The sequence below is a fragment of the Podarcis raffonei genome, chromosome 3 (assembly GCF_027172205.1).
Source record: "Podarcis raffonei isolate rPodRaf1 chromosome 3, rPodRaf1.pri, whole genome shotgun sequence".
Classification (NCBI taxonomy): Eukaryota; Metazoa; Chordata; class Lepidosauria; order Squamata; family Lacertidae; genus Podarcis; species Podarcis raffonei.
Genome location: NC_070604.1, coordinates 58,638,879 through 58,783,057, shown reverse-complemented (window position 1 = coordinate 58,783,057; position 144,179 = coordinate 58,638,879). Strand labels below are relative to the sequence as shown.

General features: G+C 41.0%; 4 protein-coding genes and 1 long non-coding RNA gene across 14 annotated transcripts; 2 read left to right on the top strand and 3 right to left on the bottom strand.

Annotated features, from left to right (window-relative positions):
• The first annotated feature begins 26,034 nt into the window (after positions 1–26,034).
• Positions 26,035–37,624, top strand: HDDC2 (HD domain containing 2). 4 transcript variants are annotated; one of them, XM_053381834.1, is made up of 6 exons: positions 26,035–26,167; positions 27,588–27,709; positions 29,130–29,232; positions 31,689–31,757; positions 32,612–32,750; positions 37,350–37,624. In XM_053381834.1, exons 1-6 carry the CDS (start codon positions 26,123–26,125, stop codon positions 37,385–37,387), a joined length of 516 nt encoding a protein of 171 aa, XP_053237809.1. In that variant the 5' UTR covers positions 26,035–26,122; the 3' UTR covers positions 37,388–37,624. The 4 variants fall into 4 exon arrangements, with proteins under 4 accessions (XP_053237809.1, XP_053237808.1, XP_053237810.1 ...); XM_053381833.1 differs by lacking the exon at positions 37,350–37,624 and adding an exon at positions 34,900–34,999; XM_053381835.1 differs by lacking the exon at positions 37,350–37,624 and adding an exon at positions 34,468–34,840.
• Positions 36,921–63,629, bottom strand: TPD52L1 (TPD52 like 1). Of its 4 annotated transcripts, none has more exons than XM_053381828.1 (8): positions 63,543–63,629; positions 50,129–50,244; positions 47,556–47,704; positions 44,917–45,018; positions 41,086–41,100; positions 39,879–39,917; positions 38,837–38,897; positions 36,921–37,177 (listed from the first exon to the last, which is right to left on the bottom strand). In XM_053381828.1, exons 1-8 carry the CDS (start codon positions 63,562–63,564, stop codon positions 37,046–37,048), a joined length of 636 nt encoding a protein of 211 aa, XP_053237803.1. In that variant the 5' UTR covers positions 63,565–63,629; the 3' UTR covers positions 36,921–37,045. The 4 variants fall into 4 exon arrangements, with proteins under 4 accessions (XP_053237803.1, XP_053237806.1, XP_053237805.1 ...); XM_053381831.1 differs by lacking the exon at positions 63,543–63,629 and adding an exon at positions 63,439–63,521; XM_053381830.1 differs by lacking the exon at positions 63,543–63,629 and adding an exon at positions 63,434–63,456.
• A 5,019-nt stretch (positions 63,630–68,648) lies between these two features.
• LOC128410504 (golgin subfamily A member 5-like) lies at positions 68,649–84,405 on the bottom strand. 4 transcript variants are annotated; one of them, XM_053381823.1, is made up of 11 exons: positions 84,319–84,405; positions 84,006–84,091; positions 82,519–82,652; positions 79,688–80,778; positions 79,446–79,560; positions 74,544–74,728; positions 73,516–73,670; positions 72,770–72,932; positions 71,651–71,809; positions 70,373–70,540; positions 68,649–68,929 (listed from the first exon to the last, which is right to left on the bottom strand). In XM_053381823.1, exons 4-11 carry the CDS (start codon positions 79,703–79,705, stop codon positions 68,729–68,731), a joined length of 1,164 nt encoding a protein of 387 aa, XP_053237798.1. In that variant the 5' UTR covers positions 79,706–80,778; positions 82,519–82,652; positions 84,006–84,091; positions 84,319–84,405; the 3' UTR covers positions 68,649–68,728. The 4 variants fall into 4 exon arrangements, with proteins under 4 accessions (XP_053237798.1, XP_053237801.1, XP_053237800.1 ...); XM_053381826.1 differs by having other exon boundaries at positions 84,037–84,091; positions 84,319–84,386; XM_053381825.1 differs by lacking the exon at positions 84,319–84,405 and having other exon boundaries at positions 84,037–84,312.
• Positions 73,594–77,128, top strand: LOC128410508 (uncharacterized). Its single transcript, XR_008329530.1, has 2 exons — positions 73,594–73,699; positions 76,651–77,128. It is a non-coding gene; the product is annotated as an uncharacterized LOC128410508 (long non-coding RNA).
• A 1,612-nt stretch (positions 84,406–86,017) lies between the features above and the next one.
• On the bottom strand, positions 86,018–141,052 carry RNF217 (ring finger protein 217). Its single transcript, XM_053381822.1, has 6 exons — positions 140,160–141,052; positions 122,565–122,798; positions 111,418–111,582; positions 101,031–101,232; positions 95,897–95,968; positions 86,018–93,877 (listed from the first exon to the last, which is right to left on the bottom strand). The coding sequence occupies exons 1-6, from the start codon at positions 140,748–140,750 to the stop codon at positions 93,798–93,800; spliced, it is 1,344 nt and encodes a 447-aa protein (XP_053237797.1). The 5' UTR covers positions 140,751–141,052; the 3' UTR covers positions 86,018–93,797.
• Between the last annotated feature and the right edge of the window lie 3,127 nt (positions 141,053–144,179).

Sequence of the window (144,179 nt, the reverse complement as noted above, 5' to 3'; positions counted from 1 at the left end):
TACTCAAGTCAACAAACACATGTAGGTAAGAGAGATCTGGTAGACATTATTTAATTCGTCTTCAAGAAAGGATACTGGAACAATGGTAAATAATGATGTAGCCCTGCATTATGTCATTGCTAGATATATTATTATGGGGGAAAGGTATCTGCTGCCAGTGAAAGAAAGGAAACCCATCTGCCTCTTTATAAGGTGGGGAAAAAATTGAACACCATGAAATTATTGATTTTCCTCCTCCGACTGTCATGGGGGACATACAGTTGCATGACAGTGGGATAATGAATATTTGTAACAGGTCTAGCTAAAGAACAGGAAGACAAGGGTTTGAAAAAATTGAGAATTTTCATAATGCATATGTATTCTAACTAATCTTCATCAACTCTTTTATTACTTGCATAGATATCTGTAAAATGGAAATAATAGGGACTCATCCCATCGGGTTGTTTATCTTTTAGGTTTTACATACCCAATTGTGAGGTACACAGCTCCTTCACCTTCTTCATAACAATTCTGTGAGGCAGACTAAGCTGAGACATTTAAACCAATCCAAAGTCAGACTTCATGCCTGAGTTTTAAGCTACTAATGTATACATAGCCCAGCGCTGCACCTGAAGACAACAAACTAGCTTAAAGGGCTCAGTGTGTGACACACAGATCTCTGGTCTTCATCACCTCGATGCTGCTTCCCCTCTCTCCACCCCACCAGCATCTGCTGTCTTTGGCAACTGCCTCACTTTGCCTAATGGTAGGACTGGCCCTTGATCAAGATAATATTCTCTCTGGGGGAAGGGCAGATCTCTCACTGGGGAGTTAAAGGTTCATTACAAGTGTTAGGAGGAACCAAAACCCACAACTAAACCTGGCTAGGATTCCCAGCAAGATTATCATATTCCTTCTTGATAAAGCATATTTTTCTGTAGCCTGGAGAATGCAATCTCACCCCTGATTTAAATTAGAATAAAATACAAATCTTCTGCCAGGCATTTCCCCCCCTTGAGCTCTAAGTAAAGTACCTTGGTCTTGTCATCTCTTTACTTGTCACCCTTGATTCCACACACAATACCCACTTACAAATTACTTGCTTTCATTTTGAAGTTCTTCAAGGGCTGCTCCCTGCTCATATCATCTCTCACATACCATTGTGTTGTCAACTCCCACCTCCGCCCCACCAACTATGCCAAATGTTGTTGTCTGTTTTCAATTTTCACTCAAGCACCTTCGTCTTTCCTTCGAGGTTGCTTCCAAAGTATTTGCGGGGAGTGGGAGGGAGATACCTTCCCTGCCCTGCCTCCAGCATTTCTTCTGCTTTGAAAAGGGAGCACTGCTTATTTACGGCCTTTGCTGTGTTCTTGTATGTACATTTGGGCTACAGTCTGGCTCACCATAAGAACATAAGAAGAAGCCTCAAATCAGGGCTAGAAAGAAACAGTCTATTCCACCTGCATTCAGTGGCCTACATGGTCTGCAAACATGCAGTTGTCATTACTAAGTGGCCATGTATTCTACTATACAGAGGACAGCCTTCTGTTTGAAGGCATCCTCTATTTGAAGGGCTGTCCAATCCCAAGTCTGGTAGATGAAGAACAATAAGAAGGGAGAACAGGGGCCTTGCAGATGACCATCAATAGTTGGCTCCTGGTCAGCAGACTAAGCAGGCCCACCATTTACCTGGTCAAAGTCTTCATGATTGAATGTACTATATTTCTGTTTAAACTGAAGGTGTCTCTACATACAGATTAGCACATGCTGATAATATACAAACCTTGCTGTACTTTGGTGTTTGACAATATCCTCAATTTGCTTTTTCCAATCCCAGAGGTAAAATCTAGCATGTGCCTATCAAAAACTTCAATAGGAGGAGGGGAAGGAGAAGAATCCTCATCCCAGAATACTAGGGAGAGATGTTTTATTCTAATGTATAAATTTTGTATTGGATTTTGAAGGATAGATGTTATCTGTCCCTGCTTAACTACTGTGCCATTATTGATTAAGTATGGAAATCATTTTGCCCAGGTGGCATTAATTAGAGCAGAGATTTATCTAGACTAAATTTGGTTTAATATGTCCTTCGCTCTCTAAACTCTTCCAATAAATGACTGTGATTTACCGCATAATAAGATGCTCATGTGAGAGGGGGATCTGTGATTTGCTCAAATGTGTACATATCATAGCAATAGATCTAATTGCAGCCATATGGCTTTTGTTTCTATGTGTGCATGTGTAAATGCTGCTTTATCCTTGAACACTCTCAATTTTTGTCAGTTGTATAATAAAAAGTGAACAGTTCACCCCAAGAGAAGGAGATGAAAGTGAAAAGACAACGTATTCAAGGGATTAATTTTTATCATCTTGCCATTAATGACTTGCAGAGCTGGCCAGCTTCTGTTTTATTGAAAGCTGTTCTATTGTCCATGCAGTATTCGTGAGCTAGATGTGCATTTTGTTGTGCAACCTGGCTTTGATGTTCTGAGTCACTGTTTCCAGCACACATTTTGCACCTTCATTTACACATGAGATATTTCAATATTAAGGCCCTGAAATCTATCTCAATGATACCCATCTATGCTGGTGGCTGGTGGCTGGTGTTTGATGAGATATAGCCACATGGTGGGTTATGGTCCCCTCCCCTCAAACACTACTTTCCCACCCACCATAAGTTCTGGAATCTTGTGGTCTGCTGTGTGCATGCATGCAGGTATTTATTAATTTTTTAAAACTGTTTAAATATGCAAGCTTTTCATTAGATCAGATTTGCATAAAAGAGCAGTCAATAATAATAATAAAATATGTGTCTCTACGTCATTCCAAACCAAGTAACCTGAAATCTGTTGCAGGCAGGCAGAGGTATTTGTTTACCTAAGTGCATGTACCTTTAATTATTATTTTTAAATGGAAACACAAATCATATATATAGATATATATATATATATGTATATATATATAATTTGAAAATAAGAGCGGTAAAATCATCATCTGTGTATGTTGCTTTCAGCCAGGAAAGCTAAAATCCATTGTGGGTATGAATGCTACTTTATTATTATTAGTTTTTTCATGTACCAGATTTGCACAAAAGAGCAGCCAGTTTGAGAGGGGGGGGGGCAATCCAGGCAAGGATTTGGAGTTGCTGGCATAAAAAGCTGCTGCTTCCCTTTTCCTTTACCACTTCCTGTATCTGAAAGGGCAAAATTTAGTTTTATTTTGAAACACAGCTGTTTTATTAAAGAGAGAAATAGTTCAGCAACAACCAGTGGGAAAAGTCGGGCTGCATCCTTTCCTTTGGCCTGATTGAAACATAGTGTAGTAGAGGGTGTAGCAATAGACAGCACCCAGCAAAAACATCACTATACATATACTGTAATATTTCTGCATTGACAGTTATGCATAGTACATTTGCTTGATTTATTCTAAAATTTGTACAGCACTTTCCACTCCTCTACAGAAGGCCCAGAGGCCCAAAATGTTCAGGAGTCCAGTCAGCCTGTACATCACACTAAATCATTGTGGCTGAAGAGAAACCACACCAATCAAACCACTTCTTTCTAGACAGACTCCAGGCTCAGTTGCCATAAGTTTCGCCTTTCTCTTATTTGAGAAGAGAGTACAAACAAATGCGGAGGCAGGGGGTGGACTGTTTTCTCCTTTTACTCAGCTTCCCCTGGCTCTGTCTTGCTTTTCTCCTTGATGACTGCTTAAACTGTGCGTGCTGCAAAAATCAAAAGCAAAAACCAAAGGAACACTGGAAACAGACAGCACTTGTTTCAGGCAGTTGAAGGTGGAATGACAGAGGCCTCATTGTCCATGGTATACATATTCATCTCACTATCGCCTCCGTTAACAGGTTTTTGTTGTGCTTCAAACACTTGAAGACCCTGTACAACTGAAGATTACAGTGGGACCACCAAAAAGTGTGTACAGAACAGGAAATTATGCTGCCGTCATCACAACTCCAACTTCCATAACACCTATCATTTTCTTCAGTCATCAGACAATACTCTTTACTTTTATAAATCCTTGATGTGTGAACCTAGGAAATTGTTGTACTTGTCTTTTTAAAAAAGTGGCTGGGTTTGAAGATCTTGGCTAATCATTACCCAAAAAGACTTTTGTCCATCATGTTCACAAGATATTTGTATAAGTAGAAACTTGGGTGCAGGATATCCTGAGACAAGAACAAATTGCTTCCAGAAAAACATCATTTTGCAACCCCGTTAACCTGGAAAGTTGTGTGAGTTTTGTGCTGCCATTTTCTTGCCATTTTCATGGATCACGCCATATGATGAAATTGGGGCCAGTATTCTGACATACTGCTATGCTGCTGTGTCCTACCCTGCCCACTGGTGCGAATGTAATTTAGCACAACATGACAGTATATTGATCAAAAGAACACAGTTCTATAACAATACAGGGAATGCAGTATAAAATGAACATTAGGAAGTGGGACAAAAGCACTAACATTAGAACCAGACAAACTAATACAATAATGTCTGCATCTGAATGAACCTGTTATTCACCCTGGAAACCAATGGAGAGGGCAGATGGATGGTTAAGGAATATACAGAAGCTGTGCGCTCTTTGCAGTGAAGGTCTCAGATTAACAAAATAGACTTACAGCTGACAGCAATTCAACATATAGCCTCACTACTAGAATGCAAAACACAATAAAAAAATAGTAGTTTAATTTTGATGATATAAGAATAAGGGAATTTCAACCCCTTAAAAAGAAAATCATTTAGTTTTGTTAACAAGTTCCAACTCTTCACGTGATTACATTTTGCCTGGGTCTGTAGGTGGGACATCAGAATGTATCAGTTTGTATTGATTTATTCCATTAGTATTTTGTTCGTGCTATTTTATCTTCACAACCACCTTGTAAAGTACGTTAGAGTTACTGTCCAAAGATCTTCCATTTGCTTCATTGATTGAAGTGGTATTTGAAGCCAGGGATTTCAGCCTGGACACCCAAGTGAACTATGATGAACTACAAATGACTTCTGAAACCCCACCAAAACACAATCTACTTCCTTTCATCTATTTTGGTAAAAGAAAATGACCACTATAAATGCTTGCTCTTTCCTGAACGGATGATGTTGTCACTCTTCCTGTTCAGCCTTGTTGTCTCATCATTGGTGGAGGAAGTCATTTATCTCAAGTCATGTTGTTCAACCGTGATTCAGCTACTGAGTTCTTCTCCTAGCTCGGCCTTTGCCTCATTCATCTGTCACGTTTGCTAGTACTAGCCTTCCTCCATTCATTGAACAAACAGGAAAGGGGGACTCCTCTGTCTGAAAGGCAAGCCTCACACAATAGGTTGACATGGGAGCAGAGGCAGTACCTTTTTGTGTGTGCGGCACCATTTCCCCACCACTGAGGCTGACGGACAGCCTCCCACCAGTTCCCTCAGGCTAGCAGCATGCGACTACAACCAAGCACAGAAAGCTGGGAAGATGCCAATACTTGATATCCCTTACCTGTTGCCATAGAAACCAAAGTGCAATATGTGCTGTATTTACTGGGTAGAGAGCTGTGTCGTTTTCTGAACCCTTTAAGAAGATGTAGATCTTTTATTTTATTTTAAATAGAATATCAACAACTAAGCAGCAAATTCAAAAATTAAGTGTTGCTTCTGGGTTAAATTACTAGCTGTCAACTTCCAACTGCAAATACTGGGCAATGACTGTCATGTTCCAAGCAGCATGTGTTCCACAAGCGAAGATGTATCTGTTTTCTCTTATTTGAGGCAGGGCAGAGCTTTAGTTTAAAAGAAAATGAAAGGACAGCTCCTAGTTGAGATTCCATGGGAATGTTACACAGGACAGAGGTCTGCATAAGAGATGGATAACTTATGGATACAAAAATGAAGGAATTTAGGCAGCAGAATGGGAAATAATTTTGTACAGCAGTTCTCCAGCTGTGGGTAAACTATAGAAGTGTGGCACTTTTCTATGTGATGCATGATCGCTATGGGATCTGCAACTGATCTGGCTTTATTTCAAGTCAGACAGAAGACACTGCCTTCAGGATGATCCAAAAATGACCAATGATGGCTGCTGCCATGTAGAATTGTACAGGATTCATCATCATCATCATCATCATCACAACAACAACAACAATTTATTTATACCCTGCCCATCTGGCTGAGTTTCCCCAGCCACTCTGGACGGCTCCCAATCAAATGTTAAAAACAGTACAGCATTAAATATTAAAAACTTCCCTAAACAGGGCTGCCTTTAGATGTATTTTAAAGATAGGATAGCTGCTTATTTCCTTCACATCTGAAGGGAGGGCGTTCCACAGGGCGGGCACCACTACTGAGAAGGCCCTCTGCCTGGTTCCCTGTAACCTCACTTCTCGCAATGAGGGAACCGCCAGAAGGATCTCAGTGTCCGGGCTGAACAATGGGGGTGGAGACGCTCCTTCAGGTATACAAGACCGAGGCTGTTTGAATTGTGCTCGGAAACGTACTGGGAGCCAATGGAGATCTCTCAGGACTGGTGTTATGTGGTCCCGGCGGCCACTCCCAGTCACCAGTCTAGCTGCTGCATTCTGGATTAATTGCAGTTTCCGGGTCACTTTCAAAGTTACCCCCATGTAGAGCGCATTGCAGTAGTCCAACTGGTAGATTCATTTTAGGAAGGCCTTTCTAGCACCCCACATGTGCAGTAGTGATGAATTTCACCTGTTGAATATTGTCTGAAGGGTGATACAACTCAAGGTTTTTGGTTTGGTTTTCATTATTTCCATGATGTTATGATGCATCAAGTACCACATGCCCACCACACATTTAAAGCATATGACCTCCCCAATAATCTTGTTTGTTGAGTGCAGGAACTGCAAACTACAGTTCCCAGGATTCTTTGGAGGGAGCCATGTGCTTATAATGGGCTTTAAGTATATGGTGTGTATGTTGGTTCTCACAATAACCTGAAGTCCTAGGGTGAAGCTAAACATCTGCTAGAGCTCTGATCTCCTTCACTTGAATAATAATAATGACTTGAGGACTCATCCAGTGACCATGTAATATTCTTGCCTATCTTCCAATCGCTGGATTTATCACAGGTAGTACCACCAGTGGTACTTGACGGAATGATGCTTCAAATAATGCAGAGGTGGAGAACCTCAGCTCTGAAATCCTTGATCCTTTTCGGTGCCACATCACACAAAGCCAAGCCAAGCCGACTAGTGTTTAAGCTCTCTTAATATTAACCATTAATGTTAAATAGTATTTCTTTACCAGAGGTCTACCCTGCAAACTTATTACACTGAGATCCCAGGAAGGTAGCTTAGGTGTTTAGTTGCTAGGCTCCTTGAGCCCCAATAAGAAACATCTATACACAAAACCAGTTTAGAAGGCTGCAGTACTAAATCCTGTGTTTGTACTGTCTTGTGTTTGCCCATAATTTCTTAGCAGCCTGCACTTTTCAGTTACATAATCAGTTCATACCACTGAAAGTTGCCTATATTGCACAGGCTTGCTCTACCATGATGCCCAGTAGTCGTGGTCAGCAGATGCACAGATCTTCTCACTTTCTTCCGTTGCTGCTCAGTGATGGTATCTGGACATAGTTGGATGGTGCATTTTTGAAGCACCTGGTGTTTTCTTTCAGGGCTTTTCATCTTGAGGGCCATATTCCCTCACAAACAACCGTCTGAAGGGCACATGTAGGTGGGTCAACAAATGTGATTCATGCCTTTGCACACTAGGTGACATGCCAGCCACCCGAAAGTCAGAAGTTACTACCCACACACCTCCAAAAGGACTGTGGAAGAGCAAAGCAGCTGCAAGCTCCTCTAAAGGAGCCCACACGTTTGTGTGGTCTTGCTAAGCCAAGGTCTGGCTTAGAGTGTGGTGCAAACAGTTATTGGAAGCACCAACTGAACCATACCCATTATTCATATCCGTAGCTAAAGGAAAGTACAGTAAGCTTTTTAATAACCAGACATTGCACAGTACCTTTAATGTAAGGGGGTTTCTTGGTTTTATTTTTAAATACATCTTCCAATATTTTGAAATAAAAGGAGAGGCATTATTCTCTCGCGAAGAGATCCACATTAAATGGGCTTAAGAAACTCAAGACATTTCATAGACTTTTGGAAAATTCTTAATACACTGAAGTATCATAAGAAAAGTGGTTCTCATGATGCTCCTGTTACAAACAGTGCAGGAGTTTCCTTCCACGGCTCTCGGTACGCTGAGCAGAAAGGTTTTAAAATGCTCTTGGGTATGGGTGTTTCCAGCAGATGCTGTCTCCAAACAATATGTTCACAGTTTTTTCTTTTTCTTTATTTCTTTTTTTAATAATACTAAAAAGCACAAATAAAATTCAAACAGTAACCTCTTTGCAGTGATGCTTTGTTCAAGAATGAAGACCAGCAGTGGAAGGAAGAGCTATACGGACAATATATTACTTGAAAAATTATTTTAAATATATTTCTTTTTTTATTTAATCAAGAACATATTATTATTATTATTATTATTATTATTATTATTATTATTATTAACATGTAATGCAATACCATGCAAAATGAAGAAAAACAAGTAAACATACACACACCAAGTAAACAAATGAATAAATATAAATTTGGGTCATTTAATTTACCATCCTTGTTTCTAAACACAGGTGTGGAACTTGTGGCCTTCCAGATGTTGCTTGTTGCCATGGTGACTGATGGGACAACATCTGGAGGGGCACAGGTTTCCCAACAGCTGAAGTTGCCCGACAGCAATTTAAATGTACTTAACAGGGAGTATGCCACATTAAGCACAGGTACTTACTTCTGAATAAAACCTGCATAGAACTGCATTAGTCAGCTTAAGCTTGAGAAAATAAATTAAAAGGGGACTGGAAAACAATGTTCAAATATTGTAATTGTTCCCACAGCGAACAAGGAAAGCAGCCACCCTAGATTACTACAGGAGATGTTCAAGATCTAAAGAATGGCACGGCCATTTTTTCAGAAGCAGAGAAGGTTTGGACATCTGTTTCTCAAACACCAGCTACTTCCCACCTGCCTTGCTGCAAACTACTTCTGAAACTGAGCTGAGTTTCAAAAAACGGTTTGTGACAAGAGAAGACATTTTGTGCTGCCATTTGAAGAGAACATAATCTTAACATGAAAAGGGGGCTGCTGGTAACACCCCTCCTCCCTAAAAAAAACCCAAATAGCACCCCCTGTTTTTTCAAATACACACACTTGGTGAATTTATTGTGTAAATTCTGATTAAAGTGGGACATTGAATGGGATGGCATTTTGAAACCAATGCAAAAATCTTACATATGGAAGCAGTCTTAAAATAATCCACATTGAACCATGCTATTGTTTATCCAGCTCAGCATCTTCTCTGATAGTTGCCACGTTCTTCAGAAATGCTGCATTTCATGCAGGGCATAAGGATAAAAGGCTTCTTTCTTTGCAATCCATTCTCAGCCTCTCCCATTATGCTATAATGTTTTGTTTGGTCTTTTAAATAAATGTGTAATCAAGATTGTTTGCCCACGGATATACTAGTGGCATGGGGAGTTTATTACATTACATTACATTAATACCAACACACACACACAAACATATATACAAATAGAAAATTGCCAGTAAAATTTTTGCTTTTCAGACCTTTTGACACTACAGACAGCAGAACCTTTCCTTTGGATGTCAGTGCTACACCATTTGTACCAAACTGCATTTGGAGAAAGAGCCTGCCAATTTAGAAGTGTAAAAAATGGTGGGACGAAATGGAAGAACTTCAGCTTTTCACATGCTCATGACCAAGAAGCATCTTGATATCAGCCAGTCTTGGACTGTTCAGGTGCAAATATAGTTGATTTTAAAGATGTCAACAGGGCAGTGTTTTTTTATTAGGAGGGTCGGTGTGGTTTGTATTATTGAGGACAAATAAATGCACAAACATTAAGGTACTAAAAGCAGTTGTTGGGGTATCCCTGGTTTCCCATGAGAAACTGCAAATTTTGTTATCTGCGTCACAGCAGTGTTCAAACCGGAGGCCAAGACAGTTTAAAAATACCAACAGTGCCACAGATTTCCCAGGCCATATATAGTTCACACGTCTCACAGGAGCAGGAAAGAGTTGCAAACAAACACACACAAAATCCAGGCAAGAGAGAATGTGGCAGGATATGAAGAGATGCTATAACACAAGCTAACAAAAGAATATCAGCTTTCTAGACTAGTAGCATATTGTCTGTACTCCAGAAAGAGACAGAAAGAGGGCAGGAAGGAAGACCTTGTTTTCTGTAAATACAGAAAGAGAAAATTACAACCAGTCTTGTTTTGACAACATAAAGGCTTGCTGATGTTTCAGCAATGATTTGCTCTCGACAAAGGCTGGGATTGAGGTCCTGCCTCACTCAAGAAACCCAGCTAGGAATCCTTTTGGAAAGAGAAAAGGAATGACAGCTTGACATCAGTTGTGCAAGATGCAATCCTGAGTTCTCCAGTGTGAAATATGAAGGGTATAAAATGCTTTCTGTGAGGCTTATCCCCCCCATCATTACTAAAACAAATAAATTAAATGCAGATCTCAAGGAAAAATCATCTCACTCCACAAAATCCTTCAGTTAAGCAGGGCTGCCTTGATAGGACTTTGTCCATAAATGTGGCCTATAAATGTTTGAAATAAATGAAAATTGAGCAGGTACATAAAATATTTGTTTAACAAAATAAAAGTAAGTTTTCTTGCAAACAGTAAAGATGGAGAGAGACGGGGCAGGCAGGTAGACATAATGGCTTGTGCAGCCTCAATATCATGAGCAAATATTTTGATTACATTTTGGTCATACTGACTCTTGATATAAAATTTAACTAAAAAATCGGGGGATGGAGAACTCTATTGCCATCTGTCCATGTTTGTTGTGGAGAGTCTTGCGGCTTTCATTATCATTTTGAGAAAAACTGTTTTTAAGGCTTAAGAACATCAGAAGGACAAAATATTTGACTCTTATACCTAGAGGGAGTTTCCACTCTCAAAATGATCGTGCCCCTTTGTTTAATCATAGGCTTGGGTCTAAAGACATATAAACTTAATGGCTAAAGGAAAGCCATAGTGACCCAGTGAGTAGACTGAAGTGAGATCTGGACATCCTGTTTCTAATGCCATGGCTGATCAGGAGTCTTACCATATTTTTCCTTATATATGACTAGGTTTCCCCCCTAAAAAAATAATATCAAAAATTAGGGGGATGTCTTATACACAGATATATCTTCCCCCATATTCTTAAATCTGAGTCCCCCAAAATAGGGGGCGTCTGATACATGGGGGCATCTTATAGACAGAAAAATACGGTAACTCAGATCTCATTTCAGGGTTCTGCTAGAGCAGCTAATATAAAATCTGAGAGCTACTTTTGTAACCAAAAAGAGACATTTTTGGCCTGTTATGTGTTCTCCTAAATATTTGGTTGCGCCACCCAAATGTGCTGTAGGCATGTATGTGCAAGGCACATTGCCTTTGATTTCCATCTTCCTTTTCGCGGTGGCTCTTTATGTGGCTGGTTTTCTCTCCCCTTCTTTTGCCATTCTAGGACACTGTTCAGTTTAGCAAACAGTAATGGATAGCTTCCTGGCTCACACTCCCTTGTTTAATGAATAGCACGACTAATTAACTGATGGTAACAGTGGAGCTGTTCTTGGCTGTCCATGGATCTTACTGAGGTCATAACGGCTGTTGGTAATGTAATTTATTGCTCTGTAAAGTACTTTGAGATACAGTGCAAGGAGACCACTCAGAAGGTGCCAAAGTAGTGACAAGTCAGGATTTTCCTTAGGACGGTAATATGTTCCATACTTACCAGTCGAAGTAATAAAGAGCTGGAGACGTACTCTGGCTCCAAAAGAAGGATGAAAAGATTTCCAAATATATCCATTATTGTGTTAAGGAGTTTGGGCTTTCTTTTCTCTTCCCCTCCCCCCCCATGCTTTTTATTTTTATGTTAAAAAGCCATTCTTAGCAGTAATTTTGTGCCTAAGAGAGGAACACAGGAGGAATATGAACAGCTCCAGTCCATCCCTCTCACATGGCCTACAGGATTATGTGCCCCATTTTAGGACTTTTAAGTTGTACTCTAGTTGAACTCTACTAAATTAGCTGAACACGATGCCACATTCCCTCTTTTCTACAGGGATAAAAGATGCTGGACTGCATCCCAGTCTCCCGCAGATAGCAAGGTCACAGGATATGTTTGCACCTCTGTGCCACTTCTAATGCAATCATGTTACATATTCCAATTCATTTCCTAGTTTACATTCACATGCACCGGGGGAGGACGACAACTTTGATCACATTTCCCCCCGTTCAGTCATAAGAGCAAACCTAGTTACCTGAGCACTAGTCTGTGGACTTTGCTGCTTTCCCCCCTTTTTTCTTTTTTTCTTTTTTTTGCCTCACCTGGCATTGTGCGATGTTTAGTCTTTTTTTAAATAACACTCCCAACACTTAAATGTCTGGGGGAAATAAATAGTAATCACTTTATTCTAAAACACACACACACACACAGAGAGAGAGCTGTATTCACATTAGCAGCTGTACTGAACTATCCTCCCAAGTAAATCATTAGGCAGCTTCATCTAAAAAGCAGAACATTTTTATCTTATCGTTTATGTCGATATTATTTTTTAACCACTGAAAACTGGCATGAAAAGAATCAAACTGATCTACACAAGCCACTTAACTGCTTTGTGGATCATTCTTGTGGTCAAAATAATAGAATGCGCAGCATTTGTTTTCTTCACTCGTTCTTCCAAGGACTTCAAAGAAACCTTTTTTCCTTTACAGCAATGGTATGAGGTTGGTAAGAAACATAAACACCGGAGGCTGTCTTTAGACAGACCACTGGTCTATCTAGCTCAGTATTGTCAACACTGACTGGCAGAGTCCCTAAGGTTTCAGGAAGGGTGAGAATGACTTGTCCAAGCCTGCTCACAGTGTTTCATGGTGGAAGAGGGATCTGAACCTTGGATTCTTCTACCCTTTCCATATACAACAGTACAATAATTTCATGTTACTGTTAATTTGATGGAGGAGGTTTTGCAAGTAATGCTATATGCTAAAGTAAATGTAAAAGGTAAAGGACCCCTGGGCGATTAAGTCCAGTCAAAGGCGACTATGGGGTTGTGGCACTCATCTTGCTTTCAGGCCAAGGGAGTCGGCATTTGTCTGGGTCATGTGGCCAGCATGACTAAACCACTTCTGGCACGACAGGACACCATGACGGAAGCCAGAGCACATGGAAACGCCGTTTACCTTCCCGCCAGAGTGGTACCTATTTATCTACTTGCACTGGCGTGCTTTTGAACTGCTAGGTTGGCAGGAACTGGGACAGAGCAACTGGAGCTCACCCTGTCATGGGGATTCAAACCACCGAACTTCTGATTGGCAGCGCCACCCATGTGCCTGTCGGAACCGTGGGATGGAAAGCCAGCTGGCTTGGCCCCAGCCGGAGCATCTCCCTTCATCAGTCATCCTCCTCCGACCTGCGTCTGCGACTCACACTGCTGTGCATGCATGAGCACACATTACTCAGCAGAGTAAATACACAACAAATCTGGCTCAAGGCGTGGATACCAGACTACGTTTATTGTACATAAATCAGGACAAAGAAAACATGGCTTCTCTCCTTGTTATTCTTCTCAGAGAGAGAGAAAACAAAAGCAATACAGAGCGGATGTTCCGCTCACGGGACTCCAGCAATCTGTGCTGGAATGTAAGCAGACATGCGACATGTAACAATCCCCCATACCTGCAGCAAGGGTGGAATGGAATTCCCAACAGTGCCCTCAAGTAAAGTAAAGTAAAACAGAAAGGAAGAAGAGGATGGAATCTTGTTGTAGCCCATAAGAATAAGTGCTTGTAAATATAACTAAGTAATAGTCAGACTGCAAAGGAAGAATACGGATACCTGTCTGTCCTCCCTCCTGGAATGAGTCCCAGTTTGGGGGCCTGGTTTGGAGTGCTTCCAGATAGCGGTTATGTCACAAAGGGGGGGGGGGGTTAAATCTGTATCTTTGGTGCACAACCACCCATGTTGGGGGTGCCTTCTTAGTCTTAGGTTTTTCATATGTATCCCACTGTTTCCTGACTGCACTTTGATGGAATATTTATGAGCTGTGTTCTCTGGCCCTTTGCTCAATCCCAGTTACCCCACCCTTCATTACCCCTTTCTTGTTCTGCGTATGCATGCAGCCATTTTTGTAGCCTTGCATAATGCACAGGAAGTGCACAAGAGATACCATTAGCAGCCCCTGGTTTCTATGGGGGAAATGGAGGCGTGCTTTTTGGTGGTGGGTGAGGCAGCATCCATTTTCATTGGGGGGGTTGTTTTGTTTTGTTTAATTCATAGGTCTCGCAGAAGACTGATATTTAGCTATAAGCAACTATCCAGAAGCACAGTAAATTGGGTAAATGGTACAAGTGGATCAAGTTGGACCCTCCTTCCCAAGCACTTCTTTGACCAAATTAACAGCCCACCCCCCGCTCCCCACAGCTGCTCTGAAGCAAAGCAAAGGACAGTGGGAGATTTGATCACATCTAGTTTGGCAGTCAGTAAAATAGCAATGACAAACCTAGACAGCATCTTAAAATGCAGAGACATCACCTTGCCAACAAAGGTCAGTACAGTAAAAGCTATGGTTTTCCCAGTAGTGATGTATGGAAGTGAGAGCTGGACCATAAAGAAGGCTGATCACCGAAGAATTGATGCTTTTGAATTATGGTGCTAGAGGAGACTCTTGAGAGTCCCATGGACTGCAAGAAGATCAAGCCTATCTATTCTTAAGAAAATCAGCCCTGACTGCTCAGTGGAAGGACAGATCGTGAATCTGAGACTTCAATACTCATGAGAAGAGAAGACTCCCTGGAAAAGACCCTGATGTTGGGAAAGATGGAGGGCACAAGGAGAAGGGGACAACAGAGGACGAGATGGTTGGGCGGTGTTCTCGAGGCTACCAGCATGAGTTTGACTAAACTGTGGGAGGCAGTGGAAGACAGAAGTGCCTGGCGTGCTCTTGTCCATGGGGTCACGAAGAGTCAGACACGAGTAAACGACTAAACAACAACAACAACAAAATAGAATTAACACATTTGTTAACCTAAATTACGGAGTATTACTGCTATGGAATACTGATGGAACTCCATTAGGATTGTTGTCAAAATAAGCCATTTCTTTACAAAGGAACAAGTAAAGCAAGTTAGAAGGGGACCATAGAGTCAGAAGATACCCCAGAAATTATTTTAATTTAAGATAATCTAACCAACATGCTCATCATCTCCCATCAGCCTCTTGTCATTAAGCTGTCAGGTCTGGTTTGGCAATTTTTACAAAAGTTCCAGAAGATGTTTTGAGGAAGGAGGAATTGTACTGACATGATTTGTAGAAAGCCAGCCCTGCTTAAAAACAGGGTGGGTTACTCAAAGTCAGATGGAGAAGATTTTATAATGTCTTGGATTGTTGGTCACTAGTTAGCCTAAAGGTCAGCCAATTCCTATTATCTTAAGCAATTATGAATGCCACCAAATGCTTTTCAGCTTGAGCTTTGTGTCACTGTTTGCATTTGCCTGGTTAAGTTAAGTGCAAGCAATGGATATGATTCATGTTGAATCATTCTTAAAGCATTGACATAATCTTCTGAATGTCACCACTGTGACTTGTCAGTACATGAGGTACGCTGTAATGCAAGACATCTACGTGCCAGTTTATCAAAATATAAATTCCTTCTGGCGGAATCATTTGTCTGCCAAGAGCCTTGAAATATATTCTGGGATCTTTGTGTATAGGAAGAAAAATTTGGTACACTGAGGAAACTTTTTTTTTTTTAATGGCCACTTACCAAATGTGTTATGCCCACTGGTTGGAGTAGTTGGGAAGGGAGGAGAGATAGCAGGCAGAGCTAGGCGAAAACAGGGCACAGCTCTCTTGAAATGCTTGAAAACAGTCTAGCCGTTCAAAAGCTAAGCACCCACTGCTTGATGATTGATAATTGGAACGTGGTTTCTTCAAACCATGGCAAGCACAGTCAACTGCTGTTGCTATCCTTTGTGTATATGTGTGTGTGCCACAGTTGTTTACCATTCTTGGGATTGCTTTGAACACCCAAAGACTCTAAAGCAGAGGCAGCTAATGTGATACTCTCCCCACATTATAGACTACAATTCCCACCAGCACCAACCATCATGGTCAACAGTGAGAGATGATGGAAGTTGTAGCTCACAACATCTGGAGACTGGAGTGAACCATATTGGCTACCACCGCTCTGAGGTTTCGTAAGAGGGTTGTCTGGACGTTAATGGGTGCTTAATAGCCAACCTAATAATTCACATTCTGGAATGAGAGGGTTTTCCTTCACAAAAGTGACAGCCAAGAATCTCAAATCTAGAAAAGCAGAAGAGCAGCTCATGACCAAAGGTGCCCATTCACATGTCCCTGATTTCTTTCCACCATATTTAGTTTGATATTTAGTTAGAACGGATTTTTACAGATTTAGTGAGGTACATTTCCGGGCAATTCACTGCTGGCTGCTGGGAGCATATATCATAACACCATGTACTTGACAGTAAGCCACATAAGCACTGCTGTTTTATTGCTGATGAATGCTGATAAAAGTGTTGTTCTGAATTATTCTCACATGAAATAAAAGCAGATATGCTTTCTGTGCACGGGGAATTACAGTACGTTCTGCAGTGCTCTCTACAAACTGGACACAATGTTTTGTTTTTATAAGTAACAGATGCTCACAAAACACTGTCTGGCAATCTAGGCACCCCCCTCCCCTCCCTTTCCTCCCCTGCCACATCTCACAGAGATAACAAATCTCCTAAGCAACATATGCTTTACCGTGGGGCTTGCTGTATGGAATGGGAATGTGTAAGCGCCATGGGCAGTAGTACTGTAATGTGTGGCACAACTGCCCCTTTCCCAAATGCAATTAATTCTCCAGATATGGATTTAGGCCCATGTAGTTGATTCTTTAGGGATGCAGGTGGCGTTGTGGGTTAAACCACAGAGCCTAGGACTGTACGCCGGCTCCCTCGGCCAATAAAGCAAGACGAGCACCACAACCCCAGAGTCAGCCACGACTGGACCTAATGGTCGGGGTCCTTTTACCTTTACTAGTTGATTCTTTAGGAGGTCGCTGAAAGTTCCCTTTGCTCATCAGTTGCAGACCCTCCAAGTGTCCCTGTTCTCCAGGAACAGACCCAGATTTACAGAAGCTGTTCCAGTTTCTTATTTGATCCCAGAATTTCCCACTTTTCCTTAGGACATCCCTATTTTCATCAGAGAAATGTGCAGGGTATGCAGATGCCAAGGTAGGACCCAGCTGGTGTCTGTGAGCTCCCAAAAGGGCCTTTCATCCACTGGAAGCCCCCACTAACTGAAAAGGAGGAGGATCCCATTTTTGCCTATTCTCTCTTCTCCATGCCACCTTTCACATTGCTCTGGAGGGGCCCCCAACCCTTTGAAGCCAATTTTCCAGGGTGTGTGCTGGGAGCTGCAATGGATTTTTACTTCTTGAAATATGTCAACTCTAGAATACACAAAAACAGCCTCCCCTCTTCTTCCATTAGTGGAGGCATCCACTGCATCAAGAACCCTCCACTGAACAGAAGGGCAGAGCAGATTACACAAGGAATACTTTAAATAACCTTGATTCTAAGGTCCACATATTTTACTGAGGGTGAGATATGTCTGCATCTGTGTATATCCTCAGCTTTTCATTTATCATTAAAAGGCAAAATCAGCACAATAGGAAATCTCCATGTTGACATACTCACATTGGTGGCTTAAAAAAAAAAATCTAATCGGGGAAGGAAATGACCTTACAAGTACAATTTACAAGGCTAGGTCAACAGCCTCCACTAGGCAGCAGCCAGGCATGATTGCCTCCTCATTCAGGAATTTTTACTTCTTTCTAGGATTTTAATCTAGTCAGCCACTTGCAACCTAACAGTTCCAACAAACATTGTCCTCATTCATTTTGGTTTAGAGCTTTTATTGGTTTTACTCCCCACCCCCGTATTCAGATGATCCAGTATGACCCTCTAGCCACACCCTTTAAAAAAGGTACTATTTGCTTTCAAAATCTGCTTTCAAAATGTACTTTTTAAATTTTTAATTGGGAAAAGATGAAGGGAAAAAATCTATTGTTTTAAAAGTTTTTATCTCATTATGGGCATTTCCAGACTGCCAATATTTTTGGATGGGATTCAATTCAAGTTGTGCACCTATAGCTGATCTGAAGCTCTTTCACAACAAACTTCCCCCAAAGTTCAGACTTTTTGTAATATGGAAAGTGACGGGGAAATCTCCTGGAAAGTGTGGGATATGACCTGCTTTGATTCACCATCTTCTAACCTCCCCACAGACAAATGAGAATGAATGCTCAATAAACAGACGACATTGTCTAATCTCCCTGCAAACAAATGAGGATCAAGAAATAGAATTGTGCCTCTTGAGTTTAAGTCAGTGGAAAGCTTTTTTTTGGACAGAAAAGCCAAGGCCCATTTCTCGCTCAGGGTGATGCCAGCATTGCCCCCAAATGCTATGACAGTTCCACTTGTTCCTATAGCAACTTCATGAGAAAGGCAAGTATTGACATAAGCGCAGAGTCCATTTTCACGAGCTTCAGGGTTCATGTTGAATTGTGTTGAGCAAATTTGTAAAATAGCCTTCCCTTCAAAAACCCAAAGGATAACCACACCCTGGAGAGATCTGTGCAAAAGCCTCAAAAAGCTGGTTTTTAAGGAACTGTCCAGTTCCTTAATTATCCCAGAGGTCATAGTCAAGAAAACCTCCTGAGCTTTGGAAGCAAGGGAGCACTACGGTCCCTGAGCTGAGCCACAGAGAAGTCGCTCCAAGTGACTGCTTGCTGATAAAAGCCCTGGAACGAGGCCAATGAAAAAAATAAATGATGGCAACCCTACTGTTTTAAAGTAAGCCATCAAAGTGAAAATTGTCCCATTTCTTGTGGCTGAAAGTTTGCGCTACCCTAACAAGTTTCAGGTTTGTGCAAAGATGCTATCAGTCTGTATGTTGCATGGGATCGTTAGTAACCCTCACATTGCCAATGAAAAATATACTGCTGGTGGAGAATGCTGAAGAATTAAGGTTAGAAGCTCAAAGAGGCTGAGGAAAGGAAGAATTCCAAACCATCACTGTGTGGCAATATTGGGGAAGGAGCAAAGGGTCTTGAGAAATGTGTTACAGCTGCAATTTTACAGCAAGTCCTGGAAGAAAGAAATGCAAAACGGCTGCTATTCCACAGAGAGTGACATCTAGTCCTTCGAGCAACAAGCAAAACATTTGAGTGTTGGTGTTTTTAATTTTTGATTTTTTGGTACTCTAAGGACTAGGTGGAGTTTACATTGTTTCATTATACAAAGAGGGTGCAGTTTGTAATGACCAGGAGAAGGAAGAAAATTTACCCTCCTCTTTATACAATTTCTAGGTGAGATGGGAAGGGACCTGATGCAGTTTTAAGAAAAGACAGCTTAAAATCCAGGGAATCCTGCATGAGAAGGACCTTCCAAATGAGAAGAGACAAGTTGAATAGATGGATTATAGCACTGCCTGCTTAGCATTATTTGATCTTCTGCTATGAAAAAAGGGGCTCTTTGCATTTCAAAACATCCAGACTTCTGAAAGGATAGCAGTACTATAAACCATAAGCAAAACCACCTTTTAAAGAAACTGCTGTGCATTCATGTGGCTATACTTGAGTATTTATGATGAACTGGTCAAGAGATTTTTATTTAAGTCAGAACAAAGGATGTCAAATATCAGGCCCAGTTTGAACCAGTGGATAACAGACTTGTTTTGCTACAAACTGCTCTTGCAGAGAAGCAGGGTCATTAAGTTCCCCTCCCCCCCAACTGACCTTTTGAAAATACAAAAACATTTTAGAAAATATGCACATACATTTGAGATTCTAATGATTTGTCACCTGAGTTTTGGATCTCATTGTCTAGTTTCCCCCCACCAACCAAAGAAATAGAACAAATGTATTCTTTAAATTATAAAACAACATTCTGTGGAGCGTTATTTTGGTTTTACTTATCACTGAAAAATCAGCTTCTATTGAGGGTTTTTGTTTTCAATTTGGGCACAAGGAACATTAACAGGAAAAAATATTGACTAGTTGTTCCAGAAGTGTACTGTACTAGATAATGTGAACTTAAAATGTTTCACTGACTTGCTCACCCCAAAATCTTTTTCTCTTGCTCAGCAAACCTAAGACATGGATATCATATTTGAGGATCCATATTAGAAGCAATTATTCAGCAGATCACTGTAATTAAATTAAATTTATCCTGCAGAAATCCTGTGCTTAACAGCATATCTATTTTGAAAGCAATGCCAGCATGGAATGCAAAGCGGACCCGAATGTGTTTGTGTGCATTTGTTATCTATACATATTCATTGTATTTTATATTGCCGATGGTGTGGGGGTTATTTTACAAAAAAAGCAGACATAAAGCAGGCACAAACTGTTCCTATCTCCATGATAGGTAATCTAATGTAAAATGAATTCACATATACTAGAATCTAGCTGATGCTCCCATGAGACCGGACAAAAAAGTCATATTCCTTATGTCTCACAGCGGAAGGTCGTGATACTTTTTAATCAGGCAGCAATCCATGGCAGAATTCTTCATGATAATGAATAGTTCTGTTGGCAAAAAGAAAAGAGAGTTTTGTGGCACCTTAAGGACTATCAAATTCATTGTGACGTAAGATTTTGTGGACAACATCAGATGCATAAAATGCTATCCTCTGCTGCAGGCACATTTATTTATTTATCTAAAATATTTATACACCGCCTTTGCTTTAAATTCAGAAGGCTTTGATTACAAAAAGAAATGACAGTAAAATACAAAATAAAATATCAGCCAAGAAGCCAGGGCAAAGTAGCGAATACAATCAACTGTGACTAAAGGCCATCAAAATACAAGCACGGTTGGAGGAAGAAAGAATTGTAAACAGTGAGGTCGGAAGGAAATAAAACATTGAAAATTACAGACGGTGATAATTATGTTTTTAACATTGTCGATTTACAAAAAAGAAAGAGAAAAAGACAGAGGTGCTGACATGCAGCTGTGCCAATTCGGGCCGCAAGGGACAGCGCTGAACCCCTTTGGCGTCTCCAGCTCCAGCGGCTTCGAGGCAGCAGCCTGTGGGCAAAGAGCGCCACCTGCCGTCGAGAAGGAGAATGGCCCGAACCCATAAACACCCAGCAGAAACTCTGTTCCGCACATCAAATGAGAAGTATTAAAAGACCACAATCCCCCTTTTTTTTTTTTTTGTTTTTTGCTAAATGGTTGAACGGTTGAGGGGAGCAAGCCTCCTTCCATGAATCATCCACAGCATTCATGCACCGTCCAGGCCAATGCCCGATGAGCAAAATGTATTATTACTGGGCTTCATTTGCACCGTCCGCCCCCCTTTGATTGTTCCCAGGGGGCGGGGGGCGGACCTCCGGCTTCCTTGGGGACGGGGGTGCACAGGACCTGGGGGTGGGGTGGGGGGCTAATTTCTGAGTCGGTGTGCCTGGGGATCAAGGTGCTCACGCTAGCAAACAAGGCTCGTTAATTAAATCGAATGGAAACCCACGCTGCCATTCAAGGAAACGGACTCGGCTGGAGACAGAGTGGCTGGGTATAGATAAAAAAGGTGACCTATTATACAGAAAAAAGCAATCAAATACAAAATAAGACAACCTTCATTCGGGATTCCACGTATAGCTCTGGTGGCAGTGACCCAGTAGTGCTTTATTCAGCTAAGCAGAATCAACAATAGCAAAACTGTTGGATGGGAGGCTACATGGCAATCACTGACTCCTGCCGGCTATATGTGGTATTTCATCATCTTTTGTCTCCACCACAAGGAGAACTTCAGCCCTTCAAAGCCCAAAGAATTAGCCCTCTTCTGGATTCACAGAAGCAAAGTTTCATTTATTTATTTACACCTGTGTTCCAGCTGTTAAGAACTTACTCTTCCTCACCCACAATTCAACCTCCTGGGTGCAGAGCGCTTGTGTACAAGGCTCATAAGACACTGGACAGGGCTTAGATGCAACAGCTGTATGGTACAGCCAGGACTGCATTTTCTATTTACTGACCATCTTGCTGGCAACCAGGTGTCTATCAAGATTTCAACCCTGCTGCTTTCTGGTCCCAGGCTTTGACTCCTTTTCACAACCACTGTGAAAGAGAACTGCTTTCTTACCTATGAGTGTCTGTCATAGCAGCTGGTTAACTTCTTTATTATAATTTATTAAATTTCTATACAGCTATTTATCCGAGGAGCACAGGGTAGTTTACATTTTTTTAAATAAAAAACCCCATAGTAACAAATAAAAGCAATACCCCTTCACAGTTTGAAAGGCCATAGATTACTTAATAAGGAGAAGAGAAATGTTTTTGCCTGCCAGGCCAGCTTCCCTGGGAAGAACGTTCCACAAACGGGGAGCCACCACAAAAAAGGCCCGTTCTCCTATTGCCACCACCCATCCACAGACTTCTCATGGAGGAGGCACACGAAGAAGGGCCTCATTTCAAAGTGCTGCATCTCTGAGAGAAAGCAGGATCTAGTGCAGTGTCACAGATGGGGCTGGTCCACCTGTAAGGCAGGGTAAGGTGACTGCTTCGTACAACAGCATCCACAGGGGCAGCAAATCCTGATGTAAGTCTTTATGGGATGTCACTCTCGTAGTTGTGCAGACTGTGGAGATCCACCTTGGTCATCTTGATCAGCAGGCAATCCCTCCTCCCTTGTTTTTGATGTAGATCTTAACCCACCCCTTCTTCCCTGGCGGGGAGGAGAAGTTCCATTTTGTGGTTCACCTCATGCGCCAAAATGTCTTGGGCTGGCCCTGGTCATAGGCCATTTTCATCATCAGGCTGCCATACCCCTGCACAGAGCAGGTCCTCCTCTTCCTGGTTGCTGCCTGTTCGCTTTCCTTCTCCCAAACATGCAAAATCCTTCTGGGTGAGCTGAGCAGGGGTTCAAATGGGGCCCTGTGGGAAAGGGTAAGGTGGTGGTTACAGAGCAGTGGTTACAGCAGCAAAGAGGCTCTGTGAAGGACCTCAGCATCTACAGGAGCGCTTCCATGTGGGGTGACGACCTGGCAGAAGTTGACCAGTCCTTACAGTAAAACTGGCACTGCATACAGTGTTCCCTGTTCCCCACCTACTGCTGGGCAGCCGTCCCCGTTCCCCTTCTGCTCAGCGCCACTGTCCTCTGCCCCCTTGGGGGCATCTGCGCCAGCGGCAAACGGGAGAAGGAGGAAGAGCAGCAGCTACTACCCCAGAGTGTGTGAGAGAAGGAGGCCGAGCCACTTTTACTTCATCACCTCCTGCCTCTAGGTGAGGTTTGGGCCCAGACGGTAGAGAGAAGAAGCCCGAGGAAGACACAACAGTGTGATGTAGTGGTTAGAGTGTGGGTCTCCAGGACATGAGAGAGACCAGGGTTCAAATCCCCTCTGGGCTATGAAGCTCACTGGGGTGAGCTTGGGCAGGGAAATGCCTCTCAGCCTATGCCCACCTCACAGGGCTGTTGTGGGGATTGAACGAGGAGAGGATCATGGAGCCACCTTGAGCTCCTTGGAGATGAAGGTGGGATATGTATGCAATAAATAATAACGAGAGGGGCGGGGAATAACACAAAGGGAAGAATTCTCTGGGAAAGCCTAGCATCACCCTTGACAGCCCTAACTGCTGGCTGCCACCCCACCCCCTCCGCACCCCACAGTGCAAGGCCCTGCCTTGGCTCTGCTGCTGACCAGCAGCAGGAGAGACAGAATGGAACAGGCAGCAGAGGCAGCCCAGTAGGGCCTCCAGGGAGGTGTTTGGGGGGGGGGCAGGGAACAAAACGGGACAAAACAGGGCTCCAAGGCAGCGCAGCACAGCTGACTGCCCCCTCTGTGGACATCGGTGGAAAAAAGCCACAGAGTAAAAAATGACTCAGTTGCTCCACTAGGCGGCAGCAGCAGGAAGGACTGCCAGCTAACACCTCCATCCCCCCCCCCGGGGCTGGGCGATGGGTGGGTTAAGGAGCTTTCCTGCCTTTCAGCAAGGCTTGCACAGGTTTGGAGGGGAACCCAGTGGGGGGGGCGTGTTCGTAGTTAATTATCCTTTTCAGCAACTGATGTCGGTTGCATGGCAGTCCGGTTTTGCTGTAAGAACCGCAAACTTCTGGGCAGATCACGAGCCCCACATGCGCAAGTGCTAAGGCCATCCGCCCCCCCGCCCCCCCTCCGCTTTTGCTGCAGTTATTGATGACTGTTTTTGCAGTTTGCTATCTTGTAAAAATGCAATGTAAAAATACACCCTAACTCTCTGCATATTCGATTTTGTTTGCCAGGCTAAAATGGAAAAAGAAAAAAAAAAGACTAAGAGTGTTGTGCGCTCCTAATTCCTAATTCACGTAATGCTACATACATTATTTCTATGGGTATTTTAACGCATAGTAAGATTATGTTCTGTTATTTGTTTGTAAGCCGCTTTGGGATCTGTTGAATGAAAAGTCGCATAGAAATAAAATCCATCTATCCAAACCCTTTGTATATTTTATATGGTCTTCCAAGCGTGCGTTGACTTACAACACGGGTGGCTGTTTTTTTAAAGGGGCTTGAATTGTGGCGGAGCTTGTTTCCTAATTAAATGTTCTTATACTTGGCGTGCTATTAACATTACTTTGCAAGAAGTTGGTGGGAAAAGTCGCTGAAGACAAAAGGACTTAAATATGCCGCAGAACAAACTTCTCTCGCGTAAAACACTGTGGCTTCGTTGCAGTGCACATGTAGTCGTCCATTTGCTAAGCAGAAACAGCCCCGGTCTGTATCTGGATGGGTGCCTACATGGGAGTGCAATGTGCTGCATAAATATTCTCCCTTTTGCGGCAACTTTTTCTTCCTCTTCTGTCTACTTTATACGATTGGCGTTTTAAACACAGTGCTGGCAATCCAATATTTATATCAGGCTAAAATGCAAAAATTAAAATACTTTTTTCTCTTTTTACCGAGAATGTAATGGGGTGCGTTCGGGCAGTTCCTTTTTTATCACAGTAGGAGGCGCTGTGCCAATGTAAGAAATAATGACTATTTAACGGTAAAACAGTCCTTTTTGTATGTCGTTATAGTGAAGCCTCCCTTCCCAGCTGAGGGATCCCCGCCCCCTCCTGCTTGCAGGCAAGTAGGAATGGGATTGGCGGTGTTCCGACGGGAAGGGAGGCACCCACCGCCCACTCTCGGCCCTTCTTCTCTGCCTTCCATGCCTGACCCACCGCGCACCGCTTCCCCACCACCACCACCAAAGAACCACAACTCAGGGGCTGCCCAGCCTCATGGAGCCTGGAGATAGACGCCTCGGAGGAAGGGAAAACGAGTTGCTTGAGGTCGAGGCTGCAGCCGCCCCTCTGCCACTGCCATCGCTGCAGAATCAAGGTCCCAAATGTGTAGCAATTAATTAATTAATTAATTAATTAATGCGTTCTCGGAGTCATTGAAAAAAGTCTGGTAACCTTAGGTTATACGCGCCAAGAACCTTGGCAGAAACAACACGATTCCCCCCCCCCCCAGCAGCTTCACCTCGAGCACACCTGGAACTTCAGCAAAATTATGCGCATGCTTCACTTCATTGGGTGTTTTTGCTGTGGACTCGCAAGGGTTTAACCACGTGCTACGAAATATCTACAGAAACCAGGAGGAGGAGGAGGAAGGAAGGAAAGTGGGGGCGGCTGCCTCGGACTCCGCTTTGCTTCCCACCCTCGAGAGGGAGGAGGGGAAGCGAAGCTCCTGCTTTTGAAAACAACGTCCTATATCCTTAGAGAGGAGAAGCCAAAGAGACCTCCGAAGGGCTAGGGCTGGCAGAACCGGTGCAGAGGACGCCTCGCGCGCATCCCCACGACCAAGGCTTTCACGCGTGCGTGTCCATAGGCTAGCCGGCGTTCGAGGCCGTAACGCGTCGCCGACCTGCGCAGCTGGCCAATGAGCAGCCGAGTGGCGCAGGAACCTAGGAGTTGAGCCTGTGGTGTCGTCACTTCCTCCCCATCCGCTCTTGGGCAAGCAGGAGGGAGGCCGTAGCTCCTGCCGCCTCCAGGCTCCTGCGCTGGCAGCCAGCGCCATGGGCAGCTTGCTGCAGTTTCTGAAGTTGGTGGGGCAGCTGAAGGTGAGCAGAGACCCCGACTGGCTGGTCGGGAGCAAACGTGGGGTTGGTGTGTCTGTGGGGGGGGGGGGTGTCACTGCAGCAGTTTTGCCCATCTTCGCGGTATCGTTCCCCAAAGGTGCTGCTGCACAAAACCCCCACGCATCTCCTCACCCCCTTTTTTAGCGTCGATTAAGACTGCAGTCCAAACCCCACTTACCTGGGAGTGAGCCCCATTGAATGCGGTGGGACGTACCTCTGAGTAAACATAATAATAATAATAATAATAATAATAATAATAATAATAATAATTTATACCCCGCCCACTAGGCTGGGTCTCCCCAGCCACTCTGGGCTGCTTCCAACAAAATATTAAAAATACAGTAGATTATCAAACATTAAAACCTTCCCTAAAACAGGGCTGCCTTCAGATGTCTTCTAAAAGTCAGGTAGTTGTTTATTTCCTTGACATCTGATGGGAGGGCTTTCCACAGGGCAGGTGCCACTACCGAGAAGGCCCTCTGCCTGGTTCCCTGTAACTTGCTTCTTGCAGCGAGGGAACCAGGCAGAAGGCCCTCGGCGCTGGACCTCAGTGTCCAGGCTGAATGATGGGGGTGGAGACGCACCTTCAGGTATACTGGGCCGAGGCAGGGTTAGGACTGCAGTTTGCAGACTTTTCCTGCAGCAAATCCTGTTGAACTCCGTGAGATGTACAATTAGACCTGTGTAGGATAAGGCTGCAATCCTAAACACGCGCTTCTGCTTAGATTAGACTTGCTTGGTACAAAGGTGCATACGATGCTTGCGCCTGGTCACCTTCTTAGCCGGCTGAAGGACTTCTGTGTTCTGACTCTGGTTTAGGAACCTGGAGACCGGATAGCATAGAAATAATAAGGAATCTGTTGCAAAAGGGGATGGTGGTAAATCCAAGGGACACTGGAGGAAAAGTTGGCCGGCAATGAAAGTGAGGTAGTTTACAAGTAAATAGAAGGCCGAAGAGCAGAGAGGGCTTATTAAAGAAGCAAGGGGAAATGGCAGTTGGTGGATTTCCTAATAAATTGCCTCTGTTGCCTTGAAGAACCTAAAGACTGCAGTTAGTAGTTCAGCTTTGCAGTAAGCTTAGTGAGATAGTCGTAATAGGATACAGGATACAGGCAGGATCTCTCAAAGTTCAACATTTCACACCTAGTATACAAAACTATCCACCTGGGGAACTAGGAAGTAAATATTTTATTTCCGGGGCACAGGTGCTTATAGGAATACTGCCTTGGAATGATTTTTTTTTGGTCTTTTAACAATATTTATAATCAGTAAGCATGACTAACAAACAGTCTGTTAAATGTGGCAGCTTGCGTTTCTAAATGGCAGCTGGGTATAAAAAAAGAAGATGCATGCAAGGCTCCCCCCCCCTTTGACAGTTTTGTTTAAACTCTTTTTTGACTAGAGAGTCCCACGGACTGGCTGGGTATACAGAAATGTAGCAAATCCAGAGAGCGTTTCAGACCATATGTACAGGATGGCAATCATGGCTATGGTAACTGAAGATAAAGCACTTAATAAAGACAGGTATGTATACTGATTGCAGTGGGTATCTTTAATGGATATGGGGAACTGCACATTGTGGCTTCAGTTTAGTGAAAAGTAGCTGCACTGAAGTTCCATTCTTGATGGGATCAAGTTAGTTGCAGCTGTCTTATTTTACTTTTCATTGGATACAGGTTTGTTTATTTATTTGCAACACTTAACCATCAGTATTGTACACTGCCAAACCACACAATTAATAGAAAAATAGAAGTGCTGTTTTAATACTGCTTGATTGCATCAACTCCTGTAACTATTATTTAGGTGGGTTAAAAAGGGTTGACAATATTTGATAATTACGGCTTAATAGGAGGAATTCAGTGTTGTGCTGTTAAAAATATCTGCTTACTTGATGGAACAATCTCTCCCCCCCCCCCCCCATTCTGGGGGTTCTGCAGATACACACACCTTGAGCCAATCTGAGGGCAGCACAGGGAGAAGAGGGAAGAAAAGCCCTTTTGCACGAGCAGAAGTCTTTGCGTGGGCTTCTGCTAGCTGGGCCAGCTAGCTGAATTCAGGCCAATGTTAAAATACCATAATGTGAAATTTAGGCCATTCCTTAATTTTCGAAAATGAATGTGTGTGAATTTGAGCGAGTGCCTTGCCCAAGATAAAGGAGAGCTGTAGCCCAGGTCTAAGCCCAAGGGTGTATTCCTCTCCCCTCTCATTGCCAACTTTCCAATATGTGCTTCTTTCTTGGTGGAATGTGGAATTCACATTCGCCAATATGATTGAAGAACTTCTGCTGGGTAAATTAATATGTAATGTAAAGCTGTGCAATATTGTGATGGTAACATCAAAGAAGTAAATCCAGGAAGGTTTAAAAACAGAATAAATTCAAAAGTTAAATCTCGATTTAACTGGTGATAGCAATTATTTTGCCAGGCTTAGTACTGAAATTGTCAGGTTGGTATATTACTTACATTGAATACCTTTTTATCATGACCTATTAAAACTTCAGAAAGTAGTGAGCAAGCTTTTGATTCAGAGAACTCTTCTTCAGGCTAGACATTTTATTATTGTTGCTGTTGATGGAAGTCAAGAAAAATGTTTCAGAGCATGATGAAAATATTTGTGGCTCTCAAACATCTTTTCCTCTTTATTTTTAACTACCTCTAGCTTGAAGAGGTAAAGGTAAAGGGACCCCTGACAGCATTTGTAAGCTTTGTCTGAAGGTGACATTTTAATTGATATTTGGTCCTAATAGGATGTTACACTGCTGTTATTTTGGATTTTTATTGGAACCAAACTTAAGGTTAACATAGATATTTAAGGAAATAAATATAATTGCACTAACCAAAATGAATTGCAGAATAAGTTCTCAGTACGCAGAGATTGTTATACATTACTATCTTTCGTAGTTGCCTTTTAATAATCACGTCTTTGAATATTTTCTGCTTCCCAGATGCATCCGGTTAGCTCTGGTTCATGATATGGCTGAATGCATAGTTGGTGACATTGCTCCTGCTGACAATGTTTCCAAAGAGGAGAAACACAGACGAGAGGAGGTCAGTATGGTGGCACATGTAGCTTGATGGTCTACTTCTAAAAAAGAAAGGACCAATATTAGTCTGTAAAGTCTGAAAGATCCTCAGAACAAAAGAGTCTTGCGGAAAGTTAAAGACTAACAAAAATATTGAGCTGTAAACTTCCATGGATAGTTTACAGCCCACTTCATCAGATGTATGAAGTGTTATCCTGCGTTGCAGGAATATCTATACAGGCAAGAGATTGTTAGCAGTGAGATCAGAAGGAAAGGAAATACAGAAAAGTACAGACGTTAGTTACATTATTAACAGAGGCCAGTCACAAAAAACACACATCACTGGTAAGTTAGTCAGCACACGTAGTGTTGTAAAAATCTATCGTCCCAGTTCAGTCCACAAGTGAACTTCATAATGGTAATTTGGCAGTTTCAGTTTGCTGTTTCCTTTTGAAGTTCCTTTGTTGCAGTATGACCACCTTAAGGTCAGTGATGGCACATCCAGGGAGGTTAAAATGTCCCCTGCTAACACTTAGATACTGCCATTTCTGCCATCTGAATTGTGGCATTTGTTCTCTTGAAAACAGGCTGGCTTGTTTTTCCTGTGTAGAATGCAGTTGGAAAGACACACAGGGCTCAGCCTCATGATACAAAGCTTCCATGGGATTTCTGTTATTTGAATTTGCACCTTTTAAAACTTAATTGATGTTTTCTGTCAACCCAGTTGAAGACAAAATTGTTTCTGTGAAGTGGCTCTAATAATGAAATTGAACAGATTCAGGGTGAGTAGTGTAGAATACCGGTCACTAGAGGGCACAATCTTGTATTTTACAAGAAAAGATTTCTTACAGGAAAAGCAGTCTAGTTTGTGGGATTCCACAGTGCCTTTCTTTCTAGAAGGGAAGATTCAAACATATAGGCTCTGTCATCAGCTGACATTCAGTTGCTTTCTCTATCAAGAGAAAAGAAGATGGAAAGTGACTTATTTGAAAACTCCCTACCTCTCATGAAAACTGATCGGCATTCTGTGCCAGGAGCTGACTTGTCAAAGGACAGTAAAGACTAGAAGGCTCTGAGATATAAACTTGTTATGTGTGAAATATTTAAAGTAAGGGGCACCACACACAATCTGTGGCAGTGCAATTCTGTGAAAATGGCAGGCGTTTCCTATGTTCAATCATTTGCATAGTGGGCCCCTCTCATTCATATCCATGGGTGCTTTTTGATGATCTCCAGAGGTCATCCTTTGCTCCTTCCTTTACCCCTTTATAAATTATACACAGGCTGAAAACAAGCTGTCTGCTGGGCAAGACTGTGTTCCTGCTTGCTATAGTGAGCAATGAACATTGGAAAATGGACAAGGAGGCCTGTAGTAGCTGCCTCCTCTCCCACTGCTTCAGGGCTTTTAAAGTAGGGGTGGGGGAATTCAGGCTGGGAAGGGAGCAAATGCAGTTCTTCAGACCTCCCTGACTGGCCCTCTCCCCCAGGGCACCCCTACCTGGCCATGCTCCCTCTCCCCCAAACACTTGAGTGTTTTTGCCTGGCTGCAAAGTGCCCTTGAATTCTGATCATGCCTATTGTTTGCCTGGATGGTGCGTAGGGAGGGGTGTGTGAATGGGTGTAGAAACCATCCTACTGTGCAAAAATAAAATTCACATTTGGCTTTGGCCCTACACACCACCGGCATGTGGTTTTCGTAAGAGTGTCCAGCCCGGGCTGAAAAGGGGACAGTCAGGATTTCCAGGTTAGCAACCAACAACCTTATGGACTCTTTCCCAGGGGTGGTCTTTGGAAATCTTTCGTAATATGGCTTCCTGAGTGAGGCCAGAATTTGGCACCCATAAATGGATCTTCTCGGCTCTCCTCCCTGTACAGGGAAACCACCTGCACCACCCTAAATCTGATGCTGCTCTTCCCATATCACCTTTGTTGTTGTGTAGGAGCTGCTGCAGCATCCCATCCCAAATTGCCAAGAAAACTTTGAGTCTATGTGGGAAGGGAGGGCTCCATTGTGTAGCTTACGCATCTACCAGTGTTAAGTTACATCAGTTTCCAGGAAAGGCTGTGCTCACATGGGAACTTCTTCCACAGAACAGAAGCTTTTGATGTTCCTTTAGTTGCACAGGAAGAAGCTGGCAAGAGGGTATCCTGCATAGTGCTTGGATTTTCAGATTATTGCTCTGAAGCACATCTCACTTGCTTTGTTGTGGGAAGCACGAGATTGCTTAATAGCTTGCATAATTTTCTTCTTTTGGTTAGTACTTAAGATGATGAGGGATGAACTGCGTTAAGGAGGGAGGTTTGTGTGCGTGTGCTGTGTGCTCACATTATTTTTACATTCGCCAAGACCATCTGGCCAATCCTTGCAGGTTTTCACTGCCAAGGTGTGTGAGAGCAAGAGAGTGCAGCTCATCTCTGCCAAAAGCAGGGAAACAATATTGGGAGTGACACCAAATAAAATGCAGGATTCTGTTTTTCTAGGAAGCTATGAAACATTTGACCCAGGTGCTGTCTGAAGAGCTGAGAAAAGAAATTTATGAACTCTGGGAAGTAAGTTTTAAACATCTAAAATTGCTTAAATATTAAAATTCATTTTTCCCCTAAATAGGTATTTCTCTCTACTAAACATCAACTATAGATCTAAATAATGGCTGTTTTTTGGAAGCATTCTTGGTGTAAAGCAGGCTACCAAGCTAAGTATGGATATGTTACAGGGGGCACTAGGGAGACAATAAGCTTTCTGAGTTTGCTGCCTGCCTGTTTTTATAAAATCCAGTGGGGCTGTCATGCAACTGAACGCCATGGCGAGCTGCATTGGACTTGGGAGTGGTTTGGAGTAAGGTTTGCCTGAGGAGACTTAACATATTTTGTACTATTGCAGTGACTTCTGCCATAGGATAAACTCTAACCAACTGAGCTATCCAGGGTGTCAGTTGTTAGAAAAAAATGGTTGTAACCATGTAGTTTTGATTTCAAAGTAGAAGCTGGTGTGTGCTTACCAGTAAAAACTCAAAAGTGGAAGCGGATGGATCTCCACAGGAAACTGGCATATTAGAAAGCAAGAACTGGTTTGAAAAAGAAAGTATTTGACAAGCATGTCTAACCAGTAGGAGATTCCTGTGTTCTGCAGTGAATGCATTTCATTATTCAGGTGTTACGAGAAACCTGTTGGCAAGGTATTAGTTTGGCTGGTGCTCTCTTCAGCATAAGCTAATGAGAATTGCTTCTGGACTCATGAACACATAGTGATAGTTCTCAATATTTGGCTAGAAATCCTTTACATGGGTTAGACCAGGGGGCTCAGAAATGAACTGCTTCCCTTGTACAGCAGTGCATACAGTTGCATTTTCTGTGATTTTTTCCTTCTCAGTAAAGTGGGTTACCACCTTGCACACCCCTATTAGGAATATGAACACCAGTCAACTGCAGAAGCAAAATTTGTAAAAGAGCTGGACCAGTGTGAGATGATACTTCAAGCCTTGGAGTATGAAGAGTTAGAGAAAAAACCTGGAAGACTTCAAGACTTCTATGATACAACGGCAGGTAAGACACACCCCCTCCGTTATTCTAAACACTCCTTGTGTAGCTTGGTATTATTTTTATAATGGAACCTGCAACAAACATTTGCAGAGTAAATGGAAAATGTTTTCCAAACAGCCAGACATACCTTAATTCCCACCCCCACCCCCCGCACTAATCTTTTCAACCTTGGTGCTCTTTTTTTTCTAGTAGCACTGTTTTGGCTACATAGCTGCCTGAAGTCAGCACCCGAGTTTGCTATTAATATATATTAGGGGTGTGCAGTGACTCTGTATCAAGGGCTGAATAATGAGGCAAAGTGGGGTGATTTGGGATGCTTTTCCGCTCCCTGCATTGAAGCACAATGCTAGTAACTGCTCCCCCCCCCCAAAGTTGGTGAGTATTGCAGCTCTGTGTTTTCCTGCATCTCTGTTTCTCTCGGCCAAAATGTTGCCTGTAGAGCACTGAAAAATGCCACGTTTTACTTTATTTCTATCAAAGCACAGCAGTGGAGGATTCTTAGAAACAAGTTAGAAGCTTCTTTTTTAAAAAAATTAATCCTACATTGCTCTGCTTTAGTGGGAAAATAAACACAGCTCTTCAGGGAACTAAACCACCTCATATTGCAGGGCCTTATTGGAGGACATAAACAAGCACCAGAAAGGAAGGTGTGGAGTTCTTAACAAACAGAATATACAAGGAAGAACACATGCCAGTTGCCCTCCTCTTACTTACATCTCTCAAAATTTTTCTACTTAGGAATTTTGGGCTTTTATCTGGCCTAATAAAGGTTTTCTTTAATTCTGATGAGCACCTAAGGGTTCTGTTTTTTTGTGGGAAGAATTGCAGTTCAGTGGAGGAAATAAAATCCCTTTTGCTTCCCCAATGAAAAGCCTCTATACCTGTTTGTCTGCAATGTGGCAAACATAGTCTATCCTGGAGGCTTGCCTGTTGTCTGTACATTTCAACTGCTTTTTTCGAGACGGGGGAGTTAAGAGTCCTTTTTAGAGCATAGAGTGCCTGAGTTAACAGACTGGAATTTTTAAAAAGATAGAGATGCAGTGCAAATTTTAGAGGCCAGTGCACACTCCTAACATATATAATGGTATATAACTATAATGGTAGAAAAGTTTTGAAGAGAGATCCAGTATAAAACAATACTAAGCCCTTGGTCTCAAACACCCTTTCATTTGCCACTTGTTTGGAAGATCACAATCATGCAAAGCACCCCAATATAATATGGTTTTGACTAGTATTGGCTTCACCGGCTTATTCACTTGGTGGGCAAGTGGGTTAAGCACGTATACTTCAGCTATGGTTGAATTACACCTTGTCCTTCTGGGAATGATGAAATTCCTCCTTGTGATGGACGCTCTCACACAGGGAACTGGCAGGTGCCACTTCTATGATGGCAGTTGGATGCATTCCATTGTTTTATTTGAGCTGCTTCGAGACTTGTGTTACAGGAGAGGCAGGAATAATTTGAGCATCTGAACCACCTTGGGACCTTATCAACACAATGAACTCAGAAAGTGTCTGTGAGCCAGAACAATGACTAGGAAGTTCCATTATTTCCCCCCAGTTATGACTCCTGGGGAAGTCCTCCATCAAAAAGCAGATTAGAGAGAAATTGATATAGAATGAAACTTGGGGTGAGTCCATTTAGATAGTGAGCTTGCCCCTACTCACTTGGAGTGCAGGTCCACATTAGAATCACTAACTGCTTTTGATTCTCTTGTAGGTTTTTGGTAATGCTCAGCCTACCTAACACTTTCACATGACACCCCCCAAGTTTCCTGAACCATTGATGGTCCCCAAATCCTGCTTTGAAAGGCAGGAAGAATGTCACACACTGCTGCTTCATGCTGCCACCTGGTGATGCCCTGATGCTTCAAGGATTAAGGAAATCACAGGGCATGAGCATCAGGAATTTTCCATACTTTGAAATGTCCCTTCCTAAAACTATAATAGGGTAAGAGCAGCTCAGTATAAAACATGAGAGGCTATCCAACATAACAAGAACAAGCATTTCTTGTTGAGGAAGGTGCTTTTATCTCACTGCTATATTCTTGGTACATAGCAGAATGAGAAAACATGTTAACGGTGATCTCTTGATCTACAGGAAAATTTAGTCACCCTGAAATAGTCCAGCTTGTGTCTTCCATAAATACAGAAAGAAATACAAACATAGATGCAGCAAACAAAGATCGTCCATCTTGAGTCTCCTTTCAAATGTTTTCAGCTGTATCTATAATAAATTATTTTAAAATCTCTACTGCGTGTTTGGTTTTGCAGTATACTACCACTGGAATACTATTCGTTTACTAAATACATTATAGAAAAATAATAAAAAGTAGGGCTATATGATGTCGATGGTAGTTTTATAAGAGTCAGCTGGGCCCTTCACACTGTTCAGTAAAGTGTAAATTCAGGTAAGTAGCCGTGTTGGTCTGACACAGTAGAAATATATAAGAATTTATTATTATTTTTAAAAAATTGTCTAGTAGCACTAAGTTTGTTTCGTGTGCATATCTGAAGAAGTGTGCATATCTGAAGAAGAAGCAAACTTAGTTGGTCTCTAATGTGCTACTAGACAATTGTTTATTTTTTTTATATATTCATATGTGTAAATTGGATACAAAAAGGTTTCTATGGTTGCTTCTGAGATAGGCTCAGTGTACATGCTAAAAGAGAGCTCCTTGTGAGAAGACAGTGCTGCCTTGCTAGATATTCACTGCACCTCCTAAAAAGTCAAGCAAGCTTGGACATGAAAACCCAAAATATCAAGATTTGATGTAGCTGTTCATGGGGTCTACTTTATTGAAACATGTACAAATAAAAAAAGCCTACAGCAATGTCCACCCTCCATTGAATCAAACACAGCAAATCTAGAATAAAAGGAGGAGGTTTTAGTAAATGAGGCAAACCAATACTAGACGTCCCCTCCCCCAATGTCCAGTTCATGGGTGTGAAAGCCAGTAAAAGACCCAAGAGTTCAGACCAGAAATCACTGAATTTGGTTTAAGCATTACCTTTCACTATGCTGCGAACTGCCCTGAGATCTTTGGATGAAGGGTGGTATACAAATTTAAATAATACTAGAGGCTTAGCTATTGTGGCAGTTTGAAGAATATATAGCTTACATGATATTCTAGAATTAGGGTAAAATTTGAAAGTTGTCAAAAATTTGAAAGTCAAGAACAAAGTTAACTTATGCTGTAGTTCAAAGAAACCAGTTGATTTAGTTTACTTTTTCCTCTTAGGCTCTTGTTTGTGCACGGGCCTGAGGTGCATGCAAGGTTTCCTGCACCAAGCAGTGGGGAGATTTCCAGCACCACCTCCCACTCTGCTCCAGAAAGTCTCCCAATCCCCTAAAAGAGCAGGAAAAGGGTAATTTTTGCCTCTTCATCTGTTCCTCCAAGAGTGGTATCCTGTGAATGGCATTCCACTCACAGCCACTGTTTTTCCCCACATACACAGTCCTCAAGGATGCAGCTGTCCTGTTATTGTGGAAGTCAGCAAAAAGTGTCATTTTACTTTTTGTAGACAGTAGCTAGCTAAGAGCTGCTTAATATATAAATCCTCCAACTCTTTCACACCTATATATGCTTTTTGATGCTGAAAAATCAAGTTAACAGACTCCATAACTAGAGGAAAAGCAAACCATTTATTAGAAACATAAGTACTTTTGCTGTGGCAGTGAAAACAGATAAAAAGGGAAGAACAGTCTCTGTGGAACAGTGGTGGGTGGGTAGGCTGGTGCCTCAGGACAAAATGGCATGTCTCATGAAATAGCTGACCTTTAAAATAAAGCTAGCCGAAGACAGAAGCAGGTAGGAGAAGGAAGAGAAACCATAAGATTTGAAGAGTATTTAAGCAATATATTATTTGAACAGAATGTTCAAAAAATCAGTATATAACATATATACACATATGGACAAATCTCTAAGAGTACAACATTGGTAGAAGCCATTTTCAAAAGTGACGAACTTTCTTACAGAAGCTGGATGTGTAAAAGCATTTATGAAGTTAAGACTCCAAGCTTGTTCCCCCAGAATAGGGCTCGCTTATTTTTTTCCATGCAATCATGTATGTAGGCAAGTGACCACATAAAGAAGTACTTAGAGTTAACTGGATAGTATATGGCAACAGATAGCGATCATTTCTGGCTTATCACAAGAATCACTGTGGTTCACTCTGCTTTACACTAATGTTTCAGCATACAGTCATACTCAATCCTGAAGCAAAAATAAACAGGGCTTCATGTGTGAATTGGACCCGAGACATGGGATGGAGAGAATGATTAGCATCCCTTCAGTCTAGCATTGAAGCTCCTCTTCTGTTTCTGGGAGTCGAGTGCTCACAGTGGAACTCTGAGCACTGGCATGGGCAGCAGAATTGAGAACCTCCTCAAAACTTCCTCCGCTATGGCTCGCACCTCCAACTTTTGTCTGAAAAGGAATGAGCAAGGGCAGTCAGTAACTAACATTCTGCTAAACAATTTGCCTCAATTTTCTTTTTCATTCTCAAGCCAAATAAACGCTTAGGACTATTATAACTCAAGGGGCTCTGTAACCTCAGTTGCAAAGAATGTTAATTCCATGTTGTCTTTTGTTTCCTCAGCTCTCAAGGTAGCAGATTATAACTATAGTGTTAACTAAAGGCAAGGGTGGTAATGAATGTTTAAAATGGTTCCCTTTGTACTAGATGCTAGAAGTCAGTGCCAGATTGAGAATAATGTATTGAGATGTACTGACTTCCACAAAAAAGGTAAGAGGCAAGCTTAAAATAAAATGTTGAATATGAAACAGCAGCAATTTGCCCAAGGTTAACTTCCAAATATACATTCTGTTCTGTGTAATTTGACTCAAACCATAATAAATCTATATTGTTCTTTACATGTGGGAAATCGCTCAGTTTATGAGTAAACTAAATGCCATGCCAGTTTGGAATTCAGCTGGTTATCAGTAACATGGGAGAAGACAGCAAAGCTAGTTGGTTAGGTGCTCAGATAAAATAAAAGTTGGTATATGATGCTGTGGTGCTTTGCACTATTTAAGTATTTGATTCTGATAAAGGCCGGGTGAACTCTTGACAGCTTGACGAGTTGTATTGAAAAAGCAAGGGGATTTCAGAGCATGAACTTAGTGCAGTCCATCTTGCCTTTGGCACAAGTGCTAGCGGTGACCAAGCTCGCAAATTTTTTTTTATTCTCTTAGGCTGTATCTGCACCATATTTGTCACATTTAATCAGATTTAATCTTGTCCCCCTGTCTCCCAGACGACATTTCATGATCACAGACATTTACTTACTCTTAAATACGTTTAACTTCTCAACTCAGGCCAGTACCTTTAAAAGCCTGCTTAATTTTTAAAAGTTATTTTGTTTAAAATAATCTTTTCAATTAGGAAAAATATTTCCTGAGTAGAATCTTTATTTTTAGTAAGCATAAAATGTGGGTTATTAGCAAATGGCGGCTGCTGTGGAAATTCCTTCATCTTCCTTGGTGGTCTTATCATTGTTTGGTTTTACACCTTTTTACAGATAAATAATCACAACTGACAAAGAACAAGCATGCACTACCAAGCCAATGCTCATATTATATGTGAACAAACTATTCTGAGAAGTGTGGGAGGCCCAAGTATATATACTCATAGAAATTATAGATTATAACTCATAGATTAATCTATGCTGCGTTAGCCTTGACTGATGAACATGAGCCCAAACAGGAAAGTCTTAGTGTTTCTAGAATGAGTTTTGGCTTGACCCTTCAGGAGAAGAGGGCTTCACAATGTGACATAGCTACCAATGATAGGTTTTGACCGTGTTGCCGTGGTACAATCATGAAGCTGCTCTACTGATCTTAAAGCTCATGATGGAACAAAGAATAGGAAGTTATTTCTTAGGTACACAGGGCTTAAAGGGAACACTGGTTTCTGCTGCACTGATGATGTACAAATGTGCACAGAAAATTCCCTGGAAGTGTAGGAACAATCACGGGTTCATTTTAGGATAAGGTTTGGACTACTCTGGCTTCAGTTATTTTCAGTGACACACCACAAAAATTAGCTAGTCCGGTCATAACCCTTCCCTCAATTCTAATCCATACCTTAAGGCTTGTGACAGTGGTCTCAACCTTTTCTTCAAAGGATTTGAATGTAGGAGAATTCCTAGGATAAGGTATAACAAAGAATAACATGATAGTCTTACACTTGTACATGTCCTTAAATGCTTCTGGATGTTTGCAGGATTGGGTTCTGATAACAATGGCTTGTGATGCCATCTCTGGTTTCTAATTACCACCAAGCTAAGGGTCAAACCAGCTGCAACCTTATTTGGTCATGTGTGTATTTAATGAATAGTCAGTGTGTGGATACCCAAGCCATATTGGGATCACAGTTTAAGCTTCAAGTCTTAGGTCATGCTATGATCCAATGGAAATCAGGCACAAGAAGGCTTGATCCTGATTAGGATCCCTTGGGGGGAAAGGGTTAAAGCAACCCATGTTCTTAATCTGGTTAAAAAACAGCCAGCATGGGAGGCCTTAAACAGCCACCATACAAGACCATGTGACATTTGGCCCTAAGGAGGTGCTCTTTAAAACTAGACAGTTGGGAATGGATCATATGCCCTTCATATTACTTCACATTAACTAATGTGACACCTGTTTACCTTTCTGATAAGCTACAAAGTCCTTTCTATGACAGGGCTTTCTACGGAGCAGAACAATTGCTCCAACTTGCCTCCCAGCCAAGGAGAAAGGACTCTGGTTAGGAAGGAGAAGGTAGACCTGGCCCTCCATTTCCTACCATCCAAGCAAATTGGCTCATAGCCATAACTGTCTGCCAGCTGGGGCAATTCACAAATGAAAACGGTGACAAAGCTTATTTGGAAATATATTTCAGTGAAATCTATGAGAATGTGGATTGGGAATCTAACTACTCACATGTGAACAACAGAGAATGGTCATTGGTGCCACATTTGAATTTCCTACTTTCTGTATGAAGAACACTTGAACAAGAAGGCTGATCCCAAAGGGTTACGACAATTTAAAATTCAGTACTAAAAACAAATTACTGTCACAGTAATAGTGTGAAGCCTGAAAACACACATTCAAAGGTCAGGATAAGAAGGTGATGTGGAACTTTTACCTCATAGCAGGCATACTAATGGAATGGCGAATAGAGTAACTGCAATTGAAAAACATGGAAGAGAGAAAACATAAAACTTTATAATATGACAAATACAAATAAAATCAAAATTACTGGCTAATTTAGTTTTTAAGTAAGAATTTCTGGCAATCTTACATCCTGGAAAAAAGCAATCCATCCTGAAACTTACTAAATTAAGATGTGCATCCGTTAAAAAGCCTGAATCAAGACTCAAACGAACAATCAAACTGCTTTGTACATGGGTAGCACAGTTGCAACTGAAAATTGTTTCCATCTGATGGCTATAACTTGAGTAGCCATCTCACTTACTCACCTAATGGACTGTTCCTAACATGAGATGTCTGGACATCACCAGTCAACAAACTGAGAATGCAAGAGTGTGGGTGGGTGAGAAGGGAGGGCACAGACGGCAGTATTTCCAGTAGTGGAAGAGAGTGGGTACTTGCAGATCAATATTTATTGTGGAACTTGTACTTCCCAGTGATTAAACCTGGAAGTCTTCAATTAATCATAGTTTCCTATTTTGTCTGCAACAAACTAGAATCTTCAATCACATTTTGAAGTTGTTTTAAAAATCTTGGCTTGTTCCAGTTTGGATGCAATGCAATTGAAGATTTCCAGATTTAATCACAGTGCACTGGGAAAGGCGACGGCAATGGGTTGATGTGTAGGCACAAGAATCTTCCATAGGATAAATAATAAAGATTGTGGATATTATTATTTATTGAATTTATATACTGCCCTATAGCCAGGGGTCTTAGGGTGGTTCACAGATCAAACTTTGGGATTCAAACAATTCATGAAATTAATTATTGTTCTACGATAATGCCCACTCTTGGAGAAACAATCAAAAAACAATTTTACTGAATGTTTAGTCCTTATGTTTCAATCTTGAGTGGTGAAGGGAGGATTGTTGTTTGGTAGAAATGCATTTTGAAAGCCTCCATTATGGGAAATTTGGTCTAATCTAATCAGGAGTGCATTAACAACATTCTGAATTCTATCCAAGGTTTTCTTCAGGGTCTTCAGCAATTTCTTCACTGCCTAATTAAACTATAAAATCAAGATGTCCCGGTTGAAATAATTCAAGTTTCTAATCTTGGACCACAAATGGAGGAAATCATGCTGTGTCCTTTTCCATAAAACAGACTATGCCAAATGCAGCAGCAACATGCATTTATCTTACCCAAGTGAATGTGACCTGGAACCGCAGCATAAGGAAAAAATTAAGAAGAGTTAAGCACTGATATAATTACAGATCTCCCCACCCCCACCCCCCAAATCCTGAACATGGAACACTCAACATCAAGCACATTTTAAATGTTTAAATTTAGCTAAGTTGCTAACTGTTCATGCTCTCTTTGGAAACCTGTGAAGTTTGTAAATGTTGAGCTTGCTTCCACAACAAGTCACCAGCTGCAATTTCAAATTGGTTTGAAGATAAGCACATAATCCAGTTTGAAAACTAGCCCACCAAAGAGCTGTGTCAATTAAGCATGAGATTCTAAGCAATCTGTGTTTGTTACCGAAGCCTTCGTTTCAGGCACAATGGCATTCAGGCAGAACAACATAACATGAGTAGCCCTGACTCACGACTGCCTTAAGAGAACGGGATAGAACATCTATGTATTATCCATTAAAACTAAATTAATACCAAAAGAAGAGTGGTCAGAAGGCCAAATAATGATCATTTCTTTTTAAATAAATAACACAAGTGGGAAGAGGGAGTAGAAGCTTCAAATAATTACAGTCCCTGGACTTCTGCGTTTCAGCTCTATCAAATCAATTGGAACAGATGCAACTTAATAGTAGTGGGACCAGTTACTTGCAGCTGATAAAATCGTATTACAGAGCAAAATTAAACACAAGGGTCAGTTAGAAACACTGGGAATTGTTTATTGTATGAAGAGCAATTGATCAAGTACTGCTGCTGTGAAACAGATAAGAGAATCTCTTTTTTTGTAAATATTTTTTTATTAATTTTCAATAAAATCCTTCAATTAAGGTAAGAGAATCTCAAGCAAACTCCATTTTAATGAACGGAAGTTCAGTAGCAGCCCCTGGTGGACCACAAGCCTGGCAAATGTAATACAACTGAATGTGCTAACTGGAGAAACAACCCAAAAGGCAAAACCTTGCTAATTTAAATTAGATCAGCTGAATTCTCTGATGATGCAAGCTCAGTCAAGTCCTGAACTTGGTTGCTACGTAAATGTGCCATAAAATCTTGTAAATTGTCTTCCACTTTTACTGTTGATTTTTTATATGTCACTAAAAGGCATATTCCTTTTCTAGACAGACTACAACTTTATAGAGCTGTTCTCTTGATACCTTTATTCAGTACTGCAATGAAACAGAGAGACATGGAAGGTACAGGTGACATTTGGCAAGTGGCAGCGTACCATGGCAAGCATAAAACTGGTTGGTCTTCATTAACCTGTCTAGTGATTAGAATTCTACCACACACCAGGAGCATAGTAAAATATAAACTATAACCACCCAATGAATTCTGCACTCCCATTTTTCAGCTGTAGTGGGAACTACACATGCAAAGAGGGACTGTGTAATTCCCAGTGCTGGAACTCCACATCTAGCACTCATAGTTGTATATGCTATTCCAGATACTGATTTTATAAAATTCTAGATACGGATTATTGCGAAGAGAAGGCGGCTGTTTTGGTTTTAATAATATATGTACTTCCTGAGTACATGAGTTGCCATGTCCCAGGCCTGATTAGCACTCTTCATCAGGTTTTATAACAAGATGCTCCAATGGATGAAGACCCCAGCCTGAGGGCTTGGCATGAAATAAAATGTACACCCTGTATAATTCACATACACATAACTGCAATTCTGTGCACATTTGTTTGGCAGTAAGCCCCACTGAACTGAGTTAACATGCAGAGCACTGCACTACAGAATGTTAAGCAATTGTTTGCTTCTACATTTTAAGTACTATAGATAGTATTTAGCACCTTTTTTTACTTCAAATATTAGTGAGCAATTATCTCAATGTTTGTACGTGTGGCACAGCTCAAACTTAAAGACAAAGCATTGCTCTGTAGGACCGCAGCATCTAAACACTTAACGAAGTTAAGAAAGTTAAGAAACACTAATCAATTCAACATAATAAGAAATGGCTTCTGCCCTGAATTTATCTTTTAATTCCCAGGCTGATAACCAAGCTGCAATCAGCCCTCCAGCTTTCCTGCAGAATGAGGCTGGCACACAAATGCCTTCCAAACTACTGTGGACATTTCCCTTACAGGAAACAGAAAATAATCCCCTTTAAAAAGCAAGTGTTATGCCTAAATCAGTAACTGTTATTGTCAAGAAGCTCTTCAGTGATCAAGCAACTTATTAATGCAGTACGCTTAGACAATACAACATTTCTGATCTAGCCCTGTTTGCAATTTCTTCCTATTTTATTACTGCAAGGGGTATTCAAACATGAAATAAACATTTTAAATTATTCGTACAAGAGAAAAATGATTCATAAAGAAATGTTACACTCTAGCTTTTAGTCTATAGGGAAAAATAAATATCCTAACGTCACATTCCTGGGTTTTTTGCTTATGTGCATGGGTGTGTGTTTGTGGTGGTACTGAATAGACAAAAGATTCTCTGTAGTACCTACCAAGTACCAAAGATTTGTGCTAACCAAAGTAAAACTTAAAATGACATGGAAGCAAAGGGTAATTCGTCAATGTACACACTGTGTACAAACAGCACCTCAGCATCTTATTCACTCATTATTTATATGGCACCATCAGTACACATTACTATGCATTACAGCAGTATTCTTCAACCTTGGGTCCTCAAATGAGTTTGGACTACAACTCCCATCATCTCCGACCACGGGCTAAGCTGGTCTATTGGGGATGATGGGAGTAAGTCCAATAACATCTAGGGACCCTATGTCGAAGAAGAGTATACACAGATAAATTATCTACACCCCAAAGAGCAAGCAGTCGGAAGAGAAAGGAGGAAAAGAGGGGACAAGGCTAGGCCAAGGTCAGCAAGGGACAACACGAGCAAATGTAGTTCATAACTGGTTTTCCTTCAGTTGAGGATGAAGGTGTTAGAAATGGCAACACACTATCCAATTAAATAGAACACTGAGTCACTTGCCCCTGTAATTACAGAAACCCTAGGAATTCTCTCCCAATTCCTTTAAAGTCATAAAGAGGCTTTCCAATGAAGTCAGTGAAAAGAGGCCAAACTAGGTGTAACTTAAATCAGGATTAGAATTTGCTCTTTTTTCTTTTCTTAGCTAATGACCCCAAGGCATTCAGAAGATTGGTGGTTCTGTGGAAGAATGTGTTTAACCTTTTATCCTGTACCCTCCTACCCTCTTTCCCAATGTAAATCCCTCTATACCACAAATTTGCTGTTAGTTCCAGCAAGTGAGGAAGCAGACACAGTTGCCTTGCTTCCCTGAAAGCAGGGAGATCCTTGCTACCCTACAAAGGGAATAATCAGCAATTGCTTCTTCCTCCAGAAGATTACATTTTGGGAATGAATACTTTGAATCTCTGAACTAATCTACCTTTCCTTGTGTAGAGCATTCTGTTGAGTCAATGAAGGGAGATACGGATGGTTTGACAAAAGTCTTTATTAACGTTCCTTGGGAAATTGATAGAACAATAAAGTTGATTTATTTGTGTTTCAGGAATAGCTTTGAGGCACGTTTCACTCTTCAAAACATTTCTCTCTCCAAGATCCCTGTTCATGAAAAGAATTAGGGGGATGCAATTGTTGTATCCCTGCTGATGTATTTTATGGCATTATTTAGAAGATGGAATTCCAACATGTAATCTCCCTGGTTTCTCTGGTAATGTGCCAGGATTTAAATCAGGAATACAGCTTAATAAGCTATCATTTAGTTCCTTTGTGATAAACAGGAAAAAGTCGCCTTAGCCAGGATTCAATGTAAATCTTGCAATGCTGGGAATTAAAGAACTGTGGGAGAGTGGGATTTAATTTTCTCCCAGAAATTAAATCAAAACGTCTGTACCTCATATCTCCAAACTTCTTGCTGATGACTGTTCCAACATTGCTGAAAGCTGCTGTTGCCTTTTGACCTGCTTGACTCAGAGTCTCTTGTGTCTTCTTGTATCTAAGAATTAACAGTTATTACAGTGTAAGCAAGTACCCTTTAAGTTCAAGGCATTTGCTTCTCATACTGTTCAAATCAGAAATCCATTAGAACTGTGACTGCTGTACATTAAACTCATTTGCAGGAACAGCACAAGAGAAGGGGGTGGTTTTAAAATAGCTTACCAAATGCTAATATTCATATATGGGAGTTAACTGTATTTTATGTGGCCCAAACACAAACTACTTTACCCATAGCAGAGAAATTGGTAGAAATAAAATAATAATAATGTCAGGATGTACCCAGAATTGCCAGGGCATATACAACAGGAAAAGACAAGTGTCCAACATTAAAAGTACTTTGCTGCATATTTCTCTCTAAGGTTTGTTCCTATTATAGTTAATACATTTTTATACTGTAAGCCACCCTGGGACCTTATGGTAAAGGGCAGGCAATAAATAATAATCATAATCGCTACTACAACTATTAAACCTGTATGTGAAGAAGCATTCAAAATATTTTTACCCTTCTACAGTCTGATGAGCGAGAATGTTGAGAAAAATTCTACTACTGCATTTTGCATAATATTTAGGATAGCTCCAAGATACACAAAACAGAAGTGAACAGCAAGGTGCATAACTGGGACAGAGTCCTTGGTCACCAAATTTCATGTTTTTTCTTCCTGCTTAGAACTGCAAAGCACACCACCATAGGCATAGTCAAGCCAATGGCAGACCACCAGTGCTGGCTGGTGGGAGGCATTGAGCCTGATGGATCACAAGCTGTGCAGAGTGTTGGAATTCTGATCAAGGAAACCCAGTTCAAATCCTCACAAAGCCATTACACTCAATGGATGGTCACTGGTAAACTGCTATCTCACAGCCTTACCTACTTCAGAGTTGCAGGGATAAAATGTACCAGAGCTCCTTGGAGGAAGGTGGGGACACAACTGTAATATGTAGGCAAATAATGATAAGCCATTTCAGTAATTTTGCAACACTGCAATTATTATTCTAGGGTTCCTTGATAGTATCTAGACCACAGGTGCGTATCTGAAACAGTTTTGCTGCTTCTCCTAAGAGTCAGATAATGCAAAGAATGCTTCAGCCACAATCCTCTTAAATATGCACATGGCTGATTTATGCAACATGCTTTGACTTGCTATGCTTGCATTCTTCATCAGGGTTGCTAAGCTTTTTAAAATTCAGAGGCTACCTATTCAGCTACTAATCTATTTGCTGAGTGTGCATTTTCACAGTTCACCTTCTCTTCTGCCTGGAGATATATATTTAAGGTACTAGCCTTTAAAAAATGCCATTAATAATATATTGTTCATATTTTCATTACTACTATGAAATAATAAATGAACAGAATGGCATTCAAAAAATAACTATTCAGATTTGCACATGCTGCTGGTACAACCATCACAGTAGAAACCAATGAACAAACGTTACTGCTTGTTTTCTTTAAGCCAGTTCAGGAATTTTTTCTATTATTAGAATGAAGATGACTGCAACTAAAGTTCTCTCTCTGTTGAGTTCTTTTCCTTGTGCAAAATAGTCAGCTGAATTTTATTCAGGTTAGATGCAATGAAATCAGTGGACATAATTGTGTTCTTTAATTCCAATGGGTCCACACTGCATAAAACTTAGTTGAATGCTGTACCATGCAAAGTTTCCATCTTTGGAAGGGCTCCAGTGTGCTGTGACCAATATATCTTTATGTCTGTTGTGAATAGAAAGAATGCCAGCTCCATCATGTCAGCAGTGACCATCATTAACGCTGGATTTATGGTAGCATGGGCAGTTCCTCTGCATAGAGCACCCAACTGAGGAGACACTAATTGTTATAGTAACAACAACAACATCATTTATATAATGTGTGTGCACCAAATTTTGTCCTTACTCAGGGCGCCATATTAGCAAAGTCTGCCCCTGCCATCATCCACACAAAGTAGTTCAACAACAATGGCCACCATGTTAACATGGCAGTGTCCTACTGTTTACATGCTGCTACTGCAGTTATATTAGAAAAGGGCCACTTGTAGTAAGCATACAAAGCATGGTGGCTGCAGAGTCCATTGCACATCAGGATACTTTCAGCCAGCCCACTTCTCTGTGCTGACTGCAAAAAAAAAAAAAAGGCATCTGAACCATTCATAAAAAAGCAAAGGAAGTCAGGTGGCAAGAAAGTAAACATCATGTATGCTACCTGTAGAATAAAGCATGCAAAGTGACCCCTTGAAGGTGCATTTAAATAGAGTTCAAATTACTGGAGATAGCAATGGCAACAACAAAATGGCTTTTGACTAAATGTACTGAATTATTTGCCACGTGTGTATTCCATATCATCTCCAAAGACTTTCAGGGTGGCACATTAACTGGCTTTCAGTTTTATCTTCAGCAAGGATGGGGACGAAGGACGAAGTGAGCTTCAAAGCCCAATGGGAGTTGGACCCTAGGTCACTTTAAACAAAGTCCAATACTGCCATTGCACCATGCTGCCTTCATAATGAGAGGAGTACAAAGGAAAAGGATGTGCAGAAGGTTTTTACTTACGCAGTTGTCGTTTGTACATCATGCCAGCCCTTGCTGAAGTTCTGTTTCAGTTCATTCATCAGGTTGATGCCAAGCTTTTGTTTTATTTCCACAAGATGCTTCTCTTTTGCTGCCAACACTTGTCGCAAAGTTGCAATTTCATCTTCAAGCTGAATAGAATTAACAGAAGAAAAGTGCATTATTTTAATATTTAATGCTGTATTGTTTTTAACACTTGATTGGAAGCTGCCCAGAGTGGCTGGGGAAACTCAGCCAGACGGGCGGGGTATAACTATTTTATTTATTTATTTATTTTTATTTTTTTTAATTAATTAATTAATTAATTTTATTAATTATTATTATTATTATTATTATATTTGTCTTCATGATAAACGTAAAATGATTTTAGGTGACACAACTTCTTCAAGTACAAAAATGCCACGGTATTTGAATCTTTGGACCTAATAAAGTAGCGTCAAAATAATCTCACATGTATTTCATTGCTTTTCTCATTGATCTATGGACTACCAAAAACTACAAATATAATAAAAGACAGAAATGGCCAGGCTAGCAAACAAGTTAGGAACAATGTGTTTGCCTGCTCATTTCTGGATTTATAGTGGCTCAACCGAAAGTTTGTCAGGCAATGAGCTGCACAATGTCATGCGCAAGGATCTGTATGTACATATGTACTGAACAGATGCTTAGAAAGTAATTTGTGCCTTTAAGGAGAGGCAGTGTATGTAAAATAAAAATGGCTCCCATCAGTATAACCCAGAAGAGACAGAAAAAGCAGCCTAGTTAAAAAACATACTGGCAAAGAGAAAGTTATTTTCTTTGTGTCATTATAATAAAACCAATTAAGTTAAATATAGCCTTACATTTCATCTGATTATGTAAAGCAGAATAGTCAGGTTGTAAATTGGGAGGAGTACAACACAGAAGGGCTTGGGTGGGTACAACAGTCACTTCCCGTTGTTTTTACTGGACTTGGAAAAACTGATTAGTCCCAGTTTAAAGAAATAAACATCTTCAGCTACTTTTCTATTATTGCAAATGTCTCATTAAATGAAACATTGCGGTGGATTATACAACGTTTAGTTTCATTTTCAAATTGTAATTCTCCAAGGTAGTCTCTTCAGAGACATATTTATCTTATGATGTGAAAAATGTTAATTCCATACACAGTTAGGCCTTTCTGGACTGGGCTATTTTTAACAGAATTAAGATGAGCAACTTTGCTGTCATTTGGGCATTGAGTGCCATTTATACATATGAATATTAAGTTGCAGAACCTATGTTTTCATGGAAAACTAACTGCACAGAAGGTATCAGCTATATACACAGCAATAAGTTATAAATTATCTCCCCTCAGAAGCTACTACATTTTGAATTATATGTTAAATTATATGTTCCTTAACATCCATGAAAATCTTCACATTCACTGTACACTTTGAGGATTATTCAAGAAACAATACAATTGGGAAAATGCAGTTGGGAACTGCAATACAACTGGGAAGTGGGGAATCATGGCTTTGGGGAAAATCTTAAGATGGGAATGTGACAGTTCTAAGGCTTTTAAGGCAATGATACAGGGAAATATTTTCAAAGGCACTGAAAACCAGTAGGCAAACTACTCCCATTGGAAGTACAGCAGCCACTCCAAATAGAATGAATTCATTTATGCTCCAGAAACTTAGTAAATTCTGAAAAATTCCAAGCATTTCAAAATGCAAATCCCCAATGCATTTCCTTTGAACAATGTAATTATATACCATTTGAATGCTGTGAACAATTTAGGACAGTCTTGTGATCTGAGCTGACCTAGATTCCATTAACTGCTGTGACTATAAACAATACGTATTGTGGGATGTGCCTGGAGGATGAAGGCCTTAACCTCTGCTCACATCACTGAAAAGGAAAGACTGGGGGACAAAGACTTACAAAAGTGAAACACAAAATAATTTATGCCTGCTTTTATGACTCGAAAAGGGGTGGTGGAGACATAAAAATGAAAGAACAAATACAGTGTTTTCAAAGTATTACTGTATATTAATCAAAGAAACCTCATTTGTATATTTTGAACTGATGAGTTTATTGATCACATTTATATCCAAGCTCTTTCTTCAAATAACTCAAGAGTGACATACGTGGAAACACGGAATCACTCCATTTTATTCTATTAAACAAACTGTACGGCAGAAAAAACTGATACATGAAAGTTGCCCAAAGCACTTCATGGCTGGACAGGGCACCCCAAATTTTGGCACACTATCCATTCTAGTGCATTGATTACGTTCTCAATGAATCCATATGCAAGAATGCTCTTGTTTAAGGTAAAGAACTACCTGGATAGTTATTGCCCTGCCTCCAATTACGTTTTATTGGAAAAAGGTTGAACTCTGCTCAATCCATGCAGGAACCATTTCACACATATGGTGGTAAGGCATAGAGTCATGGTATTGGTATTCATGCAATTGCTTTTATAGCAATGTGCCCAAGGAGAATTGCATGGGAAAAGATTGGCATCAGCTGTGATTTCCAAAACCAGCCCTTAGTTTAAGATGACAGATTCAGGAGACAAAGAACATTACCTTGACAAGTTCAGCTTTTAATTCTTCTTGCTCTTCTTCAGAAATCATGTTGGTAAAATCAACATCAGTGACCATGTCTTCATCTACTTCATGTAACACTTGCCTTTCCAACAGACCTTTGAAAGTAAGATGACAAGTTTCAGGGATTTTTTTTCCTAGATAGGAAATGCAAACTTGTTAAAACAAAACAAAACAAAATGCCTTATGCTTGTTCAAATCTCCTTTAAATCTTTTTTTCTGAATTAGTAAGGATCTTAACAAGGAGGGTCCATCATGTAGAAGAATAGCAAATGCTTTGTGTGCAGAATGAGTCAGATTTGATATCTAATTAACAGGTGATTAGGTTCCAGAGGTGGAAAAGACCTCTGCTTGACAATTTGGAAATCCATTGCTAGCTTCAGCACTGCTACTGCCATTTTCAGCAAGCGACTCAGAACCAAATCATAAAACAAAGCAAAAGAACAGAAGCAAAGCAAACAAAAAACCCAGAGCAGCCAACGTCTAAATATTGAACAAGCTGAAATAATGTATATGAGATACACACACACTCAAACAAACAGCAATAAAAAACATCAGTTTATGTCAATTGTACTGGAAAGATGTAAAATTAGGTCTGATTATCAAAATATCTTTGGGGACTTCTTTATTTGATCCACAATGACTCTTTATTCCCACTTTAGCATATGTAGAAGGGAAAACAGTTATATACATCAGATGACATATGAATACCAAATCCCAACTTGCAGAATATGAGAGTGCAATTGCCCTCCTGTCCCACTTGCAGGCTTCTGCTAGGCATCTGTTTGGGCACTGTAAGAACAGAATGCTGGACTAGATGGGCCTAGATCCAGCAGGGCTCTTCTTTTTAGCCAAGTGGATTATCACACATAGCTCACAGCATGTGCACACCAGTCTTTTGTTTCCAGAAAGGCCATTTCAAGTCACAGCAAAATTGATTTGTACAGGAGAAGTAAAAATCCATATGAAAGAGCTACCGAAGCGCCAGTGTACAGTCTACATTGTACAGTCACCCAGAATATAACCACATTGTTACCTTGCTGGAAAATGTGGTGATTTGAAAAATGAAATATATACCTTTTAATTACCACTTATATACATGGAAAAGAGAAACACATTGTTGAAAATAAAATTATTTTATTGAGAGCATCCACTCTTCTGCTAGGAGACGTTATCACACAAGTTTTGTCACAACAAAAAGTAGTGGGAACCAGGGTGGATAAAAATCAATAATTATTTTTATTTAAATCAGTTTTTTTATTTAAATGCTTTTGGAGGGAAAATCTTTCTAAAGATGGTTTTCTTTTTAAGTTACATTATAGTACAAAGGCTATTAACATCAGGAAATAAGGATTAGTTTAAGTTTTTCATGTGTGCTAAAACTTTTTTAAAAAATTGTTTAACTGCATCAGTTAACAAATATGGATACATATGCTATATTATTATTGTTTTAGTTAAATAAATTGTTTAAATTGTTATTAAGGAAATGATTATTTTTCTCCTTCCAATAAAGTACAGCAGAAAAGTTGCCCAAATATAAACAGTTAAATTATGAAACCTCACCATAATTTCATAATTATCGGTCTATGTATTTCTAATAGTATAACCAAATCAGTAATTTTTGATATAACTGTAAAAACTACTCTGAAAATGTATTATTCCAAAAATGAAACCTTCATCTGGTTGTAAATATTAAGATGATACCAGCAAGAATGAGTATTTCTGTAAAAAATGATTTAAACACAACACAGAATAACTGCACATGCACAAAAATCGTTTTACATGCACAAAAATCGTCTGCACCCTGTCCTTCACGCTCCATGGACAAGACCTAAAAGTTGCAATCTATTTTCTTTTGTACATAAAATATACTTGAATGATGTACCTAGCCTCTTAGCTTCACATGCAATTTCCATTTACAACTTGTCATAAGAAGGAATGTTCTCTTTAAACAAACCTGTGTAAACTGAACATAGAATTTGTTCTATACTCATATTCTTACTCTCCCTTCAAAATATGCTGCTAAGCAACAAGCAGCCCAGTTCCCAAATGTTGCCATCTGCGTGTATATTTCTTGTCTTGACCTAACAGAAATAAGAATGTCATAAGGACACCATAGCACCAATTTAGATGTAGTGGTATTCCTAATATCAATAAAATGCAATCCTAACACACAAAATATGATTCTTTTTATCCTTGTAGCAATCTATAACTTCCGTTTCCATTTAAGATTTCTGCAATTTCACCACCTTGAAAGTAAATACAGCCACTTTTTCCTGTTGTTATTCTATCAGTACCAGCAAGCTGAAATCCATTCTGTCAAATGGATCAATGATCACGTCCAGCTGGAAACTGAGCCAAATATTTTTAGTTATTTGTTCCTTGTAAAAATGAACCAATAAGACAGATGAAGTGTGTCCCCAACAGATTCACCCCTACAAATAAATAATCTCTAGACATTCCTATATAAACCCTCGAAAACTGCAGATGACATTTGTTCAAACCCAATGAAGGTGTATTATTATTATTATTATTATTATTATTTGTGTACCGCCCTTCATCCATAGGTCTTAGGGCAGTTCACAACATAAAAATGCAAGATAAAACATACAGAATACATAATAAAAACAAAAAACCAATAACCGCCTTCCCACAAACACATTTAAAAGGCCACAGAATGCAAATTAGTCAAAGGCCTGGTTATAGAGAAACATTTTTGCCTGGTACCAAAATATATGTAATGAAGACACCAGATAAGCCTCCTTGGGGACATTCCACAAATGGGGAGCTACTGTGGAAAACACTCATTCTCATGTTGCCACCCCCGGATCTCTCGTAGGAGAGGCACACGAGGAAGGGCATCAGATGATGATCACAGGATCCGAATCAATTCATATGATGAAAGACAGTACTTGAGGTATTGCGGCCCCGAGTCATTTAGGGCTTTATAGGTCAAAACCAACACTTTAAACTGGGCCCAGAAACTAATTGGCAGCCAGTGCACTCGGGTCAGGATCAGTGAAACCGTCTTGCCCCGATGAGCAACCTGGCCACCAAATTCTGCACCAGCTGAAGTTTCCGAACTGGCTTCAAAGGGAGCCCCAAGCACAGTGCATTACAGCAATCTAACCCAGAGGTTACCAGAGCCTAGATGACAGAAGTTATACTGTCCCTGTCCAGATATGGGCACAGCTGATGGAAGGCCATGGAGCCTCAAGTGACAACAAAGGATCCAGAAGTACTCCCAAGCTATGTACTGGCTTCTTCAGAGGGAGCTGTCCCATCAAGAGCAACACTCTGGATATACCCTTGATAGCTCCCAGAAATCAAATGAGCCATAATACAGTATTCCCCCGAATTTGAAAAGTCTTCTTTTATGAAGTCGTCTTTTGTCCCCCAAATCCCCAGAATTGTCTTCAGAATAACATAAATATGCTTCTCTGCAGCTTTATACCAAGGCAGCTCTTCTGTTGCTCAGTTTCAGAAAACTTAATAATAAAAGGCATCCATATGTCACAGTGCAAACCTTTCTAACCTTCCTCTTGCAAGCAACAGATCAGAATACTATTCAAGCATTCTTTGAAATGCATGACATTATGCCTAAATAGCTTTTTATGCAGCTATTTATTTCATAATGATTAGATTCCAGTAGGAAGTACAATTTGTAAATGGATGGCAAACAGGAAGCACTTAGTACAAAACACTACATTCATTTCACACTTACTAAGACATATGGTATTTACTGGAATCTAATGCTCACCTTTTTTGGCCAAATTATGTTGCGAAAATTAAGGTGCATTAGATTCGATGGCAAATTTACATTCGCCAGCAAATACAATTTTTGGTTTCAAGGTTCTGAAAATTGAGGTGTGCGTTAGATTTGATGGCGCATTAGACTCGAGTAAATACAGTATTTCTAGGATCTAGGACTGGCAACATGTTTCAAAGCCTAGATGCTAGGCCCAGATATTTATGCACCTGATCAATTGAGGGCTCAAGATTTTTCAAGTTCTACTGTTATGATATTGCTTCATTAATGTATTTTAATACAATGATGACATATGGATAACCAAATTGTCACTTCTCAAAGCCAGCCACTTTCAGTCCAGCTGCCACTAGCCTTTTCCCCACTCCACACATCCACTTTTAAGACATCTAGCCACCAGGAAACCTGAACAGAAATTCAAAAGGGGTGGAGTTGAAATCAGCACACCCAAGTCACTTGAACTATTCGTTTCTGTTGTACTAAACTGATCGGCACTGTGATTGCGTCAATAGCCTAGACCCTCTAGATCTGCTGCAGTGTTGATTCTAAAGAACATACATGCCACAGAAGGAAAGGAGATGCCTGGACTGAGTATAACAGATCATCATCAACATCATCATCATCCCTATGATGAGAACAAAACTCCTTCTAAAGCCGACAACATTGTGAGGGGCAAAATAGAATCAATACCCTTGCCGATCACAGCAGACAGTGCCACAGTACTTCTAAAGCCAACATGGCTCCCATCAGGTGGAATGGATCTCTGAGTGGCCCAATCCTTCTAAGAGGGTATCAGTATAGTTACAGCATTGTTTCAGTGATGCTGGTAATATTCCCCCTAACAGATGACCATATTCTAAATGGCACAAGACTTCAATCCTTTTAAATACCTTGGAGTAGGACAACAGAGTTTACCCATCACTGTGACAATGTGATGGGGGGGGGGAATCTCTCCAGAACTCCAAAAATGCCAGCAGGAAAACCTGTCTAGGTTTGAAACAATATGTCAAGCACAAGTACTGTGCTGCCACTTTTCATTATCCAGTATTTTCAAGCCCATAAATAATTCTGTGCCTCCCAATAATCATGCCTGCACCAGCCGCAACTTGCAAGACCTCATACTTGATCCCAATCTAAAGAAACTCAATTCATACCACCACATGTCAATTTTTTTATCTGGACTATTTGGGAAGGTAAACGAAGCAACGAAACAGGCAGCCTCTTCCTTTTTAGCAGCAAGCTAACTTTTGGAGAGTGTAGAGATGTAAAAAGGATCCTCCTATCCCCCCTTAATCACATATATTGGAAAATAAGCAAGTGGAATAGATTCCTTCTTTGGTATGCCTTTTCGCTAACCACCATCATAACTGGAAGATGTGATAAGCAAAAATAGAGAATAAATTTCAGTGCATCAGCCTTGGAAGCACCATCAAGAATGCAAGCCCACCTCCCAGGAAAATAAATTGCACATGTGTGGAATCAGTGATTTATGGATTGTGACCCTCCTGATTACAGAAAAGTGTTTGCTAGGAAATCCTTTATCTTTGAACTTATTTCTTGCTCTCCTATTTAGTTGTAACTGAGGGGAAAAGGACTGCCATCTAGCCTTTTACCATGACATTTGTATTCTGTCCTTCTCCAAAGAGTTAAAGGTTGCATAGATCTAATTTTTATCTTCACACCAACCCTGTGAGACAGGTGTGGCTGAGTGCATATTTAGCCGTAGGATTTCTACAGCTAAGCACCACACTGGCTTTCAACTCACATTAACTCATATTACTTTAGATCGATGAAACTATGGAAAGATATTTGCACAATTAATTAGTTACGGTAGAAATTTCCTCCTCTTGAATGTAGTCATAAAAAACAGCAATTGCTCCAATGATCTTAACTGGTGCTTACAGGCATTGCCTAACTATGTCACAAACATAAAGGATTTTAATAGACATGTTGTATATATTTTAGAAAATACAGTGAGAAGTTCTAGGGTGCATGGAGTAGCTCAATTAGAGACATACTGTAAAATGTCAGGTTCAAATTATCCATGAAGTACAGCACATGCTGACCCAGCTAACATATGTTTCTCTGTTGATGCCTGATCTACATTTCTATTTCTCTCCATCACGTGTACAACCTTCTTTATCATCAGCTTGTGCACCTAATTAATTCAGACCTTATGACAACTTAAATGGCACATCAAGTGCATTCAAAAGAAACAACACAGAAAGAAACTTTGGAAATTACAGGAGTTCTCTGCTTCCTCCCAAACAGCTGCTTGATTATGGGTAGTTGCCAAATGCTCTCACATTTGCTTAATTATTTTAGTTAAAATGCCACCCTTCAGCAATATGTACTCAAGCCAACTGAACAATATCATTTCTTTACAGGCAGTGCATAGACTTATTATACTTCTTTCCCGCTGCTTAAACTAATATTTGAAGTCAATAGTTCTTTAAAAGCAAATTGCCATTGCTTTGTTGATTAACTGGTAGAGTGGTGTTGCGCAAATTGGGGGAAGTAATGCTACTGAAAATATTCTATTTCAGGACAACGCCATTAATCCAGGGCCCTGAATGATACAGAGGTTCTAGTCTGAACAATGGTTCCATTAGGCCTAGAGATGTTAACTGTACCGTAGTTAACAGACGTTAAGAGGAACAGATGAACTTAGAAAGGAATACTGGACTATTGTCATAATTCACACTTTTTCAGAGATTGAGGATACTTTGCATTAGGCTGCTTCTGCTCTCACTTCTAGGATAGGGCCAATAAAATGTTAGCAAATGTGACAATCTCCCTGACAGTGGAAGAACTCTTACCCAAACCCACAGATAAGAGGAAACAAGAAAGTTATTCATAAAACACAGATGCTGGAATCTTCACATCAACTCTATAAAAACAGGAAAGAAAGGCTGATGGCAGAGAATGACAATCTTTATGATTCTCAATAAAGTAAAACAATCTTCTCCTTTTGGATTTGTCAAAACACTTGTTCAATTCTGGTCCTTTTCCTTTTTGGTTGTAGGGTTAACTGGCATTCCTAATACTTATCCAGTGTGCTTGATTCGTATTTTGTGGTTTTGCTATTCTATATTGTTTTGGTTGAGTAATTGTGTTTTATTATACCTTTTTATATAATTATTTTGTATTAAGAAGTGCTGTTTGTATTTGTTAATACTTATTGTTGAGCCACTTTGAGCTGAACTTGGCCGTTGGAAAAGTAGCATACAAATATTAACAACCATGACAATTTACTCTAAAAATTAAAAAAGAGCAGCTAGTCATAGACTACCCTGTCAACCAAGGGAAAAGTAAACTCTCCAAGTTGAGAAAAGGAATGGAGATAGAGGGAAAGCTCCAGCTAAAACCTTACTACTTGATAAATGAGACTCACAAAGTGCTTTAAATATAAGCTGCATAACAACAAATACAAGAAAGCAAATATCTAAACCCTCAAAGTTTTGTCCTATATTTGCTGGCATATCAGATTGCCTGGGAAATATTTCTATTCTCTATGTTATAGAAAATGTGGAACAAAGAACAAAACTCTTGGTTCGAACTGATTTTTAAGTAAAGTATATGCTGACATGAGGGACGCGGGTGGCGCTGTGGGTAAAAGCCTCAGCGCCTAGGGCTTGCTGATCGAAAGGTTGGCGGTTCGAATCCCCGTGGCGGGGTGCGCTCCCGCTGCTTGGTCCCAGCGCCTGCCAACCTAGCAGTTCGAAAGCACCCCCGGGTGCAAGTAGATAAATAGGGACCGCTTACTGGTGGGAAGGTAAACGGCGTTTCCATGTGCTGCGCTGGCTCGCCAAGATGCAGCTTTGTCACGCTGGCCACATGACCCGGAAGTGTCTCCGGACAGCGCTGGCCCCCGGCCTCTTAAGTGAGATGGGCGCACAACCCCAGAGTCTGTCAAGACTGGCCCGTACGGGCAGGGGTACCTTTACCTTTACCTTTATATGCTGACATAATTAATAATGCACAAAGTGGTTCAACATTTCTTCCGCAAAATGACTGTTTGATTTGGGACAATCAAATTTTGGCTGAATAAACTTGGAAGTGCCCAAGCCGCATGCACCCGCACCACTTGACTCTGCATGCTCCTTTATCCTTCACTTCTTTTTTCATGCAAGTGACAAAATAAACTTGCAAGTACCAATTAAACAGAGCTTCCTGTTCATGTCCAAACTGTGAACTACAATTAACAGCTTCCAAACAAGCCTTAAAGTTGGCTTCTGATTTTAGCTTGTTTGGATGCAATTAATCAGGATTCCTGGCAGGGCCATCTTAAGCATATCCAGCGCCGTGATGCAAAGATCCCTCCGGCGGCCCCCCTCCCGTTTCCAGGAGTTGTCAACCTTTTTTAAGGGGTAGAACCCCAAAGTTACTGACCTTTTTTAGGGAAGGTTCCCCAGAGCTGTTGACTTTTTGATCATTGAAGTGGGCTGGACTAGATGACCCTTGGGTCCCTTCCAAATTTACAATTCTAAGATTTAATAAAAGGTCCTTACAACATAATGCATTTAGTCCCATATGATTAAGCAATTAAAAATAAATGTGTCCCCCAACCCTGAAAATAATGCACTCAGATAAACTGGTTTGTGCAGATCTTCTTGGGTAAGATACTTCGGTCATAATAACAGGCTACATCCAGCTAAAGCCTACTTAGGGCAGACCCTTTGAAATTAATGTTTGGATTTTTAATTCATTTCAGTGAGTCTACTCTGAGTAGGACTAGCATCTGAGGCAACAATATTATACAGTGGAACCTCGGGTTGCGAACATGATCCATGTGGGAGGCATGTTCACAACCCACAGCGCCTCGTATGCGCACACGCGGGTCACGATTTGGCGCTTCTGCGCATGCACAAGTGCCGAAACCCGGAAGTAACCCGTTCTGGTACTTCCGGGTTTGGCGCGGTGCACAACCCGAAAACATGTAACCTGAAGCGTCTGTAACCCAAGGTACCACTGTATAGTAATAACCAACAGAAGCATTCTCGGCACTGTAAAAATATATAAGCTTACAAATTGAGCACCGGTTCTTCCCAAAGTTGCATAAATGGTTAATGACCATGTTAAAAATAATCATCAGGGGATATAGTATTTTGGGGGGGGGGGCAGGGAGCCAAATGACAGTTAGTCCAGCCAAGTCAATGGAGGGAGCCTCCCTCAGACTCTAGAGCTAGACAGTATGGCCACAGATGCAGATTATTCTAGTTTGGCTCCAAGTACAACAGGCCTATCAAATCTGACATGGCGATAACTAGGATATTTGTGAGATTGAGATATGAACGAATTCAAATTACATGCTGCAGCTCATCAGCTCTTAATATATTCCCAGTTGTCTTTTGTGGTGAAGAATTTAATTCTTCAGAATATTATTGATGAATTCCATTTACAAAATGGGAAGCAAGCCAAAAATGGGGGAAACGCATTATGCTGCAATCCAAGCTAGAATTATTAGACAAGCCAAGAACTGCAGTTCAAACCCTTTCATTTTGTTTAATCAGCTTCTTTAAACCACTAAACAAAGGGTTCAAGGAGCATGCCTGTTACTTGAAAATGCTTGTTCCCTGTGTGGGTACCAAACAATGCACCAACCTTTTCCTCCCCTCATAACCTTTTCACAACAACAAAAAATTAAACACCCCTTTACAGGCCCCACAGAATAAATAATAATATGTAGAAAGCATGTAAGCAGCACAGGCACTACATGTATTCTGGGTAATCCCTCAAAATAAGGTTTAACTGCTAAGTCGTTTTGCCAACACTATAAGGGAGGTGAACAGAGAGTGCTCTGGTCTTTGATGCCCATTTAGATCTACAATTAATAATTAAATGCCACACACTGAGTAAAACTGCAGATAAGAGTGTGCTGTGCGGTCAGTCAAAAGCTTCTCCCAGGCTCACATCTGTTAAATAGGAAAGCAAGTTATAGCAGAGCATTTATACACTAATCTGACAATATTTGAGGGAAGGCTGTGCATGAAGCGATCACAGGGCAGGAATGTAGAAAATGGCTCTTGGGGCTAGGGGCTAAAGGGTTTGAACTGGTGCACGCAGTTACGGTTTTGCAGCGATCATCCGTAGGTTGCTGCCTATCTGCCACTCTTCTTACGTTTGAATTCCATCTTATGGTATGAAAGTGTGTGTGCTTAGGCTACAATCATATGTACATAAAACTCACTACACACAGGAAGGTGCTGGGGCAACATTGTGCTTGTGTAGATGCACGTAACTGGGATTTACAATTGACAGTGGCTCTACGTGCTGACCATTTCTTCAACTATACATACATCTATACACCATGTACAGATTATTGCTCAATTCATTGTACTCAGCTGAGTGCAATGGAGCTTAGACAGCAATCCTAACCAGTGAAGATATGAAGGGACAACTCTCCTGTGTAAGACAAGTTGCAACCTAACTGCATCTAGTGGGGGTGGGGGAGTGACAATATAATTCATTTGCTGCCTGTCTTATGAGATGAATTTCGTTACTCCTGCATTTTTGATATTGTAAGTTTATTTTATGTATTTGTTGATGTATTACTTAACACCTTAGTCTCTAAGTGGTGCACAGTAACATTGAAATGACAACAACAAAAATCAGTTAAAAACAAAAACCATAAAATGCCTGCTGAAATAAAAAAGGTCTTCCTTAGGCATTACACCAAGATCTGTGGATGAAACTCACAAATGAGTTAGGATACAGTTTGCCCTCTATACCAGCATAACTTGCACTGGAGAGTTGCCCCCTAGCCAGCAGGAACAGATATGCCAGGGTGGCAAGGCAAATCAGACCTCATTGACCTGAGCTGGCAGGGGTGTGTGTTAGAATGGCCAAAGCTGTACTGATGCCCAGCCCTGCTGGCCTCCTACTGCCTACAGAATGATGCAAGCATCACCCTGCTGGCACACATCCTTACCCTTCTGTCCACAAGCAGAGCCCAAAAGTGGGGGGGGGGGGGCAGTGAAGGGACAGGGCTAAGCTAGCTTGGTATCTGAGCCAGGCCTGTTGGCTGAACCAGCTGCAAGCTAGTGCAACCATCTGTCTGTCCCTCCCCTTCTGCCTAGGCTGCTGTGAGCACAGGGCGAGAGATGCCAAGGCAGCCCCACCTCCACACTGTTTTAAAGTCATTTATACTGGGTTCAGGCCAGCTGAGCTGTGGGGCGGTGGGGATTTGTCACATCCTGACCTAACCTATCCCAACTGGCCTATCTGGGAGTTAAGATTCCATCAATACTCCTAGAAAAATAAACATAGAATTGAGGTGTGGAACAGAGCCCAATTACATTCAGATCAGTGTTTGAAACTCCCATTGTTCTAGGCGCATTTTGCGACGGGGAATGTCATTAGTGCGGGCAGTTTCTGAATTCTGGGAGCAGTACAGTGGTACCTCGGGTTAAGAACTTAATTCATTCTGGAGGTCTGTTCTTAACCTGAAACTGTTCTTAACCTGAGGTACCACTTTAGATAATGGGGCCTCCTGCCGCCACTGCGCTATTTCTGTTCTCATCCTGAAGCAAAGTTCTTAATCCGAGGTACTATTTCTGGGTTAGCAGAATCTGTAACCTGAAGCGTCTGTAACCCGAGGTACCACTGTACTTTAATTTCAGATTAAAACTGCAGAATGGAAGGAAAGTAGGACCTTTTTCTGCCACCCCAATTCCAGCTACTCTGAAGATTGGAGAAGAGACCTTCTTAAGAATATTAGGGGAAGGACTAGACCATGTGAAAAATAAACATAATATTTTAGTTGCAGTTCATTCATTTCCAGCTTTGTATTCTTTTTATAAAAATGTGCACCTAGACATTCCGTTGTTGCGCCCATAATCTTAAATGGGTTATTATGCGCCCATAAATGGCTTAAGGTGCCATTTAGCTCCTAGCTTTCATAGCTCAGTTTCTAACACTGATTCAGATGATTAACAAAGACAAGTAATGGTGAATTTTAAAGAACACCACTTGCATTGTTCTTGAGACAAATTACTAGCATATATATTTAATCAACAAGGAGGCTCTTTTATTCCTGTGATAAGGCAGTTGGAAGAGGTTTATGCACATTTCTCCCTCAAGAAAATGAAATCAAACATTTTCAGATATGTTAATGAGATGGAAGAGTGCTTCTTTTCACTTAAAAATACAAGGTAGAGAACATTCCGCTGTGATTACTAGGCCTAGAAACAACTCAGCAGTGTGCATGCGACTGACCGAGTCATAAGAAGAGGATTATACTTTCCACTGTGAGGACAGAGGTCATTAAGAAGCAAATGCTGCATGGAAAAGCTCTAATTTTACTAGATATTCCTTTAATAGCAAACATTTTAATACTACCCATATCGAGCTGAAATGCATGAAATCTGCCATAAATCTGATGTGCACATAGACACAGCAAACAGAGAAAACTATTGGTTAGGAATAAGGTTTATGGAGCAGTAGATTTTTAGGAGGTATTACAACAGTATATTTGCTTTGAATTGCCAAGCTTGTTATGCAGCAATCCAAGCAAAGCCCTAGGGAGATAATACTGCAATAACCCTCATGGAAAGATGGTTTATATATCAACCAGATGATCATTAGCAAAATAAAACTTCAGAAGGTATTGTGAAAGCTGTTTCATCCTCAAAGCCCATGAGAGCCTTTAATTAAACTAAATATTTATTGCTTTCACTACATTCGGAGTCAACAAAGAAACTTTCGTTCTGTGAGCGACAGGTAACCAGCACTCCTATCCCAGGAAGAGGACAAAAAATGTTAGTGGAAAATGCAAGTGTGGAGTTGTTGCTGTTGTTGCTGTTTTAGTGTACAAAAAGGGTGCGTTTTAAAAACACATTACCGAAACATTATACACTAAGTGCAAGGAGGAGGATAAAGAATGACAATAGAATTATTACTGGCTCAGGGTGGTGGCGAATGGATCTTGCTTGGAAAGTAACTGGGATGGCAGCTTAAACAATGCATGCTTACATGGGAATGTATTCCACTGAACACAATGGGACTCAACTTCAGGATTGTGCTCCACAGCTGTTACTATGCACACAACATGCAAGCATGTCACACACTAAAACAGTCCAGTTATTTGGCTTATCAGATTGCACTTTATGAGAAATAAGTGGAGTGGAGGGGGGCGGGCGATTTTCCTGGTTTCTCTTAAGGTTCAAAAGTGGCAGTTTGTTAAGGGACAAGAAGAGAACCGGCCATTCAAGGTGGTCAGCTGTGTTTTGATTCTCAGGAAACAGCTCCGACTGCAGCGAATCACAGCAGAGCAAGACACCTTTGCTCGAAGCACTCCAAAATGTACCTTGAGAATATATATATATATCCATAACTCTACCGATCCACAGGAAAGAAATAACAGTGGACCTCACACTTCCCATAGAAAATTCATCCAATTTTGCCATGCGGGTCTCTTCAAAACTTTTTCTACCTCCCATCATGCAGAATGAGGATGGGGTGTGGATACTAAAACATTACCCCCACACTCCAATATATAGATATAGATGCAGTATAGATACATCACCGAGCGCGAAGCTGAGAGGGGAAAAGAGAGCGGAGAGACACCCCTTCCAGAAAGGAACCGGCGTGCGCGCCTTTCCGAACCGCTTGGCCGCCGAAGGAACTGACCTTCCTCCGCCTGCGCTTCCATTTCCCCCTTCAGGGCCCTCTGGGATCCGCTTCTTCGGCTGGGGAGAGACTCGCTGCGGCCGCTTCCCGCGCTTCGCGACTGTTGCTCCCGCTAATCGCCAGCCGCTACCGGCTCGCGCTCGCTCGGCTCCGTTCCCTCTTGCTCGCGCGCGGGGAGGCGCTTCGATACAGCGCCACCTGCAGGCCCGCTTCCCGCCCAGCACCCACGCGCGCCCTCGGGGCCGCTTTTTATACACGTGACAAGCTGCGCGGTGGTTTTTCTAAGAATGGCTTTTTAAAACCCAGGTTAAGGGAGAGATTGTTTTTGTTCCTGCACGTCCTGCACTTCATACTCCCCTCCCCGCCTCAAGTTCTCTGAGGGAGTCCATGCTAGCAAGGAGCTGCAGCTCCTTTTCTGAAGAGGCACACCAAATCCCCTGTTTTTACTTTTAGAAAGTTAGTGAAGGCAATTTTGCTCCAGTAGATCTTCCTTCTTGATTAGTTCCGAGAGTCATTGTTGCTGCTTATGTCTGGAATGGGCTGGGCAGTTTCTTCTGTTTTCTGCTGCTGCTTCAGTATGTTTTCATAACGATGTTGTTACTGTTGTGACTGCAAGGTGGCTGTGTTAGTTTAAATGCAAATACATAAGTGCACAGATGAGGAAACTTCAGTGATTGGCCTGTTTAGGGAAGTTTTTAATGTTTAACATGTTTTTAATATTCTATTGTGAGCTGCCCAGAGTGGCTGGGGAAAGCCAGATGGGCAGGGTGCAAATTGTTTGTTTCTTATTATTATTGTTGTTGTTGGTGGTGGTGGTGTGGCCAGAGAGCCGGGTTTGAATCTGGGACAGATCCAGATCAAAGCTCAGCTGTGATCCTCACTTGCATGAGCAGCTATCCCTTTAACCACTCTGTCTCATTGTAAGGATAACTACTGCTTTGTGTTCCTTGTATTTTTATGCTGTGAAGTGCCCGGAGATCTACAGATGAAGGACACTATACAAATTTAATTAATAATAGTAATAATAATCCATGTAGTAAATCAGTAAAGGATAGCACACAACTTTTCTCATTCTCCGATTATTTCTGTAAATTTCCCAAGGCCTAACCAACCCTTATCCATGTGTAAAGCAAACATATGAACATGTTATATCCATTTTTTCCTATCTGTTAAAGGACTCAACCAAATCCTAAACCAGCTTCAGGCTGAGTAACTTTGAGCAAGCACATTCCAACTGTAATTTCTCATATATGATGAAATGGGAAAAATAACAATGAAGCTCAGAACATAATAACAATGAACCTGCTATGAAGAAAAGCAGAGAAAACTAGCATTATATCCCCAAAGGCTCACAACTAGTTTCACATGTAAAGCTGGACTCTCCACTTATGATAGTGGCATTTTAAAAATGTTTTGTATTCTGTATGTCTGTCTTTTTCCAAGGGAAACAAGCCATATGTCCCACTTAGGTTCGTGTCAAGTCACTGTCTGGATTGTGGCATTTACATGGACATACACTTAAGAGGATGAATATCATTAGCATAATGGCAGATTCCTCTTGGAACAAATAGTTAAGACCTTTTCCTTGAAAGGGTTTAGACATGGGTAGGCAAGCTAAGGCCCGGGGGCCGGATCCGGCCCATTCACCTTCTAAATCTGGCCTCCGGACGGTCTGGGAATCAGCATGTGTGTTTTTTTTTTAAAGATATTTATTAAAGTTATCAATTTTTTATGCAAACGAAAAACAAACAAAAAGATTTTAAAAAACCCATATAGTTCATAACACATACTTTTCAATAACAAATTTCTCTGACCTCCTCATACCTCCCCTTCTTGTATTCCATTTCAAATTATTTGTTCAGCAAATCCTTAACTTAAAGCATTACAGCTTATAATAACACCTTGTTTTCTATCCAATCCTCTCCCCCCCGCCCATATTCCTTTATACCATTACAGCTAGAAACCACTCAATTTCAATCCAGCATCATTCAACATTCCTTAATTTTACAGTATTTCTGTAAGTAGTCCTTAAATTTTTTCCAATCTTCTTCTGCTGACTCTTCTCCCTGGTCATGGATTCTGCCAGTCATTTCTGCCAATCCCATACAGTCAATCAGTTTCATCTGCCATTCTTCCAGAGTGGGTAAATCTTGCGTCTTCCAATACTTTACGATGAGTATTCTTGCTGCTGTTGTAGCATACATAAAAAACGTTCTGTCCTTCTTTGGCACCACTTGGCCGACCATGCCCAAGAGAAAGGCGTCTGGTTTCTTCAAGAAGGTATATTTAAATACCTTTTTCAATTCATTATATATCATTTCCCAGAAAGCCTTAATCCTAGGGCACGTCCACCAAAGGTGAAAGAATGTACCTTCAGTTTCCTTACATTTCCAACATTTATTATCGGGCAAATGATAGATTTTTGCAAGCTTGACTGGGGTCATGTACCACCTGTATATCATTTTCATAATATTCTCTCTTAAGGCATTACATGCCGTAAATTTAATCCCGGTGGTCCACAACTGTTCCCAGTCAGCAAACATAATATTATGTCCAACGTCTTGTGCCCATTTAATCATTACAGATTTAACCGTCTCATCGTGAGTATTCTATTTCAGCAGCAAGTTATACATTTTTGACAAAGTCTTAGTTTTGGGTTCTAGCAATTCTGTTTCCAATTTAGATTTTTCCACCTGGAAACCAACTTTCTTATCCGAATTGTAAACCTCCATTATCTGATAATAATGAAGCCAATCTCGCACTTTATGTTTTAATTTCTGAAAACTCTGCAGTTTCAGTCTGTCCCCTTCTTGCTCCAAAATTTCCCAATATTTTGGCCATTTGGCCTCCATGTTAAGTTTTCTCTGAACCTTAGCCTCCATTGGTGACAACCACCTTGGAGTTTTATTTTCCAATAGATCCTTATATCTAATCCAAACATTAAACAGTGCTCTCCTGACAATATGATTTTTGAAGGCTTTGTGTGCTTTAACCTTGTCGTACCACAAATATGCATGCCACCCAAATACATTGTTAAAACCTTCAAGATCCAAAATGTCTGTATTCTCAAGAAGCAGCCAGTCTTTCAACCAGCAAAATGCTGCTGATTCATAATAAAGTTTGAAGTCTGGCAGGGCAAATCCACCTCTTTCCTTTACATCAGTTAATATCTTAAATTTTATTCTAGGCTTCTTGCCCTGCCAGACAAATTTAGAAATGTCTTTCTGCCACTTCTTGAAACAGTCCATTTTGTCCAAGATTTGCAGTGTTTGAAACAAAAATTCTTGAATTAATTCTAAAACTCTTTTAGTACTAGATTCTGGCTCCTGTAGTGTCAAAACTAGATCATCTGCAAATGCTCTCAATTTATACTGTTTAGCTCCGACCTGTATACCTTTAACCATCCGATCCCTTCTAATCACATTCAGCAAAACCTCCAGGACCGATATAAAGAGCAAAGGGGAAATTGGGCATCCCTGTCGTGTCCCCTTTTCTATCTTGAATTGTTCTGTAACCATATTATTTACAATTAGTTTGGCCTTTTGTTCTGAATATATTGCACCTATACCATTCTCAAAACCATGGCCTACCCCCATACCCTATAGGTTCTTTTTCATAAAACTCCAAGAAATGTTGTCAAAGGCTTTCTCCGCATCCACAAATATCAAAACTGCTTTAGTATTTATGTTCACTTCTAACTTTTCCAAAATGTCAATTATATTCCTCAAGTTGTCAGAAAGATGTCTTCCCGGAAGAAAGCCCGCTTGGTCCTTATGAATCTCCTCCATCAGTACTTTTTTCAGTCTCTTAGCCAAAATATCAGCAAAGATTTTGTAATCCACATTTAATAAGGATATGGGACGGTAGTTCCTAAGTTGAGTCTTTTCAGTCTCTGTTTTTGGTATTAGTGTAATATAAGCTTCTTTCCACGATTCTGGTGCCCTTTAGGGAATCAGCATGTTTTTATGTGAGTAGAATGTGTCCCTTTTATTTAAAATGCATCTCTGGGTTATTTGTGGGGCCTGCCCAGTGTTTTTACATGAGTAGAATGTGTGTTTTTGTTTAAAATGCATCTCTGGGTTATTTGTGGGGCATAGGAATTCGTTTATTTATTTATTTTTTTCAAAATATAGTTCGGCCCCCACAAGGTCTGAGGGACAATGGACTGGCCCCCTGCTGAAAAAGTTTGCTGACGCTTGGTTTAGAGTGACATGAGTTTTCTTGATTTAAAGGAGGAAAAAGGCATACCATTACTTAGGTGGGGGTGGCGGCGTCTAAAACAAGCAACTGCCTAAAGCAGTCTGTAACACTGCACATTACAAACTTTGTATTGCATCTTAATTTTGTTTCTTACAGATAAAAGTGTGAAAGATCATATAGCTGCCTAAGGCATCCTTCAATTTATACATGTGTAACGATCTTCCTGAAATCTGCCTGTGAACTGGTTTTGAATCAGAAATATTGTGGAATATAAATTATTAATTGCTTTCTTGGGCAAGTTGGCTCCTTTGCAATTTGCATTTCTACTTGGGATAAAGAAGAGATTTGTTATTTATGTGGGAATAGGAAGTTGCATTTGAAAACCATAGATGTAGTTTTGGGGTTTTTTTACATATTTTTAAACAGGCACATTTAAACATAAACATAGAAGGGTCATAGAAGCCAGTGGATTTTCATCCACAGATTACCAAAACTTTTTGCTGGCAAGGTATCAGTGCTTACACTTTATATATATCAATTATAAAGATCAATGTATTACCATATAAAACAACCAGCCAAGGAAATGCTTAAGTTGGACCATATCGACAAAGATATGCTAAGACTACCATCGGAAGGTGCTCTAATATGATGCCCTGAAGAGCAAGTCACACACAACAACTAAAGTAACACACACACTATCTTTCTCTCTCTCTCTCTCTATATATATGAGGACATACAAAATGTTCAATTATATGATGGTCTACAAAAACAGATAAAAAACCCTAAACATTGTAGGTGAAACCAAGTGTGCCACTCTGCTTGTGGAAAGAACTTTTGATCCAACAGACACCTCTAACAGTAGAAATGTAGGGGAGTCAATTTCTACTATAAATTGTCTAGGTCACATTACACCATATAAATGTTGTTTAAAATTCATCAGTGTTCAAAATTCTAAGACATCAAAACCCATCTACAATACCAGATTCCTATTTTCCCATTTTGACTACAACATCTGTCATTGACTTGTTGAGTTTCTTCATTGAATTTGCCATTTTGGAGATTTTATCCCATTTTTCTGATTCAAGAGACTGATGTAACACATGCCTTGTTTTTAACGCTGATATTGCTTCATCCAGCTGTAGCATCTTATTGGAAGTCTGTAGAAGACTGCTTTCTTTATCAATGAGCTAAAGAAAGAAAATTGTGAAAGAAAAGATGTTCCTTAGGAACAAATATTAAGCAAACATTTTTTTAAAAAATACACTGAATACCTCTTTCTTCTCTTTCCTAACAAGAAAAGGAAGTGCTTAGGAAATGGTACAGTGGATCTGGGCTGCAGCAACTGGAGGATGCTTAACCCATTCCTCTTTCCTGAAAATCACCTCTCAAACAACCTTTTGCCCAAAAGGTGCTGCAAGCAGACATACTGTATCAGGTGGTGAATGGCTGCAGTGGTTTTTCGAATGGATGGTGTGACTAATATTGTGGGAAAGGCTTGTGAATAGTGTGCTTTATGTTGACTGGGAATTTGTACCATGCTGCCTAGAAATTTTCTCCAATTTTAGTTATATATAGTTATTATAGATATGGATATTGTGTCTTTATGTATTTGGATTTTTCAATGTAAATCATCTGAAATTGGGCTTATGGTACATCTGTATATTTTAATCATGTATCTGGGTTTTCATTATTGTAAACTGCTTAGAAATTCATTAATAGTAAGAGGCCTACTTACAAAGAAAAAAGTAAGAGGTCTATAAATGTATGAAACTAATGGATAGCAAACTCAGTTGAGTACATTGGGAAAATGTTAATTCCCTCACGTTGTGGTCGCAATCCAGACTGGGTTCCCTGCAGCTGCTTTTTTTAAAAGAGGAAAGACTGGTGCTAATCACATTTTTAAGCATCATGATATGCATAAGCATAATATGTAGTTTGGCCCTAGGTTTACAAGCAAAAGCAAATTAGGTTTGCAGTTATATTTGTGCTTTATAATAAGACTGTAAACCTATGCATGCTTTCTTGGGAATACTTCCACAGAATTCAATAGGATTTACTTCCAAATAAACACACATAAGAGTACAATGTAAGGATTACTCAGACTTCATAAAGTATGCACAAATGATATAAATGCATATTTCCCTCACTTACACCTGCTTCCACTTCCTTCCCTTCCCTTTGTTATTTCATTTATGTCAAGTATTACATCCTAAGCCACCTTGGGGTATGGGTCCTTTGGTACTCTGTAAAGCACCATACACAATGATAGTGCTATACAAATAATGATGATGCATTGTCCACCACATACATCATTAAATAAAGTAGGGTTTGTCAAGGAAAGCTCATAATGGCAAATGTCCCCAAATTATCAGTAAATAGCATGATTTACATATTTGTCATCATGACTACATTACTTCTGGTAACAAGCAGTACACTTCTGAATACTAATTGCTGGGGATGTCAAGCAAGCATTAATATGTTCATGTCCTGTTTGTGGGATTCACAGAGGTATATGCTTTTCTTATGTTCTTATATATACATAGGAATTATCTATTTGGGCTCCAACTGAGCCCAAAATGGCGTTGTTTGCAGACCCGCAACTTCATTATAGACTGGATAAAAGAGTTTACCTGGTTCTGTAGATTAGATGCAAGATCAACCAGCAAAACTTTGTCTCTTTTTAGTTCAACATTGTCCTGCTCCTCTCTGTCCAACAAGGCTCTTGCTTCAGTTACTTGACTGCTCATTGTTGCAATGCTTAACTTAAAAGATGTGTTTCCTTTCCCCAAAATTCTAATCTGTTAGAAACCGCAAACAATAAATAAACCAGAAAGAGAGATAATAAAAGACCAAAGTATCAAAATAAAAATGTTTCTGAAATGTTTTGTCTCTGAAACTAATGTCAGTGTACTGGAAAAAGAAAATATCACCAGTCTTGAAGCAATGATTCTTCAACATCAACTTGGCTGGACTGGTCATGTGGTTCAGATGTCTGCCAAAGCAACTACTCTATTTCCAACTTAAGAATTGAAAGCGAAATACTGGTGGACAATAGGTAAAGGGGCCCCTGACCGTTAGGTCCAGTTGCGGAGGACTCTGAGGTTGCGGCACTCATCTCGCTTTACTGGCCAAGAGAGCCGGCGTTTGTCTGTAGACAGCTTCTGGGTCATGTGGCCAGCATGACTAAGTTGCTTCTGGCGAACCAGAGCAGTGCACAGAAATGCCATTTACCTTCCTGCCAGAGTGATACCTATTTATCTACTTGCACTTTGACATATTTTTGAACTGCTAGGTTGGCAGGAGCAGGGACCAAGCAACGGGAGCTCACCCCGTCGCAGGGATTCGAACCACCAACCTTCGGATGGGCAAGCCCTAGGCTCTGTGGTTTAGACCACAGCGCCACCAGTGCCACCGTAAAAGAGGTTTAAAGATGCTCTTGAAGCAAATCTTTAAAAATGCAGTATAAGCATAGATAATTGGGAAACACTGGCCTGCGAGCACTCCAATTGGATAATAGCCTTTACCAAAGGCATAACAGAAGTGAAGAAGCACGAACATGGGACAAAATGAGCTAAGAGGAAGGCACGTTTGGCAAATCCTCACCGTGATCAACTCCTGCCCAGAAACCTATATCCACACTGTGAAAGAATGTGTGGATCCAGAATTGGCCACCACAGTCACTTAAGAACACACCGTTAAGACCATGTTTATGGAAGACAATCATACTTGGCCACAAGTGATTGGCAAAGAAAGAAAGAAAGAAGACAGTTTGACCCAGTCAAGAAAAATCCTTCAGTATCCCTTTATGCCTAGATTAGTGTTCTGATCTATGAACCTGCTAAGAAATGAGTCCTATTGCTCATTTTCAGAATTATAAAGCACTAAGAGAATCTCTAGCATCATACAACCTTATCCTCAAGATCCTGCAAGATGTTATTTTCCTGTTTCAGGAGTTCTTGGTGCCTCTTGATCTCTTGTCGCAGATGTTCTTCACGATCTTTCAAAGTAAGAAACTGAGCAATGCTGGCAGAGTGTGATGTATAGCTCTCCTCCTTGAGTGCTTTCTCCTGTAGCAAGTTATACAAGGGTGAACTAAGCATGAAATTACATATCTTGTACAGTTCTTGAAAGCACAGCAGTTGATCAGTGGCATTTGGAGTAATAACCTTCAAATAATTTAGTTGTGTAGCTGGACCCTTTCCTATGTCTGCCTACACAGGCTTTAACTTCCTACAGCTCCTAGTTAATTGGCCTCAATGAAAGCTCCCAGCAAAAGGTTTGGAAAAGCATGCACTTATAACAAAGGACAACTCAGGAGGCACATGCTTTTAGTGCCTAACCAGTTGTAAAAATGAAATTGGTTAAAACAGGTAATAGGAAAAATATAGAGCACAAGTCTGCTACATGACTGTTTTTTGGCCAGCATAACTCACAATGGATACACATCCATATTTATCTACTATGAAGATAAATGAAGAATCAGTTTCAAATCCAAACAAGTTCTGCGTGTCTTTAATCTGTTTGGAATCGGGAGAATCTGGTACAGTGAATAAATGTATCCAGCTCTTCCTATGTAATACCCTTGAAAACACAGGTCACTCAGATTTTCCTTTCCTTGCTTCTTGGTGTCTGAATTGTCCTAACATTATGCTTTTGCTCAGCACTCAAGGGATATTATATAATTATTATTATTTTCCCAAAGTGTTATTTAAACACTGAAGGAAATTATTTATACCCAGATCTCACAATCTAATTTGCATGACATAGATGTATTTTAAAAGTAGTAACATTTTCACCCCTTGAGAGATAGAGGAAGAATGAATATTCAGTTGGCCTACTTCTATCAGTGGCTTTCAGGAATTTACAGCTTCTTATTCGTCAACTATTTACTGGTTTATGTAAATGAACTATAAAAAATAATTATTTGGCAACTTCCACGCACAAATCTGTTGAAAAACAGGAACTCTCCTATGTACAATCTTCTGCAAATAGTTTATATCAATTGGTTAGATTGTTTCTTTTCTTACAATGTTTGTTTGCCTGGTAAGTTCCAAGAGCCTGGACCGCAGTGCAGAATTTTCCTTGTTCAGTGCTGTATAATCACCCACCATTTTACTTCTTAAGAAACGATCCTGTTCTGCTAGTAGCTCTCTCTCACGTATTTGTTGACGAAGGAGAGTTATCTCATTCCTAACCAGAAAATGTATGCACATTTTATTTATCCAATCATTTATATCCTGCTTTTTGATTCAAGGAACACCTAACTTCCTAAGACAGCTTCACAACAATTAAAATCCACAGTAAAATAAGTCACCACAATAAAAAATAATAATCAAATCAAATCAAAGAAAAACTTGAACAGATAAAGGAATGTGTTATAATAGAAGAGCAATAATCAACTAATAAGCATGCTCTCCAAACACATGGATGAAGCCTGGTCCCTTGTGTGCTGGGGTACCCAATTCCAGGCTACAAAACGAAGTTCTGCAAGGACACAACTTTCTCTTTCCTGCAGCAGAAACTGTATTACTAAATCACAGCAGTTTTCAAAACTGTAAGGCAGGTCCTCCATATGGGAGACAATATGTTTCATGACTGGGTCAAGAGCTGGAAGTGAATTTGCTCTTATTTCTTTTAGGCTACTTGGATGCAATCAATTATGCATAAAGGCATGAGTGGGCAGATGGTCTTGTAACTTTGTGGATATTTGCTGAATTTAAAACAATGCAACCTCAACTAGTCTTCACAATCTGCCAGATTCATTTGTTGATACCGTAGTTCGTGAGTGATTTGTTCTTGCATCGCTGCTGTTTTCTTAAAGATCTTATCTTCCATTTCATTCACAGCAGATTGAACTTTCAATAACTCCTGCCTCTTTTCAGAAAGCTGCAACTCCACCGCCTTCTGCTGTTCTGACCGTTGCTTAACCTTGATTTAATTTCAACAGGTGAAATAAGGTAAGTATAGTTTATCACAGCTCAAACCTGGTTGCATGAATATGTGTCAATATTTGGGGCTTACAAATGGTTGCCATTCTGCAGTTTCCCAGATAGCAACATCATGTATGCAGATGAAGTTTCTGGATCCTTTCACCAAAAAGAGTCCAAAGATATAGCATGAGTAAAACACACACACAAGCAACAGGGGGCTTCTTGCTTTATTGAGTTTGTATGAACACAGCCAAACAGATGGCCTGCTCTATCAACACCAGTCATCTGTTTTTATATGGTGATGACTAATTCTAGGCACCAACAACATCATAAGATGCCTAAGCTGGCCTTCTTTTCAGCAACGAGACTGAAATAGTATCACCGTAACTGTGGTGTAATATCCCCCAAACCAGACTGGGTAACAGTCTTGAGGCTTTGACCTCCCCTAGTAGCAGGTTGCTTGGTTGACTCATTTAAGACATTTTGGGTCACTTTTCCCAAACTGTTGTCTGAATCATACAGGCACCTCTGGTGTGAGATATCTAACTGATGTCCTCCTCTGCCAGACTACAATGATAATCATACAGTGGTACCTCGGGTGACATACGCTTCAGGTTGCATACGCTTCAGGTTACAGACTCCGCTAACCTAGAAATAGTGCATCAGGTTAAGAACTTTGCTTCAGGATGAGAACAGAAATCATGCTCCGGCAGCGCGGCAGCAGCAGGAGGCCCCATTAGCTAAAGTGGTGCTTCAGGTAAAGAACAGTTTCAGGTTAAGTACAGACCTCTGGAACGAATTAAGTACTTAACCCGAGGTACCACTGTATTAGTATTTGCAGTAATTGCTAGAAACAAAGCAATCAGATTACCTTTGCTTGTAGTACAAGGATAGTATGTTCCGTGTTACACAGGTTCATCTGTTGCTGCTCCAGTTCCTGTTGAGCACGCAGTATCTCTACCTCTTTTGCAGAGATCTCTCTGTCATTTTGTTCCTTCTTTCTCTTTGGTGCTATGATTTCTTCTACCAAAGCCTGTTTCTCTTTCGAATGACGCTCTAAAGGAGAAAGGGAGGAGAATGTAACATTCCAATTCCAGTTGCTAGCATAAATAAGAATTTATTTCTAAAGCCTAAAATAGAACACTTAAAAACAGAAGTCCAACTATTGTTCCATAGTCAAATTGACACACCATTTGAGGAAGCACTAACTGAAATGAAACCAAATCCAAAAGTTTCATTGCTGCTTTCTTTTAAGCATATCATTAGAGCTGGATTTAGAAGAGCTCAGAATGAGAAGTGGGGACCCCCAATTTCTTTGCATGGCAAGCTCCCAAATCCTCCCGGGATGTTGGAATAAAGACACATGAAACAGTATTTTGGGTTAATGGGTGAAAAAGGCCACAACTTTATTGGTTACAGAATATGAGTGGTATTGGCTTAGGCGTTGGAAACCACACGACTATATCTGACTCCTGCCCCTTCACAGGAAGTCTTGGAAGGGTTAACCACCAGTAGGGGGAGCCCTGCTGACGCACATCAACTAGGAACTCCCTCAGGGTCACCGCTAGGGGTCGTGCCATGGCCCTAGCCCCCCATCTGGGGCTTTGGACAGAGACCATGCCCCTCGGATTCCTTTAACGGAATACCCTTGAATTAGGAGGGGCAGGTGATGGCCACTACCTCCCCTCTCCTTCAACCGAATACTCTAATGCCTAGCTGCCAAACCTTACAAAGTTGTGATGATTTGCTGTGAGGTAGGCGAAAAACCAAACGGCTGGTTCCAATTTGCCAAGTGGAAAAAATTCCTACCAGGCCCCTTCGACAGGCGACCAACCGAGGTCCATAGTAAAGTCAAGAGATAACGAGCCTAACCTTAGGGAGGGAGGGTGGGAGAACTGAGCAAGCAGGAAGAAAAGGGCAAGAGTCCTCAGTCGCGGGCAGTTTAAATAGCCTGCACCATGCCCCCGGACCGTCCAGATTGGTCAGCAAGGGATGACATGTCCGAGGACCCCCCAGTGGCGCTGGGGCTATCCCGCCCCATGCACATGGGTAGGGCTTGCTCCCAGCCCGCAACGTCATTTCCCCAGGAATGGGAAATGGCTTTCTCATGTGTTGTTTTTTTTTATTTTTGTGAATAGTCTGCCTGATCTACTCATGGCAAACGTTCATTAAATGTATTGCACGTTACCATATGTGCTCCTTAGGGAGACCTTAAAAGCTTCTATTTCTGTCACAGAATGCAGATCTACATTACTATAATGTCCAGAGTGGAGATGGTTATGAAATTCATTAAAAGTGAGCAAAAAAGTGACATCTGTCGAAGCTTGCATGCTTGCACAAATTGATGTTCAAAGCTTTATACAAAGCTTACAGTCAAATAACTATATTTTCATGAATCGTAACTTGTATAATTCTCGAGATACTGTTCCCAAAGCCCACATCATTGGAAAAAAATCACACCACTCTATTCCTGCTCCCCTTTTTATAGGCCTACTTCTCATAAAAGTCTTCATCATTGAACTATTATCATACAGATATTCCTTGTTAAAGAAAGGCTGAATGCATACAGGTGTGATCAGTATTACAAAAAAACAGAAGAGCAAAGGCAGCCAGCTAAAGCCAGCCACTGACACTGTTTAATAAAATATACTTTACAGAAATGATCCAAACTCAGGTAAATACAACAACAGTTAAGAGATTAAGTGAAGGGGTAGATGTATATCAGCAATGCATGGGGCTAATACTTCTGTCAAAGGAGAAAAAGCTAAGCTGGGAAAAAATTAAAGTTGTTTGTTTAGGTATCTGCCCTGCAGGCAAAGAAAGAAAACAGTGCCAACGAGGAGGCTGCTTGGAAGCAGGAGACCAGTGGTGGAGGATTGTAAATAATAATACAGAATGTCAACTGCATATAATATTATAGATCGTAAAAAGAAGTTAAAAACCCACACCATTCTTCTGTGTTACTTTTGTGTTTCCAGGGGGACGATAATTTGCATTAGAGTCAACATCAGTCATGACATTTTTGAGCTAGAGACCTACTTTTTCAGCTCAAAGATCTAAATCTAAAAAGCAGAGGAATTTCAAGGTTGATATTCAAACTAAGGGCTGAATTGAATTACTGGACAGTTAGAACACAGCATTTTGCATTCATATTCTAAATGTTAGGCTTCAGAAAGAAAAGCCATTTATCCGAAACTGCCTTTAGATAGAGAGGATATCAAGAAAGGAGATACAATGAAGAAATGTATACATCATCAAAATAGTGTGACACTTAAAATCATACAAACTGATGTGCTCAACTGGATAATGGATGTAAAGTGAAAAGGTCAAAAGAAGTGCCTTAGGCAGGAGGAGCTGCAGGAACCACTCAAACATGTATCAAAGTTACTAGTGCAGAAGGTGGGGAGAAGGGAATGTAAACCAAAAGGAAAATGTAATAAATAAAACTCTGGTTTTCAGCAGTGCTTTTTTTCGGGGGGGGGGACACACAGTGGTACGCCTACCCCTAAACATTTTGTGAATCTAAGTTTGGCCTCATTGAGAGGCAGTATTTCAATATGAGTAGGAAAATGAGAGTACCCCTAACAATTTTTTAAGAAAAACACTGGTTTTGAGTGTGTAAAAAGATATTTGAACAAGCAGTAAGATGATATTAAAGCTACAATATTAAACAGTAGTATTAAAAATGGAAAACAAGAAGAAATCCCAAGACTTCTTGAGCAAAACATGCTACATGCTGCTTTTTAGAAAGAGAAATAAAAAACAAAGATAGTATTTAAAAGGCAGATAAATTCAGAATTACACATTAAATTCAAGAATGCAAACATCTCCTAGTTCATGAAATTCTTGTGTTTGTGGAGATTACTTGTTTTTCAATCAAGGCTGTAGTCAAAACATCATTATAAGTCATGATGCTGTATGTTTATGGAGTGGCCTACAACACTTCGGTAGGGACTAATGTTGAGCTTTTCTATGCTGCCAAGCTTATGCTGACAATTAAGAAAATACACTTCTGTAATAGTTGATCTCCGATTTTGGAAATTTATACATTTTTTTACTGTATGATTTCATGTATAATTGTCGTAAACCACTCTGATTACACACACACACAAACACACTATAGCCGTATATAAATGTTTTATAAATAAATAAACTTTACTATCTCAATGAACTTGAGAAAGAGACAACTTTTAAAGCAAAATTGTCAAAGGGAAGGTAAACTTCATGGAAATTGTAACTAGGGAAGGAAAGCCTAGCTCTTCCCTCTCAAGCTGCATTCTTTACAAAGATCCCGTCCCCCAAGCTACAATTAGGCATGAAAACAGCCTTCCATTGGCAGCAGAATGCAGAATTAAAGAATGCAAAAATACAATTACATTACAGAAAGGATAATCAATAAACTCCATCACTGGAAACAAACTTTACTTATCCTGAAGGCATAATTTGAAGTATTAATACACACTTTCACCACGTGATGGCAGTATTCTTTTTTAAAAGAATGGCACTGGATGGGAGGGAGTCTGAACTCTGAACCTCACTCTTCAAAAATGCAGCATTTCTATCTATATTTACACATGCTCCCTATTAAACATCTTGCTTCTTTCACTGTCTGTGTAATGATTTATCAATATCAAGCACCACTTGGCTCTTCAGAACTAGTAAAGCTCCAGTGGTTTAAAAAGGTTTGGTTTAACAAGGAAATTATGTATCCAGCATAGTTCCAGATTACCCGAAACCCAGTCGGTTTTGTGTTTATATCTGAGATGCCCATGTTCCATTCTTCCTCTGCCAAGGTCATTTAAATAGGAATAGTAGCAGTTTGTCTTCATCAAAATTGCAGCCTTTCTGCAATGATATTGGCTATTTGGATTATTTACTTTTTAACATCATATTTCCCTTTTATCTTAAATGTTGCCTAAATAAATAATAACAATAATAATAATAACTTTATTACCGTATTTTTTGCCCTATAGGGCACACCGGCCCATAGGACGCACCTCGTTTTTAGGGGGGGAAATGAATAAAAAAAAATTATTCCCCCCCCCCCAAGCCCGAGCTTCCCCCGACCCCAGCCCCCAGAACAGGCTGCTATCTGCAAGCCTTGCGCGCCCGGCGGCAACTCCCTCTGGGTGGCTTTCAGAATATATAAAATATCTGATACAGGGCTGCCTTCAGATGTCTTTGCTTCTTGCAGTGAGGGAACCAGTGGAAGACCCTCAGAGGAGGACCTCAGTGTCTGGGCTGAGTAATGGGGGTGGAGATGCTCCTTCACGTATACTGGACCAAGGCCATTTAAGACTTGGTCAGCACTGACACTTTGAATTGTGTTCGGAAGCGCACTGGGAGATGCACTTGGTCTCTGGAAAATGAATTTAGGCTTGCTCTGTTTATAGAATATGTATCTTGGTGTTATGTCTACCAACAGTCCTTTATCCCACAACTGCCAATTCATTAAGCCAAGGGCTTTCCTTACTCATAGTGTTCAGAAGCTAAAAGCCTTCAGAATTTCCCACTGTTTACTGTATAAAAAATAAAAATGTTGAGGGCTGTGGTGAAAGAAGACACCAGGACTGCATGTCAGTCACAGGCAGTGCTTTTTTTCTAGATAAAAGGGTGCCAGTACTCACCATGAAGTTCTTACAGTAAGTGCCACACTTTTAACCAGTGCTTTTTTTCTAGGAAAAAAGAGTGTTGGTACTGTGTACCCTTGAGTAACACCCCCACCCACCCAAAAAAGCTCTGGTCACAGGAATAACACCAAATTAAATATTACCATCAGCCATGTTGATCTGGTTACTAAGTTGTTCCCTCTCTGTCTTCAGTATGTTCAAACCACTTTCTTTTCTCTTTAGCTCCAGCTGAAGGCCATCAGAATAAGACTGTAATTCCTGTGAACGATATTTATTATTATTACTACTACTACAGTACATTGATAGCCTAACTAAGGGAGCAAGATTTACATGTTCAACTGGAAAATACTGGTTATGCCATTAGAGAGATAATAAAGAAAAACACCTGTAGCTTTTGCAGCATTTGTTCTGTTTCAGATGCAATGAGAGGTTGCAGTTTGGTGTGTTTTTTAGCCTGATCACGAGTGATGACAGCAAGTTAAGGATAAAATGCAATTTGAAATTAATGTTAAAAAAGAAAACTGTCAAATTTTAAAATAGAAAATTGTCAAGCTGCTTTCATTCAGCTACCATAAAAATAAAATAATTTATCCCAATGTTCCTTTTCAAGTGTTTCTTTTCAATACAGGCACCCCACCACATCTTATATGAATTCTATACACCCGCAACAAGGTTTGTGTGTGTCACCACAAAATAAACAAGTAAATGATTTGAAGCAGGAAATAGGCAAAAATGGCACAGAAGAGTTGAAGAGTGGCACAGAAGAGCTGAAGAGTGGGTAAATACAGTTTGCATGGCCACTACGAGTGTCTCTCTGCCCCCAACTCACGTACCATCCTTAGCTCTGCATAACTCTGCATCTCTACCCACCTGCCCTTCCCTCTTTCCCTTGTTCGTATCAATTTTGTTCCTTGAGCAGGATCCAAGAGTTGCCTGCCCTCTAATCATCATCGCCGTCTCCCTCACCACCCCACAAGCAGGCAGCAACATTATTTCTTGGGGATGGGGGAGAAACTAGATAAAAAGAAACCATCTCCAGCAACTTTCAAGACTAACAGGGAGAGCACCAACAGGCCCCACAGTGGCTCTGGGCACTTGGAGCCACCCAGCCACTGATCCCCAGCTCAGCTTTCTGGTCACCAGAAGCAGGCAGGGCATGCATGCGCAAAGGCACCTCGCCACCTGGGGAAGGCATGTGGGGACCTGCTGAGGGAGAGCTACTTTCCAGCCTCTCTCAATAGTGCCGTCCCTATTTTACGTGATTTAATTTATTCATGTGGAGTCCAGGAACGTAACCCTTGTGTATGTCGTGGGGGGTGGGGACTCCTGTATTCCATTCCTGTGATTATTTAATAGATTGGCTTTTAGTTAATGGTAGAGGATATAGAAAATTAGCCTCCAGTTCAAGGAAGTAAATTTGCTGTTGGAGGTTCTTGATGTATTCAGATTCTATGCTTGAAGATGAATTCTCCATTTCTAAAACCAAACAAAATAATTTTCATTTAGTATTACCAAGCAGAATAAAATCATTATTATGCATTTTTTTAAAAAAATATTCTTATGAAACAATCTGCTTTCAACAGTCATATTTAACATTTTATGTCTAACTTCTCCAACAGCTACTTTGATGAAATGACGAACATGACCTATGATGCATTCTGCTAAGTTTCCCTTTCATTCCCTTTGACCTCTGTTTAAATCAATGAGAAAATTCTCACAAAGAGGAGAACTTTGTGCACATCAGAGCACACACTGCCTCAAGAAATTAAGTGATCCACTTTTCCAGCTCCTTCATCTCATACTATTGTAGTTCAAGTTATCAAGACTGAGAGATATAACCTTATTGTTCAAAAACACTGTGCACTGTATGTAAAGGATATAAATGATACCTGACAGATTAACTAGACAGGTTTTTGATTTGAAGAAAATATTTGAACTATTCTCCAAATATCCTGTAGTGTTCTACAATGAATATACTAACAAAGCCCAGCTAAATTAAGCTCAAGTATTTAGATGTAATCTGATTTTATTGCTTTGATCATCTAAATCTAAATATTTCACAAACAGGTTTTAAAGGAACCTAGCTACAAACTGAGAATGTGCACTACTGCATATCTAGACTTAAGACCCTGAGTGATCTAAAAATGTATGATAATCCTCCTTATATTTCACTTCTACATGAAAAAAATATATAATCAATAAGCTTTACACCAATGTAGTGTTTATAGGTTCAAAGACACCGGCATATATGTGCATAAATATGTATGCTGATAGCTATCCTTCCATAGTTCTTTTTACCTCAAAGCTGGAAATGAAGCAGAACAGCACATTAGGGGTTAAGTCAGAATAAAGTCAATGCAGAGTATTAAACAACAAAGTGTTACAGAGGGAGCCTATAAAAGCATAGCTGTTCTATGGGTATATAAGGTACTCTTTGTTCAGGTTATTACAGAATTGGAGGGGAGGGAGGGAAAGGGAACAACAGAAATACTTTAATACATTAGACAGTTGGCCTTATTGGAAAGCTGCACTGAATTAGTGGTTGTTTCAGAAAGCAGTTTCCAGCGCCACCTGGCCTCTTTATTACTACAGATCCTCTCACCTCATAAAATCAAGCTGAAATTAGTGTGAAGCCAACCCCCCCCAAATCATTTTAATAATAATAATAATAATAAACTGAAGAAAGAGTGAAACACCTTCCACATTATCTCAAATTATCTGAAAATAGAAGGGAAATACTCTCTGGCTTCTGCCACCAGCCAATGGACATAGAGCCACTGGAAAGTTGCACCAAGGCAAGGGGAAGATCAACCTGGTCCCATCTATTTGCCAGAGAAGGCGCAGCTGAAGGAAGATTGCTCTTTCAGGAAGGAAGGAATGTAGGAAGCAAGCAAGCAAGCAAGCACTTTGCTTCAGCTGACAGTTGCCCTCGGATGGCAGAAGCAAAGGAAATGACACTTTGGCTCCAACCACTGGCCAAGGAACAAGAGTCAGTGGGCCAGATTCACCTAAGTTGTTGAGCTAGTGGAAGCCAGTCCCCCAAGTGCAACCTGACTCCCACACCTTGCCCAAATCTGCTCAGGAGAACCCCCAGAACAGCACAAGGGGGAAGGGGAAAAGCTTGCATGATGATGAATTTCACCAGCTGTTCAGGCAAGTACACAAGCAAGGGGAGATCAGCCTAGCATGAACTGAATATGAATGATTGTAGCTCACTGCTTTGTCCCTTGTCTTCCTTTTTCCACCACTCCTCTTTCCTTCGGTGTCTTGACTTTTTAAATTGTAAGTCTGATGACAGGGTCTGTTTCTCCTTTGTATTGATGTAAGCCACTATGGGAGGCAATAATGGTCTGAAAAGCAGGATAAAAATTCAGCAAATAATAAAATAAAAATTGCAACCCCAAAAGCTTTAGATTCCCAAAAAATGTGTCTACATTAGCTGAAAAGGTATTAAGGAAAATAGCATAATTTATTATGCCACCCTACCCACCTTTGAGCAGACTGGCAGGATATAAAATTACAATAATAATAATGAGTACATTTATAGCCCATCTTTCTACAAAGGAGCTAAAGGCAGTGTACACAACCCTTCTCAATTTTTATTCTCAATTTTTGTACTTTGTATTGTTTTATTGTTGTTAGCCGCCCTGAGCCCGGCTTCGGCTGGGGAGGGCGGGATATAAATAAAATTTATTATTATTATTATTCTCACACGGCCCAGTGACCATGGCTAAGTGGGGTTTTGAATCTGTCTCCCAGGTTCTACTCAGTCCCTCCTGCCAACTATGTTACATTAGCACAATGGTGTCATTTCTCAATGGAAAACAAAAAATACTATGATACCTTTAAACAAGGTGGTTGAAACGAATCCATGCTAGTTAGCAAGGTACACTAAAAGACTTACAAGTGCAATCCTGTACAAGGCTACTGAGCAACTTCCACTGGCTTACACCCAGGAAACTGATAACAGAATTGCGCAGTACATAGTTTTCCATTGGTCAAGTCCAGGGTGGGGAAATGACTTGACCTAGAGGCCACATTTCTTCATAGGCAACGTTCTGGAGGCCCAATGCTAGTGATAAAACTGTGCCCTTGTGGGGTTTAGCCTGGGGATAGGAGCTGTGGTCTGAGAAGGCGTGTGGCTTGGGAACAGTCCCAGGGACCAGATAAAGAGATCTGGAAGGCTGTATTTATTCGATCCCAGGTCCCAAAGTGCTGCTGATTAGATAAAATCTGTCCGTCTATCTTTCTATCTATCCATCTATTGGTACGTCTCTGAGTGTTCAACTCACAGCAAGTCTTCCATTAGTGGGGCAGGAAATGCAGCGATTTTTTGAGAGTCATCCCTCGAAGTCCTCATCTTGTCTAGAGGGTTAAGATTCCCTCCAGAGCAAAGTGGGGCATGCAGACGGAGATACAGTGGGGAGGGATAATCACTGAAAATTGCTTCCTTTCCCACGCTACATTTTTAAAAACTAGTGTATATATATATATATATATATATGTGTGTGTGTGTGTGTGTGTGTATACAGACACACACACATACACGCGCGCAAATGCTTTTTAAAACACTTTTATATTTTAATCATAATTACAGTAAGGATAATCACAAGGATGTATTTGGTGGGAGGTGTAATTAAAAAAACAGAGGAAAATATTAAGATTGCTAATATAACCGGGCAGTTCTATAACCGTTATTTTACCATGGCGATTCATGTCCTAAAAATCCGTTACCCTTTTCAGGCAGGTGGGCATCAGGGAGTTCACGGCGCAGCTGCTTATTCCAGCACTGCAAGAAGAGTAACAAGCGAGTTTGTGCAAAAGCGGTTTGCAAAGGTTGCAACGTGAAACAAGAACTAAACAAAAACCCACTTCCCTCGGCGCACCAAATTCCGGGTTTCAAGGGAGAGCAGGATCTGCCCCCGCCCCCACCGGCTGCCTATCAAACAGCGAAGGTCTTTTCCTTCCCTTTAGCCGAGGGCTCCCCAAATAGGAAAGCGCCCCAGGAGGAACCACCTCGCCGGAGCGGCGGTCCCGGTAGCCATGGCGACCCAAGCTCCGGAAACAGCTCCGCCAAGCGGCGCTTCCTAGGGGCGGGCTCGTATTTGGGAAGCAGCGGCGCTGATTGGAGGATTGCGACGCACCTGATTGGCGCGTCTTGCTCTGAGCAGCTGCGAGCCATGGGAACGCCAGCTGCGAGGCTTTTCCCTTTCGCTTCTTGCAGGCGAAAGGCCAGCTGGTGGGTTCGCTCCGAGCCTGCCTGGAAACCGCTCCCTTCCATCTGGATCATCGGGCAGGGCTTTCCAACGCCCAAGCCCTGGCTTAAGCGAAGCCCTGCTCCGGGTCCCAAGCTTTCACTTTTCAGAACAAACGTGGAAATTCTCCCAACGAAAAGATTTCTTAGGAAAAGTTAAAGCTTTCTCGGCAAATTCTTGTATGGGAAGCTGGCCGCGGAAAAGCGAGGGCTGCACATCTCACTCAGTCATTCCTCCTATAGGTGGACAAGTGCAGATTGCAACGTGCCCTGGGGGTCTCTTGGCGGGATGGAAAATAACTAAGAATTATGATTAACCCGTAGGCGATGCTTACTAGGTGCTGCAGAAAAAGGGATCAGAACAGAGCTTGGTTTAGGGCAGGAGATCTAAGCAAACCTGGGAATATTTATACCTGCCTCCGAGCTCTACTTAGCTTTAAGGACATTATAATTCTACAGCCAGGCTCATATTTATATGCTGTTTTTTTCCAGGCAAGTCCATCAGGTGGCTTACAATATATAGTGTAATACTGCTATAATAAAATTAACCCAATGAAAAATCAAGGCAATATCTTTTTTTTCTTCAAAACTTTATTAGCTCAATGTTTTCTAGGAGATACCTTAATCCAATAGCGTGCAAATAAAAAAAAACCACTATAAATATATTTGCAAACTCTAGACACTAAACACCCGGAAGATTACAGTTTTTGGGTCAAATTCATATTTTATTTTTTTACACAATTTCTAGTGTCATTATGGTCCCATTTCCTTTCATCTTTATCACAAACCACCGTTAATAAAAACATTAAATGGAATGCATTCTCAAGCATTGGATTATCAATTTTACCAGCAGCTTCTGATCTTCATGTGGCAACACTTTATTCTGAAACTGCTTATCATAAAGAGGTTTTCAGAGTGGAAATGTAGTACATAACAATCATAAATTATCAGCAGCAAGGTAACCAATTTTCAAAACAGTTGAAACTTCATTTAATTTCAAAAGGTCCTGTCCAGCAGGACATACAGCAAGAGAATGCTATTCCTTGTGTTCTAAGTTTTGTATACATGTGCACATACAACCCGTGTATTATCTAATGACGATATTAGATCCATGTGCCAGGACATATTTAAACAGTACTAGTACATTCTGCACCAACAAAAGACAACAAAAGACAGTGTTTAGGCCATCTTGAAACAAAAGGCACTCGCTTAACAAGGCCAGGCATATGTTACAAAGTGTTTTTGATGCAAGTTAAAGCCAACATGATGTACAAAATGAACATTAGCAGCCTAGTTGTTTAGGAAGGTGCTGGGAAAATATTGCCTTGAGAATGCTACTAGATTTTTTGTTGTTGTTTGCCAAGCTCCTACACAGATATAACGTGTATAAGAAACGTATTGCTACTTAAGTACTTTGAAACTTTAATCTAAAACACCACAAACAAAACATTGTTTTCAAGATCAAATGGCTGTTCCACTGATATCAACCATAAATAGGTAAATGGAACCTCCATTTACAAATGTTGTATTACCTGGGACAACCAACAAGAAATGACCATGATGTTCAAGCCCTGCCTGTGAGCTTGCAAAGCTAAATGCTGTTGGAGACCAGACTAGATGGACCTATCATGCAATCCAGAAAGGCGTTTCTTATGAAAATGGAGAGGAACCAAATATTTTTAAAAACTGAGCCGTGTATTATTATATACAGTGGTACCTCTGGTTACATACTTAATTCGTTTCCGAGGCCCGTTCTTAACCTGAAGCTAATGGGGCCTCCTGCTGCTGCCGCGCCACTGGAGCACGATTTCTGTTCTCATCCTGAAGCAAAGTTCTTAACCCAAGCTACTATTTCTGGGTTAGCAGAGTCTGTAACCTGAAGCGTATGTAACCTGAAGCATATGTAACCCGAGGTACCACTGTAGGAAGAAGACTGCTAGTACAATGCTCCATGGCCAAACCATTGCTACAAGGAGCAGTTTGTGTTTTGTAATGCCAGAATCCTCACTTTGGATTGTATGAACAATTGCCTCAGTGAAATAAGCTTGGTGAGAGGACTGGGGTATATTTTGTACTAAAAAAATTAGATATCGCATACTAAATTGTAGATCTGTTTGCTTGAAGTCTCACACAGAGGTAAAAAAATTAGTTTGAAATATTGAAATGGTTATTTAGGTAGAGGGAATGACTTTGCACAACAACTTTTTGTTATGAAGTGTCAAAATGCTACAAGAATCACAGATAAATTGTATAAAAGTAACAAGGTAACAAGACTAAAGCAGTGCAGTAAAAAGCAGTTTTAAATCCATTCAATTGACTGTTTAATCTGAGAATGTACTTTTCAATCTAAAAGCTACATTTTAAAACTTAGTATCATATACACATTGGAAATGAATGTAGCTCTGGAAGGGAGGGGAATTAATATTTTATTTATCACAACCATCCCGCGCCATACCTTATTTTACTCTTCCGCTTTCTGAGCAAATAATTGCTTCCTATTTAAATGAGCAAAACTTGTTTTCACATATTTAGTTTTGGTCCTTTACCAGGATGGATGGAAAAGTCAAGTTAATACAAAGTTCTACACAGATGTTCAATTGAGTTGATCTGCAAGGCATGAACATATTTTTAAATGTATGTGTGTCATGCTATAAAACATTTACCGGTAATTGAAGTAGGAAGCAAACACTGACTAAGCAGGTGTACCCACTTATTTGGTTTTTTGTAGAGTGTTTTCAAGTAACAGCTACTGGCATAATCATTTAGCAACTTCTCTTTTTACTATATGGCTGGCTCACATCTCTACATTGAAAACTGTCCCTGCCCACCCTTCTTGAAAACCAAAATGCTAATGTGTGGAACAGCTATAATTCTTGGGAAAGTGCCACCGCAATGGCAAACCTGACATTCACATACGATGTTTCCACGTATTACTCAGTTCATATATGCCATTTACATACATAAACACAGGCATACACATGTCAGAAGATGACTACTCACATGTAAGAGAAAAATATTTTTCAGTGGGCTTAAATTTTGAATTCTAATCACCTGGATTATTTAACTAACATGATTCTTCCATTCATAACTTTACATGTACTCTAGCAGAGTTCTGTATTTGTGGATGGCTTTTCTGCAAATCTAAATCCAAGTTTTGTGTTTATTTTAAGAATAATATTTACATTATGCCCACCCCCAACAGGTCACTGGCTGAAGTGCATCAGGGTTTTCCTGCCTTCATACCTCAGAATAAGCTACTCCTGAGTTTGGGAACACTGCAGGAGAGCTTTTAAGGTAATACAGGGTGCTGCACTGTTGCAGGGAAAGGACAGGCTGCAGTCAGCCTCCACTGGTTTCTGTGCATTGAGCACTTTGGATCCAAGTCACTGAAATTAATTCTGTAACACAGAATTTCCAAACTGGTCTGCCACCCACAGGTGGTCCATGGCACATCTGTGAATTTGTGGTTCAATATGGGACATGGTACATCCATCACATTAAATATTCCTATTGATTTCTAACTGCATTTTATTGCTTCTTTTGTTTTGTATACTGTATTTCATTGTATTACAATTATGTGGAATTCAAATTGTAAATACAAAACACAAGGAATAAAAATAATGGGAATACAAATAAAAACCATACAGCATCTAGCACAGTGCATGTGCAGAAAATTAAATTTTCAAATGGTGGAAAATGTTTGGGAACCACAGCTGTTAATACAAGCTGATATAGGTGATAGCACAAGAAAAATGAAGGCATTGATGCCAAAACAAAGAAAAGCAAGTGTTTTTTTTTATTTATTTAGTTTTTACCACAGGAATTATACCATTTGATCTTCATTTTGCATCAATCATCTACCAAACTGAAAGACCAGTCTCTCAGAAATAACTTCTATTGTCCTTATTCTATTATATAATCCAATAAATCCCATGGAAAACTCAAAAGTACAACAGTTGCAGCTGAAGTTTTACTATGTCCCAATATATTTTAATTAAAAAAAATCCTTCACACATAATCAAGGGTTATGTACAATTTCTTTAAAAACTTTACAGAAACAGAAAACTGAGATTGTGAGGGCACCACATACAATTGGCAATACATTAAATCATTTTATGAAGGATGGCACACAAAATAGCACACAAGTTCACTTCTTTGTTCTCGAAACTTCTGGCTATGACTGCAATTGCAGGTGAACATTCAAGATTTTCAGTAAATATTAAGTATCCTACACTTTATGAAACTCTAGCCCTAGCTCTAGCCCTGAACCAAAGATCTCACTGCAACACAAAAAGGTGTCCTTCAAGATCTTCCCAGAGACATATGGTTAGCAATGACAGCTTCTAATCACCTGTTGTTAAGAAAGTGTGTCCAGAATTAAATACATACAAAAACTTAAACAGTACTGGCTAACCTGCCAGAGTGCACATGTGTGGTTTAATCCAGAACTTTGTCTCCACACACAGCATTTTTTGACAGTATGGGGTCCCATCCAGACATAAATAGAAGCATTATTTCAGGCATGAATCTTCCTTGCTAGACTGGAATGTCTGGGATGCGAGGAAAAGTGGCAAACATAAAAGTATATCATTTAAAACAGAAGGTCACCTCACTTGTACTCACAGAATTACTTTAACAATTTTGGGGCAGCTTTGTGTAAAAATTGTTCTTTTAAAAAAGAAGATGAGAAATATTGGCTCAGCTAAGATGAGTTTTCTTTTGCTCTGGGATAGATATTGTATTTATGTTTCTTATAAATAAATTCATGGCATGTCTTGGCAAAGATTTTACCACAGTGAGAAACAGCATTCTTAAAGTGATTACAACCACCCATTATTAAAGCAGCCAATGCATAAAAAAACTTACCCTGAAAGGATTTAGAAAAATTGCGCTAATAGTAAGAATCAATATCTAAGCATTTTTCCTGTGCCCATTTCCAAAAGCATTGCACGAATTTCTTACAACCAGAGAACAGCTACCTATTTACTGAAATTAAATCCAGGCTGAATGTCAGTAGTCAAGACCAAAATGGCAATCTGTTGCAACCTATAGTTTACACCTACTTGCATTGCAAATACAACTATCTTTACTTGGCAATGTCTGAATACATTGAAAAATTGTCAACCTTCTGAAACTGGAATATGCAGTGTGTAGCAATCTGGATAATAAAATACTTTATAGATGCTCTACTTTAGAACAAATCATCCAGTCTTGTATTTACTGTTAAACTAATAAAAGCAATGGAGGTTCTGTCCCCCAAATAGACAATTTCAATTTTTTTCATTATGATAAGGTATATTATACTTTTTTTTCTTTTAAAGCATTGGAGAGAGAGAAAATAGGCAATATTCCCTTACTGTGTGTGAGCTATGGTCAGAGGCATAGGGACATATTTCATTGTAACTGAGATCAAGTTACTCCAATTTAAAAGCAACAGATAATAATCACAGAGCAGGATACAAATTGCATAAAACAAATCAAAGAATGTCTTGAACAGTTTTACCACAGAACAGTCTTTCTGAAACTGTTCAGCAAAACAGATTTTTTAAACAATATGATTTCACCCAATTTTAACTACATAGTGAATCAGCAGTCATTCCAATGGTTGCTTAATGAGTATGTTTGTTTAAGTATTGTTAAAGGAAATGAAAAAATAACCCCTTGGGATAATTATTCAAGAAAATAGCCTTACAAAAGGGGTCAGCAAACCAGTATTCTAATGCACCTCTTCCTTTCTTGTATGATAATTGCTAATGCTCCATTTTTGGAAAAGGCAAGTTAATATAAAACTGAATATAAAATCAACATCTTGAGGTTACACTTAAAAACTCAGTGACCTAAATCTGCATAACCACAGGGTTTTATTGATACACGTTTCATCTAAGTATTAAAATGTCATGCCTTTGTGTCCGTGTAGCTATTTTTGTATCTTTGTGGGAAAGAGTTGCTTCTATAAATAACTTTAAATTACCCTTATATAGATAACATATACACATGCCTTTCACTTTCACTTATCTTAGTATTATAAACCATTTCAAGACAAGAGATATCAGCAGTGGAGGAGGAATTGCCTCCCTCCTCATTCTGCTGAAGGCTGCCTTCTGTCGATGGAGCAACACCTATGGGATTACACCCACTTATAAAAGTAAGCTTTCATGAGCAAGAGTGCTTCAGAATGTGGTCCCATGTGGACACAAAAGTATTGTCTAGACAAGAAAATCTGCACCCACCCAGAAATATCATGTGGCATTCCTGTATCCTTCACAAGCTACTGAAATAATAGTTGGCCATGATGGTTCAAATCCCCTGCTGATCACGTGTATGTTTGTGTGTGAGAGAGACCAGTCATTTTCAATCAAGTGACCATCTCTGTCAAGACTTGAGAGCACTTCCTGTCTCTAGAGCCAATAGTTGTAGCAGAAAGGTCCTTGCACAGAACTTGCTGCTGCACATGAAAATTCCCGGATCTAAGGGCTATATTTCAAATGAGTAGAGAACTAAAATCAAACATAGAAGAAAGCTCAAGTAGTACATGAATTATGTTAAAATCAAACAGAGGCCTCAAGATTGCTTTAATGCATCCTGTACTACAAACACCAAATCTCATTATATAATTAATATGTTTGAATGTTTTCTAAATATTAGAAAAGCTTTTTTTCATAAGAGTATTTGACATTTTAATGAAGGACTGAAATCCCTGAGTAAACCAAAGAAAATGCACAAGTTTGGCCTGAGAAAATGCAATTTGGGGCTAGGTAAACATATACAATCTTTTAAAAAGTTTAAGGCAGCAGTCAACTCTGAGACAACACAAAAAAGGAGAAACATTAAGCAAGCTCAAAATATTTGAAACAGCACAGTGTATATTAATTTACCAAAAATAATTTCTCTTCAAAATGTTTGCATTCTAATTCATTTCTCTAGTAAGCCAGGTTTCATAATACACTAAAATCAATCTAATTTTAGTGGATGAAAAGGTGGTAAATTTGGATATTGTTAAAGACTTTCAGTTGCAAGATGACTGATGCTAGCACATGAAAATGAAACATAAGGCAGAGACATATTGCCCGATAAGTAGCATCTACTACCAATTTCAGATGAGGCTTTATGGTCCAGCAATTAATACATATTCATTGGGTTGCATTTTGTACTATCACCAAACTCCTACAGCAATGAAGTGCTGTAATATTTTAATGTACAATGTGCTCCAAATAACTGTATGTTGCCTTTTTATATATTTTGTGGAGTCTATTGCCCTTACAACAGAACATAGAACTTTCAAATACTTCACTACTCTGTTGAGTAACAGAACTTTGAAGATAACAAGAAACTTCAGCAGATTATAATTCTGTGTCTAGGTTGGATCCTAGAATTCAATAAGCAGCCTCCAGAACAGCATGGCAGATAGTGAGAGGGACTGCAGAGACAGGAAGGTAAAAGCAAAATTCACTTTCTCCCTCCTGTTAATGGGAACTTTTGCTGGATCAAAGCGCCCTTCCATTCCCCAAAGGACTTCTTCAGAGCTTAGAAAGGCACCTTACAATACAGTCCATCGTTATATAATGGATTGTTTGCATGGTTTTCCTTTCTCTGATATTCTCTTTTGCTAACGTAACAGGACAGTATAATTTCTTTAAGCCCTTCCTTAATTATCCTTATTCTTAACTTTAAAATCAATGGGCTGCACGTCCCTCACATATTGAGTTCAACAAAAAGTATCAAGTTTTTTTTTAAAAGAACATATAAATAAGACTGCCAGGTACCTGATCCTGAACTAAAAAAAAAATAGCACTAGTTTTTACTGAATTTATTCATTGTTTAAAACGCATAACACTTCACAGGTGACATTTTAATTTAACTGCTAATGTGCAATACAAATGGGACAATTCATAAATTCAGTAATGTCCTTTCTCTTAGTAGGCAAGAAGGCCTGGACCTTTGGAAATATACATGTCGAACTCCACACAAATGATTTAATGTGTGGGTTAGATTAATACACCTACAAATTGGTGTGTGATTCACCTAATATTGATAATACTCCCAAACCTTTGGGGAAGAACTATGGAAATTAGGCAAACCAGGACAGACATATAATTTACATTGGCGCACTGCTCCAGACCTGAGCCTAACAGTAAGAAGGACACAAACAGATCCTGTGTCTTAAGTGACCTTGTGTTATGAAGCTGTCCTGAATGTATCTTCCTAGGAAAAACCTAGAAATGCTTACTCACTATAGGCATGTATTGGTGCAGGCTAGAAAAACAGTGTACTTCTGGACTGCTTCAGAACAAATTGCTATTTCCCCAGCTAAATAGTGCTAAACATTCTGAAATATGCTCCAGAAACATTTTTTGTTTCTTTTCTTGCATTTGCCTTGGTTTTGGCCACATTCTTAGTTGCTGTTGCATGTTCAGATATGAACATACTTCTGGTCTGTAGTGTGTATATGTGCCACAATGCCTTTAGTCAGACTCCAGAAACAACCATAAAAGGCAGGCTTTTACACCTAACTTAATTCAGTGTATTTGATGGAAGTTAATGGCGTGAACATTTTAAGCCTTGCTAAACAGCTTGCACAGGTCAAAAACACTGAAAATGACACAATGCTCTCCCAAATAACCAAGACAAATCTCCCCGTTGCTTTAATTGGACTAGATACTGTTCCAATCATTCCCCACCAAATTCCCTATAAGGTTCTGGGAATTTGTGTACAGTAGCTATTAGCACACACATGAGTCAGTATTTAGGGCAAAGTTGCATATACAAAATAAGGAGCCACTGAATTCAGCACCTGTCATTATGCCAATGATGTTAGACAGAATAACCACTTCTATGTATGAAGCCAGCCTCTGAAACAAACAAGTCCACCGAAAACACCATCTGGAAGGCCACCTGAGAGTTACGCCAGTGACTTGGGGTGGGGAAGAGATTGCCAAATTAAATACTCTTTTCGTGGGCCAATCAGTAGATGTGTAGCTACAGTGCAGATGTAGGCTGTCCAACAAAGTAAACTTGATTTTTTGGGAGAGGGATTAAAAAAACCTTTAAAAATTGAGAGGCCTCCATTTTGTCTGAAGTAGCAGAGCAGGGAAGCAATCTGGTCTGTCTTTAGTAGTGTACAGTGCAGACAAAATATGGCAGTTGCCCCTGAATTTTCTGCCAGGATAGTTAACTAGCACAGCGCGCTGCACATGTTTTCCACAATTCTTGCAGGACTGGCTCCTTTCAGAGATATAATGGCTCACTCATACCAGGGCATTTCTGTTCGTGGCCTTTTCCTCTTCTTTTTACAAAGGCAATAGATAGGGAACACAAATAAACCTGCCAAAACCAAAGGAAAATATAGAATGTTTATATATATATATCAACTGCACACAGTTCACTGAATAGAAACAAATGCATCCTGGGTTTCTATCAGCCAAGCGAAGAGAAGAAGCCTACTGTAAGGTAGCAAACATAGAATTTGCCTTATTTCCAATGATATTGTTAGTGCTAACTTTTTTTCAGAATGCCCATTCAAATTGGATATAAGAAGCAGTCACTCTGCATCAAAAGCAGCCACATAATTTGAAGTAGTTGATATTTTAGTTGGTTTATCAATAATAAGAAAAATCAGTTTACTTGAATTAGCTTTGTTATACAAAAAAATGTGAAAATGCAGTTCTGAAAAATATTTTAAAACAAAAGAGTTCGTGAATGTAAGCTAGAGCTTTAATGTTCTAAGCTGTCTGGATGTTCCTGCATCTCACATAGTACTTGCACTTTTCTTGCAAGCCTAACTCAAAGCAATTAAAAAAACCTAGCTGATCTTTTAATTCCAGCAGATATGAAACTCTACAAACACAAAACGTAAGGACACAGTAAGCTACCTTATGCTGACTCAGACTATTTGGCTCACTAGTATCTACTGGTGTTTCCTGCTTGGCAGGGAGTTGGACTCGATGGCCCTTGTGGTCTCTTCCAACTCTATGATTCTATGATTCTACATTTATTGGCGGCAGGTCTCCAGGCTCTCTGAAAGATTTTCCACCCCTATCTCGAGATGCTGGGACTGAATCTGGGATGTTTTACATGAAAAACAGATGCTCTGTGACTACATAACTTGTCCTAAAGCACTACTTCCCTCTGACTGGGAATAGAACATGGGCTGCAGCTGTGAGAGCAATGAATTCTTTTCACTAGACCACCAGGAAATCAAGAGGCTTAATATAATTTTACGCTTTCAGAGGCATATCACCAGAGGCGTGTTTAGGGCAGCACAACCAGTTCTGCCACACTGGGTCACAACTATGATGCAGTAAATTGAGCAGAACCAAAAATGAGAGGCGGGGAGGCTGCTGAATTGTGGCCTCAAAAAGGTCAAAATTTGAAGGAGCAAATCTGCCTCTGATATCACACATGTCTACGTTATGTAACGCCAATCACTGGCAAAGGTACCTGGAAGGAAGTAGGATTGGACGTTTTGGGGCACATCTGCACCACAGTTATTTAGGGAATTCCACTTTTGAAGTGGATTGTTGTAACCATAATTGTAAGGCATTGACTAGAGATGTGGGAGTAGTGTGCACATTTCAGGCATATTAAGGTATCTAATCAGCAAAACCTCACCCATCTGTCTATACTCAGTTAAATGTACGGAACCATTTGTTCTCACACAAACCTGTTTCAGGGCCTGCTTACTGTTCTATCCATACATGAGGCAGGCAAGCACAAAACAGGGCCTACTGCAGATCAGCCAGATGTATTCTGGTTTTCAGATGCTTAGTAAATAATAATAATGCTTGCTTTTGTTTGTAATTATGGTATGTATTTTTTATATTGTAAACTGCTCTGTTATCTTTGGATGGAGGGTGCTTCTAAAATTCCTACCAGCTTTTAAAACTCTGTTATCTGTGGTGTGGAAATTTATTTTAAACATTATGCTCTTCTGAAATTTTTAGTTTGGATTGTTGCTGAATTGTTTTAACCGCTGCTGGTGGTTTCATTATGCACAATGTATTTAATTGTGATGGAACCAGAGATCTGCCTGCAGAAGGTGTTGGGTGGAGGGTGACTTCTTCACCCTCTTGTCTCCCTGGTCTTGTCTCTCCAAAAAGGATCAGAGGTTTAGAGGTGAGCTATTTAATGAGGTGAGCTATGGTGGGAACGCTGAGGTAAGAAGAAGAATATAAAAGTGAATCCTATGAGCGGGAGCTCCACATACACAAGTTACCTGCAAACAGTTTCCCACAAATTGCCCCATTTCTGCTCATTGCCCCTCTGACAACAGTTATCATTGAAATGGATATATTCCTTACTTCAAAATGCTACCTCATACTATTTATAGCATTTTGTTCTTACCTATGATAACAGCTATGGCTCCTATTACCAGTCCCAGAACCAGTATCAGTGGTGCAATAAGCAACTTCCCACCTAAAAAGGAAAGAAAAAAAATTGTTAACATGAGATTTCAAGTAACATCACTCTGTCCCCTATAGGCACAAAACGAATGTATACAGCCTCTGATAGCATATTATGAGAACACTGGTTGGTTGGTTGGTTGGTTACTTACCTACATTGGTTACTAATGCTAAACGTTTGGTTTTGGCTATCCAAAAGTTAAAGTGTCCCCAACCCCCCAAGTGACAGAGAACAATTTAAAATATCCATTTATGACAATATGCTGATGTTTATAACTGCTTCCAGTTTAAAAGCAAGGGTATTGGTTCTTTAGAGGGGTTTACTTAGCGACTTACATGTGTTGTACTGAGACCATCTCATGAATGCCATTAAGTCCCCAACTGGCCCATTTGAGGCAGCCTCAGCATAGATATTGAAGGCATCTCTTTGCTCACTAAATATATAGTGATATAGAGACGCCTATAAATCAGTCTCTCCAGAAAGACTCACCTGGTGCCTTCTTTATGATCTTTTTGGTGCCCTGTTAAAACCTTTATATCCATCCAATCTTTATAGCTGGGTGTTGTTGTTTTAAAAAAATCTGGATTGCTGCTTCTATGCAATTGTCTATTTTTAATTATTATTGCATATTGTGTTTTCAATTTTTTTTGTAAGCTACCCAGGAAATCTTTTATCGATGGGCACCTTTGTGAATCTAATAAATAATAATACATTACAACTCTAGCCATGCTAAATCTCTTAGCAGTGAAAGCAACAGTTAAATTAGTTATATACCAAGGGAGAAAAAGTCCCTATAAATATGGGGAAATGTATTCCATGGCTTGTTATGAAGTGCACAATTAGTAATGCAGCATGTGAGTGATTACTTAATTCACTTAATTGGATTCAGATGCTGCTTTAACAACTTAATACAATTAAAAGAGCTGTATTTTGCCTGTTTCCAGGGAATCTATGGGATTTGCAATCCCTGCCAAAATGTCCAAATTTGGAACAGCCCCTTACCTCCCCAAGCAGCTGGGTAGATGCTGGCTAAATTAAGAGTTTTGCCCCATTATTTGTATGATGCCTTTTGAAAACCCTGTTTTCCTGTGTTGTGTTCACTGGTGACAGGGGATCATAGTTTACAGAAGAGGGACCACAGAGTAAAAATATTTTTTTTTGTTTGATAACCTTCCAATAAACTCCTCTATTCCTACAATTTTCAAAAAGGAGTAGTGTTGTGTCCATGAATGGTAGCCTCCATCAGTAATTTTGTTAACCTATCAGTAATTGTGTAATGCAGCAGTCAGTACACTCATTATATGTTTTATTGAGTTAACATTACCAAGAGCTGCTGTGTCAGCTTATTGAAAAGCCAATGTAATTACCATTGCTGCAGCTACTAGTATTGTTATTTGCAAAGATAATCCAACCTCTACACACTGCACCCTATAAAGCTTACCGACTACATACAATGATGCTCTTGCTGTCTCATAATGATAGGAAAAACATACATGGTGGCCACAACACAACACATATCTTTTTTTAAAAAAGAAAAGTCGTCACAACATTTTCACAATACACAACTCACTCACTTTCCTGTGCACATGTACACACTTCATGGCATACACCTTCCTCTGATAAGCCCTTTACACATGGCAGCCTCTTAGCCTAATGCAGCCACGAACTCCCTTCTTCTGACCCGCACCAGCAAAGTTAACGTGCCAGAGTGAATAAATTAATATTCAGGCCTCAACTGTTCCTTTGTCTTCAGCTTTCTCTGGTCTTTGCCTCATACCTTCCTCATCCAACTGTTTTTAACTGCCCATTCTTCACTGACTTAGAACTCAAGTCAACCAGTCTTTTACTTTCTGTGACCAATCACAATGAATTTACCTGATTCACATCCTGTTTATAAATATTAAACTCAATAGTTTCTCCCTCCCTTTTCTGCACCTCTCACCAAGCAGCAACAGGCGGGGACTATTTTGTGCACATCCAATGAACGTGTGACTGCTTATGGGTCCTTTGGGATCTGGAAGAGGGCAGAATGGGGGTGGAACAGGGTGGAGCAGGAACACACGTGGGGGCCAGGAACGTAAACCCCACACAATATGGTCGCCGTCTGTACAAGCCTGCAGCACAAGGCCTTTGAATCTTGACAGTTACACTCTGACATCAGCAGAGGTTACATAAGTTTTCAAAGCAAAAATACAGATGGAAATATACACAGCATTTCTCCACACCTGAGTTATCCAGAGCAAGGATGGCATCCATCTGAATTTTTGAGGTGGGTGGAGGGAGAAGGAAGTAAAACAATCAAAGGATAGTTTGTCACCCCCATCTACCCTGAAGAAGAGCACCTGCACGTTTTGCTTCATATCTCAGGATCTACAAATTCTAGAAACTTATTGTTTTTTAAAAATGAAACCTTGGAATATGTGGATTGTGGTGGATTGAACTTCCCCCACAGCGGACATCCATGACGACACCTATTAAATTGTTTTCTAGCATCCAGAAGGGGAAAATGTTGTTTTGCAATATGGCTTCAAACAGCTGAGATTACTGTGAAAGGGTAATGCAAAAAACCCAATCCGGAATTTAAGGCTGTTTAAAAAACAGCTTATAATCTCAGAATTTTAGCAACCATGAACAATTTTTTTTTTCTGGCACTCCGTAGGACTGACAAGAGAGAAATATTTTGTTAATAATATCAAAGGAGCAGTGCCTTCCTCTTCCCTCCCTCCCAATAGGTTTTCCTCCCCCATCACTTACGACAAACTAACCCCTATTTACAGTAAGTGTTGAAAGTAAGGTTTTACAGAACTGACATTTCCAGGTGCCCATATCCTCTTATCTTGCAGAGATCGAAATCAGTATTTAGCATCAAGTAACAGAGTGACTTTGACATGGCTTAAATTGCAGACAAATGAAGATAAAAATAATCCTTAACACAAAACTTAGTCACCCAAAAACATTGTCCAGGAAAATGTGTAAAATGTGTTTTTTAAAAGGTACAGAATTTTTATTACAGTAAATTAACTATCACATAAATACTTCAACAATAAATCCCTAGTAAGTCAAATAACTGCAATATATTGCAACATAAGCCAAACACATTTTGACACAGAGCTTATTCATGCTTACCCTAAGCTTTGATTCTGTAGAAAGAAGGTTATATTTCTTGGCCTGGAAACATTGGTGACTATTTTGATGAATAATTGTTTGTCCAGGTTAATTGCTATTAAAATTAATTTGAAGTTAATTATCTCTGTCCCCCTCCTTTGAAGTCTCATACGCAAGAGCCAAGGTCTATTGGACAGTTATGCTTAGTTCCCCCTCCCGTTGTATTATGCCACTATTAAAGATATCTGTGTCAAAATGCATTTGGGATATGTTGTAATATATTGCAATAATTTGGCATGTTAAAAATTTATTTTTGAAAAATTTGTTTATCTGATAATATTTTTAATATAATTAAACATTCTATACTTTTCCACATATTTTTCCATAACTGTGTTTTTGGTCGAGGACTTAATTTGTGCCCGGCTGCAGTCTCTTTTCAGTACTAGAACTATGTAAAGAAAGGTATTTTTAGAACTTGTGCAGAGAGCATTGCCAACAGAACAGAGTTAAGGATTGGGGTTAGCAGGACAGATGGCAGCCAGTCAGGTTAGCAACTTTTAGGAACCAAGCACAAGTCGGTGGGAGGTTTTGCTTATTTTAAAAATCATTCTAAATATTGAGAGTTTAACTAAAAAACAGTGCCACAGCCTTATCCAGATAAGAAATGCAGTTGAGAGATACAAGAAGTCACAAAGCTCAAAGGGTGGCAAGCTAGCTAACTAGTGATTCCATTTAGATTAGGCACAATTTGAATTTGAGAAACAATATAGAGATTTCCCCACTCAATAAGGAAACTATGCAGTGCTTACACAGTGATCTTAACTGAGCACACTCAGTTCTGATGTTTCTTTTTTGATGTAATATACTTGCACAGAAAAACCAGATCCAAAATCAAGACTTGATTGCAGTTATTAGCAAAGCACATTTCCTTGAAATCATTCCATCATTCCATGCACACTGCCTATCATGTATGAACACACTATATCGAATCAGTGCATTTACATGTAGAGTTAGCATGCCAGCAGGGCACCCACTGCAGCACCAGTCACTGGGCTGCTAATGCTACACATAAAACAATAAACAGAATGGTGATACAATGGCTACTGCAATCGACACAAGATCATATCACCATGGTAACTATCTGTAAACAAACAATAAACGGCCATAAAAATGGCAAAAGTAGTTTCCCCCCAAATAGGTTTTATCTTAAACAACTGCAAACGCAGTACATAAAGAGTTCACTTGTAATATATCAGTGGTTCAGTGCTCATTTCTTCTCTTTCCAAAATAGATTTTATCTGAACAATTGCAAATGCAGTAATAAAGAAGTCCACTTGTGTTATACCAGTGTTCAGTGCTCGGACGTCATTCCGGTAATCAGACGTTTCGTCACTAAAGAGCTTAGTCATTGAGCATTGTAGTAAGTGATATACAAGAGAAGACAGTCTGTAAATGACTTAAAACAGGGGTATATCTGTCCCCATCTGCATGTTTCCATTGGGAGGAGCATAGAAAGAGGATGATGTCCTTCAGTTTGTTAAACCTCCTGCTACGCATAAGCAGGACAACTCAATGTAATAGTCTACTTCAATAATAATGGACACCTAGTTTGCTCCCATTGTAAGCTAAGAGGCTTTGAAGCAAATTCTAGATACAAAGTGTAAATCATCGTCACACAATTGACTGTTGTGTGCTCTAGGTACAGCAAATTATGAAGTTTGTGAACAACAAATACATTTTGGTATGTAATTTTCACTGTTACAGATTTCACATGCTGTCTGCCACAATATGCAATATTGTTTTCTATTTTTCTATTTTGTTTTCTCTAACAACTCAATTTCATCCCAAGAAGCTACACCACTCACTAGACTTCATTTGTTACATGTTTATTTTGTAAAAAGGATTTCTTACTGGTTTAGCCATATGTATTCATCACGCATTTCTTTGCAAAGTGTCATCATCCACTCACCACAGACAGAGCCTCTCACTAATCTCCTTAAATGTGGTCGCTCGGGGAGGTAGCGGTATTTGCATCCAAATATACTGAGGTTTGATGTATGGTCTCCAAAGAAACGGAGTTGGCGGTATCTCTCCCCGCAGCGGTAACAGAAATTAGTGTTACACTGTGAGCAAGTCATATGGTCACACCCTTCTGTTCTCTGGATATGGATCTTTACAGGCAAAACAGAAAAGAAAGAGAGAAAAGGTTATTAAAAAAAATTAAACAAGTTGGTTCTTAGTCAATTCAATTGTCTTACAAAGAATCATACAAGGTGGAACTCTGAAAAAAAGTTTACTGCCTTATTGATAACGGACTTAGTAGAACCTCTTCAAATTGCAAAACAGCCTGATTTTCAGAAACTATGACAGTGGCATTTAAGAAGCTCGAGTAATCTGCTTTTAATACACAAACAAATGCAACAATTTAAAAGAAACTAAATAACCTGAGACTACTTTTGGTACTGTTAATGTTTGCTTCCATAATTTAAGAGTTGTTGGGATTCTTCAGCAGTTCTATTATTTCCCAGGCAAACCCTTCCCAAGTGAACAGGGTAGCTGCACCATTTTTCAAGAGAGGGACGCAGCTCACTGGAGAGCCTGGTTCAGTCCAAAGCTTCTCCAGTAGAGAAGATCTGATAGCAAGTGCCTACTTCCTTGGAGAGTCACTGCCAGTAAGAGTAGACAAGACTGCTCAAGATGGACCATTGGCTCAGTAGAAGTAATCTTTGTGTGTTTATATTTGTATAACACCACTGATTTATTTTACAACATAACAACAAAAAGACGATCTCTGCCCTAAATTTGAACAGAATCGGAGACAAAGGAGATGCGAGGACAGACAGAGACAACAGGAGAGGAATGTGTGTAAATTTTGCAGGGGGATATTATGAGTAAGAAATTGATGAGACTTCACATTGGCAGGATCTGGCTTGAGGCTGCAGGAATTAAGGGTATATTTTACAAATTCATTGTTTGTATACTGCAGTCTTTTGAACTGCTGTCAAGTTCAGTAGGATCTACTCTCTGATAAGTGTAGGATTGCAGCAGAAAATGAGTAGCATTCTACAGCTTTAATTCCCTTCATGTTCATGAACCTACTTTAAGATCCATGTACATCCATGTACATTTGCATTCATCAATACATTTCCTTTATACATTATATACTGCCTTTAAAATTATATACTGCCTTTAAAAGTGCCATGGTCAGATCACTTCCTGGTGCAACTGGACTTCTCCGCGACCCTTCCCCTCTGCAGGGAGGTGGGACCAATTCGGATGGTCCACCCCCGCCACTTAATGGATCCAAATGGTTTCCAGAGAGTGGTAGGGGATGCTTTATCCCATGTTGATGTCCTTTCAGCTGATTCCCTGGTGGCCCGCTGGAATACGGAGTTAACCAGGGCTATCAGCTGTCTGGCTCCGAAGCGCCCTCTCCGATTGCATGGAGCCCGGACAGCCCCATGCTTTTCTTCGGAGCTGAGGGCGATGAAACAATCGCTGAGATGGCTAGAGCGTCGGTGGCAGAAAACTCACTCCGAATCTGACCGGACACAGGTTAGAGCTCAACGTCGAGCCTACCAAGTGGCGATAGCGACGGCAAAGAAGACTTTCTTCACCGCCTCTATTGCATTTGCAGAAAATAGTAGCAGGAGACTCTTTCAGGTGGTCCGCAATTTAACGGAACCACCTTTACGATCGGGGCCTTGTAAAGACCCCAATATCTCCTGCAACGATTTTGCAAAGTTTTTTGCAGACAAAATCACTCATATTCGGAAGGAGCTAGACACCACCGTGGGAGCAGGGCTGGGGCGGGAGAGTGCTAGAGCCCTGTCTGGTCAAGTTGCATGGAATCAATTTCAATCTGTTACCCCTGAGGATGTGGACAGGCTGCTTGGACGCGTGAAACCAAACACCTGTCTCCTTGATCCTTGCCCATCCTGGCTAATAAAAGCAAGCTGGGAAGGGCTGGGCAATGGGCTCTGCGGGGTGGTGAATGCTTCCCTCTGTGAGGGAACATTCCCAGATCCGCTGAAAGAGGCGGTCATTAAACCGCTTCTTAAAAAAAATCTTTAGACCCGGCCAGTATGGCCAACTATCGCCCAGTCTCAAATCTTCCATTTTTGGGCAAGGTGATTGAGCGAGTGGTTGCTGAACAACTCCAGGCACGCCTGGAGGATGCGGACCATTTGGATCCCTTCCAATCGGGATTCAGGCCTCATCATGGGACTGAAACTGCCTTGGTCGCGCTGGTTGATGATCTCCAGCGAGCTAGGGACAAAGGTGAGAGCTGTTTCCTGGTTCTGCTGGATCTCTCAGCGGTCTTTGATATAATCAACCATAACATCCTTCTGGACCGTCTGGGAGGGGCTGGGAGCTGGGGGCACTGTTATACAGTGGTTTCGCTCCTTCCTCCTGGGCCGTGTTCAGAAAGTGGGGGGGGGGATGAGTGTTCAGACCCCTGGGCCCTCACTTGTGGAGTGCCTCAGGGTTCTGTCCTCTCCCCCATGCTCTTTAACATCTATATGAAGCCGCTGGGAGAGATCATCAGGGGGTTTGGACTGGGTGTCCATCAATATGCAGATGATACCCAGCTCTACCTCTCTTTCAAATCAGAACCAGTGAAGGCGGTGAAGGTCCTGTGTGAGTGCCTGGAGGCGGTTGGAGGATGGATGGCGGCTAATGGATTGAGGTTGAATCCTGACAAGACAGAAGTACTGTTTTTGGGGGACAGGGGGCGGGCTGGTGTGGAGGACTCCCTGGTCCTGAATGGGGTAACTGTGCCCCTGAAGGACCAGGTGCGCAGCCTGGGAGTCATTTTGGACTCACAGCTGTCCATGGAGGTGCAGGTAAATTCTGTATCCAGGGCAGCTGTCTACCAACTCCACCTGGTACGCAGGCTGAGACCCTACCTGCCCGCGGACTGTCTCGCCAGAGTGGTGCATGCTCTAGTTATCTCCCGCTTGGACTACTGCAATGCGCTCTACGTGGGGCTACCTTTGAAGGTGATCCGGAAACTACAACTAATCCAGAATGCGGCAGCTAGACTGGTGACTGGGGGCGGCCGCCGAGACCACATAACACCGGTCTTGAAAGACCTACATTGGCTCCCAGTACGTTTCCAAGCACAATTCAAAGTGCTGGTGTTGACCTTTAAAGCCCTAAACGGCCTCGGCCCAGTATACCTGAAGGAGCATCTCCACCCCCATCGTTCTGCCCGGACTCTGAGGTCCAGCGCCGAGGGCCTTCTGGCGGTTCCCTCATTGCGAGAAGCAAAGCTACAGGGAACCAGGCAGAGGGCCTTCTCGGTAGTGGCGCCCGCCCTGTGGAACGCCCTCCCATCAGATGTCAAAGTAATAAACAACTACCTGGCATTCAGAAAACATCTTAAGGCAGCCCTGTTCAGGGAAGTTTTTAATGTGTGATATTTTAGCGTATTTTTGGTTTCTGTGGAAGCCGCCCAGAGTGGCTGGAGAAACCGAGCCAGATGGGAGGGGTACAAATTATTATTATTATTATTATTATTATTATTATTATTATTATTATTATTCCATCATTCAACAGCATCAACAGAAGCCCATGGAATTTCTCTTAAAATCTTTTTCATTGCATCTTCAGCTCATATTACTGTATTTTTACTGTAGTGTTATCCAGTACTTAAAAACAATTCTCTGAATAAGGTTGAGAATATTACACATTACTGTAATTTTTTTAAAAAAACCTCTTACTGCATACTTCTTGTCTTATGCCCTGTGATCCAATACTATTTATATATGACATGCCTTCTCTCTACCTGCAAGCTTTTGTTCTGTTGCAAATGCATTAATAAATAGTCCATTTATTAGGGCACGAGTAGCGCTGTCACAATGGCAAGCAGAGGGTGCTATAAGAATGAGTTTTCCTTTCCAGCAATTCTTTGTCACCTGGATGGTTTCTTAGCCCCAAGAGTCACCATGATATCTGGCTCACCTCCACAATAGTTTCACCAAAGATACCACACCATGCATAAGACTGAATACTTGAAAACTAAAGCTGCAAATATAATCTTGATTTATTAAAAAATGTGTATTATGCATTTCCATAAAATTAAAGGCAATGTATAGCAACTCAAAACGTATACTACATTTTACATTTAACTTTTTTCTGTATTACATGCATGTCTTCCTAGTTTTTTTAACCTTCTCCAAATTCCATGTGTATCTCTAGTTCATATGCAGAAACTCTCAAGACTTTTCAGTATCCTCTGCATTTTATTTTTACTTTAATGAGTAGATAAAAAATCTGAAGCATGTTTTTTTTATTAAAAAATCACAATCAATGTAACACGCACTATGGCAGGTTCTGTTTCACTTGTGGTGACTGGAAATGCTGAAAGCTAATGGAAGAACTCTTCATCTTTTCTGGGGTGCTTTGTGTCATGTTGTTTTGGTCCCCATGTGGTACAAGCCCAGCATCTTGCTGAAACTAAGAAAGTTTGGGTCTGGTCTGTGCTTGAAAGGCACTTTCTAGCCCATTTAGGAAATATTTCATCTAGAGAAAAGCCCCAGAAGAACTGCCTGAGGTTTAGGGCAGGAGACCAGAAGATCACTTATGTATTTATACAGGCAGCGATCGTTAGTCACATCCGATATGTGCATGATCGCGACAGTGCACATCGCGCCAAACTCAGAAGTGACCCAAAAACATCACATAATGGGGCAGAATGGGGCAGGGGTGGAATGGGGTGTTAGCTGGCTTTTTCAATTGTGTTTCGAATATATGCTATATCATTGAAACGCGTGGTGGCTTAGAATGTAACCCCCATGTAAATTGGGAGTGGCCTGTATAAGCTTCAATTTGCCTAATAAGATGAAAACTTGAGGACTGTTTTTCTCCCTCCTTAATGTGAAAGAGCTGGACGTGACATAGAAGTGGGGGAAAGATAGTTTAAAATATGCCAAAAATTTAAAAGACAGGAGCACAAAGAGAGCAACTGTCAGTTCCTAGGCCAAATCCAACGCTTAGGCATATTATCTGCAGCCCAGAAATCATGACTCCACTGGCCTAATAAAGTTCATTGGCAACCAGAAATCATGACTCCAAAGAAGATAGTAACCATAGTCTGTTTAGATGATACAATTAACAGCCTGATCCAGGAACATAACAACCATTTCTTTCTGCTCAAGTTAACAGATCCTTCGTTCCCCTTGGGATAGCCACAAAATCTTAAGATCTCAAAAGTGCTTTGTCAGAATGGTATAAAATCTGAAGCAGAGTTGAGCAATCCACTGAACAGCAGGGTGTAGTAAAGATGCTTATTTGTCAGATCTCAAATGAAGAAACCACATAAAAACAGACACGGATTTCATTTTGCCCCCTGCACTGCTTTGCATGGTGTGTGTTATGGTAGAAGAGCATCTTGGTAATAAAAAGGTAAAATTGCACTTGAGACTCACAGAACTGTATGAGCGGAATGAACAGTAAAAAGCAAATCAGCGAAGGCTAATATAATGAGGACAAGATTTACAGTTTGTATTAACGAACTAGATAATCGTCTACCATAAATCATCCTGAACTTCCTTTGCCTCCCATTTAATATCCTACAATTCAGAAGTATGAAGCCAGGCCCTGAGATGGGGGGAAACTGCACAAAGGCTGCCTTGCAAATAAAAAATTATGTTCCCTTGGTATTATACAAGCACTAGGCAAGTAGTTAGCTAAGTAAATAGAAGTGGTATAGAAGTAAATAGAAGTAATTTAGGACAGCTGTTCCCAAAGAGAGATTTATAATCTCTCATCTTTGGGAATCACAATAGCCTTGAAGATTTGCATACTCACAGTAAACACAAGGAATGTACATGAAAGCAATGCTGCAAATCCAAAACGTCAGTTTCATGTCAGAACAAAGTGTTCCAAAACATACCCTACTTCCTTTTTGAACAGTGAGAATGCAGTTTTGTGAAAACAAGCAGAACCAGTTGTTAGAAATATTCACCATTCCTCACTACCATAGCATTTTATAACCCTTAGTGTACAAGTCTGATATCAATTCATGTACTGCACATAAAGCTCCATTATTTAATGCAATTTACAGTGTTATTATATAAAATATTCCTCATTCCTCCAGAGGGATTCTGGACTCCATTCAAAGTGACTATCAACAGCCGTTTGACTCCTCTGCTTGCTTCTTCAGAGTGCAGAGCAATCAGGTGCTCTCCATTTTAGTGCTATTATTTGATTAAACAGACATGTAAATCTATTCTCTCAATTAGCTGCTCCAAATACTATTCACATAGCCACCTCCTTTTCAAAGTTATCCACCCAACTTTAACAACATTAATTTAATAAAGCTCTTAGCTTCAGGGATTTGCACAAATTCCTCAAAACAAGCTAGAAGTGCAGCAATAAAACTACTAGCACATTTGCAAAGCTATGGAGGGAGTGGTATGAGTATTAACTCATTTTATATTTTTATGTAAAGTATCCAGAAACAAATATGTAGAGTGGTTGATCTATCAGCATGAAAATAATACAATTGTTTCAGTTGAATAGTTTTGAAACATAGTTAATGAGATGCAACACAATTCCTCTTGCGGAAATAGGGCATGATCCTGCTTTCTTTCCCATGCAGCCTCTGCACCTGCTCTTTAGGGTTGGAGGGTCCTCTGGAGAAGACTGGGGCAAACAGGGAGCTGCAGAGCAGAGGAGATGAAGGGAGAATTCCTACTACATCCGCTGGCACGATGTTAGATCTCATCCAAAGAGAATTTGACAGCAAAGTAGATAAAGCTGTGATCAAACAAAAATTCCATTGACCATTATTGACTAGCACTTTGAAAGTCTTCAGTGCAGATTTTTCTCAGACTTGCTATCAAGCTCTCTTAATCAGATATTTGCCACAAGATTTTAAACACCAGAAATGAACTGGAAAATGTCTCACCGTAAACCATTATTCTTTTCTGTGTGAGTTGTCACAAGTTTACTATTTACTAAGTGGCAGAAAAAAATAAAGTTGTAAAAACAACACGCAGGCGTCAGCACATGAAAGAGATTTGTGAACACCGATATGAAAAAGGTACTTCAAGATCTTTGCAGGCTATCCTTTTAGAGAAATACAATAATACTGTTTCAGCTGTTATGTCACATCATTTGCAATAATGCCACTGCTGAGCTATGCAACCTGTCTAATAGGAATCACATAGTACAAAGGAAGAGTAATGCTGGAGCATTAACATAAAACAAAAGTTGGCATTTGTCCACAGCAGCTGTCATTCCTTTCTATGCGTATTCCACATTGTTCATATAGCTTCATCTACCACAGAATCAGAACTGCAAGGGACCAAAAGCCTTTCTATTTACTACAGGCATAATCCATCCAAGCACCCTTGTGCAGTTTCCACAAGACAACTTGTGGAGGGCTTACACAAGACAACTTCTAGATATCATCCTGCCCCATACCTTCAAGGGGCAAGCCACTTTGGTCTTTTTGCTTTCTCCTATATATAGAAAAGTTCAGCCAAGTAAGGGCAAGGAAGTAAAAGAAATCTGTATTACTTAAAAACATGAGCACCAAGAGAAACAAACAAAAACCAACCCCAAACCAGTTACATCCTGAATGTCAATCTGTCAAATAAATTCTTATCTGAAATGTGTCAAAGGTAAATGAGATCTGGTTTAGAGTACACACACCATGCATGCCGTCAAAAGTGTAGCATTCCCCTCTGGCAGGCATATTAAGCTTTTCTCCAAACTTTAAAGCTGAAGAGATATGTGGGAATCAAACTGGCAGTGATCCCTGACCCTTCCCCAACTCCAAGCTTGGGATGAAGGTTGCGGTCACAACCATTCAGCATCAGCTGACGCCCATAGTAACACAAGGGCAGCCCTGCTGGAACAGACTAAAGGCCTAGCTAGTTCAATATTTGGTTCCCACACTGGCCAGCTAATTGCCTATGGAAAAACCACCAACAGGACACAGATCTAAGTGTACTCCAGGCTGTGCTCCCCAGCAACTGGAACACAGAGACATATTGCCTCCAATACCTGAGGCAATATAACCATCATGAGTAGTAGCCACTGATAGCCTTTTTATTGTCTTGCCCTCTTTTAAAGTGGCCTGAATGGTTGGACATCACTACATCCTGTGGTAGTTAATTCTGTAGCTGCTGCTCCAGACCATGAGACGCACCTAATTTTTGGAGGAGGAAAACAAGAAAAAAAAAAATTCTGAATCTCAGAAGCCAGAACAGCAAGAGGGATCGCTGTGCAGTGAAAGCAGCAATCCCTCTTGCTGTTCTGGCTTCTGGGATAGCTGCGCAGCCTGCATTTGCTCCATAAGATGCACACACATTTCCCCTTACTTTTTAGGAGGGAAAAAGTGAGTCTTATAGAGCAAAAAAATATGGTACTTCCTTTTGTGTATCCTATCATTCACCTTCATTGGATAAGCCATTTTGAAAAAACAAAACACTATTAACTATTTATTATTGCTTAAGGTAAAATGATAGATGTTTAGAATTAAGAGTTATACTATGATTAAATACTTCAGCCTGAAATGAAACATGAGGTAAAGCTGTATCTGATCAGGCCTGGCTTAAACCTCTGCAAATGGAGGCCTGGCAGCTAACAATAGCCTTGGTTACATTTGCTAAGGGTAGATGCATATTTGGCAGTTAGCAGAACTAGAAGTAATTGGTATCTATACTGATCAGGAGCATTAAAATGGTAATTTGAGGGTCCCTCTAAAAACATACTCAATAGAAGTGAGTATCTGTGATCAGAAGAAGACCAAAACACCAGGCAAAGAACTATTAAGAGGGTCAGTTGGAGCTCAAATCAGGCAGAAAAGAGCCTGAGAAAGGAAGCACAAACTAAAGAATGCAGGGAGAGCAGGCAGAGAAGAATAAATGTCGAAGGGGAAAAGGCTAAGCCTGAGAGGAAGATTCATAGCCTGAAGAAACTCTTGAAGGGGAAGTAACAGAAGACAGCAGCTGGTGATAGACAGTTTGAGAAGTTTTGTGCTTAAGGAATGTGAAAGCCTTCAGCAAGCAAGCAAGCAACTGGCAACCTAAAGCCACAGTGGTGTTCCTGGCCCATAAATAAATCCTTATTGCAGCTGAAAATCCATCAAGTCAATAAGTAGAAAAGTGAGGGCTGGATCTGTGTGAAGACTTCAATCCAAAAAACAACACTTTTAAATGACAGAGATAACTAGACCCTGGATTTAAGCAGGGATTTATTTTGACAAAAGTGAATCCTGCATTCCTTAGTAACAATATCAACAATATCAACTTTATGGCAGAAATAACATTCATACTTGTAACCTTACATTATATTGTGATGTTTAAATTAATCTCATTTGTACACATATTAATTCCTATAATAAATGTTATTATGTTACTTTTTAAAGTGTTATCTGAATTGTAGGTCAATCTCACACCTGCGCTATATCGAACAGGCTACTATGAAAAAAGATACAAAATTTGATTTCATATTGGCATTATATATTAGACCAGGTTTTATGTTAGAGATGGGATTTAAGAGTCTACTCACAACACTCCAGTGTTATATAGAAGAGAGAGATTTCACCCTTTCTCCACACTGCATAATGTGACATACCTCTATCATGTCTCCTCTTACTTACATGCCTACCCCTTAAAAAGCCTCACTCAATGTAATCTTTTCTCAAAAAAGAGCTGTTCTTTGATCACTTTGCTTGTCTTTTCCTGCACCTTTTGCAGCTGAAAAATATTCTTTCTTTCTTTTTCTTTTCTTTTTTTTTGGTGCAGTGACCAGAACTGTAATACATATGTATTATTATATTGGGAGTTTTATTTTTAATTCCTTTCCTAATAATCCCAATAACAGCTTCATACCAGGTTGACATTTTCATTGAGCTATCCACCACATCCCCAGGTTCCCTTTCCAGATCAGTCACTGCCAGGTTAAACTGCATCAGCATCATGTTCACTTGTTCCTTTTCCCCAGTTCTGCACTATTAGTTCCTTGTGCAGAATGGTGCAACAGGATTCTCCGGAATCTTGCTTCTTGTGAAAGTGCCATTCCATAAATATCAAACACATTCATTAACTTGTATTGAAAGGCTTGAGTTCTTTCTTTATTTTTCTGCAGACCAGCAATGTTAAGCACTCTGAAACTCAGCAGTTCAGCTACCACAAACATAAATAGGGTGACAGATAAGCACTTTTGTAAAAGAGCAGCAATGTCAGCAGATGACAGGGATCAAGTTATTCTGAATCTAACAGAACTGATGACACTTAACTTGACGAGCATGAATTTCACTAAGGCATCTCAGTTTGGAAAACTTCACAGAATATTTGTGCACCAAACAGAAATGTAACTTAGTATGCCTCTCTTACCTTGCACTTTGGACACTTCTGAGCATTTCTTTGCCCATGTTCAATTTCATTGGCCCAGTGACGTAACAGCTTGTCTCCCTTTTTATACTCTTTGCAGTTGACACCTTCATGCCAGGGAGAGTGGCACTTAAAACACCACACCAATTGGCAGGTTGGGCACTGTATCTGTAGAAATAAGAGCACAAAACATCAAAACAGTTTTGAAGATTGCCCAGTAAATGTGATTAGGAAGCCACAGTTCAGATTGCACAAGCATTTCCCCAAAATAACCTATGTTAGTTGACTATGTTATGGGGGATGGCGAAGAATGCCACACTAATGGCTTTGATAATTTTGCCGCTTCTTAGCCAAACCAGCAGTGCATTGCTACATAAATGCAGCATAAGAGGCGTCAACTGTTAGCAAACAGTTTGCTGGTTACTGAACTTTCTGCAGGCCAGTCTGCAGAAAAGGTTTGGAAACTAGGGCGTGGGCACTGCATGCTAATTTTCCAATATGGATGATTTAGCCCCCCCCCCAAATAATCCTGCTACATCCCTTTTACTTTCTTTGAAATGTCTCTAAACAACAGTAAGGCAACTGTAAGACACTTAGCTCAGGAAAGCTGGCCTAATACAAACTTAAGATGGAAGCTGTGTTTAACTAACAGTGCCACATTAAAAAAATAAATAAACTAAAATCCCCAGCTGCTTATTGGGAAGGCCAGCATTTTCAACATTCCTTACACTGGGCATTATCATGAAGCTCTGAACTGAAGATTAAGGGCAATAACAAGACATTGCAGATTCTCCCCACCTCACGAGAGGAAAAATATCCTTTTCAAGGCTCCATCCTGAAACAGGAGCCTTGTAGTTCTGTTGAGGCTTCATGGATGAAGAGAAGAGTTTTAGGAGCAGCGGAAGGACAGGAGGAACATTTTTTCCCACCTGAATGAGGCCTTCCCATGCTGTGCTATATGGCACTGTATTGCACATTAAAAGCTGTAAAATGGGGAAAGGGACACTATTGAGATTTAGCTCTATTTCTCCATAATATCTGAATTGGGAGAAGCTGTACTGCTCCTCGACTACAGCCTGGATGCAGTATTGGGCTAAATGAGGGGAAACGAACTGAGCTTGAATCTTGTCAAAACAGAGGCTCTGTGGGCGAGTGGTTCTCATATCTAGGAAACTGAATGATTGCTACTGTAGACATGGTTGTGCTCCCTCTGAAAGTGCCACAATGACAACTGGGGTGCTCCTGGATCCAGCTTTGTCGCTGAAGGTCCAAGTGGCTTTTGGTAGCTAGGATCACCTTTCACCAGCTCTGGCTGCTACAACAGCTGTGACTGTTCCTGGATTGGAATAGCATGAGCCCAGCACTCCCAAGCATTTGTAACCTGAAGACTGAATTACTTCAACACACTCTTATCTGGGGCTTCCCTTGCACTTGGTCCTGAAACTCCAGGTAGTGCAGAATGCTACAGCGTGATTGCTAATAGGAGCAGAAGTCTGTCAGCATATTACATCTGTGCTCAAAAAGGTGCACTGGCTTCAGATTCAGTACAGGGCAAAGCACAAACTGTTACTATTGGTATATAAAGTCCTTAATGACTTAGGATCAGTTTGCTTATGGAACTACCTCACCCTGTATGTGCCTATTCAACCACCACAGTCTGTGGAGCTTGCATTCTTATAAGTGCTACACAATGTTTGTTGAACATTTGCAAGGAATTGCTCCTTTAGCGTGGCAGCCCCTGGGCTCTGGACCGCCTTACCTGCTGGCATCAGGTGAGGTGCCTTCACAACACTGTTTTAGACACTGTTTCTGTTTGAGTGGACTTATCAAGACACATGATTTAGTTATGTTTGTTGCAAATGTTTTACTGATGTTTATGTATGCTTTGAAATTCTATTTATGCATATTTGTTTTCCCCTTCATGGATCACTGCCTTGCCGTGGCGAAGGGGCTTGAAGAACTCAGAGAAGCTATGAACTACGCCGAGCAGGGCACACAAGATGAACAGGTCATAGTGGAGAGTTTTGACCAAACGTGATCCACCTGGAGGAGGAACCGGCAAGCCACTCCAGTATCCTTGCCAAGAAAACTCCATGGACAAAGACAACAGGCATATAAAAGTTATGACGCTGGAAGATGAGCCCCTCAGGTCGGAAGGCGTCCAACATGCTACTGGGGAAGAGCGGAGGGCAAGTACAAGTAGATCCAGAGCTGATGAAGCGGCTGGGCCAAAGCCGAAAGGACGCTCAGTTGCGGATATGCCTGGAAGCGAAAGGAAAGTCCAATGCTGTAAAGAAAAATATTGCATAGGAACCTGGAATGTAAGAACCATGAACCTAGGTAAGTTGGAGGTGGTCAAAAATGAGATGGCAAGAATAAATATTGACATCCTGGGCATCAGTGAACTAAAATGGACGGGAATGGGCGAATTCAGTTCGGATGACCATCACATCTACTACTGTGGGCAAGAAACTCGTAAAAGAAATGGAGTGGCCCTCATAGTCAACAAAAGAGTGGCGAAAGCTGTACTGGGATGCAATCTCAAAAATGATAGAATGATCTCGATACGAATCCAAGGCAGACCTTTTAACATCACAGTAATCCAAGTTTATGCACCAACTACTGATGCTGAAGAAACTGAAATTGACCAATTCTATGAAGACTTACAACACCTTATAGAAGTGACACCAAAGAAGGATGTTCTTCTCATTATAGGGGATTGGAATGCTAAAGTAGGGAGGCAAGAGATAAAAGGAACAACTGGCAAGTTTGGCCTTGGAGATCAAAACGAAGCAGGGCAAAGGCTAATAGAGTTCTGTCAAGAGAACAAGCTGGTCATCACAAACACGCTTTTCCAACAACACAAGAGACGACTCTACACATGGACATCACCAGATGGGCAGCATCGAAATCAGATTGATTATATTCTCTGCAGCCAAAGATGGAGAAGCTCTATACAGTCAGCAAAAACAAGACCTGGAGCTGACTGTGGCTCAGATCATCAGCTTCTTATAGCAAAATTCAAGCTTAAACTGAAGAAAGTAGGAAAAACCACTGGGCCGGTAAGATACAATCTAAGTCAAATCCCTTATGAATACACAGTGGAAGTGACGAACAGGTTTAAGGATTTAGATTTGGTGGACAGAGTGCCTGAAGAACTATGGATGGAGGCTCGTAACATCGTACAGGAGACAGCAACGAAAACCATCCCAATGAAAAGGAAATGCAAGAAAGCAAAGTGGCTGTCCAACGAGGCCTTACAAATAGCGGAGGAGAGAAGGCAAGCAAAATGCGAGGGAGATAGTGAAAGATACAGGAAATTGAATGCAGATTTCCAAAGAATAGCAAGGAGCGACAAGAAGGCCTTCTTAAACGAGCAATGCAAACAAATAGAGGAAAACAACAGAATGGGAAGAACCAGAGATCTGTTCAAGAAAATTGGAGATATGAAAGGAACATTTCGTACAAAGATTACCATAATAAAGGACAAAAGTGGTAATGACCTAACAGAAGCAGAAGACATCAAGAAGAGGTGGCAAGAATACACAGAGGAATTATACCAGAAAGATACCAGGTAGTGTGGTTGCTGACCTTGAGCCAGACATCCTGGAAAGTGAAGTCAAATGGGCCTTAGAAAGCATTGCAAATAACAAGGCCAGTGGAAGTGATGGTATTCCAGCTGAACTATTTAAAATTTTAAAAGATGATGCTGTTAAGGTGCTACACTCAATATGCCAGCAAATTTGGAAAACACAGCAGTGGCCAGAAGATTGGAGAAGATCAGTCTACATCCCAATCCCAAAGAAGGGCAGTGCCAAAGAATGCTCCAACTACCGCACAATTGCACTCATTTCACACGCTAGCAAGGTTATGCTTAAAATTCTACAAGGAAGGCTCAAACAGTATGTGGATCGAGAACTCCCAGAAGTGCAAGCTGGATTTAGAAGAGGCAGAGGAACCAGAGACCAAATTGCAAACATGCGCTGGATTATGGAGAAAGCTAGAGAGTTCCAGAAAGACATCTACTTCTGCTTCATCGACTATGCAAAAGCCTTTGACTGTGTCGACCACAGCAAACTATGGCAAGTTCTTAAAGAAATGGGAGTGCCTGATCACCTCATCTGTCTCCTGAGAAATCTCTATGTGGGACAAGAAGCTACAGTTAGAACTGGATATGGAACAACTGATTGGTTCAAAATTGGGAAAGGAGTACGACAAGGCTGTATTTTATCTCCCTGCTTATTTAATTTATATGCAGAATACATCATGCGAAAGGCTGGGCTGGATGAATCCCAAGCTGGAATTAAGATTGCCGGAAGAAATATCAACAACCTCAGATATGCAGATGACACAACCTTGATGGCAGAAAGTGAGGAGGAATTAAAGAACCTTTTAATGAGGGTGAAAGAGGAGAGCGCAAAATATGGTCTGAGGCTCAACATCAAAAAAACGAAGATCATGGCCACTGGTCCCATCACCTCCTGGCAAATAGAAGGGGAAGAAATGGAGGCAGTGAGAGATTTTACTTTCTTGGGCTCCATGATCACTGCAGATGGTGACAGCAGCCACGAAATTAAAAGACGCCTGCTTCTTGGGAGAAGGGCAATGACAGGCCTAGACAGCATCTTGAGAAGTAGAGACGTCACCTTGCCAACAAAGGTCCGTATAGTTAAAGCCATGGTTTTCCCAGTAGTGATGTATGGAAGTGAGAGCTGGACCATAAAGAAGGCTGATCGCCGAAGAATTGATGCTTTTGAATTATGGTGCTGGAGAAGACTCTTGAGAGTCCCATGGACTGCAAGAAGATCAAACGCATCCATTCTTAAGGAAATCAGCCCTGAGTGCTCACTGGAAGGACAGATCGTGAAGCTGAGGCTCCAGTACTTTGGCCACCTCATGAGAAGAGAAGACTCCCTGGAGAAGACACTGATGCTGGGAAAGATGGAGGGCACAAGGAGAAGGGGGCGACAGAGGACGAGATGGTTGGACAGTGTTCTCGAAGCTACAAACATGAGTCTGTCCAAACTGCGGGAGGCAGTGAAAGACAGAGGTGCCTGGCGTGCTCTGGTCCATGGGGTCACGAAGAGTCGGACACGACTAAATGACTAAACAACAACAAATATTTGTTTTTAACCAATTTGTGCATTTTAGTCTACTTTTGATTATAACTGTACACCACTAAAGTAAAAGGTAAAGGTACCCCTGCCCGTACGGGCCAGTCGTGTCCGACTCTAGGGCTGTGCGCCCATCTCGCTTAAGAGGCCAGGGGCCAGCGCTGTCCGGAGACACTTCCGGGTCACGTGGCCAGCGTGACGAAGCTGCTCTGGCGAGCCTCCACCAGCGCAGCACACGGAAACGCCGTTTACCTTCCCGCTATAAAGCGGTACCTATTTATCTACTTGCACTTAGGGGTGCTTTCGAACTGCTAGGTGGGCAGGAGCTGGGACCGAAAGACGGGAGCTCACTCCGCTGCGGGGATTCGAACCGCCGACCATGTGATCGGCAAGTCCTAGGCGCTGAGGTTTTACCCACAGCGCCACCCGCATCCCTATGTACACCACTTTTTTTTAGCAAATAGTTTATACACTTCCCAAACAAAATAAATAAATAAGATTATTTGGGTGACTAAAGATGATTTGCCAACCTCTAATAAGTATTATAAAAGTACTGAATATATCTGATTCCATACATCTCCTTCCCACTAATATTATTTATTTGAGCCTCTGTAGCTAATGAGAAGCAGATAATTTTTTCATTTCTCATCTACAGGATATACTTCCTACAGTAATTCAGTGGCAGGCTTCAAGAAAAGAAGGAATCCGAGCTTCCATTGTTCAGCATCTACCAAGTACAATGAGAAAGTTCTCCCTGCCCTTCTATATTGACTTTTCCTCTGACGAAAGAGAATCCCACAGAGTTCATAACAGAGCCTGTCTGCTGGATACTTCAGTAGGCATCCTTGGTGTTCTATTTCTAAAAGCATGCAAGCACACCAAGGTTTCACTTCATCTGTCACCTGCCTTCATGCTATAGGTTGCAAAAAGGCAGAAATGTACAAAGATAGAATACAAATGAGAAATGAAAATGAACAAACTTCTGGGCTAGGCAGAAACGGAATACACCCCCCCCCAATCTGCCTACACAAGAAATTACTGCAATACAAGTCCATTTTTAGTTTGTGAAGTATAATAAAATATGGAAGGTGATTGTTGTTTAGACTCTCACTGTTGTTCTGCTGGTTTTACATATGGCAGGTAAAGGGTACATGCAGCCCTCCAGCATGACCAGTGGTCAGGGATGATGGGCACATGTCCTACATTCCTGCTGTCTGGGGACTTTTTGTCTTCTAGTTGCTACCAGCAGTTCTCATGCACTGTGGGACAAAGGGGGTTTCACTTGAGTTATGACTAAGAAAAATGCTCACCATAGTAAATACAGGGAATTCTCCAAGGCAAAAAATGGATCAAAAGCAAGCCAGGACATTTACAACTTCTGAATCTTATTTTAGAAATAAATATGAACAGTGATCTTACTACAGCAGACATTTATTCTAACCTTCTCATCACAACTCATCACAGCTTACCAGAGGACACGGGAGTCACAAAAAGCATGAAATTCTGATTGTGGATGGAGAGCAATTTGAAAAAGCATTATCTGGATTCTGACACAGCACCTCCAGTGTCTCCCAAAGGATACAGATAGTGCATACATTATTTAATGTTACAATTATATTTATATATAACGAAAAGGAAAACCATAACATATATCCTACCTAAAGACAGTTGCATAGTTCAGACTTCATAAAACAATCCTCTGAAAGATGGTTTCAAGGCTCAGGTACATAATGTGGCTCAATGTGCTCTCTCTTCCACTTTTGTTTGAGTGTTCTGTTCTCTACTTCCTGGTTTTCTTAAAACACAGTTCGTCATAATGTCCAAATTGGCAAACTCTAGCTTGTAAATGTGTATGTCATGACAATCTGTGGCTAGAGAAAGTCAGGATATAGAGAAGGGAACCGTAAGCTGGGAGGGAGAGGAGAAAGCACACAAACCTTTGGCACACTTCCACGTTCCTAAATTTAATTAACTCTCCAGGTTTGAGGGAAGACCTGCTACTTTATATTTAATTACTTTATTCAGATCCCCCTTTTCAATTTGCACAGCAGTCTCCAGATAATAAATTACAGTAATAAAGCACAAAGATAGACAGAACATAAAACAATTATAAAGCACAGCAACCTTAAAAGCAGTCTTTTGAAATGGCACAAAATTGTCATAAAATGCCTTCAGGAGTCAAAAAATGTATGCAACACCCCCCATGAGAAATGGAAAGAGAGCAAGAGGGCTCCCTGGGGAGAAAATTCCACAGCTGTACTGTCTCTCACTAGAAGTCCAGTCCTTGGCAATCACCCAATTAAATATTTGTAAATGATAGGCCTATCATTTACAAAGCTATAAATAGTTCTAACACAGCAATTGACTTCATTAATATCCACACAGAGATATGAACCCAAGACCCACACACAACCTGCAAGGTTGGGCAGCAATGTTTCCTACCAGTCATACCTGAAAGCTCCAGACCAGGCATCCCCAACCTTCAGCCCTCCAGATGTTTTGGACTACAATTCCCATCATCCTTGACCACTGGTCCTGTTAACTAGGGCTCATGGGAGTTGTAGGCCAAAACATCTGGAGGGCCACAGGTTGGGGATGTTTACTCCAGACACACAGGCACATTGCTGCTATGAAAGATCTGGCAAGGCTAAGTACACTCCAAGCATTCTAGGTATTTATTCTATGTGCAGGTGTGTACAGAATGCAGATTCTAACTTTTAAGATTATGTATGCCATCTCCAGTCTGTGCTTGAAAGGGTGGAGTGTAAATCATATAAATAAATGGAAAGAAGGACTCGCACATTGTTTCTGGTTTAAACCATACAAAAGCAAAGAAAGGGCTGGATCCAGGCTTAGTTATGTTTTCCATTGAAATCAACCGGAGTTAAAATCAATGGGACACATGTTAAACAGTACTAAGTCACATTGGTATCAATGGCTCTGCTCTAATCATGATCAAATCTGGATTCAACCCATGGAAGATGGCAGCAATAAACACTGGAATGCATTTAGATACCTTTAAGCTATCCAGTTATATAATGCACTTTAATCTTATTACACCAGTCCCCAATCTCGCATTATGCTGCTCCTTACATTGACATAACTTAATGGAACAAGTAAAGCAGCAGAATGTAATTTGAAAAAGGGACCAGGAGTGAAAATTCAATAGGAGTTAGAATAGAATCACTGTCATTCACCAAATCAATATGGAAATGCAGCACTCAAATCTGCTCAGCCATGAATTTGTTGGGTGACTTACTGCAGCCTCAGTTCCCTATGTGTAAAAGATAAGGAGAACAACTTAACTTCCATTAATGAATAATGAACACCAAGTGTTTTTTATGAGCACCATACAACAACAACAACAACAACAACAACAACAACAACAACAACAACAACAAAAAGAAAGGTAAAGGACCCCTGGACGGTTAAGTCCAGTCAAAAGCGACTATGGGGTTGTGGCGCTCATCTTGCTTTCAGGCCGAGGGAGCCAGTGTTTGTCCACAGACAACTTTCCGGGTCATGTGGCCAACATGACCAAACCACTTCTGCCAAGACGGAACACTGTGAAAAGTGCCAGAGCACACGGAAACACCATTTACCTTTCTGCCACAGCAGTACCTATTTATCTACTTGCACTGGCATGCTTTCAAACTGCTAGGGAACGGGAGCTCACCCTGTCACAGGTATTTAAACCAGTAAGCCCAAGAGACTCACTAGTTTTTCTACCTGTTGTAGCCATTGTAATACACTTTGGTAGATGCAGTACGGTTTTTAATTGCATTTTAATTGCTGCTTTCATTTCTTATATATTATATTTTATTATATTGCAATTGGAATTCATAGCAATCAAAATACAATCAAAAATCAATATGAATATTTAATGTGATGGATGTGCCATCTCCCATCTTCAAACACAAATTGACAGACATGCCACAAACCACCTAAATGAAGCTCACCCACCACTGATGGTCTATGGGCCACAATCTGAACTCAGCTTTACAGCTGCAAATAATAAAAAAATTGTCCAGTAGCACCTTAGAGACCAACTAAATTTGTTCTGGGTATTAGCTTTCATTTTATTTTTTTGTTTATTTCGACTGCGTCAGACCAACACGGCTACCTATCTGAAGCAGCAAAGTTTTAAATGTGTTGTAAAGTGCAATATAAATATATGACACTATATGGCGACAGTGAGCTATGCCAAATTCAATGTATTTTTCAAAACTTTTTTTTTAAAAAAGCATTTTCACATTTGTTATATGTTTGTAGATTCCACCTTTGAGAATCCCTGTTCTACCCCAATGTCTACATATTAACAGGAGAAAGATGGGAATACAGGCTAGCTATGTAAACAGTAATAACAGGTAATAACCCCAGAGGACAGGATCACACTTCAAAACGACCTTGACAGATTAGAGAACTGGGCCAAAACAAACAAGATGAATTTTAACAGGGAGAAATGTAAAGTATTGCACTTGGGCAAAAAAAATGAGAGGCACAAATACAAGATGGGTGACACCTGGCTTGAGAGCAGTACATGTGAAAAGGATCTAGGAGTCTTGGTTGACCACAAACTTGACATGAGCCAACAGTGTGACGCGGCAGCTAAAAAAACCAATGCAATTCTGGGCTGCATCAATAGGAGTATAGCATCTAGATCAAGGGAAGTAATAGTGCCACTGTATTCTGCTCTGGTCAGACCTCACCTGGAGTACTATGTCCAGTTCTGGGCACCACAGTTCAAGAAGGACACTGACAAACTGGAACGTGTCCAGTGGAGGGCAACCAAAATGGTCAAAGGCCTGGAAACAATGCCTTATGAGGAACGGCTAAGGGAGCTGGGCATGTTTAGCCTGGAGAAGAGGAGGTTAAGGGGTGATATGATAGCCATGTTCAAATATATAAAAGGATGTCACATAGAGGAGGGAGAAAGGTTGTTTTCTGCTGCTCCAGAGAAGCGGACACGGAGCAATGGTTCCAAACTACAAGAAAGAAGATTCCACCTAAACATTAGGAAGAACTTCCTGACAGTAAGAGCTGTTCGACAGTGGAATTTGCTGCCAAGGAGTGTGGTGGAGTCTCCTTCTTTGGAGGTCTTTAAGCAGAGGCTTGACAACCATATGTCAGGAGTGCTCTGATGGTGTTTCCTGCTTGGCAGGGGGTTGGACTCGATGGCCCTTGTGGTCTCTTCCAACTCTATGATTCTATGATTTTATGATTCTATGATTCTATTGGTAATATTTCATTGTGGAACCTGCACAGTAGACTTGCACTTACACGAATGGGGCTTATCCGTCTTGTGCCCCCCAAATTTTCTCTGAAGGCGTAAGGAACCCTCTGGAAAAAATGGAGGCCTAGGGAACTACAAGAAGAAGTAGATGAAGGGTGAGACCTCTTGTGTTCATTGGCATGACACTGGATCTCAACAAATACAACAGACTTTTGGTCAGTCTACAAAATAGTTTTACAAGTCTTGAAGACTGTGTTTACACAGACAGGGCTCCTCAACACAGGCTTATTTCAGTACTCCTATTTAATTACTGAGAACCAGGGCACATGAGAGAAGGTGGCCCATAATTAAGAGTCAATCAACAAGTGCTTGGCCTTAAGAATTTCTAAGTTAGCTTCCACTGCAGTTATCAAACGGCATAGCTAAAACTTACAGAAAGTTCAACCATGGATACATGCAACTTAATACTTACTGAAAAGTATGGTGGTATTCACCTAATGCTTGGTGGAATGTAGGAACTGCCAGGCTTCGTGAAATATTTCAGGCAGCATGGTTAATTCAAAGTAAACAACAACACGGTACAATAAAGAAAGGAACTAATAGGTTAACTGGCCAGCTACTCTGGAAAGCTGACATTAATTAGCTAGTAAGGGGTATGAAACTATAGATTTGTATTCTAAAAGCACATCTTACATTAGGTTCCAGTAAGAGAAGAAAGCCCATTTAATGCCCACCATATCCTGGCCTACTTTTGCAGCTCACAGCTGTGCCATCTAATCCATAGCTTTGGTGAGCATGCTCACTTTGTACTTGTTCTCCATTTTGGTAGGGGTTGGAATGTGGCCTCTCCTCCTGAAGGTTGTAAAGTGCTTGCATTGAGGGCATGGCTTGGTGCTCGAGCCAATACGGCCAAGTTCCAGGAAGTACTTATATTTGATGATGTCATCATGTGGCAAGTTGTACAGGACAGTTGTTTCATCCAGGTGTTCGCTACACTCTGTTATAGGACATTGGATGTCTGCTTGCCCCACCTGCACCTGCAAATAAACACAAGAGCTGTGATCAAACAGGTGTGGACACACAAATAATAACTGGACACCCAATTCCACACCAAGTTCCAGGACTTAACTTGTAAATATATAACAAAAATGAATATAGCATGGCTTTACACTTAACTGCACACAATGCAGTTGTGAAATTACTTCATTTTTAACTTTTACAGGAAATATGAAAGCCCAAATAACAAACTATTTTTATTTTGAAGAAAGAAACTGATGTTCTTATAATTCATCTGTTTTCAAGGGATTTCAAGTTAATACTGGTTCAGAGCAAATGTTCTCTCATCAATGCATACCAGCATTTTCAACCTATAACAGCACATCTTCAGAAACACCTTTTAGGTTATCAGCTGATTAAGATCCAAGAGAAGGAAGCCTCTCTGTAGTTCAAGCGCTTTATCTTAAATGATCTCAGAATGAACTTTTTAGCTCCCTAAAAATCAATTAATTCTTAATCATACACAGTTTCAAAGTATATGAAATCTAGAGTTTGATCCAATTTTCTTTTCTTTGGTGCTGTGTGGTGGATCAGCAGCTTAGCATTTCTCATTTGGCACAATCAGTAATAGCAATTTCCATAGCCTATAATGCTCTTCGCAGCGCAACTGTGATTCTGTACTGCATCAGAACATCAAAGATACACCCCTGATACTGCTTGTTATGCTGCAGTTACACTGAACGAAGTTGCAAATCTAAAGTAAATCCAGGATTGCAAAGTTTGTGAAATAGGGTTAATCTTCCAACCTCTGTACAATCTTTACTCTAACTGTAGTAGAATGAAGGCACAATGTGCATGAAGGTACAAGCATCTTATGCAAAAGCTGTTCATATACAAGTTGTTTAAGCACAGGAATTTAATTTCTGAAATGTGTATCTAAAATTAAACATGTACAGCTTTAGCACCTGTATGGTTAGGAATTCCCCAAAAAGCAAGCATTCATCCAACCAACCAACCAACCACTTTAAACAACTGCAGACTGCTTGGCAAGCACAATATTTAAATCCTAAATGTTTATACCAAGGGAAATTGTCTTCTACAGCCAATGCTTAACACACGTACGGTCCCTCTTGCTAGGACTGCAATTTCCCTTTCAGTCGTCTTTCCATTTTGATGACACATTTCCACAACAACATTTGCTTCCCAGGACTTCCAAGTTCTTTCCACCTGTTGTTGTTGTTGTTTAGTCGTTTAGTCGTGTCCGACTCTTCGTGACCCCATGGACCAGAGCACGCCAGGCACCTCTGTCCTCCACTACCTCCCGCAGTTTGGTCAGACTCATGTTTGTGGCTTCGAGAACACTGTCCAACCATCTCGTCCTCTGTCGCCCCCTTCTCCTTGTGCCCTCCATCTTTCACAGCATCAGTGTCTTCTCCAGGGAGTCTTCTCTTCTCATGAGGTGGCCAAAGTACTGGAGCCTCAGCTTCACGATCTGTCCTTCCAGTGAGCACTCAGGGCTGATTTCCTTAAGAATGGATGCGTTTGATCTTCTTGCAGTCCATGGGACTCTCAAGAGTCTTCTCCAGCACCATAATTCAAAAGCATCAATTCTTCGGCGATCAGCCTTCTTTATGGTCCAGCTCTCACTTCCATACATCACTACTGGGAAAACCATGGCTTTAACTATACGGACCTTTGTTGGCAAGGTGACGTCTCTACTTCTCAAGATGCTGTCTAGGCCTGTCATTGCCCTTCTCCCAAGAAGCAGGCGTCTTTTAATTTCGTGGCTGCTGTCACCATCTGCAGTGATCATGGAGCCCAAGAAAGTAAAATCTCTCACTGCCTCCATTTCTTCCCCTTCTATTTGCCAGGAGGTGATGGGACCAGTGGCCATGATCTTCGTTTTTTTGATGTTGAGCCTCAGACCATATTTTGCGCTCTCCTCTTTCACCCTCATTAAAAGGTTCTTTAATTCCTCCTCACTTTCTGCCATCAAGGTTGTGTCGTCTGCATATCTGAGGTTGTTGATATTTCTTCCGGCAATCTTAATTCCAGTTTGGGATTCATCCAGCCCAGCCTTTCGCATGATGTATTCTGCGTATAAATTAAATAAGCAGGGAGACAAAATACAGCCTTGTCGTACGCCTTTCCCAATTTTGAACCAATCAGTTGTTCCATATCCAGTTCTAACTGTAGCTTCTTGTCCCACATAGAGATTTCTCAGGAGACAGATGAGGTGATCAGGCACTCCCATTTCTTTAAGAACTTGCCATAGTTTGCTGTGGTCGACACAGTCAAAGGCTTTTGCATAGTCGATGAAGCAGAAGTAGATGTCTTTCTGGAACTCTCTAGCTTTCTCCATAATCCAGCGCATGTTTGCAATTTGGTCTCTGGTTCCTCTGCCTCTTCTAAATCCAGCTTGCACTTCTGGGAGTTCTCGATCCACATACTGTTTGAGCCTTCCTTGTAGAATTTTAAGCATAACCTTGCTAGCGTGTGAAATGAGTGCAATTGTGCGGTAGTTGGAGCATTCTTTGGCACTGCCCTTCTTTGGGATTGGGATGTAGACTGATCTTCTCCAATCTTCTGGCCACTGCTGAGTTTTCCATATTTGCTGGCATATTGAGTGTAGCACCTTAACAGCATCATCTTTTAAAATTTTAAATAGTTCAGCTGGAATACCATCACTTCCACTGGCCTTGTTATTTGCAGTGCTTTCTAAGGCCCATTTGACTTCACTTTCCAGGATGTCTGGCTCAAGGTCAGCAACCACACTACCTGGGGTGTACGAGACATCCATATCTTTCTGGTATAATTCCTCTGTGTATTCTTGCCACCTCTTCTTGATGTCTTCTGCTTCTGTTAGGTCCTTACCACTTTTGTCCTTTATTATGGTAATCTTTGTACGAAATGTTCCTTTCATATCTCCAATTTTCTTGAACAGATCTCTGGTTCTTCCTATTCTGTTGTTTTCCTCTATTTGTTTGCATTGCTCGTTTAAGAAGGCCTTCTTGTCTCTCCTTGCTATTCTTTGGAAATCTGCATTCAATTTCCTGTATCTTTCACTATCTCCCTCGCATTTTGCTTGCCTTCTCTCCTCCGCTATTTGTAAGGCCTCGTTGGACAGCCACTTTGCTTTCTTGCATTTCCTTTTCATTGGGATGGTTTTCGTTGCTGCCTCCTGTACAATGTTACGAGCCTCCATCCATAGTTCTTCAGGCACTCTGTCCACCAAATCTAAAACCTTAAACCTGTTCGTCACTTCCACTGTGTATTCATAAGGGATTTGACTTAGATTGTATCTTACCAGCCCAGTGGTTTTTCCTACTTTCTTCAGTTTAAGCTTGAATTTTGCTATAAGAAGCTGATGATCTGAGCCACAGTCAGCTCCAGGTCTTGTTTTTGCTGACTGTATAGAGCTTCTCCATCTTTGGCTGCAGAGAATATAATCAATCTGATTTCGATACTGCCCATCTGGTGATGTCCATGTGTAGAGTCGTCTCTTGTGTTGTTGGAAAAGCGTGTTTGTGATGGCCAGCTTGTTCTCTTGACAGAACTCTATTAGCCTTTGCCCTGCTTCGTTTTGATCTCCAAGGCCAAACTTGCCAGTTGTTCCTTTTATCTCTTGATTCCCTACTTTAGCATTCCAATCCCCTATAATGAGAAGAACATCCTTCTTTGGTGTCACTTCTATAAGGTGTTGTAAGTCTTCATAGAATTGGTCTATTTCAGTTTCTTCAGCACCAGTGGTTGGTGCATAAACTTTCCACCTATAATCCAACTATATACTCAGTCAGTAACTTTGGAAAAGAGCCAACAACTAATGGGACACAATAAGACAACCAAATACAAAACATGCCAAATTCAAGCTGCAAACATTCCTTTGCAGCTATGGCTTGAATTCAGTGCAATTTGAAGCTTTTCCTGTCTCATGCCTGACGCCATATGGATGGACAGGTGAGCAGGGTTGGGTAAAATGAGCAAGCAGAACAAAGGTAAACATATTAGGCTGTGGGCCAGAGGTTCCCCACTGCTGCAAATGAGGATCCTGTCCCCCCACTGTATTAACGTCACAAGTTTCAAGCTCTATATAGATATCTAATTATAACTAATGCACAAAATGCTCCCCTGTGTATCACTGTACACCTTGAGTGTTGGGCTTAGTAAGCTAGTTGCCTAGGAGTTGCTATCCTGCCCAAATAAATGACTAACTTCAATCCTGAAATAGTTTGCTCCTGTTATTTTTTTATACTCAAAGCCAGTGATTTTGAACACGAATCCTTGAATATGGCACTCAGTGCCAGTGGGAACTAGCACCCAACCTCTCTCAAACATGGAGAGCAAGACCAACACGAAAATCACGAAACAGCTTATTTAAGGCAGCAGTCACATAATGCCCCAGAAGTATTTCTAAATTTAGCAGTGTACCAAACTGCATGGTACTTTGTTAGCACCTACAACTGTCATAGTCTCAGAACTTCATGAAATTTAAAAGTAGCTTATTTTCTATTATAACACCAGACATTATCTTTGAATTAGACAGTCACTGTAGGTCCTTTTTCAGCTAGACTGCAATTGCACATTAACAGATGTCTAGCTAATAAATTGACAAGATTTAGCCAAAATATTCCAACACAAAAGAATAACATCTGTAACATGGAACTCTGGTTATATCTGGGGAGTCTTTATGGAGATGTTGGAAGACTAACATGCTAAGGAAAGAAAGCAGACGACAGCGGGGGAGAGCAACACGGGAAAATAGCATAATAGCTTAGGATGATTTAACATTAATGTGTAGTAGATGGGCACAACCATAAATTAAGTGTAAATACTATTTACACCGCAGGTTTTTTCCCTAGCTAGAATGAAATCATGTGGTAGAAGGTGAAGTGAGTATTAAGCAACGACAGTACAGTGGTGCCTCGCAAGACGAAATTAATCCGTTCCGCGAGTCTCTTCGTCTTGCGGTTTTTTCGTCTTGCGAAGCACGGCTATTAGCGGCTTAGCGGCTATTAACGGCTTAGCGGCTATTAACAGCTTAGCGGCTATTAACGGCTTAGCGGCTTTAAGAAAAAGGAAACAAACTCGCAAGAACTCGCAAGACGTTTCGTCTTGTGAAGCAAGCCCGTAGGGAAAATCGTCTTGCGAAGCGACGCAAAAACCGAAAAACCCTTTCGTCTTGCGCGTTTTTCGTTTTGCGAGGCATTCGTCTTGCGGGGCACCACTGTACCTTGACCCTCGTGGTCAGAGGAGCTCTACCAGTTTTTCTGTTGTGGTGCCTATCTATTGTTCTACCAGCTGATATTCACTAGACCCTCTTTATTGTTTCAGGAGACCAGTAAAAACATCACCCTATTAATTTCAGTGGGTCTACTCTAAATGTGATTGAGTTGGCTACTTCTTTGGTTAGTTAAGAAGGCCTCTGGCTGAGCACTTTGTTTGACTGAAAGCTTTTGAGGTTTTTGTTATTGCTGTCACTAGTTGCTACTGTTGTTAACATCAACAAACTAATATGATGGTTTTTATTACAGCTTTTAGCTTTTCTTGATTTGTCAGCATAATGAACTCTTTTAAAAGAAAGAATATATATATATATATGAAGATAGAATATATATATATAGAGAGAGAGAGACCCTTAATGTGTAGCTGTATGTGGAAGACTGCTACCAGGAAAAATTGAAAAGATAGAAGCACAGGATGCTAACTTTTACAGAGTCAGGCTATTGGCCCATCTAGATCAGTATTTCCAACATAGACTGGTAGTGGCTCACCAGGATTTTGGGATGGGTTGTCTCCCAGTACTACCCAGAGATGACAGGGATTGAACCTGGAACCTGCTGAATGCAAAGCAGATGCTATACCACTGAGCTATTGCCCTTCCCCAAAAGGGAAAGGGGGGGGGGGTGAACTCCTTTCATCAAACCACTTTCATAGGGAAATCAGACACCTTTTTCCGTGGAAGGAGTTCTCTCTAGTGGGGTAGGATTACCATCACCAAGGGAAAGAAACCCATATCCATGGTCATCTGTTGAGATTCCTGCATTGCTGGGAGTTGGATGAGATGACCCTCAGGGTCCCTTCCAAATCTACAATTCTATGATGCCACCTAAATCCTCATACTTGTCGAAACCCCTTCTCACTACACAGTACCTTCCTTCCTGGAGAGTTTCTAAGGTAACGTTGCTCCCTAGTTCTGAAATGAACAGGGCTGCTAACAGTATGAAAGCAGACAAGATAATGCAATACTATTCCAGGATACATCCTTGCGCTATTTCGGTCATCAAACTCCACATTAAAATATTCTGAAAATTGGTTGTGCATGTAGCAGGAAAACCCCAGCAAGTTAGATTTCTGTTAATAGCAATCCTTGAAAAGTACACATTGCAAATACCACCTGGATGTGACTAAGGCATATGAAATAGTATCCAGATCTACTCTCTACAGGAACAAGTGAATTTAGTGCACTAGACTGAGCTCCGGAAAAACAATCCTGAATCCAGTAAAGTCCCAAGCTGTGAGCCTGGATTAAAAACAAACAAAAAACCTCACACACTTCCAAAACAGCACTTATGCCTTATTTGGTTTAAGTAATTGCCCAAGAACGTGTAAAAAATAAGAGCTGTCAGGGAGGAAACAGAATAGATACTAGATACAATGTTCATTTTTTTGTTATTGGAAAAACAATGTACTCCATAGGCACATAAAACCATATTGCTAAGTGCACTCTTTACACAATGATATTTTAGGCATCTGTTCGTATACACAGAGGCAACTAATTCTTGACAAGTTGAGATGACATACAGAAGTTTTGTCTGGAGAGGCTGATAAGATTATTTGTTTTCCATCCCCAGTCACATGGATACTAGACCTGAAGATTCCTGGGCAAGCAAACAATTCCTCCAGATGTTCAACTGGAAAACAGTTCTTTCTGAATGCCAAAACAATGTATCTGATGTTGGAGAAATGTTTCCTGCAGTTTGGGTGTTCTGATAAATAGGATTTGTCTGCGTTCATTGACATTTCCTAGGCCACTAGAAGGATGACACATATGGACATTACAAAACATTCTGTTGATGGAATTGTAGGAATGTTGTACCATCCAGGAAAGGAAAGCTGTTGTCTTAAAATAATATCTGTGTCCTCCACACAGTTTTTCTTTCCAACGCCTGCCTGAGATGAAAGATACTATATCACATCCTGCAAAGGCACGGAGGAAGAGAAGCAGGCCAGCCATATTGGCTGGAAGGGGTGAATGTACACAGAGAATAGTAAAGGTAAAGGGACCCCTGACCATTAGGTCCAGTCGGGGGTTGCGGCACTCATCTCGCTTTATTGGCCGAGGGAGCCGGCGTACAGCTTCCGGGTCATGTGGCCAGCATGACTAAGCCGCTTCTGGCGAACCAGAGAAGCACGGAAACACCATTTACCTTTCTGCCGGAGCGATAACTATTTATCTACTTGCACTTGGACATGCTTTCGAACTGCTAAGTTGGCAGGAGCAGGGACCGAGCAACGGGAGCTCACCGCATCACGGGGATTCGAACCGCTGACCTTCTGATTGGCAAGTCCTAGGCTCTGTGGTTTAACCCACAGCGCCACCCACATCAGAGGATAGGCAGATATTAAATCAGGGGTGGGCAACTTCTGGTACTCAGCTAGCATGGCCAATGGTCAGGGATGATGAGAGTTATAGACCAGCAAAATCTGGAAGGCCACAGGTTCCCCAACCCTGTACTAAAGTATCTCCCAGCTCCACTTTCAACCACAGCTAAAACACAATTGGTTCAGTTTACTAACAACTTCCTCGTGGTCATCAGTCAATCTGTAAGAAAAACCTTACATCAGATTCCTCATACAATGAGAATGAGATGGGGAGTAGGAATTACCGTATTTCACACGACGTATAACTGACATGGAATTCACTTGCATAATCTGCATGAACACAAATGTAGTTTAAGAAGACTTTCCTATGGTATCATGAGGCTTGCTATTCAACTGTGCCTTTCATGAAGCTTTAGTTTTGAGTTTGGGGTTTTTCTCTTCTTATATTAAATTGGCGGGGGATGGACTTCCCATTGTGAGCAATAGAGAACACGAGGTTTTGGAGGCAAGCAGGATGCCACATGCATTCATTTCCTGACCCAAGAGACCTCAGCAATTGCACAATCTGCACTACACATCCACTGTCAAAATGAAGCAATGTACCACACTTGAATCAGTCCCTGAATGAGCTTCTCCATAGCTGTACAGTCTACAGCATAGAGGCAACTTTTGCATACAGCTCACAAATTCTCAATGGGATTTACATCCGGGGAATTCCCTGGCCAATCAAGTATCTGTATTTGCTGCTCTGTCATAAATTTCTTTACCTTTTGATGTGTGACAGGAGGCTAGGTCCTGCTGCAATATCCCAGTACTGCCAGGATACTCTTTTCCAGCTCTGGAATAACTCTCGTTCATAGAACCTCAATATATTGTGACGAGCACATCATTCCTTCTATTGGCTGCAGGCTTCCGACACCATAATGATCAACTGACTTTTCGTGTTTGTTTTGAGTACAGGATTACGAGTAAGATAGAAAACATGCTTTGTTTCAATTAATTTGCTCATGTACTTTTGAATTCTGATGCCTGAGAAACTTTTCCTGTTCTACAAGATCCTTTAAAAACACTTTATGTTGTTGTTGCTGCATTATGCATGTTTATGTAATTAATTATAAACTAGATGGTATAATTAATAAGAGCTGGTTTAGTGTAGTGGCTGGAGTGCACAGGGAAGGCCCAGGTTCAAATTCACTCAGCCATGAACTCCTTAAAGGGGTAATAACTGTGTCAATTATTAGACAGTCCTAGTGTAATAAACTCTAACATGTCCTTTGTCTAGCCTTGGGGTGGCACAAGTTTCCATACGGAAGCAATTGGAGATAATAGTGAAATACCATGCTATGTCACAGAGCAGCATTACATCAATGAAACACACAAGGTGGTCAAACCAGAGTCAATTCAGTCATGTTACCTATGGGGTTCTAGTTTTGATAGGGGACAGGAAGCTAAAAGCAGCAAGATGGCACAGTAGCAAAGCTTCTTATCTGCAGATGAAAACTGCAAAAGCCTTCCACTAATTAGCTGCTGGGTATGTTCTCTCCCACCTACTGAGCCCAAAGTGCATGTGGGTAGGAAAATAGGTCTGGCTAAAGAGGCTCTGCTGAAGCAGTGACTCAGCTTGTTATTTGCTCGGTGCTCAGAATCATGCCCAGCTGTACTTGATGAAGACGTGTACCTCTATCTCCAGCCTAGGAATTTTCTCTATGACTCTGCCTGTCTCTCTCTGCACCATGAATCAAGTATCGCCTAGTAGCATTTTAGTATGTCAACAAATATGGCCAGATTCAACTAGCAAGTCGCAATAGTAGAAGCCAATGCAAGGCCTTCCCCTAATACAACAGGTTTTTTCCATCCCCTCCTTTCCTTCTGGGAGTCCCCAGATTGGCTCTGATGTATGTGTGTTGGGGGAACCCCAGAACAGCTCATGTGGCAGGGGCTGCGGAGAGGGGAGACTGAATGTCTGGCAAGCTGAAATGCTTGCACTGATGGAACAATCTGCTTAGTACTACATTGAATTCCTCCCTGCAGACTATTTATTTCAAATGTTGATGTACTGCCTCTCATTAAAATCATACCGAGGCAAAGGATACTGTCAATACAAAACAGGAATTCAAAAACTATCCTATATGCAATAAAAACAATCCAATCCTACAAAATTCCATCCAGCACAGCCAACTCAGTTCTCCTGAGGAAGAGAGATGGAGGGAGGAAGTAGAGGAGCAACTTGGCACTGGGAAAAGGCAGCCCAAAAGAGGCGCCCAAACATTAAGCCCTAGCCTCTGCCAACACTATATGCCACCACCAGGAGAACAGTCTACAGCCCAAGAGCCATGCACACATATCAATAAAAATAGATATTTTGCGGGGGGTGGGGCGTTTCTGGTGTATTATAAAAAGGTATTTTGTATTGGGTAAGAGCTTTTTGTATATCTTTGGACAGATATGGGGGGGGGGAGAAAAAGGAAAGTGGGAGGCATCTAAAGAAAACTAGTGAAGCTGCATAGGGAGCTTACTTTCCGTTATGAAATGGAAGGCAGGAAAAATCATGAAGAAAAAGTATACATGAATAGCCAACAGTTGCAGGGAGAAGGTCAGGTGAGCCAAATGAACTCAGGCTTCCAAGAGATGTTATAAACAATGAAAAAGGCTATGTTCGAAGCAAGAGGAAGAAGAAGCAAGTAGTGGGTCCCTTGCATGGAGAAATGTTATTGAGGACAGAGAGAAGGCGGAACTACTCAACACCTACTTTGCCTGTGTTTTCACCAAAAGGAAAGCAGTGCCCAACTGGCTGATAACAGAATAAATGATGCAAGGAGGAAAGTGCAGCCCAATATAGGAAACAATGTGGTAAAGGAACACAAGCTTCACATGAGTCCACAGTGTGATGCAGCAGCAGAAAAAGCTAATGCTATTCTATGTTTCAACCACAAAAGTATAGTGTCCCGATCAAGGGAAGTAAAAGTACCACTCTATTCTGCATTGGTCAGACCACACCTGCAGTACCATGTCCAGTTCTGGGCACCACAATTTAAGATATTAGGATATTGACAAACTGGAATGCATTCAGACGAGGGTGACCAAGATTATAAAGGATCTGGAAACCAAGTCTTATGAGGAACAGTTGCAGGAGTTGGGTATCTTTCGTCTGGTACAGTGGAAACTGAGAGGAAAAATGATAACCATCTTCAAATGTCTAAAGGGCTGTCACATGAAAGGTGGAGCAAACCTGTTTTCTTCTACTCCGGAGGCTAGAACCTGAACCAATGGCTTCAAGTAACAAGAAAGCAGATTCCAGCTAAGCATCAGTAAGAACTTTGACAATGGAACAGACTCCCTTGAGAGGTGGTGAACTGTCTTTCCTTGGCTGGTTTTAAGCAAAGGTTGGATGGCCACCTGTCATGTATGATTTGGTTGAAATTCCTGCATGGCAGGAGGTTGGACTAGATAATCCTCAAGGTTGCTTCCAACTTTACAATTCTATTATTCTATTCTATGAAAAAACAATGTATCATATATTTATTTATCAACCAGGGACGTAAAACAACTTCAGGTTATGTTAATGCACGAATAAACTTGCATTAAACTTGGGTCTTTATTTTTATTCATTTAACAACATTTATATACCACTTACTCAAACAAAAAGACCTCTAAAACAATATCTTGCTAATCTTTTTATCTATTTTGGATTGTAAGCTCCTAAAGAAGGGATCCGTCTCTTACTCTGCAAAGCTTTGTGCTGCATACTGATGGCATTATATAAATAATAATAAAAATAATGTGCAGCGCTCTGGTATATAAAGTTTTGGAGTGTAAATATTTACACTTGTGCTAGCACTGCAGAACATCATGATAAAGGATACTGAAGAATATGCATCGCCAGAATAAATTGTGTCTATTTTAGAGCGAAAGCAGCTTCCCTCAGGCATTAAGTCTGAATGTGGAAAGGGGCAATCAGTAATACATAGGCAAGTCCCAGTCCCGCATTGCTGCTGCCTGCACCAGCCACACTCCCCAGTCACTGTGTGATCAACATCCATCTGAAGGGAGCTACTAACCATGCACTGATTAGGCCAGGGGTCAGCAACCTTTTTCAGCCATGGGCTGGTCCACCATCCCTCAGAACATGTGGTGGGCCAGTGTGTGTGTGTGTGTGTGTGTGTGTGTGTGTGTGTGTGTGTATGGGGGGGGGGAATGAACGAATTCCTATGCTCCACAAATAACCGAGAGATGCATTTTAAATAAAAGGACACATTCTACTCATGTAAAAACACACTGATTCCCAGACCGTCCACGGGCCGGATTGAGAAGGCAATTGGGCCGCATCCGGCCCCGGGCCTTAGTTTGCCTACCCCAGGGTTAGGTAGTGTTCTGATGGCCCAAGGATCAACTCTGCTTGTGTTCAAACTACAGAGAGTGAGGGTATAAATTTAAGAGAGTTGTACATTCTGGGATATGAAACTAAAGAGAACACAGAAATCCTATTTGTTTGCCCATCAATTCATTCTATACATACATCTATGAAGTTTCTAGTCTTAATAACTGCATTCGTGATCTTGATTCAAGAAGCTTACAACTACGTTTTTCAGTCCTGCCAGAAGCTTTCCTTCTTTCTTCCAGTGCTGAACTTGAGTGGCACAAACATGACTGTTTTTCAAGCAACTGTGAAGCCTTATAAGTGACTAAAAATACACCTATTCTATCTCAGTAGTCCATACTAAAGAATAACCTCGGTATAAATAACACCATTTATATAAAATAAAGCATTAGGCACAAATACCTATGTGGCTGGTTGTTTTTAAATCTCAACACGAAATTAAAAGACATTTAACTTATAATAATAATATTTATTTATTTATTTATTTATACATACATACATACATACATACATACATACCCCACCCACTCTGGGCAACTCCCAGCATAATATTGAAAACACAATAAAACATCAAACATTTAAAAAAAATCCCTAAAAAGGAATTTTAAAAGCAACTTTTAAATGACCTTAACAGTCAATTAAAATTTGGTTTGAAACAATTTATCATAGTACTCGGATCCACTTTTTATTGTGCAACCGCTCTCTCCCTGTCCCTTAAACATTACCTTGCCATTTCAAATTGCTGTAAATGTCACTCCTGATTTGGATCTTGAACTCATGTGTTAACCTTATGCAAGCTATTTAGGCCTGAGAGGCAGAATGTAAAGGAAGGGGCTGGCACACAAGCCCCCTCTCTGAGGCATGCTGTAACTGTGTGTGGTGACCACACAATGGCAGGCAGTGGGGATGAGCATGCTAGTTCCATCCATCTACCTCATCAACATTTCATGGGCCCTCATGCAGGGCCCACCAAATACATTTTGCTGCCTCAGGGGAAGGACAATACTGTACTCCCCTATTTTGCAAATGAAAGCTGACCAGATTGGTTGGCAAATCTTACTTTGACACTGGCGGTGAGACCTCCACTGCACTCAAAGGCTGCAATTGTGGGGTGCAGAGCGGATCATATGGCACACCCATCTCTGTCCACTCCTTGCTCTTCTGCATTTGCCACCTGAGGTGGTTGCCTCACTCTGACTCATGGTAGAGCTGGCCCTGATTCTATGCGTTTAATGGTGACAGTCTGAAGCTGGGAGCCTCCTGTACTCAGAGTCCTGAATTTCTAAGGTTCTAAAATATACAGAGAGCCTGCCTGAGTACATAAGGCTCCCAACTTCAGACAGCCTCAGGGAGTTGGAAGGTGACAAGAACAAATAGGTGGAGCTAGCATGCTTATCTCACTTCCCCCTTGTGTGTTTACTAAATGAAGCTACAGAACATCCAAAAAGGGCTAGAGTGAATCCAAGTATGCTCCCTCCATGAGGAATACCAGGCATTTATCCTTATTCAAACTTTATATCTTGGTGATGATGTGCCAAGCTCTACAGTAAACAAATGAACAGTTTCTAATTTTCAAGGCCCCAGAATGTACTAGTCCTTTACTAGAACTGTAAAAACAATCCCTTTGCCATTCCTGGCCTCAACAACCAGTCTTTCCCTACCACCTGCTTCAAGCCAGCACATGACCAACACATGTTTTCAAGTATGACACTTATAGAATGATATCATGCAGAATATTTTCCCTGCTTCCTCACCAAGCGATTCTGCTTAGTGAGCACATGGTTGTGTAGTGAAGCTGCCACAATTCTGTGCTTTTGGTATGAATCGAAAGAGCACCCAGTTGTTTCATTCCTGCAAGCTCATCTCATTTCGTAAAGTGATATTACTCCTGCCTTTCACCAGCCACACAAAGCACATGCCATATTCTATGGAATAACACTAACTGAAATAGGGTTTATGAAAAGTGAAGCAGGTGCTCTTAACAAATACTCACCTTTCCAACCAACTACCCCCGCCCCTGCCTTCATTTAGATGCACAGCATATTCTCAGCTAAATGTTTGCTCAAGTCTTTGCAAGACTTGGACCTATGGATTTAGCTGTGCAAAAGATTCTGTGCTGATGTGGGTCACTTTGACCTCCATACATCAGCCCTGCTTGCCAGCACCAGTACAAGTTCTCCAGCAGGTCAAACATCTGAAATACCATTCAGTTCATTTCCATGAACTGTAGCTTCACTACACAACCATGTGCTCACTAAGCAGAATCGCTTGGTGAGGAAGCAGGGAAAATATTCTGAATGAGATGCAAAATGATTCATTAGAGCAGAGGTGAAGAACCTTGGGATGAGGGACCAAATGTGGTCTGTCAGGCCTTTCTATCTGGCTCTTGGGATTCTCACTAGACCACATCTATTTCCAGGCCACACTTCTTTACTAGGACTGCTCTGTGTCTCAATGGCTTCTGCCTGGCTAACACATGTCCATGAACTGTGACCTCTAGCTTGTCTGGGTGGAGATTTGTGTGTGATGCAGAGACTCTCATCTTCTGCATGGCTGAAATGTAGCCTCCAGGACAAAGGAAATAATCAAATCTATGCCCACCTTTGCCTCTGACCCCACCTGCCACTGGTATGTGGTCCATGGAAGATTTCCCATTAGAGTATGTGGTCCTTGGGCTATAAAGGATTCCTTACTCACTTTGAGCCTTACACTGGGAAAAAGATGTTTGGCTCTAATCAGCATTTTGTTCCATGCACACACACTGGTGCTGACTTCTACCAGACCCTCTGAAAAGAAAATGTTTCTAAAGCCGTGAAAATCAGAAATCCAGGAAAAGTTCCCACTCTGTTCAGTTAGGTTCCTCCTTCCTCAGCAAAGGTGGAAAAGGGAAATGACCTGTCCACAATTAAACAAGGAATAGAAACAAAGAGGTATTTTGGTTTTCCATTTTGGTTATTTGGAAGAAATGAACTGTGGATCAGGTTAAAAAAAAATTACACCCATTTTAGGACAGAGGCATAAAGTTGAAGATTCAGAACTTTCAATCCTGAAAAAATCTTATAACAGCAGAAAGAGTTTTGCTGGGCCCTGGGTCTATACTGCTAAATTTAAATTTAACTAAAACTATCCTCCCTGGCACCATGTACAGGTACAGATGTGAAACTTTGTGGAAGAAAAAAACAGGTTTGTGGGGTGTGTTTTTTTTAAAAAAACAACAACACTACTGTCCCCTTCAAATAAGTTCCTTTGGACAAGTTGCTTAAACCCTCTTCAGGTATAGAAAAGGCTCCCCACTGCAGAGGTTCAGCTCCTAACACATGGAGGGCTGTGGGAACAAGAATAGTGATGCTCCAGAGAGCCTGGGAGAGCACTTCCTACTCTTTCTTTCATTTGATGGTTTCTTGATGGGCTTTGAAAGATAGGATCAGCTTCCTAGCCATGTATGCAGACTCTTCCTGCCTCACCTTGATGCTTCCTCTAAAAATTGCCACAAATACCCAGAGAACAGACTATTTATACTGTGCCCTCTCTTGGTCAAATAAAGCATGGAATGCTCAAAGTTGCAAGTGGTGCGCAGTGCAACACTGATGTAACACATCATCGTTGCAGGCCAGGATTATTGAGAGATCAAATATGAAATACTTCTGAAATTGCAACATACTCAGCACTATTATTGCTTATGACATACAACTTGAACAAATTAAATACCAGTACCTTACAATTAAATAACCAGCTTGCTTATATAGGTATGTGATCACTTGCTCCTATTGTTTCTCTGTCATCAGTCAGAAATACCACTAAGAAGTTGCAGCAACACATTTAACAAATCTGTTGAGAACCTGTCATTTTAAACAGGAAGACAGATGCAGAGTTGGATTTTTTTTTAAAAAAACCTCTAGATAAAAGTACTCCTTTCTTCTGATTAAATACTTGGAAAAGTGACACAAGTCTATCAAAGCTACAGGCCTCTCTAAGTTTTACCTTTGCCTCTGTGACACTTAGAAAGGGTGAAATCCCTGCAAGGACTGGGAAATTTTATACAACACAATGAGGAAGTGCACATATCAGTAGACACTATCAGCAAGTCCACATTCCGACAGTCTTGAAAGACCTGAATTTGTTATGAAGCTGAAAAATCACAAGCTCAAGCTCAAAGGGGTGGGGTTCAAACAGAAATAATTTAGCCCCAGAACTGAGCATGGGAATTTCCTATGGATGCTGCTCAACTAATTCTATTCTGGTCAGAAAAGACCCACTGAAAATTACGAAAACACTCTAACCACACACACCACACCACATTGGTGGTTTATCAGTATAGACAAGATGAAGACTCCAAATTCACTCCATTCTTTAAACATTCTGTCTGACTAACATAAAAATGATCAACAGCATATTGGAAACAGCTGTTCTTTTTGAAATACATCTCATTACTTTATAGAATTGAAGTTGATCTTAGTAAGGTATTACCCTACTGTGATTTTTAATCCTCCCCCCCCCCTTAATGATCAGTATGGTAATCCATGTCTTCTTGTATTGGTTTTTTGCAGAAACAGAAATGCAAGCAGCAGCTCTGGCGTGGAAATATGTACAGAGCTTGTGTACATGTACAAAAACACAAACGCCAGCTAAGATTTCCTACAACAGTGAGTAAAGTCGCAATAGACAGAAGGCAGTTAACCTCCTGAAAAACAGATGCATTATCTAGTCTTTGTACTGTCTTCAATGGCCCATATGACCTTCCTCAGTGATAAGGAACCAGCTGATATTAAATCAACACACTCCCCCACAAAGGAGACATTAGGATCTGAGGCCAGGCTATTGTGTTTGTATCTCCTGGGGTGGGTGAAGGGAACAAACCTACACAGTGGATGGCTTTTTCCTCCTTACAGGTAAATGGAGATGGGTTTGTCCTCACAACTGAACAGGCCAAACACTGACATATGGGAAAGGAGCAGAAGATTTACCCCCCAACAACAACAACAAATCACAATAGTGATTTACAGCACCATCTTAACCATGTCTACTCATGAGACCTACTCAAAGGGGCTGGGTCCCAGGGCGATTGTGGGGTTAAGCATTGCAGCCTCCATGGGAAAAGGCATTCACACAATCTTGGAAGTGGCAACTTGCTTCTTGGGGGCCTTGGGGAATGGCAAGCAGGCAAGGCTTAGGAAAGGCACTCTGCACATGTTCAGAGCCCTAACAGCTGTTCTAAAGCAGAGCTCGCTTGCTCCTATCTGAGGTGGGGAGAGGCCAGACTAGGGCATAACCTTGGAAGTTGCAACGGCAGGAGAACAGTGGCGTTGACCTAGTATCCTTGGAGCAAGGTGGGAAGACCGCAGGCCTGCAGGCGAAAGGAGCCGAGGGGGGAAAGGCAGAGCCACGGCAGGAAGCGGGCGAGGTGGGAGCGCGCCATGCTTACTTGCGAGCTGAGATAGAACTTGAGGCACTCCTCGCAGACGGGCTTCTTGCAGCAGGGCAAGGGCTTGAGGGGCTTCTCCTCCAGACACACGCGGCAAGTCAGCACCAGCAAGGGCCCGAAGTCCCCGGAGATGAGCCCGGAGAACGGCTCGGGCAGCAGGTACAAGTCCACCTCGAGGCTGCCGTCCCCGCCGCCTTTTCCTCCTCCTTCTCCTGGCAGGGAAGGCGGCGGCGGCGAGAAGCCGGGGCCAGGGTCCCCTCCTGGGCGCGGAGACGCCGGCGGGGCGCTGGGCCGCCGGTCGCTCTCCACGCAGTAGACGGTGCAGTAGACGGGCCTCAGAGGAAGCCGGCGGCTGGGGCTGCTTCCCGCTTCCAAGCCGGAGCCCTCCTCCGGGCGAGCGACGGCGCTACTGTCCTCCGCCTCCGCCTCCTGGCCCAGCGGTTCAGCAGGAGGCGGCGGCCCCGGGTCGCCCTCTGGACTGGGCGCCGCTGCCCTCCCGCTCCCCGCGGCCGAGAGAGGCGGCCCGGGGGCGCTGGCTGTGGCGGCGGCTGACTCCCGCGGGGCGCTGGCCGTGCTCAGCTGCTCCCCCATGCCCGCCGCCGCCGCTGCAGCCGCCCTCGCCGCCGCGGCCGCCGCTTCCCATCCAGCCGCCTCCCCGGACGTGTGGCGCCCCAGCCGGATCCGCACGGCGTACAGCAGCGCCGCCGCCGCCACCTGGCTCCGTCCCCCCGCGGGGATCCCTCCTGCGCCCGCCGGAGCCAGCTAAGGGAGCGCCCGCTCGCCGCCTCGCCAGCCCCGCGCACGTAGGGCCCGCCGCCCCGACAGGGACCGCCTCATCCTGCCAGGCGAGCCGAGTTCAAAGAGGAGGACCAGCCCCTCCCAGAGCCGCGCACACCTCTCGGCGCTACCTAGCGCCGCCGGCACGCGCGCCGCTCTCTCCCACCGACGAGCTCCCTGCTCGTCGCTTCCCCCCGCCCGCCCTTTATATTATTACATTTTATGATAATTATATCTCTCGTATAGATTCCCCACCCCCCACTTTCTTCTAAAGCGTTACGATTTTTATTTTTTTTAAATTAACATAGGGTGTCTCTCCTTCTCCTTGACGCGTAAAGCGTAATCTGATCTGTGCATGGTTATGGAGTTCAGAGGGGTTCCATCTGAACTTACTTTGTTTAGGATTAAAGCCTTAATGTCCCTTCTCGCACACCCAAGGTCACGCCCAGTTACTCATTTCGTAAATCTGAAATAACTGTTAGCGTCTTCCTTTCACAGATTCCTATCTAGAGCATGAATCTGAAATCCGAAACTGTCATATTTGTAAGTTATATAATCCCATTAATTCTAGAGCTGATATACGTTTAAAAACAATAGGTGTGTGTATGGGGGACAAATTAGTTCATTCACTTCTCTTCTTCCTTTTCTCCTTTACTTACAACCCCCATCACAAAGATCATGGCTCGGGAACCTCCAGATGTTGCTGGACTACAACTCCTATCATCCCTGACCATTGGCCATGGTATCTGGGACTGATGACAGGTTCCCCACAGGTGACAGCACTAATGCTCCCCCCGACATTCTCTGCAGAAATAAAATTGATTTCCTTTGTGTGTCCACAGACAAGTACCACACTGTTGTGTTTGCTTATCAGAAAAACTTGGAAAAGAGCTCAATTTAAGTTGCAACCAATTCATGTTATTGGTTAATTGATTTTTAATATTTATATCTTTGTATCCCACCCTTCAAATGTAAAGCATTCCCAGGCCACATTGCTGGACAATGGCAATATATAGATGGGTGGAGAATTTGGACATTGATTAAATAATAGATCAGTGGTTCCCAAACGTTTCCCATACTGGCCACTTGAAAATTACGAGGGGCCTGGTGGACCACTTATTGATTTTTCTGCCTATTGTAACTGAGAACATAATGTTGGATCAGGCCAATGGCCCATCTAGTCTAGCATCCTGTTCTCACAGTAGTTAACCAGATGCCTATGGGAAACCAGCGAATAAAACACGAGCACAAAAGCACCTGGCATTCGGAAATATTGCTGTCTCCAATTGTGGAGGTAGAGCATAGCCATAATGGTTAGTAGCTGCTAATAGCCCTCTCCTCCATGAACAAGTGTAATGCACTGTGCTAGATGCAGCAGGATCATTAGGGGTTTTTTTGCTTATTTTATTTCTTATAAATTGCATTTATTCTCTTACAACTTGTATTCAATAGAATTCAAACTGTAACAAAATTGTTGGTACCCTTCTGTCTTGGGAGACAATGGAGGAGTGTGCCATTGGGAGTGAAGTCAAACTGTTGAATTACAGTGCCTGCGGTGGCTGTAGAGACTAATGTGGGAGAGACATGTTTTGTTGCAGCTGGGGCGGATGAAGGCATCCAGTTGTGCTGCTGCAGATGCACTATGATGTTTATTCTCTCTGCGTTCCTCCCAGCAGTCATTCCTCCTCTGGATACATGACTGTCTGTCTCCAGACACTGTGGTCGTCTGCAAGGGATTCCCTCATGGCAGGGTTGATGTTGCCAACCTTCACGTATCATTTGCAGGCATCTTTGTAACTCAGAGTAATAAAATGCAATAGAAGAAACAGAAGAAGCAATTAAAATACAGTTAAAATCCATATGAGCATTAATGCAAGGGATATGCTATCTGTCGTCTTAAAGCACAAACCTACATACACGCCACGGATCACCTGAAGGAAGTGTGTGGCCCACAAGTGGTCCACAGACCAGAGTGTAGGAGCCTTTATAATAGATGAACCCATCCTCCTTTCTTGTTGTCAGACAGCACTAACTCATAACTGCAAGTTATGTTTTCAGGTAACATTTATATCTCCTTTGACAGGCAGCAATGTTCCAAAGTCTCAAGTGGAGGTCTGCCCCAACCTTGCTGCTCAACCACCTTTCACCTGGACGGAGCCTAGGACTTTATGCATATAAAGCATATGCTCCAGCACTGATCTGCAATTCCTTCCCAAGTAATACAGAGAATAGCTAGCATATGATGTGGTATTCTATATATGTATTCATTTCTATGTTCACCATAATTTTTCAAGAGATGAATTTTATTCAGTTGTACATATATCTTGCCCCAAGGCACATTTTAATTTGAAATTCATTGAGCGAAATGATGCCATCTGTGCAGCACCTTTGCATTCTCCTCCCCTTCATTTTTCCAGTAGCTGGTGGTAATGGCTATACCAATTGTTCCAAGCAGCAGCAAAATGTGGGGATGTTTGCCATTCATTAGGTAGCCTAAGCTGCCATGAAGAAGAGGAGGAAAGTATTGTGCCATGCCCGAGAGAAACATGATATCTGCAGAAGCAAAAAAACAAAACAAACAAAATTGACAAGGTCAACTCTTGGGGAGCAAAAACTCTTCGAGACAAGAAAACAACAAGACTGTGGATGTGTGTGACTACACAGAAGAAAAGGGGTAGGAGTAGGGGGTGTGAAGAGCAGATTTGGAAGTTTTGATGAATGAAGCCACCTTTCCAGAGCATGAGCCAGATTTGAACCAAATGAGAGGAAATGCATGTGTTGCTTGGTGGAAGAAGAGAAAAAAAAGGAAGGAGAAGGAAGAAAGTAGAAAATGGAGTGTGAATTGGCAAGGGGAAAGGTGGAAGCACAGGTGAGCATAGAGGACATGAAGAAGTGAGAGGTTTGGGACACAAAATAACAATTAAACAACACCCCTAAGTCAGGGGTAGGGTGCATGTTTTCCTTTCCCTGTGTCTGTCTGCCTCCCCCCCCCCTGCCTTCCCTCATTTCCCCCTTCTTGCTATCAAGAGCCACCAGAATTAAGCAAAGAACTACATGTGGCCCTAGGGCTATAAGATTCCCACCTGTGCTGTAAGGGGACAAGCAAACAAAAACTGCATGGCCAATTGAGAACTGATTATGTTCAGTAGCCTCAAGAGTGTTGCCAGCCAGTTGAAAATGAGAAATGGGAAACTATGTTGTGTGTGGAATGGAGTATCCTATCTAATCTGAAAGTGGTGGGTG

Excerpts from the sequence above, each read along its gene's own strand:
- HDDC2 (XM_053381832.1), top strand. The coding sequence starts at position 26,123 with ATGGGCAGCTTGCTGCAGTTTCTGAAGTTGGTGGGGCAGCTGAAG. Across the intron at positions 26,168-27,587 it reads AGTTGGTGGGGCAGCTGAAG|AGAGTCCCACGGACTGGCTG; the intron begins GTGAGCAGAGAC and ends TTTTTTGACTAG. Across the intron at positions 32,751-34,848 it reads CTTCTATGATACAACGGCAG|GAAAATTTAGTCACCCTGAA; the intron begins GTAAGACACACC and ends CTTGATCTACAG.
- TPD52L1 (XM_053381828.1), bottom strand. The coding sequence starts at position 63,564 with ATGGAAGCGCAGGCGGAGGAAG. Across the intron at positions 45,019-47,555 it reads GATGTACAAACGACAACTGC|ATACAAGAAGACACAAGAGA; the intron begins GTAAGTAAAAAC and ends GTTAATTCTTAG. Across the intron at positions 37,178-38,836 it reads CCACTGTCACAAGCCTTAAG|ACAAAAGTTGGAGGTGCGAG; the intron begins GTATGGATTAGA and ends ATTCCTTTTCAG.
- LOC128410504 (XM_053381823.1), bottom strand. Across the intron at positions 73,671-74,543 it reads TCCTTGTACTACAAGCAAAG|GTTAAGCAACGGTCAGAACA; the intron begins GTAATCTGATTG and ends AATTAAATCAAG. Across the intron at positions 68,930-70,372 it reads CATCTAATCTACAGAACCAG|CTCATTGATAAAGAAAGCAG; the intron begins GTAAACTCTTTT and ends TTCTTTCTTTAG.
- RNF217 (XM_053381822.1), bottom strand. The coding sequence starts at position 140,750 with ATGGGGGAGCAGCTGAGCACGGCCAGCGCCCCGCGGGAGTCAGCCGCC. Across the intron at positions 101,233-111,417 it reads AGAAGTGTCCAAAGTGCAAG|ATCCATATCCAGAGAACAGA; the intron begins GTAAGAGAGGCA and ends TTGCCTGTAAAG. Across the intron at positions 93,878-95,896 it reads AGCCATAGCTGTTATCATAG|GTTTATTTGTGTTCCCTATC; the intron begins GTAAGAACAAAA and ends TGGTTTTGGCAG.